The 119031-nt window shown below is 39.8% G+C and overlaps 7 protein-coding genes across 10 annotated transcripts in view; 4 read left to right on the plus strand and 3 right to left on the minus strand.

The window, feature by feature from the left end:
• The window catches only part of cnsta (consortin, connexin sorting protein a), a 21355-nt gene extending 4995 nt beyond the window's left edge, over positions 1-16360 (minus strand). Inside the window, exons 1-11 of the mRNA XM_053319248.1 lie at positions 16305-16360; positions 13473-13561; positions 12879-13232; positions 10372-11096; positions 5979-6009; positions 4343-4429; positions 4063-4144; positions 3224-3245; positions 2775-2841; positions 310-854; positions 1-6 (exon numbers count right to left, since the gene is read on the minus strand). The exon at positions 1-6 is cut by the window's left edge and continues 180 nt beyond it. Of these exons, the coding sequence (XP_053175223.1) occupies positions 1-6; positions 310-854; positions 2775-2841; positions 3224-3245; positions 4063-4144; positions 4343-4429; positions 5979-6009; positions 10372-11096; positions 12879-13232; positions 13473-13485 (1932 nt within the window). The 5' untranslated portion in view covers positions 13486-13561; positions 16305-16360. The remainder of the gene's footprint in view (positions 7-309; positions 855-2774; positions 2842-3223; positions 3246-4062; positions 4145-4342; positions 4430-5978; positions 6010-10371; positions 11097-12878; positions 13233-13472; positions 13562-16304) is intronic.
• Positions 16361-17973: 1613 nt separating this feature from the next.
• On the minus strand, positions 17974-23301 carry tfb2m (transcription factor B2, mitochondrial). The gene is made up of 10 exons (XM_053316825.1): positions 23174-23301; positions 22026-22388; positions 21338-21527; positions 20960-21051; positions 20708-20861; positions 20429-20577; positions 20056-20145; positions 19611-19670; positions 19344-19492; positions 17974-19186 (listed from the first exon to the last, which is right to left on the minus strand). Exons 2-10 carry the CDS (start codon positions 22311-22313, stop codon positions 18997-18999), a joined length of 1362 nt encoding a protein of 453 aa, XP_053172800.1. The 5' UTR covers positions 22314-22388; positions 23174-23301; the 3' UTR covers positions 17974-18996.
• A 407-nt stretch (positions 23302-23708) lies between these two features.
• On the plus strand, positions 23709-31964 carry LOC128360189 (saccharopine dehydrogenase-like oxidoreductase). The gene is made up of 12 exons (XM_053320563.1): positions 23709-23987; positions 26050-26162; positions 27164-27244; positions 27899-28028; positions 28171-28220; positions 28471-28601; positions 28900-29017; positions 29337-29456; positions 29621-29677; positions 29852-29963; positions 30195-30276; positions 30548-31964. The coding sequence occupies exons 1-12, from the start codon at positions 23789-23791 to the stop codon at positions 30636-30638; spliced, it is 1284 nt and encodes a 427-aa protein (XP_053176538.1). The 5' UTR covers positions 23709-23788; the 3' UTR covers positions 30639-31964.
• Positions 31965-32525: 561 nt separating this feature from the next.
• Positions 32526-40879, minus strand: gcfc2 (GC-rich sequence DNA-binding factor 2). 2 transcript variants are annotated; one of them, XM_053316640.1, is made up of 18 exons: positions 40521-40879; positions 40067-40168; positions 39575-39730; positions 39078-39341; positions 38700-38800; positions 38342-38487; positions 37917-38100; positions 36897-37020; positions 36435-36486; positions 36164-36255; positions 35720-35919; positions 35474-35618; positions 35153-35274; positions 34817-34893; positions 34615-34681; positions 34356-34499; positions 34098-34234; positions 32526-33166 (listed from the first exon to the last, which is right to left on the minus strand). In XM_053316640.1, exons 1-18 carry the CDS (start codon positions 40840-40842, stop codon positions 33034-33036), a joined length of 2568 nt encoding a protein of 855 aa, XP_053172615.1. In that variant the 5' UTR covers positions 40843-40879; the 3' UTR covers positions 32526-33033. The 2 variants fall into 2 exon arrangements, with proteins under 2 accessions (XP_053172615.1, XP_053172607.1); XM_053316632.1 differs by having other exon boundaries at positions 39078-39344.
• A 642-nt stretch (positions 40880-41521) lies between these two features.
• Positions 41522-73894, plus strand: itsn2b (intersectin 2b). Of its 2 annotated transcripts, none has more exons than XM_053316015.1 (40): positions 41522-41721; positions 48590-48663; positions 49783-49875; positions 50057-50120; positions 50249-50421; positions 50547-50807; positions 51245-51347; positions 51479-51615; positions 52692-52755; positions 53204-53341; positions 55330-55418; positions 55499-55761; positions 55910-56059; positions 56214-56354; positions 56551-56638; positions 56936-57075; positions 59018-59199; positions 59329-60122; positions 60273-60394; positions 60523-60771; positions 60927-61123; positions 62350-62405; positions 62737-62903; positions 63084-63114; positions 63232-63353; positions 63548-63644; positions 63772-63966; positions 67532-67653; positions 67866-67972; positions 68092-68275; positions 68908-69006; positions 69167-69250; positions 69388-69471; positions 69666-69728; positions 70106-70255; positions 70417-70535; positions 70663-70745; positions 70992-71075; positions 71215-71388; positions 72547-73894. In XM_053316015.1, the coding sequence occupies exons 2-40, from the start codon at positions 48657-48659 to the stop codon at positions 72693-72695; spliced, it is 5625 nt and encodes a 1874-aa protein (XP_053171990.1). In that variant the 5' UTR covers positions 41522-41721; positions 48590-48656; the 3' UTR covers positions 72696-73894. The 2 variants fall into 2 exon arrangements, with proteins under 2 accessions (XP_053171990.1, XP_053171996.1); XM_053316021.1 differs by having other exon boundaries at positions 60930-61123.
• Positions 73895-93369: 19475 nt separating this feature from the next.
• On the plus strand, positions 93370-95462 carry eva1a (eva-1 homolog A (C. elegans)). Of its 2 annotated transcripts, none has more exons than XM_053317015.1 (4): positions 93370-93472; positions 93939-94097; positions 94170-94292; positions 95350-95462. In XM_053317015.1, exons 1-4 carry the CDS (start codon positions 93370-93372, stop codon positions 95460-95462), a joined length of 498 nt encoding a protein of 165 aa, XP_053172990.1. The 2 variants fall into 2 exon arrangements, with proteins under 2 accessions (XP_053172990.1, XP_053172999.1); XM_053317024.1 differs by having other exon boundaries at positions 94185-94292.
• Positions 95463-102940: 7478 nt separating this feature from the next.
• On the plus strand, positions 102941-113388 carry xkr5b (XK related 5b). Its single transcript, XM_053317252.1, has 13 exons — positions 102941-103049; positions 106213-106302; positions 106389-106494; positions 106645-106811; positions 107597-107730; positions 108430-108508; positions 108778-108947; positions 109544-109655; positions 110627-110794; positions 110965-111155; positions 111345-111428; positions 111966-112149; positions 112712-113388. The coding sequence occupies exons 1-13, from the start codon at positions 102941-102943 to the stop codon at positions 113386-113388; spliced, it is 2271 nt and encodes a 756-aa protein (XP_053173227.1).
• The last annotated feature ends 5643 nt before the right edge of the window (positions 113389-119031 follow it).

Here is a 119031-nt window from a genome sequence, read left to right on the forward strand (position 1 = left end):
GCTTTCCTGCAATGATTTGTTCCGGGTAAAACAATCATCCGGCATAGAGGAAGTGATACGTTTCATATTTACAGTATTAGCAACAATGATTTGTAGAGAATAAATAGAGGAAGTGGGTAATTAGCGTGAGCTGCAATAACAGCCATCACTGAAGAAATAAAGAAAAACAGCAGCTAAAACATCATCAATTGAAGAAGATTATGATGGAGACCAAAATGATTGCCAAAACCAACCAACTAGAACTCACAGATAATAACTTTTAGGATTATATTTAGTAATGAAAAGCTAAACACAGAGTCTGATCTGTACCTGGGTCTCCTCATGTAGCTTCTCCTCAGCTTGGGCTTCCTGGTGCAGCTGTTGTACTTCCACCTCAGCCTCGCTGACCAGAGTCTCCACTGGGAGTGCTTTCTGACAAAAAGGAGAGTCTCTTTCCTTCCGTTTATCTTCCTCTTCATCTTCTGCCTCATCTTCCATCTCCAGAGCCTCTTCTGCATGCTCTACGTCCCCCTGCTCTTCCTCCTTTTTTGCCTCCTTTTCCTGTACTGGTCCTAAATCTCCTCCCTGCTGCTCTGCGGGCTTGGACTGACCCATTTCTCCAGCTGTGAGGGGGTGCAATCCATTTCCTCTCACTGGAATGGTGTATCCCGGCACTCCTCCTCCCTCCCTGTCAGTAAGTGGAGTTCCATGGACACCGTCCCTCCCCTTTAATTTGCCGTCTGGGTCTTCTCTGTTCTTTTCGGACTTCTCAGGGGAATTGAGCCTATCTTCCGAACTAATGGTTGCTGGATGGCTGCTCTGAGAATGGGAGGAGTCTTCAGCTCTCTGCTCCATCCCTCCTTCAATCTGATGGACTGGATGAACAAAGACAACACAGAGAGTAGGAGAGAGGGATTTGTAGGGTATAAAGAAATTAATAAACCTAGTATGGTAAAAATACAGGTGGAGAGAGAGGTACAGAGAGAAGAAACAGAAAAAGTTTGACATAGAAAATACTGAGAGCTTGACAAGAAAATCCATCTGTATGACAACCACAAACCATCTTCTCTCTTTCCTTATTTTCATTTTCATTAGAGTAAATTATCCACAGTGAGAGTGACTTCGTTGCTTGGAGGTCTACTCACAAAATATACGCTCAAAGGCCAACATGATCCTTTATAGTCAGACAATAACTGCTGGCATTCACTGTCTAAAACTTCCACGTAATTTGTGAATATGAACAGATATTCAATGATCTTCAAATTAGAGAAAAAATGCCACCTCCATTGTATGAAATTTTCAATTTTCCTAATGTCAAATATGAATGAATTTGGCATGTAGCAGAAGCTTACCCCCGCAAAGTAAAGAAGATGAGTATAGCTACACAAAAGTTTTAAACCCATAAAAGAGGGTTTATCTGACTCATGATGGACAGTTTTAAAAAAGTATAAAAATTGATGCAGTAGAACCAGTGGTTTTATCTTTTTTAATTCCACATGTTCCTCTACCTGTTAGCCCACACTACCCACCATGCAACTCAACCACAAACAGTTCGGTAAAGGATTTGGGTATGTTATGCAGGTAGTGAATCAATCAAGTAGGGCTTCAATGGACTTTGTGCAGCTCCCTTTGTCATTTAGTGAGACTGACGACTGCATGGGCCCTTGAGTGTGTACTAGAGAACAGCACACTAGTGAATAACAGGTACAGGTATTTTCATCTGATAGCAAAACCCTTATCCTTGTGGTCTATCACATTCCAGTGTTTGTGAGTGAGTGAGTGAGTGAGTGAGTGAGTGAGTGGCCATAGGTGTGAAATTAAAACTAATCAACACAAAGTCCTGTCTCAGTAAGGTACACCAAAGCTACTAAGGCTACGTTCACACCGTAGTTAAAACTGACCTGAATCCGATTTGTTCGCTCAAATGTGACCCATATCTGATTTGTTTCTGACAATGTGAACAGCACAAGTCGCACTGAATCTGACATTTCCAAATCCGATTCAGGCCACTTTCAAATGTGGTACTGAATCGGATACATATCGAATTTCTTTGAATGCGACCGCAATCTGAACAGTCAGGTCACATTTAATGGGGCTTTGACGTTATTCTGGAGCAACACACAGCTAATGCTCCGCATAAAGACATCATTAAAGTATTCATTTTCTGTCTCCTCTTTCTCCTTTTTAACATCACCCGCTCACATATTTGCCGGCTGCCGCCACACACTGTTTTTAGCATTGGACCATAAATGAGACTACCAGTAACTTCACCAGCTTTTGCTGTTGCCATGTTCCCTTCCATAAACACTGTTCTGTGCGTGACGTCATTAATGATTAACAGAGCATGCGGGTCACTTCAGGAGCGTGAGCTGTTCACATCGCAGTCCGCAGACAGGCCACATTTAAAAGTGTAATATGAACAGCCAAACAAAAAATCGGAATTGAGCATTAAGGCCTGCAGTGTGAACGTAGCCTATGTGCATGTGTCTACATGTGGAATTCACACTTTACACCTCTAGTGCTCCTCTTTGGTTCATCAAAGGGGAACACTAGAAGATATTACAAAAATGTCCATTGACTAAAATTCACATTACTTATATCAGAACCTTTAGCATTATGCCAGCATTTTTGCACGTTTTAGTTGCATTACTACGAACCATCAAGTAATAAAAACTTCAAATTTGGATGGCAGTTGTGTGAAGTAAAGTGGTTTGTAGTTAATGGTCTAAATGTGCAAAACAAGCGAATGCCACAAACTCACACAAATACACCCATGATGTCCGTCTTTCACTCACCTGAGGTGCATGAAGGCTGTGCAATACCTTCTTCAAATACAGGCCTCAAAATGTCCAGAGACGCACACTGTAAACACACACAAATATATATGTAAAGATATATTTACTACTAAAGTTGAATCCAAAGGTACATGCACACAAATCCAACTGAGGTGTACAGCATGAATAATTAACAGGTATTTTTTTTTACATATACATATATATATACACTCTACTTTTTCTTTCTTGTACACACACACACACACACACACACACACACACACACACACACACACACACACAAATCTACTTTTTCTTTCTTACACACACATCTACTCTTTCTTTCTTACACGCACATATCTTTTTCTTTCTTACACACACACACACACACACACACACACACACACACACACACACACACACACACACACACACACACACACACACACACAAGGTGGTGAATGTCTTACCACAGCATGTCCAGTCCTTGGTCTATGAACAGAAGAGAGAACAAGACACAAAGTGAGATGGGAAGTATTGAAGTCTGTTCTGGGTTTTAGTAAATGAAGACGTGAAAGATGGGTGACCCTTCTCTACTCTCTCAATCTAATATTAGCCTGAACACATTTCCCTGGCTATTACAACGTGTGCGTAAGTGAGACTGTGTCAGTGTGTGTGTGAGTTTAGCAAAGTGAAACCTTAGCAGCGCAATGGCTCAAATGTCTCAAAGTGCAACAGCACCAGCAAAGGGCCATATGTTTAAACCATCACTGCAGTACTTACCACACACAGTGATATACATGCTCACAGCCATACACAAAGACACACACACAATTTCAGCATACAGTATCTGAAGGTGTATATGATGTCACAGAGTGTGTGTCTGGCAAGTATAGTACAATGGACTTCCTATTAAATATTGAAAAATGTCAAGAAGGTCTTCACTTGATGCACACAACTCATTCAAAAGCACACACGCACACACACACACACACACACACACACACACACACACACACACACACAAAATAACAATTTTCTGTAACAACTTGCACATTTGTCACCAAGCATACTGTACATCACTTTAACTTACTGTGTATTTATATTTGGGTACACATACTTCTACACAACCTTACCTACCATCAACATGCTCAATGAATATCTATTTGAAGTCTGTGTATTTCTGAACACTTTCCTTACAGAGATAGAGCAGGAAAAAGGAGAAAGACAGAACTTTGGGGAAACAAGTGGATTAGATAACGAAGAGAAAATGTGCTTGCAAAGAGTAAACACACAGATGCAGACTAACCGACTGTGCGTCTGGCAGATGTGTCTCAGAGTATCCAGATGTTGGGTTGCCAAGCCAGAGGAGGTCCCTCTACAATGACTCCCTAAGAGAGGCAGAGAGACAGACTGTGATACTGTACATATAGTTAAAAACATGTGTGAGGAACAATTGTTAGGAAACCTCTAAGAGCACAATGAAGCACACAATCCAAATCAGAGTTAAAACCCTGCTGGTTAAGAGAAATATTCAGTTAAAAGGTTTTTTATGTTGTGGGTAGATGTGTGCAGCTGATGCATTTTACCCCACTGTTCCTGTAGTGCATTCAGGTTGTCCAATACTCTCTGGTGATAGAGTCTCTCTAGTTGGATGCACCATAATGCCCGCTGGTCTAAACATCACTGGTTAAGAAACATGGATTTACACAGATACATACATGGCCCTATAGAAAATGCTTTGCTTTTAAGGATTAAAAACTGTATCAACTCCAAATCTCTTCTGGTTTTTTTGGTCATAAACTGCTTTATCTTACACAGTTAAATAGAGGGAAAAAGCGAGACTGAAAGAAATGTGAGGACAAAGTGAGAGAGTGAAGAGGAGAAGACGAAATAGAGAGAGAGGCTGGGAGAGATAAAGGGAGAAAGCACTCCAGGATGCAGTCTCTCATGTTTATGGATATGAGCAGCAAAAACACAATCCTTCTTTGATATGGCTCAATGCTTTCTCTCTCTCTCTCTCTAACTAACCTTCTATATATGCATCACATAGCTGAGCTCGCTTTCCCTTCTCTTTGACTCTCGTGTTTTCCCTCCTGCTGCATCTCTTTCCTGATTAAATCTCAGTCAAAATTTCCAAATTTATCCTGATGCTCACTCTGCACCCTCTGTGACTATGTCTGTAATGTATTTGGGGGTCTGTGAACTCAACGGTGACAATCAACATTTCTATGTGAAAACAGAGGTTTCTTTGGTTAAGGTTAGTTCTACATAATGAACCACAAGTACTCATAAATACATAAAGAACCTTCTGATTTACCAAAAGCTAAAAGTTCAGCTGGTTAGCATCACTCAATTTCAGGATAAAGTAGGCTTGCAGCAGCTGATTATTGTAATTATCAGTTAATATGACAAAATGTCAGATGACTTGAAAAATATTGTTCACTGTTTCCAAGAGTCCAAAAAGATTTCCTCAAATGTTATATTATAACTATATATATCCCGACAAACAGTTCACAACCCAAAACTTTTCACTCTACCACCATAGAGGGCAAAAGACCAGTTCAGTGAAGTACTTTGTTGATACTCATTATCTTATTACCTGTACTTGTTGAAATCTTTCCTGATCAGACGTATATATTTTTGGCAGCATACACAACAGAAGTTTTCTTCCCCTTCACAAGTCTGAAGCCGAGTGTCTCTCTTCCTTCAGCATATATATGCCTTTTCTCTCGACTGTGAGCCTTTGGTATTCCTCTGGTATTCTGTGAGAGCCAGATCAGCGACTACAGCCGTTAATCTCTCATATCTCTGCTTCACCTTTTCTAATGTTCTCCTTATCTTTACTGTCTCCTCCTCGCTCCCCTCTCTTTTCTTGAGTCATTTTCCACCCTTGCACTCTGCCTCTTGCTCTCTTAACCACTCCGTCTTTAGAGTCAGTGAGGCGTCAAGTTATGCACTGTAACTTTTCTGCAACAAGTCACTCTAAATCAGCAATTTCTACGAGCAGTATGTGATACAGTAACAAATAAAAAAACGCTAGTATGAGATCACCAAAGAAAAACATATGCATAGTACGAACAAGCAGGCAAACAGCAAGGTAAGCAAACAGGAGGTAAGTGTATGACACCCAGGGCACAAATTAAAGTAAAAGCTCCCCCTAAAAAAACCCTCCCCCAACACACACACACACACACACACACACATACAGTGATAGAAGGATACAATCTTCATGATGGACAAAGGCCTCAGCAATCTGCAGAGTGAGAGAGATTATAACATTTAATAAAAACATGCTTTATCATCCCTGATCAATAGGGGTTTAAAACCAGACTGAAAATATTCCTCATGAACACAGTTTCTAAAAACAGGATGCAAAGTCGAAAAAGATATAAAACAAAACAGGTATAAAGTACATCGATATATAACAAAGACAAACAACTCTATGCAAACCCACAATCATATCACTGCTACTGCTGCAATACCTATAATCATTAACAAACACACAGTCTACTGGTTAACTGCTACACAGCATTTAGGAGAGAGTGAAAATGAGAGTGAGAAGCAAGACAGAAAAATGAGATAGACACTGGTAGACACTCTACCTCTCTTCAGCAAGTGTCCCTTTCATGCTGCTCAGCTGATCACAGAACAAGAGAAGTGAGTGTGTGTGAGATGGAGAGAGAGAGAGAGAGAGAGAGAGAGAGAGAGAGAGAGAGAGAGAGAGAGAGAGAGAGAGAGAGAGAGAGAGAGAGAGAGAGAGAGAAAAAAAGGAGGAGGGGACAAAAGGCTCTCGCATTTCTAATGAAGTGAGGGGCGGTGACAAATGAATGACCTCTCAGGTAGTTGTGTTGGCATGGCTCAGGTTGGGAATGGAGAGTTTTCATTTGTTTGTTTTTTTTCTTTATTTTCACACCAGCTGTAACCACAAAAAAGGCACACGTCTATTAAAAGTACAATCCAATTTAAAGTTTTTAAACCCTCGAAATCTCAACACCAACACTGTGAAAATATAGAATAACTGTAGTTTTCCCATCTTTCAAAATGTATGCATTACATTAAAACCCAATATAAGAAATAAGACAGATTTATCTAAATTTGTAACTTTTTTTTGGGGGGGGGGGGGGGGGGGGGGGATTAGTACTACTTGTGTAGTACTGCTCCTTTCAGTCCAGTCCTCACTTCTCGCTGTAGACTTTGAATCATCATTTTCTCTGTTGGTCCTCCAAAAATTCAGATGTACGTATGTGTAAGTGTGTTATCCATATTTATTTATTAATGGCGACTGTTGCACATGTACTCTCACATTCAATCCTGTTATTAAATCTGGTATTATTTTTGTAAAATTGATCTCTAGGTGATTCTAACATGTTCACTATTGTTACCACTGGACATGCCAACAGGAACCTTTTGAGGTGGAGTCCAAAAGGCCAAAACAAATACCAGCTTCAAACCTGTTTTTCAGCAACAAAAACATTCTTGCTCTTTATTCCAGTCATTTACATTACATGACCTTTCATGCTTTGTTACTTTTCAACAAACTAAGTCATGTAATGTCTCACGATAGACACAACAGCTGCATGGATACGATCATAATTTGGGTTATTGAGTAGACTCACTGAACCTGGTAGGTGTGCAGTGCAAAAGATAGTAATTAAAGATGATTGGAATAGGAGCCTTTAAATAGATTTCCAAATATTTGTTTAGGTCGGTAGGTTAATTTTAAACTATTTCAAAGGCTGCCCTCAGGGTTTGGCATTATTTGACTCAACTGTCAAACTGCTGCCAGAGAAGCACTCATGTCAAAATGAATTTTTCCTTTACAGCTCACTGTTTGGAGAAAGTAGAGAGCGCTGAGGTTGCAGATTGGAACCAACTGAATACCGCTCCCTTCCTCTCTCCCTCCAAGTATGTAGGTGAACCTGCGGTGGCCACAAACTCAAAAAAAGTGAATACCCTCTCTAGAGCCAGTGTTGGGCTTGTCTATTCTGGGCTACTGTAGACATGGCTGTGCAACATTGCGGTCTTTGTGGAAGAGGACTCGTAATTCATATTTTCATTCATTAAAATACTATTATATTCCATTTCTGCCAATAGAGCCTCCTAAAGCTTACACACAATTCCTTTAATTTGATGGTTCTGATGTGTGTCTATAGTTGTAACAATAGTTCATTTGATAAGAGAGGTCAAATAAACACTGAAAAAGCCATCAAATGAAAAAAAAAGATCCAATCATCTGTTCATCTTGTTCAGTCTGAACAAATCACTGGACGATCTGTGCAATGATGTCCATTTTCTCATCAAGATATGTGTGTTGACACATGGAGGCCATTAGATGCACAGCTCTGCAGATACATGCATCATGAAAAGACATTTCAAACCAGGTGTAATAATTGTGGGAATCGTTTTGATTTGTTAATAGCTTTCTCTTCTGCATTATGATACATATGCTTCTTCCTGCATACAGAAATGTGTTCTTCCTTATTGTTTTAGTATATTTGATTCAACATTTTTCCACAAAGACAGGCCACAATACAGATCTTATTTTACAGTGCAATCCCAAATGGATGAAAAATATGAAGATTATCTTTTAGTGTCACATATCTCTCACACACACACACACACACACACACGTTTGCCTGGAAGTAAGCATAGTTCAGGTGCGTCTTGTGGAGACATTTATAAATCAAGCTGACAGAAATAATCACACACCCCATAACATACATGTCCTGTCATGCAGGTCTGAGTGTGCAGAGAAGAGACTGAGGGCCTGATTTACTAAAAGTCTTCGTGTGTAAAAACGTGTGCAAACTTGACATAACCCGCAAAAAAATGTGCAAGCTGATCTATTAACGTAGCGCACTGAGGTTTGCGTCTTTCAGCTCTGCAAGATAATCCTTTTAGTACGTTTGCCATAATGAATATGTAATATTCACCCCAGTGTGCAAAATACAGGGAGGAGAAAATGCAAATATGTTATTTAGCACACGCATTGTGATTGACCAAACCTGAAGGTAATTATGCTGACGGAAAATGCGTCTATAAATAATTGAAGGGCAGGTATTAACCTGCTGAGCACTGCTCAGATGACTACTGTTACTATGGAGAGGAGGAGACGAGGCACAATGACAGAATACCCACAGGATGAGTTTTTCCACCTGTGTTAATATTTTTGGAGTGGAATATTTTTGGTTTTACTAACAACATTGACTTTGTCACAAATATTCTCCCACATGTCGGTTTTTCTGGTAATATTTGTTTTTGTTATAACTCAATATATTTGTTAACCTCTTTCAGTAGAATTTCATTTTGCGCTTGCAGCTTTCTGCTCATCCAAACTCTCCATTCAGACACACAAAACCCTCATTTAAATACTGCTGTCTCCACCCTGTTGCACCTGTTTTCATTTACACAGTTATTCTTAGTAGATCACCCACAAAACGCACGCAAACGAAACACGCAATCTATTGCACTGTGCAAGCAATTTAGTAAACTTTATTTGGGATCTTAGTAGGGCTGCAACAACGAATCAATAAAAATAGATTATTAAAAGTGTTGCCAACGAATTTCATTATCGATTCGTTGTGTCGCGCGATTACTGCATTACATGCCATGTCGCGGAGCAGTTCAGACGCAGCTGAGCAGAGCCAGTATCAGCAGAAGCGGAGAAAACGGTCTGCCCAAAATCTTCTAGTGTAGGAGCAGTTCACACTACATAAAACTAGAAAATGTGTGCTGCATCCTACCAAAGTCGGCACGAAGCGCGTGTGCGCACGTATGCACGAGCACAAAAAGCGACCAATGATATGATGTCACTGTGTGGATCATTAACCTTGTTGCAGTGTGCTCCCTGGTTATAGTTAGTGAACTATCAGCTTCTACCTGCTCAGATCTCACAGTCAGCAGTAGGAGAGGAGGAGATCAGTAGAGGAATCTAGCACATAGTTTGTATGGAAGCCTAATGATGGAAAAAGTAAAACTGGTAACTACAAAAATGAACCACAATTTATACTGTAAATACATAGTTTCACAGACAAATTGTTGTATTTTTTCTGGGTTGTATGTGAAGTCATTAAGAATAATATAAAACCAGTCTGTACACCACCAAGCAGCAACATGTTGTGGAGCACTTTGTTGCATTGTCAATTTGAAATAATGTTTTGTTTATGAATGAAGGGGTGGAAATTAAAAAATATCTTTTTATCGATTAATCGAAACAATAATTGACCGATTAAATCGATTATCAAAATAATGGTTAGTTGCAGCCCTAGATCTTAGTAAATCAGGCCCTGAGAGTTTATGTTTTTTATGTAGTGTTCGTGTGTCATTGTGTGCGTGTCTGTATTGGTGTTTGTGCGTGGAGAATTTGAAGACACCCATGCCTTAGGGGAAGCGCGATTCTAATTATAAGGTTGAGTGGATAACGGTGATTTTAATAACTTGTTTGAGAGCATGAGTTTTATGAGAATGACATGACAGAAAGAGAACAAGAAAAAACTTAAGAGAAGAGTGCCTATTAAACAAGTGAGAGAGAGAGAAATGGTGAGAGAGAGAGAAATGGTGGTGATATCCAGCATGTATTTGCTGACAGATGACTGAAACAAGACAGACAGGTTACCTGATGAAGGTACTGTGGAAAGTGGGTGTCGTCTCCTCTGTGTGCCAATTGGTCCAGAGACGCCAGTAGAGCAGGGCTTGGGATAGGTCCTGTGGTGCAGGTGGAGAATGATAAACAAGTGGGCTCTGGAGTGGAGGTAATATGTTCCCAATTTAAGATTGAGGTGGAAGTGGATTCTGTACCGGTAGTTGTAGGTCCTGTGGTGACAGTACTGGGTCCTGTTGTTGCACTCGTAGGAGAAGAAGCAATGGATGTGTTGAGTCTTGTGGCGCAAGCAGTTACTGTAAATGTCTCTGCAGGTGATGTGACAGGTTCTGCATATGGAGTAGCTGGTCCTCTGGTACATGCATGGCTGACAACAGGCTCTGTAGATGAGGTAAGATGCTCTGTAGTGGAGTTAGTATTTTTTGCTATTCTGGCTGTAGTTTCTGTGATACATGAAGGCCCAACTGGGCTGGTGCACCTGGTGTCTGAGGTCATAGTTAGTGCTGTAGACTCTATAGGCCCTGTGGTGAAGGCAGGTCCTAATGTGCAGGTAATGGACCCTGTAGTAGAGGCGAATGATCCAGTGTTGGAGTTATCAAAGTCCACTTCAGCATCACTCTGGCTCAGTTCCACTGGACTGATGGGATATGCGGTTTCTGGACAGACCTCTGGAATGACAGGGGATGTAGGCTCTGGACTGGTCGCAGGACTGAAAGGATACGGAGTCTCTAACAGACTGCCTACAGAGCGGAAAAGACAGCAGCAAACAGGCAGACAACAGATGAGAGAAAGACAAGGAAAGATAAGATTACAGAAAAAGTGCTGAAACAAGATGGCTCACATCGACCTGCTGAGGTTACAAGTGTATAAATGTCACTTAGAGTAAATGTCTGTCTCAATATATCACTGACATTTGGGAACAGCAAGCAGATGATTAAGTCAGTCATCTATTTTTTATTTCATTATCCAAAGAAAGAAACGATTTCGTATCAACCAAAAATGCTTTGCGCTGGGGGTACATCACTGAAAAAAGGTTGAGAACCACTGTTGTATGGCAATGCTGCTTAGCTAACATTTTCCAAATAGCTCATGTACAGTTTGTCGCAAAATGTGACACCACTGATGCAGCCCAGAACACAACTGCTGAATGCTTACCAAAACATTTACAGTTCATTTTAAGTGTGTGTGCCCAATCATGTAATGTAAACTGAGATAGTGTTACAGATTACTATGCCTGGCCAGCAACAAATACCTAATATGTTATTTCAGGGTAGTGTCCTACATTATACTCCATTTTTTCGCTTTGTGGTCTTTTATGTTTTTTTTCATCCTACCTCTCCTTAAATTGACTCTTAACCCTTCGCACAGTTTCCTTCCATCTAAATTTATCCTATTTGACTCTCCCAATTCTTTCTTTCAGTCCTGTGATCAAAATTACATCATCACCAGTCAGCCTGACCCAAATCCAACGTGCTGAGCACTTAAAAACACACTTTTATAATAATGACTAAGTCAGACATTTACCAGAGAGCTGTTAAAAACAGGATAGCTAAATAAAGCCATAAAACTATGTAACCTAAAGCTGACTTTATGAGCTTTCTTTTTAGCTGCATTACCAACTATGAACCAGAGAGTGCATGTGTATCATCATTATGCCCTTGACCCTGAACAAGTCAAATATAAGACAGCAGAGGCTCAGGAAAGACCTGCAGACACAAACAGTAAGATTATTTAAAAGAGGAACCACAGCTAAAGCTTGGCCACTATCCTGCTAGGTTTTCTTCATTAATGTAAGACTATACAGTGACTTTAATTTCATACTGGCAAAGGCAGTAGATAAAAACTGTAAAAATGACATCTGTAAAAAACTTCTGGCGCTATATAAATAAAATTGGCTTGACTTGAATGTAGGCAAATGTAGATGTAATTCTTTGCCCTGGAAGTTCAAAAATAAAAAATGTATATCTGCTGGAGCATTAACTCTAAAATAATATCAGCCATTGCCTATTTAACCACAACTATACAGAAGAACCAATAAACTCATTTTCTTAAGAGTTTTCCGGTTGTGTCATCTTGTTGTGGTGTTACAGTGATACTGACTGTGCCTTTATACTTGTTGTAATGGCCTTTGCTCAACTGTTGTTATCTCTCTGACTCTCTGTGTGTGGCCTATGAACCTATTGATAGGACAAGTTTATGTACATGTGTACTATGACACACACATACACACTCACACACACGCACACAGAGGACCAATCTGACTTTTAGATCCGTGTGAGTCTGACAGAGTTCTATCTTTGTGAGGACAACATCCAATCCTATTGAGATATGCACCAAGCAGCAGGCACACCTCAGATTTCCCTGTAATAGTGTAGTTATAATGTAGGTAGGAGGCTCAGTATCAGAGTCCTTCTGGCAGACAAATCTATTCATGCTCATGGCAAAAAGCAATAATTTGAGAAGGTACGTCTGCATATAATATGATTTTCTCTCCTGGAATGTGTGGATGTGTGTGTTCATACCGGTTTCAGAATAGGAGGAATCGGTCATTGGAGTGTCTGGAGACTGGCAGTGAATTCGACAACTGGATCCCTCCGATTCATCCTCCTCTTCCTTCATCACCTCATCAATGTCTTCTTCATCATCCTCCTCTCTGTCTGTACCTTTGTATCCCTCCTTCCCCTGTTCACCCTCTTCATCCTTGCTGTTGTCATTTTGAGAAGGAGAGGGACTCTGAGTCTGTGTGAGTGTGTTTGTCTCGTTGAGGTTTCGGCTTTGGGCAGCACTGAGAGCTTCAGGGCTGGGTAGGTTATCACAGAGGTCAATCCCGCCCACCTGAAGTTGTGACATTACTTTGCCCTCCTCCTCAAACTGACCTGGAGACAAAAATAACCACAGAATCACTTCAAAAGAACATAGATTCGGTGAAGAAACTGCACAAACAATTGATGCTACTATATTGTTATACAGTATAAATGTTAATCAGCTGACTTATTAGACGTCAGACCTTCCGCTGCAACTTGAAACAATGCAGTGATCTTAAGGTTTCTGTGCTTAAATGTGTTGAACTTATATTTGTCTTCTTCTTTGGTGTAAACACAGGTTTAAACACTCACCACCATGATCCATCAGGCTCCACCCTCACAACGCTCGACCTTTTTGCCTGAAGGTCAGTGCTGCCAATTAGACGCGCCACTCTTCAAGCCTGAAGACAGAAAGAATGAGAGACACTGATAAAGTCAGAGATTTCAGTGAGAGTGAGAAAGAGAAAGAGAGACAAGAAACAAGTTTAGCATCATTCCTGAGTTGTCAAACAATACCTAAAGCCTAAAAGAGATATGCAAAAAACCCCACAGAGTGCAACCGTCCTACCAGCACCTTGAACTGCTACGGAACAAACAGGCGGAACAAACTTTGTAACGCTTCACCTAAAAAAAAAACAATAAAATAGTAAAACAACTAAACAAATTAAAACCCTACACAAGCCCAAAACCTTCAAGAAACTACTGACAGGCTTGACACTCTCTGCCACATATCTGTAAACAGCAATATGAGTCACATCTGTGTGTTAACATATTCAAATGAGAAAGCCTCTAAAATGGCAACTGAGCCTCAAGACACATTTGGAACAAATTTGTTTAGAGTATATTCAACTAAAAGAGAAAACAACATTGAGAAAGTATTAAGGACACAAGGAGAACAGTAATGGTGACATGGGGCAAAGGTGCAGTAAATTAATGACACAGATGTGATAAACCCTATATGGTCCCTTCTATATACAGTACATACACTATCTAATCCAATCCAAAACATCAACACTACAGACTGTGGTCACAAATATGATCACTGAGTTAAATCAACACATTTCTGCCACACTGTCAACAAAAAACAAACATTATAAGCTGAACGAAGATTAAATTTAATGCAGGAGTTATTTATTGGAAATTAGACAGCTGACAAAACTTGCAGAAACATGTAATCGTAAATCTTTCTGTCAAATATTTGTACTGCTTGCAAATTATTTCTGCTCTCCATTCAAGCTGGTCAGACAACACATATGAAGGGCTGATACTGTACAACTTTACCCTGGAAATATCAATTTGGATTATTCACCACTGCAATCAAAAGGACTCTGCAGTGTACACAAATGGCACATACAACATTTTATCCTAAATAAAATTAGTAAGTAAACACAAATGACCAACTGAGATTTTAATCATACGAAACAGGATGGTAAAATCTCAAGCCTGCACAAACACACACACATCAAGGCTAATGAAAGCTTATCTCAGAGGAATAAGGCTGTCCTGGTTTCCTGCAGCACCAAGCTAATTGTTCCTCCTGTGGCCATGTATCGCCCAGTGTAACACCAAAAACATCTAAAAAGGAAACACCTTTGGCCCAAATTTGTCTTCCTGCATCCATGTCCTTATTAAAGCCCTTACAGATATGTGTGTATAAAATATAGTATAACACATACAAGTGTCCAAGAGAACTCCACTTTGGGAGATGATGACCAGCACCAAAGCCTTGTCTCTCAGGGAGGTGAGAACTAATGGGATGATGTAACATTGTGCCTTTAGGTTGCATAAGCTCTATATAAGTTACTCATCCTAAAAGGGACACACAGTCTGCTCTCCAAGATTTTAACATTGCTTTGACAATAAAAAGTTAAAAATAGTACCCAGTATAGAATAATAGGACTGTTTTGAAGTCTAATTACTCCAGGTCTGAATGTCCCAGTGGAAAATAAAACAGTCTCACAGCATGATAAACAACTGTGACATTCAGGCTTGTGCAGTAAGGACCTCCACGTTGCACACACGGGTGTCATCATACCCGCCATACCACCTTCTAATGCTGTGTAGGTGTCCTTTTAATCAACACTATCCTTGACTGTCCCTCTCCCACTGAGCCCATCTGTCCATACAACCATCTATCCTCTCCTTTTTTGTCCGTACCATACTCCACAGGAGAACCATAAATAATGAAAGACACTCGCCAGAGGGACAAACACAACCCTGTGTCCTGTGAGAGGCCATGAAAAAGACAACACACTGTGACTTTATATAAAAAAATAAAAAAATAAAATAAAAAAAACTTGTACAGACCAGACAGACTAACTAGGAGAAAGAAAATATACCAGGTTAGATTTCTCAAAGAGCTCAGATCTAGTATAAGCTGGCAGAGTTAAAGGGGTTGCAGTAATTGCACCCTTACCATTCAAAGAGGTGGGGCATTTGTATTTTTGACGACTCAGCAAACCTACATCTGGCTTGCAGTTTGAAAGGAAACGTTTGACTTGAATTGTGTCTATTTATAACCAAAGTAACATTAGCTTTAGTTAACCAAGTTATTAAAGCACAGACTGTATATATGATGTATATATCTGTGTGGTCTTGACACGCAGGCAGGTGACAGACAGAGACACACTGAGCACACACACGTTGACAGCAGACACTTCTCATTTCCCCTAAATAACTAGTGAAGCTAACCGGTTAGCAGCTGGTTAACTAAACATGTGTATGTTTGATTAAATAAACCTGTCTCTATGTAATACGAGCTGTCGTTAAGGTGAGCTAACGTTAACTGTAAAATGGCTAACGTTACTTAATAAGTGAGGTTCAGGCAGTGTCTTGTAATTTAATGTTACACTCCTGACAGCTTTGATTCATCAAATTACTCGAAAAAAGAGTCGAGCTAGCTTATTAACGACATATATCTGTCAATTTTACACTAACCTGTGTTAAATAGTGACGGCTTCACATCACAGACTCACCGCACTGTACGCCGCTGCTAGCTAAGGTTAGCTTGTCGAGTATAGTAAACACATCTGGCCACCACACCTTTAAAATATAACCTTTCTCTTGATTTACATAAGCTCACTAGCTCTCACATAATAAGACATACACCAGTCCTGCGACACACATCAGTCAGACAGTACTTACAGATGGAAAGGATGTCTTGATAGTGAGAGCTCGGGCATGAGACACCTTGCTGTAAATGTTGTTGTACGGACAGTAGGTGCCACTAACACACATCCAGGGGTCGGTACCGCCGCTCTCATCAGGCCTGCCTGCTGCAGTGTCGCCATCCTCCGTCAGTGCGAGGGATTTCCTCCCTATTTTTTTTTTTTTTTTTCTGTTCAGAGCCAAATGTGACCTTTTTTTTTACATTTGAAAACAGTAAATATACTCTAAATATTTCTTACTTCTATCCTGAAATTTGATGACTGAAAACATTTGATATAGCTGCAGCTGATATATATGACATTTGACAGTGTCTGACCCATATTTATTCAAAAATTCAAAAAAAAATACTGCTGCAGTCTTCACATTTAATATAGTTTATTTTTTCTCCATTTCTCCATAAGTGTAAAAACTGAGTAATACACTTTCTCAGTTCTCTGAAAGCTTAATTAAGGATTAATCTTGCTTATTACATATTCTTGAATGACTTGTTCAGAAATTTGGTAGAGAGTAGAGACTAATTATGAGGGGATACTATGAAGAGATTAAATATGAACAGAATGTGAGGGTTAAAATAATTGTCCAAATGAACCCTATTATCATTCCTCCTGTTCATACTATTCATTAGAAGATTGTTTCATAATGTAGCCTACTAAGAACGTAAATGATGGGGGCCAAAATCCAGTATGTGCAAATATAGTTAAAATTTTATCTGAAGCTAATATGAAGCTTCAGCTGTCCAAATGAGTCAAATCAAGTATAAATCGTAGTACCAATGTCCCTCTTTTTGTTACAATACTTTCGCTGCAGCTCAACTGCAAGGCTGGATTAGTACACCCAGGGGCCCCAGGGCACTGAAGCTCATGTCCCCCAAACAACTTTTATTTTATTCTGATTGGATAACGCTGCTGTCAGGTGGAAAGCTTGGTTTTGGACTTACTAGATTTCAGACAGTGACCATAATTATCAACATCAAGAGGATGGATCAAGCCTCATGTCATATTTATGTGGAGACTGACAAAAGAAAAAGAAAAAAGCACTTTTCCCGTCTGCACAGATTGCCCATATGGTAGATTTGGCCATGTTGAACAGGGGAACACTATCTGAGGAAACACAAAGAAGGAATTTGATGCTAAAAAAGACTAAATATGGTAGATATCAATTTGATATGATAATCTCAGACTGAGCCTCATATGATCTTAAATATGATCTTTTAATAGCCAGTATGAACAGGAGGAAAGATTAAAGTGAGGAAAACCTCCTACAATGTTCATATGGACACCTGACTGTTGTTTTAAGACACACCTGAAAAATGGTGAACTGGTCCATTAACATTAGTCAATAAATAAACCCAATGCTTTCTCTTTTGCTCTTGACAAACCTTGTGGCTTGGAGATTGCTATAAAGGTGAGTTTAGATATTAAAACACATTGGAGACATTTTGAATTGTGGACCCCTCAGAGCAACCCTTGAATCCAACAGGATTCAGGATAGGCAATGGAACTACACTTCAAAGTCAAATGTTCCAAATAATAAAATAATTTAATTCAGAGTCTCTACAGATGTTTTGTTACTTTACATGTTTTATATGAAACCAAATAACTCAAGTTATTACTCCAAACATAGTAAAGCTTCAAAAGCATGAGCAACTCAGATAAATCACAATTTTCACTGTGGAAAGGGAATAGATTTAGTTTGGCAGAACACCCCAACTCCTCAAAATGTGATTGCTAATGGAGTGAGGATGTACTGGATAGGACTGTAGGCAATTTCTCCCCCAAACTACACATCAAAATCCTCATTTGTTTAAAATTTATATTGGACAAGCAACATACACTCCATGACATTTTAAAAAAGCTTATTCATTCACTTCGAACACTCAAAACTTTACAAGACATAAAATGACAATGACAATGCATCCCTTTTTACTGCACAATTCCTGCTAGTTCACTCTGGATGTCTGTTTCGAAAATGATTAAATACTACGGCAGGATACATACAGGGTGAGTTCTGGTGAACTTCCCATAACTGCTGTCACAGTACACTGTTTTAGAAGAATTGCAATTTAATCACGTATCCATCAAATGTAGAACACAGTCATTTCTGAATTATTTGCATGACTGAGGTTTTTTTAACCCTCTTCGGCATTTTTCAAAATATGTTAAAAATATGACTTAAATTATTATTATTATTACAATAATGACATTTATTAGACAATTTTTAAATCCTTTCCTTTCATCAGAAGTGAGGGCCCAGAAAGAAGCACTTCTACTGCTGACTCTTTGGCTGAAATCTCAATTCATGGAAATCCCAGATCAGGACATCACAGAGGCTCATCTCAAGCTGTTCCTCCACTTCTTTAAAGTACAGTAACAACACAAGCATTTCCATCATTTCAGTCACTCCAAACAGAAGTGTATGATGTGAGGTAACAAAAGTATTTTTACAGTCAAGTTATTCTGCTGTGTCCATTTCATGAACATTTTTCTTATTACATTTTGTGTTTTCATGGATATTTGTAACTTTATGTATGTGTTTTCTCTGTCCTCGTTTCATACCAGACATATTCATTTCTTAATTATTTTACAGGCAATATATTATACATGTGTTTGCATGGACTTCTTTTGTCTTTGATTAAATAAATCTATGCACATTTCCTTACATATATACATTAGCCCCATCCCTCTCTCTGTGTATTCTCTAGGATCTCTTCATAAAGCCAGCTCTGTGTGAACTCATTGCTCTTGTCCATCAGCTGGAACAGTCGAAGATATTCCTCTGGATATACGTGGCCTGTCAGGATGTCCTCTGGCATTTCCATTTCTGATAACAATTTACTCCCACTATCTGGTGACCAGAGACTAGAACAAAATAGAGATGAGGGAGAGTAAGAAAGAAGAAAAGAAATGTAGAAGATGTTTAGTTGGAACCACCTATAATACTCTGAATGTGTATGAGTTGGCTGCAAGAGTGTGTCTGCACAGCCTTTCTCAACATCGTTGTGTCTGCATTGCTTACTTAAGCCTGTCAATGAGCTTGACCTTCCTCTTTGCCAGACACTGTTTGACCATCATCAGCAGAGTGGAAGCATTGGAGGGTGTGAGGCCTGCAGAGAACAGATCAGCCCGTGGACGCAGACGCACCAGGCACAGGTGATCATTGGGAAGCTGAGGGGAGAGGTTAAAGGGAAAACAGGAAGAGAATGGGGATAAATATCATATAATATGAAATGCACTACACCAATCAAGTTCACAATGCTATGACGGAGTCTGCTGTCTTCCTTACAAGGCCTTTTGTAGAAGGTGCACTTTGTCTTGAAGGCGTCACAAACGACTCCCAAGGCTCCTGCAAAGACAGATATGAGGAGTTTGACTACTGGCAGATTTCCCCTCAAAAATGTGTTATAACCAAAAACATTTGGAAACCTCATCACTTAATTATGAGAAAAGATGTTATAATCATGAACTCTCGTAACAGGTCTTTTCATTTCAGCTGTATTATCACTGAAATTATTTTTTAATCATACATTATTTCATATTTTATTTAGATAATTGGTTTCTTTTACCTTCAAGAAAGCACCATAAAATTAAGCACTATGTCATGATTTTTTTATACCTTTCAGCCAACACTAAAAAGTATTTTAAACTACAGCTTAAAATACCAACCTCACTTATTTTGATACTTTGGCAAAATCACAAAAGTGTGTTTGCCACCCTCCCTCATTTTGTACCTTGTGCAGTAGTTCGATATCACATGCCATCTGCCAGAGGACACCAAAGGCTCTGTAGTACCTCATTTCACCTGGACGCGCCACCAGTTTCTGATGGAGAAAGACCAAAGAAACACAGAAATTACACATCCATTTAAAACTACCAGATACTATTTTTACCCAGCAGCAACTGAAGATTAACATGGAGTATAAATCAATCTGCAGGAGAGATCACCAAGCTTATGGTTATAATTAGCTGACTGGCAGCTGTAGTAGTAATTAAGTATGGATGTGAATTAGCTCAGAGCTGCCCCACATGTCAAACACACACTAGATTATACTCTGATCTTGACTGGCACTACAGATAAAGTTCAACACGCTCTTGTTCTTTTACCCGGTATTCCCTCTCGCTCATAAAGAAGTTGAGCTCTATTCTTCCGTATCTGTAGACAGATAGCCGTTCAAACAAAGCGTAAACCATCTTCAGCAGTAGGCTGCGCTCATTTCGCTGGGGCAGGATGCCAAACACCTTCACCGGGACATCTAGAGAGACACAAAACACACAAAAATCAAGAAGGATCATACTACACAATGAACAGTGTCCATTTAGTCCAGTCTTTTAGGTTTGATGCACTGTTTGTCTTTGTATGCATGTGGGGTTTTTTTCCCTCACCATCAGTCCAGTTAGCTTCTGATATTCCCAGGTCAGTGAAAAGCTTGTCAGTGAACATGACAGGGGGTCTGAGGTTTCCAGTGCCGATGGGGTCCAGTTTAAAGTAATCACAGTGAACCACTTCCAGCTGACCATCAAGGTGACCTTCTAACTCCTACAAGATTAAAACATCAAATGTATTCCTCTACAGAACAAGGGATTGATTAAGCTCAGGTTAAGGATACAAATGCTGTTAAACGGTTTAAGGTGTACCTGTAGTTCCTGTACAAATGACTTATCACTCTCAAGAGTCACAACTCTCTGAGCTCCAGCGTTAAGCATCGTCTTAGTCATCACGCCAGGACCTAAGGAAGACAAGGAAGGAAGGTAAACATAGCCTATCAATTCATTGTTTGCATATGCAACCAAAAATCATCCTTCGCTAACAAGAATAAATCCTACACAAATGTTTAAAATACAAAACACACACAAATCAGTTGTTTTTCACCAATGTACTCCCATTAAAAACTAATCTGTCAGTGCATGTGCCAGGTTACATGAACATTACACGCTTGCAAACTTGCAGAAGAACAAAAATGTATACAGTAAATCTCTTTCTGTTTTTCACTCTCACACTGTGAAAAAACATACCTGGGTTACAGTCAATGATAACAGTTTTAGCATCCTGCAGGTCAGGTCCCAGGTGCTCTGTTACCAGCTTAGCCAGCTCTGGGTCCACTATGATGTGTCTGTGTTTTTTACAGGACTGAGCACGGCGTACATTCTCCTCTACCTCCCCAAGGTCCAGATAGTCATAAAGGCACAGACGACGCCGTTGGCCCTGGAGGAAAAAAAAACATAGTGCATATAATTTGAGAACAATCAAAAACATATTTGAAAAATGCCAACAAAATATTGAGAAGCTGTGACAATTGTTTACAGACTCAAGACATACTAGAGGTTTTACATCTCCAAACTAGCCTGTAAGTCTAGGAGGAGCTGGTGGACAGTGCATAACATATGTTTGAGCAGTTTTGTTTGCTTCTTTGTCACTAAGATCAACACAAACTACTTGGAAATAAGTGAGGAGATGGGGGATTATAAATTCACATCTGAAAACAAATCATGTAAATACCACAAAAAGATTTTCCTCCATTACTTAAATCTTTAAATGTTGAAATAGTCCCATACCTTTGCACCAAATTGAGAAATATTTTTTCAAAACTATCTGTAAATATATAGTAGACAGTCAGGTAAATATTTCATTATAGCTGCATATTCATCAAGATGCAGTGGAAAACTACTGTAGTGAATCAAGTAAAGTAAAATGACTGCCTACCTGTACAGCCACAGCAGACAGCTTCCTGTGTGCGAGTGCTGAGGAGGGGGATGTCCTCTCTGCACGGGGCTGCTGGGAGCTTGTACCAAGTGTGGGCCGACCAGGGCCTGAGGAGAGAGAGTCCAGGCTGTAGGTCCGCCTGTGAAGGATGGGAGCTCCAGGAACACTGAGGCTTGAGGGACCCAAAGGAACCAACACTGCCTTACGCAAACATGATCTACTTCTGATGGTATGACAGCAAGCAGAGTGCATCATCAGCTCCACCAGTCTACACATATGGGTGGACATTGTAGAGCAGTGGGTGTCTGACAAAAGAAGAAGGAGGGAGGGGGAGAGAGACGGACCTCTTGAGAAGGTCTTTGTCTAGTGAGAATGGAGAAAAAAGAGAAAAGGAATGTTATGAGGAATAATAACTTCATTTAGAAATCATGTAAGTAACATTTTTGCTGTCAGTTGCTGATGTTTAGTTTACTGTGAGAGTATCATTGGGTGGTAAAGTGCGCCTCCTAGTGTTATAATCGAGGAAGAAAGTTGCCTCAATGTTAGTTTGGCTCGATACAACTTTTTGGATCGTTAATTTTGGACCTTTGTAGTATTTGTCGTACAGTTTTTCGGATACTCTTTTGAATTATAATTACATTTTTCAGAATGATGCTGCTTACTGCGTAACAGCAGGATTATTCATTTCTGCTTGCAGACACAAGTAAATGTGGACTTGAGTCAACCTTCAGTTTGAGATGGATGCACAGAGAAATTAAAAGACAGAAACGCGTCAAAACAACAGACGGAATTATAATAATACATAATAGAGCTTTATTTATTTTTTTTTACCGAGATTAGGTAATTGTTATTGCAACACAAACATCTGAGTACCATCTGCTCTGATAACACGTGGGGAGCTTAACTCCTTCATATTTGTTTTTAACACACTCTGAAGTTGTATTCACTGTCTTTCATCCTCTATGTTCACAGACTTTACTCATCTGCTTGCAAAAGAGCCATTAAATAACCTGGCAGATGATCTGTGAGCAGAATACTGAGTGAGGATAACGTTACTTAAACACTAGCCAGCTGGCTAGCCGCATGCTAATGTCACTCGCTGCTAAAATACATTTCGTGTCTTATCTTCAGAGAATAAGCAGACATACCTCTCTGCAGATTGTCCTAATTATCCAGATGTAACGACCGCTATGATTTAACAACTGATCCTGGCGGTGTGTCCGCTGGTAAAGCTGTGTGACATTGAGCCCTCCGCATCCTGACCCTCCGCACTGTTTTCACAACTCTCGTGGTGCCGCGGTCGCGATGTGACAGACGTCATTGATCGGCGACACTGCCTGGACCAATCAGAGAACTCAAGGAGTTATCAAGGAAATGTGATGGTTTTTATTTTATTATTTTATTTTATTTTTCAAACAAATATACTTTTTTTTTTTCAAACGAACATGCTTTTTAATTTTTTTTAAATAACATGCTTTTTATTGGGGGGTTTCAAGCCAGCATGTTAATGATAAAAAATAAACGAAAAATAGGCGTAGGTAATATATTACTAGGAACATATAAACTGCTCATAAACTTAATACAAAATGCAGCACAGTTAGTTTTTATGTGTTTCGGTAGTTAAAGACTATTAGACGCTCATATTAGCACAGTGTTGCTACGGAAGTAGCCGCAGTGTTAAACCCGCCTGCAACCTGTCTGAGGCTCATTCAGCAGGACCTGACAGTGTCGCATCAAGCTTCTCCAGTCTGTCTGCTGTCACCATGGCCTGTGTACAAACATCCACCAACAGGCCCTACCACCTGGTTGTGTTTGGAGCCTCTGGGTTCACAGGACAGTTCGTGGTGGAGGAGGTTGCCCGGACTGTTTCCGAGGGTCCGAAGGGAAACCTGAAGTGGGCCGTGGCCGGCAGGAGCAAGCAGAAGCTGGAGAAAGTCCTGGAGCAGGCCGCTGCAGCCCTCAGTGTGTATCAGTAGTTGTGCATGTTGTAGCAGACTGTTAATAACAAACTATGTTCCTGCATGAATAGAGATTTTTAATAGTGAACGTTTTAAATTAATTCGTAGCTGTTAACTTTCGGGTGTTATGAGCTGCCTTTTCAATGTTTTAACAAAAATATTCAGAATTTCTTTTCTTCTTACACCAGATTACTTATCTACTCTAAATTAGCCTCTCTGATTGTGATGATTTTGACATGACTTTGACCTCATCTACTTAACTCCAAAGTGCACATCAGTCAGCAACACAAAGCTAACCACTGAAATGATTATTTCCTAGCAACTGTCACTGTTAAATATAAAAAGGGGATTAATAATAACACGTAGTACTCAGGATCCAAGCCTTGTTGTCCAGTTTAAATTTGTTTGGCATGGTGTAAACGGGCAGGCACTGCCTTTATTCATTCAAATATAAAGTAACCACAGGGATCAAAGTTTGCTTACCCGCTGTATAGTCAAAAGAAACGGTAATAGTAATAAAATGATGAGGTACTTCTAGAGGAGCTCTTGACCCTGTAAGCAGCCAATGGTTAACATCACAGCTGGATTCTTTGTAGATTAATAGACTAGACTATTCTGACAATTAGTTTGTCATTTAAATCATATTTTTAAGGCAAAATTGTCAAACTTTCTCTGGTTGCAGCCTCTCAAATGGATGTGTTCATTTTTTCTGCTTTAATTTGAATATCAACTAAAACTGAAATATTAACTGAAAATGAAAAATAATCATGTGTTGCAACCCAAGTTGATATTTCCTGTCGAGCAATAAGAAAGTAATAAATGTCTTTGTTCACTCATGCAAAGTGACAACACAAATAGAATAATATAATTGGACCTCTAGTATGTCTTAATGTAATTCACCTGAATACAATTATCTTGTGGAATGTGTTGCTAAATACTAAATATTTCTAGTATGCCAGTAACTTTCCAGGTTTGCGATTTGTATCTATGCAACAACTCTAAACATGGAAAATGAAGTCCATCACAAGATTAGGACCTGAGAGCACTTGTGTTGTCATGATAGTGATGTGAGTTTCCAGAGGATTAGTTGGTTATTTAGTTGTCCCCTCCCGTCCGGCTTTCTCTTCAGGGAGTGTACAACAGCTGATGGAACATACCCGCCCGCTGTTCAATCCTGTTTGCCAGCACACAGCCTGATGTGTCAGCTAGTCCACTCATTCAGTAATCACTAAAAACAGCAACTTGTCTGTTTAAACAGAAATTTGTATTATGTCCCAGAGGCATCAAACAGCATTAACTGCTCATTTAAAAACAGCTTAGATTGTTCTTGCAAGTTTTTTGAAAACCTTATCGAAGACATTTCATCCTACAACAGTTTTGGAATTCTTGCCTTGTGTTTATACATTTTTTAGACAAGGTATTCATGTTCAGTTTCATTTGACTCTCAAGACCTCGTGGCAACAAGCTTGTTTGTCTAACTCTGCCACACAGACTTTATTGCCACAGTTACTCTGTTTTCTCCTCATTCTTCAAACACCTGCAGATATGACTGCTTATTGCTGTCTATAATTATGAAAATAAAATGAGTAAGATCAAAATCAAAATCATTTTTATGTGATAGGGTTCAATTATTACGGCTGCTACTTGTCTTTTAAGCTAACTAGTCATATCAGGAGTTTTCTCATCGTGCTGTAGTCGCCTTTCTCCATCTTTGTGTTTTGAGCAGTAGTGATCATGACCTTTAAGTATTCATGTACGCATCTGTTGCCCTTAACTAGACATGAACATACTTTCATGTCATGATTCCTCATGTTGATGATAACAAAACTATTTTTAGAAATGTAGCAGCATCTTTGGTTGAGTAGTAGTAGAATAATAGTTGTAATCATGCTTAAACTAAATGTCAGAGAGTGAAACAAATACAGTCAGACTAAAAAGATTAAATAATATGGCATTGTCATATTTTTAATTTTGTGACAATAAAAACTGAGATCTGAGAGTTTAATGGAAAACATTTGGATTAAAATATAGGATAGCTCTCACTCTAACACTGCGTGTGTTTACAGGTAAGCCAGAGCTGAGGACAGAGGTGGACATCATCGTGGCAGATGTAGAAGAACCAGACTCCTTGGCAGCCATGTCCAAACAGGCAGTTATTGTCCTCAACTGTGTGGGGCCTGTAAGTGGACAGTTCCAACACAAATGTTTGTGCCTGTATCTGTTTTTTCTTTGACACACTGAACTTACTCAGTCTCATGACGAAAACTGGATTTTCCCAAGATTGTCTCAAAACATTGGCATGTTGGCATTGGTGTAACTAAGCTAGTCTGTCTCTTCCTCTTTGTCTTTCTCATCCTCTGTCACACACACAGATAGAGCAGCCTTCATTTACATAATGAAGGCTGCTGACCAACAGCACACAATAAGTCGCTTTGTGTTAAAGTCAGAATGGAGAGTAGGATTCCAACAGCACCGCTTTGCATCCTGTGCATCATTCAGGTTCTTGTTTCAAACCAGATACTTCCACTACAGTAGTCACCACTGTTGCAGCAGGAGAACTTTGCCAGCCTGGTTAAAATTAAGGCAGCACAGAGCTGGAGTCAAAAGAAGTCCAGTTACAGTGTGTTTAATCTTGAAAATACAAAGCCACTCATGTTTTAATGTATGAGCATAAATAACATAAATCTGGTATTACCAGGACAAGATAGACCATATAGTATCATGTCACCCACACACGTCTTACATAATATGATAAGGAACAGGAAAAAGGAGTTCGTAAGGAATGAACCTTGTACTGCCAGTTGGTTTGTGTGTTGTAACTTGAGCCTGCTGGGTACAGAAAGCCAGTTCATAAAAATCATGTACATTTTCTGATTTACATGTAATATTAAATGTGTATACTGTACATATGAGTAACGCATTACAGCACAGTGAACATATGAACAGGATCTACTAAGAGATCTGGGCTCTGCAGCTGCAGTGTCCACCATGAAACACTTTTTGCTGTATTTCTGTGGAAAGCTTTACACCTACTTCGCACCAAAAGAGGGGGTTATATACAATTTATGGCAGTGACACATCATGGAGAATTTGCCTTTGACCAAATCATGAAAAAGGGGGGACACACTTTTAAAGTGTAACACACCATGAATTAATCAGTGTGCATCTTTGTGTGTATAGTACAGGTTCTACGGTGAGCCAGTGGTCAAAGCCTGTGTGGAGAATGGAGCCCACCATCTTGACATCTGCGGAGAGCCTCAGGTATGCATGTAGTTCTGTATTTCTGTACTGTATCGTGTATATTTGTTTATCTGTCTTTTTTGATTTAGTTTTGAGCAACAGTAATTTCATTATGCATTTAAACAAAGGGGATACTTTACTTTTATCCTCTTCTCCTTTCATCGGTACATGTACAGTACATGAAGCTGTCCACACCTGCATGTTATCAGTGGACATTGCCGTACAGATGTCCTAACATTTGGCTTTGCTGTTGTTTGTGTTTGGATTAAATGAAAGACATGCTGAGTTTCATGCTGTTGCCTGTTAGACTAAATTATCTCTCACTTGGGCACATGATAGCAGTTTTCCCTCGCTGTTAGATGTCCAGTCTGTGTAATACAGCAGGTTTCATTGAGACAGTAAGCGCTCCGACAGCCTTATTTCAAGTTGTTACTTACTATACTATATACTATACTATACTGTACCTTTTAACTCTATTCATTATAGTCTTGGAAATTGGTTTTGTTTATAAAATCAGATGATGAATCACCATCTTCATATCAGACTGATTGTTCTAATAGACCTGTTGATTTCAATAGTGCATAGAATAAAACATTCAATTTTAACAAGCAAACTAAGAAAGCATTTGTATACAGTATGTGTGTCTAAAGTGTATGTTTCTGTGGCTGTGTGCAGTTTCTGGAGGGCATGCAGTTGAACTACAACAGCCAGGCAGCTGACAAAGGTGTGTACATCATAGGTAGCTGTGGATTCGACTCCATTCCTGCGGACATGGGAGTCCTCTACACAAGGGACCAGTTCAAAGGTACGTGCATACTGAAATACCCACAGAAGGATTACAATCACTGACATGCATTGATCCATTCTTTCTATCTGTTGCTATAAATAAATCATTTATCCTCATCTTAGTGTTTGCCAAAGCATGGTGTGTGTATGTTTTTCTGCAGGTACACTAACTGCAGTGGAGAGCTTCCTGACCGTCAGCACAGGAGCTGATGTATGTAACAACATTACCCATAAGTCCATGCAGTGGACCAGCTTGTTGTTGACATCTGTAGTGCCTGCATCTGATTCTCTCCCACCTTGTTCACTTCTTTTTTTTTCAAAGATTTATCTTGTATAACTTGTTCTTCTCCTTATCTCAAATGCTTTCTTCCTCTCTTGTTCATGTTTGTCATTTTATTTTTCATCTCTTATCTCTTTTTTCTCCTTTTGAATGAATGTGTCTCTTTGTCATCTTCTCACAGGGTGGATGTATCCACGATGGAACATGGCAGTCAGCCATCTATGGTTTTGCCGACGGCCAGAAGCTTCAGAGTCTTAGGAGGAAGTTTAATCACAAACCTCTCCCGACTGTTGGTGCTAAAATTAAACGCAGGTACGTAGGACAGTGGGTAGCAATTAATCCCTGCTGTCAAATCTTTAAAATTTTGTTTCCCATAATTGGAAAAATGAAAAAAAAGACATTGAAACATCTCTATGAATTAATAATCATCCAGATGTGATAATTTTTTCTTAATTTTTCTTTTTCTTTTTTTAAAATTTAGTTTAGTTTTTTTTGTCTCAGCTTTAAATCCTACAACCTGTAGCACACATGGGAGCATGTACTACAGTTTGGCCTACACACATTTGTCGTAATCATTGTTGAAATGTTTGTGATTTCTTTTTATTTCTAGGGGTTCATTGTTCTACAGCAACGAGATCCAGCAGTATGCCTTGCCCTTCATGGGCTCTGATCCCTCTGTTGTCAAGAGAAGCCAGCGCTTCCTGGTGGAGGAACATCAGGCCACACCGGTCAGTCTTTTTCTTTTGTCTCAATTAATCATAATTTTCTGATCCACCTTTTTTATATGTGAAAGTTGGCGTTGGAAACAAAATAAGAAAAGTGATTGCAAATGGCTCCAATTCTTCAGTTTTTAACCATCTATGAGCCATTTTCATGATAGCTCTGTCAACATATTCATCCTTATGAGATATGTGTGTCTTTTGATGGTCTAACTAACTCAAGAGTAAAATAGAGTGGAATAAACTAAATAGTTAGGATCCAAAGAGTCTGCCTCTGATATTATAATGCTAATGCTGCTACAATCTGTTACTGTCAACCCCTCTGTAGGTTCAGTATGGAGCATATGCAGGCATTGGAGGCATTGGCAACATTATCAAGATGATGTTTGCTGGCATGATGTTCTGGTTCTTGGTCAAGTTCAGTTTTGGCCGCAACTTGCTCATCAAGGTAAATGAACGTGGTATGCATGGAAACAACACACATGATACAGTTTATATGTCACAAATGACTATGACTGAATATTCTACCTGTTACTGAAACGGTTAAGTCAAAGTACACATACTCGGTGCTTGGAAACATTTTGGTGCTGATGTGTGTCTGTTGATCCTCAGCACCCAGAGTTCTTCTCCTTTGGACTCTTCTCCAAGGCTGGACCAACTAGGAAGCAGGTAGATGTTGATGCAACAGAAAATAAAAAGATCATACACACATTTAATGCTCATGAGCATCTCGGTTCATTCATCTGTAAAAAAAACCCAAAAAAAACCCAAAAAAAAACATTTACTTCAGATTGTCAAGTTTAAGAAGAAAATACACTGTTTTCTTTTTTCTATGTGTATTAGATGGAGGGTTCATCCTTCAGGTTTGCTTTCTATGGAGAGGGATACACAGAGGAACAGGACCCCACCCAGGGAAAACCTAATGGAAAAATTCGCACACTGGTTCAAGGACCAGGTAAGTGGAAACTCATAAACCTGCTATAACACAAGGTTAGCTGATGTTCTAGCAGCATGAACATATTTTTTAAAGCCCTCCATCAACAAAATGTGAATTAACTTGTGCATTAATTATGTTAGTTATGTCTCTCTCTTGCAAAGGCTCATTGACTGGCACCACCAAGTCTGGCCTGTTCAGCACCTTTCTTAATGTGTCTAATGGTTGTGTAATGTGTCTCTTATTATTTAGAGGCTGGATATGTGGCCACGCCCATTGCCATGGTACAGGCTGCTCTAACAATCCTCAACGAATCCTCAGCTTTGCCAAAGAAGTGAGTTATGAACCAAAATGAAATCAAAAAATGTATTTTTATTTGGAGTTGTACCGAGCAGGTACTTAACTTGATTCCTGTGATACACATTTAGATTATTATATCTAAGGGTGTTCATGTGAGTCAAGTTTTCTGAGAATGAGTGCATCTTAGCCACCCAATTAAATCAAGCACTTACCCATTTTTTTAATAAAGTTCCTGTGAGCTTGGTGTGAAGTTTTAATTTGGTTTTAATTCTGGTTTAAGTCTTTTTGTATTAATCTTTTTCCAGGGGAGGAGTGTACACTCCAGGAGCAGCTTTTGCGGGAACCACACTGATTGATCGCCTCAACAAACATGGCATCCAGTTCTCCGTCATCTAAAGTTTGGCCCCTCTCTGATGCTGCACCCCAGGTTTCTCTCAGCACTTATGTAGTATATGCAGAATAACAACTGGAGAGTTTCCAACTTTAAAAGAGAGCTATTTCATCATGAAGGCCTATTTAATAGGGATGAAAGAAACTTTTAGATTAAATTGTAACGCTGCTCTTGACAATACTTTCCATATTTATCCTTTTTCGATTAGTCAGAAACTTGCCATCTCCCTTTGGCTTGAATGTAACATTACTATTAACTCTCTGCTTGCAAGACAAATGGCACAACTGCAGCAGCGTTTCCAAGCCAAAGACAGTAGAGAGATAGTGTGGATATGGGTTTAGCATCACTAACATGATTACTGCTAATGGAAAAGGATTTATTCCAGGGTTTCGTTCAGACCGTGTCTCTAAACCCAATCAAAAAATTGAATTGTAATTTATATTTGTACCTCACTTGTTAGTTCTGCATTTGCCAATGTAGACTATAGGTGATAAGAAATTGGTTAGTGACAGACAGAAATTGTAGCCTGATCAAATGGAAACAAGCAGGATAAAAAAAATGGCCCTTTCATAATTGCCACACCCTCATGATAACGTCTATTTGGGATTCAGTCACACAGAAGGTGGATCAACATGAGTCAATGATGACCACCAGTCAACATCGACATGAGTTGATCCACTCTCATACTTTCTTAGTTCTGTCTTCGTAACATACAGCAGCTTCATATGCACAAGCACATTACTCTCCCAGTAGCACTAGCTAGGTAGTTGTGCTTGTGTTGTTTTGATTCAGTGGACTGAAGTTGTCAGTAGAGAATAGGAGCCTGCTGTGTGTGCACGTACATGCTTGCTTTTCCTGGCCTGGCCTGCTAATTGAAGTCCTGATCGCTTGGTTTTTGATAGTTAATGGTTGGACTATCACTAGGTCGTCCTAATATGTTGAATATGTTGGATGTTTGGTTTTTTTCGTTTAGTAGCATAAACTCACCTGTCCAAATATTTGCTTTTGAACCTTGTCAGAAAATGCATCCAGTTGCACAAGACAGCACGATGAAACTGAATGCATTGTCCCTGCTGTTTAGTGAACGTGTGTGTGTGTGTGTGTGTGAAAAGCTCATTTGTTTTTGTTTCTTTTTTATCTGAAGAAGGTCTTGTTGCTCTTATGGACTGGCATCGTTCTACACAGTAATGTTATCTTAGTCCAGACATGTTTTAGACGTTTGAGTTTGTGAGTGTTATGCTACGTGTGACAGGCTATGTTTTGGGGTTTAGTCTGTGGTTTGATTTGCTTTGCTTTGTTTTGCCTCCTAAATAAAGCCAACTCTGCTAACAGACATGAGCCTTGTCTTTCTTAACACACCACACACAACTTAATGAACACATGTAAAAATCTAATTTCTAGATGAGCTTTAAGCATATCAATAATGCCCATAATGCACTCCCTGTTCCATAGAAGGTTTATCATGATCAGTGGTTTACATTCATAAAAGCATATGGAAATTGATTTATTATATGTATAGTTATAATTATTATATACTGTACAGTCTTCTTAAATTTAAACAGATTGTCCTATGAGATCACAAGTAAAGTTTGATCTACTGGACTGGTAGTCATCATCTTACTCTCACCAAGTGACATTACAAAGATCATAGCACTGAGATCAAAGTCCTTCATTTAAATCCATTAATCAAAGTATCTAATGTCAACGTGATACTGGTTCATTGTGGATACTCTAAATCATTGATTTATGAAGGAGTCTCACATCTTGAAGAGGCAGCAGAGCCATAATGTTTTCATGTCATGTCTCAATGTGTGAAATCTGGCAAGTCACTCTAACACGTCTTACAAACTCAGAAGTTGAGCACTGTATTTGAATGAGACAAAACTCAAATATATTTATGAAATTCAAATATTTATTCATAAAAACACATTTATCTCCTGTACAAAAAGACACCAATTGTTTATGGCTAAAACATGATCCCAGATGTCACTTCTTTAACCCCTCTCTCATACACACACAACTTCTGTTGGCAGTTTGCTGGTAATAATCTAGAGGTGATTTGTTGTCATATTACAGTAGCTGTAACTCACATGCAGTATTCGATATGAAAACAGTCTGCATTATAGAATGCAATGTTTTTATTCTGTCGTTAGTTTCACTTCATCTCTGACCTGAGAGTGTGCATTTTCTGTCCCCCATGGAATTAATTTCAGCAATTGAAAATATTGAAGCGGGGCAAAGGACAAATGTTTTTCATTAACCAGTGAATGTTGTTACTCTGCACCCAATGCACCGGGCAAACTGAAAACCCAGAACTAGACGACCATTCCTTCCAGTTCATCTCTGAGAGTGTACTGTGTTTGCTGTTTGATCCCTCTTCCTGTCCACAGCGTTTGTTGTTCATACTGTTTCTTGATTCAGCAGCTGGTGAGAGTAGATGGCATCTTCGTAGTGGTATTTCTCTGCTATAGCCATGATAGAGTCATGGCACCTGATTCTACTCAGAACCTGCAACACTTCAACCACAGCAGACCTGGAAAGGAAACACATGTATGAATTAGATCATTACAATGATGTTGTGATTGATGTATTGAGAAATGCCATGATCTCTGAATGGATTTATAAACAAAACCACTCAAACTAAAATTCACTGTCACAGTTAGCCACTTTTGTCACTTGAACACTATGAAACTGATAATAAGGGGCACAATTAAGTAACCACAAAGATACAGTATGTTCAAGTAAATAAAAGTAACAGGACTTTATGGAGCCCCCCTGGAGTCACATGGTAGAAACAAAACTGTAAATGTTTGCAATTGGATTAATAATCTGTCCAGCCAGTAAAATTCAATTTTACTCCAACTTAACAGCAGATTGCTGACTGGCAACTCGTCTCAATGTTGGGTTTCAGATGAAAGCACAATAAATGATAAATGTCACATAAAATCTGAAACTCAAAGACTAACCACAAAGCTAAATCATTTTTACTTTGTTTTTGGCAATACTTAAACAAACACATACATACACAAAACAAACAACAGACAGGGTTATCTACTACAATGTGAAACACTCAATATCTTTTAAAGTAAAAATAGGAAAAGCTAAATCAATTTAACTCAATTGACTATCGTTAAATCTGCTCTTAAATCTTGATCAAACTGCTTTTACTTGGCGGATGTGGTCATCACAGTCCATGCAAGACTGATCCATTCACCAAAGAATCGAAGGAAACATCTAATCCTGGGACTGTGAATCCGAGGGCATGGTTTAGAAACCAATTCACACAGATTTACACATTGAGGGGTTTTTTTCTATCATGTGACCCAAGGGGGGGGGGGGGGTCCGTAGGGCTTGTTTGAAAAAAAGTTATAATTAAAAAGGGATAATAATAAATAATGTCTTTCAAAGTAACATAATGACTGACTTTTTTTTCCTCCCATAAAACACACATGCTATTTTATTACCTTGTGTTTGGATCATCAGGAGGCTGCTGTTTGCAGATCTTGTGGACTTTTTCAACTAGGTGGTTTCTGACTGACTGGAGTTGAGGCAAACAGACATTCGCTCCCGTCAACCATGAGAGCGGCAGACTATCTGCTATCTGGAGAGACAGGCCACAAACAACTAGATCATTATTAAGACCAGCCATAACACCACCACATAAATACAGACCAATAACATAAATAAAGACATTCCATGTTAAAATTAGATATTTCAAATACCTTTTTGCATGCATTAACATCACTGGACAGTGTTTGACTGCACAGGGTGATCATCAGGTATCGGTTCAGCAGTTTGTCCAACATCAGCTCCTTCAAAACAGACTCAGGAAGCAGCAAATCCCATTTCCCCATGTTACCTAGAAGCTAACATAAACAAAAAAACACTGATTAACAAACACCAGCTTGGCAACATTAAGCTCTGCCCACATTGAGACAATATAAACTACACAAGTGTTTTAATAAAAAGTGATGTGAGTACTTTTATGGCTGTCCAGAACTGTTGGTTCCTGAAGCAACTCTGAGGGGACGACCTGTCTTCTAGGAACCTTAAAAAAGAGAAAATTAAACAAACAACAGTATAAATAAGAGATAGGAAAAACCATAAAAAGTTATTTGAGACTATTTTGATGAAACTGATTTTAATCAATTGTTCACAGTTTAGGAAGTGAGAAAAAACTGACTTTTTGGGGTATAGGGGGATGAAGACCTCTTCATCTACGCACTTCCTCAGTCGGCCAACCACAGCCTCTATGAGTGCCTGCAGGGGACAGAAATACACACAGTAAATGAAAACATGTTCATGTATTATTTATCTGGTGCATTTCTGTGTGAACTAAAGCTGGTTTTGCAACAGTTCTCAAAAGTTAAAGCACTTTACAGCATGATGTCTTGGGGTTTGTTGCTTAACATTTAAAAAGTGAAAATGTGTAAAAAGCAATGCAGGATTGACGCAGTAAAGAGGATTTGTGTTGACAGCTATATATACAGTAAGCAACATGTGTATGTGTTGGCTTTACCTTCACTGGTTTGCTCTGCTCTTTTTCAAAGATTGAATAGTCTTCCTTGAGTCTGTGACAAACATCAGTTAGACAGACTGACTGACGGAGGGACATGGGATCCCACACCAGCTCCACAAAGGCTGAGCAGAAAGGGCAAAATAACAGGCCAATTGTACAAAGGTGACTGAACAGCAAACTTGATATGAGTGTGAGGAAAGTTATTGATTTCTAAGTTCCAGCCTCAATCTGCTCTTTCACTACTTTTTTAAAATCATATATTTATTGCAGCTCTTTTTGACTAAGAAATGAATACAGTGGGTAGATGAGAGTGTATGTTACCTGTTATTTTGGATAGGACAGTCTTTTCTATGACATTAGACAGCGTCTGTCTGTCTGTGTGCTCTAGCTCCTCATGGCCATGGCCATGACAAAAGGTCTCCACTGCTGTGAACCATGGGAGATTTTCAAAGTCTCCACTAGCATCCTGACAGACACACACAAAAATACTGTAAGACAGATGTTTACTGCTGTGTGTATGTATGAGTCAGCCTCTGTTTTTGTGTGTGTATCCATGTGTTTAAGTACCTTTAGAGGGTTCCATCCCAGCAGCTGATGTCTTATGATGGGGTTCAGCAACTTGGGCAGACACAGAGCAATGTAGGCATTGTGGTAAGAGTCAGAGTAGAATCCTCTCCATTCTTCAAAGCGAGACAGAATCTTTTTCACGACGCAGAACTCGTCCTGAACATCAGAAAACACTGCCTGGGACCTCAACAGGATGTCAGCTGGAGAGGGAACATAGTGTCAGACAAAGCAACACAAATAAATCAGCTTGGACAATGTGAGCCTGAACAGAAAAAGAGTTAAGACAGAGTTTATGGGAGAAGTGACACATGTTCAAAGTGATCTTACACCAGTGCTAACAGCTACTATTGTTGTTGTATATTACCTGATGACAGTGTTTTACTGTAAAATTTGATAAGTTGTTTAGCAGAACTAAAAAACTAAAAAGATTGACTTTCTCCTCACCTCTCTGCTTCTGCAGCTGTTCTTCCTCCTCTGCTGAAGGCTGTGTGTCTTCAGGTAAGTCTTCCTCAGTTTTAACACCAATGCCTGTCTTGCTGCAACATATGAAACAAACATCAAAACAGATCTTGTAAATACCTGTCAACCTGGATTTTATTAAAGTATTTATAATGTACTATTACAGCAGTCTTGTTGTTAATATACAGAATATATTCAATATATGAATAAATCAATAAGAGGAATTTATCATGAAGGATATTTTTACTTCACTCACCCTTGAGTCTCCGTGTCACTGGTAGAGCTTCCTCTCTGCTCATCTGTACGGTCTATTAGTTAAATGAAAAACACAGTTAATCTAATCTTTTGCCTTCAACTGCCAGGGTGCCATATTTCTTCCCATCACTTTTCATAACCACACCACAGAGCTGTGGCCTAAAAATGCAACTAGGAACTAACTAACACTTTGTTTGGTGGTGCACTGACAAAGTGTTGGTCCACACACAGACATAGATTTAAATAGTCATTTTAAATGTTTCACTCATCAAGACTTTAATTTGTGGTTGAAATGTAGTCTCTTATTTTCTAGGATCTAGAATAACAAGGAACATACAAGCATGGCTCATCCTGCAACTACATGTAAAAAAATTAAAAATGCATTAAAAATTAAAAACTACAAGTAATGTTTCCAGTTTCATCACAAATGCACACACACACACACACAACAGATGTCACTCACAGCTGAGCTGCTGCAGGTACTCAGCCTGTTCCTTGATCTTCTGCTGTCTCTGAGCAAACAGCGCCTCCATCTGGTCAGACAGCAGAGTGTGCAGTTCCAGTTCCAATGAGTTGATCTCAACAACCTGCAGTCAACAAATTGGCTGCAGTCAGAAAATGAACAATTTACCAAACAAAATTATGTATTTTAACCTTTATTTGAACTTTATCTAAAAAATAATGTGAAGATTCAGCTGCCCAAATTAGTCAAATAATCTCAAACTCTGGTCTTCAGAGCAAGAAACTCTCTGGAAGGTCCTTCAGAAACTCAACTCGGTCACCTGGTAAAATATGAAGGTGGGCCATACATCCATCTAAGGAAGCCTAGTCGACTTTAAATCACCACATGAATCCTAACCGGCATATGAATATGTCGTAATAATGTTGTAGGGTGTTTAGTTTCTGTGTGTCTAGCCCTTTCCTAAACTAGATTTAAAAGATCTTCACAATAAAGTAAAATCAAAAACAACTCAACAGTAAAAGAAGAATAGCACAACTACTGCTGCCAAGTAAATAAATAATCAATTCATTAATTGATAAAATACTGCAAATCATAATACAACCTATCATGCTGGGAAAAGAAGACAATGTGGTTTTTTGACAGTGGTTGATTGAGAAAGCAAACAATGAGGATGCTGGACTGTATGACTGTAGAAACCAAAGAAATTATCAAACATTATCTTCAATAGATATAGGACAGAATGATCTCAGCAGCCACACATTTCTCCGTTCTCTATTTCTCTGTTTAGTGTCTTTAGGTTACGCTAACCCAATTTGTTGCTAGCTTTGGCACTAACTCCCTTCGCTTTTCCAGCACTTGAAGAAACAACATATATTTCTTAGTCATGAGAAGCTGCAGCCATTTATTACAGAGGTGTATTGCTGCCATTCCAGAAAAAGAAAACAGCATTAGTGTTGCGTTATAACATTAAAATTTTCAGTTTATAACATAATAAACAGAGCAGATTTATTAATCCCTTACCTTCTCCCGTAGACACTCCACCAAGTTGTGGGCATAGAGGTTCATGGCCCTGTAAAACCTGAGCTGGCTTTCTGAGGAAGTTTCCTCCAGAATCTCTGCAGAGGATCTTGCGTTCTCAACATCACCCTCCATCCTACTCAGCTCAGCTCGCCGCGCTCTGTGCACCTCCTTCAGGGAGTCCAGTCTGGGGAGAGAAAACAGTGTTGTATTGTGTTTGATTACAACACGCGATGCTTGGAAATGTGAAATAATAAAAATTCAGAGGCTGAAAAATGTATTAGAAAATACAAGCTATTAGAAAAATATATGTAAATATTATTGTAACAATAAATTAATCTCATGTGATAAAAATATAATCCAAAACAGTTACATCAAATGTGTCAAATTCACGAGGTTAAAGCCAAATAAAACTGAAGGAAACTCACTTTCCATTGATCCTCCTCTTTACCATTGAGACAGTGACAGTTGGAAGCTCTGGGATCCTGACCCCTGCTGATTTCTTCTTTTGTCTTCGTCTCTCTTGCCTGTAACTACTGCTGCTGTAGTTGCTGGATTCACTGCCAGATGGGCTCTGAAGGGAAGAAGAAAAGAAAGAGAAAAATAAAGGACGTCAAAACGGAAGCACAGAAAAAAGCAGCAGATGGGGGAAAACTGTTGACACCAGTATGACAAAATCACAGTAGCACAATGTCTGATTTGAGACTTACATAAAAGAAAGAGGTAAGAAAGAGCAGGAAGAAAATGGAAAAAAACAACAACAGTACATTTAATATACTCTCTTACCTGTTCGCCTGGCCGTCTCTTGACACCCTTCCCAATTTGTGTCTCCTCCCAAAGTTCCTGCTCATCCTCATCAGATCCTGACAGACTGCCATCACTTCCTCCTAGGTTGCACAAACACACACACAAAATAGTAACTTGAAGGAACACATTCCCACAGTTTGGTGAAAAACAGACTGCTGTTTTAGGCTGGCCTAATATCTACTCTTTTTTTCTCTGTCCTTGTTTCTTTCCACATGTATTCCCTTCTATCCTTTTCCTCTCCCCTCCCTCTCCCTATGCTCACCTCTCTGCCCTCTCTATTCCACACCTCCATCTACTGGCCTCTCTCTCCTTCTTCCCTCTACACCCAATCTCCCCTTCTGTCCATCTCTCTCATACCAAGTTTCTCGGCAATCCTCTCTCTGATGCTTTTTAGTCGTGGGGCAAACTCGATTCTTCTCTCGTGATCGTCTGGCTCATCGTCGTCATCGTCAACTCTGTATTTTTCATCATCGTCGTCGTCGTCGTCTTCCCTGCTATAGTGACCCGGGGTGCTACCAGGGGAGCTCTGACCATCTTTACTTAGGGGGATGAACTCTTTCTTGGCTCGAGTGGCACGACGATGCCTCCTGGCGGCCTCAATCTCTTTAGCATTAGGAATAACTGCTGGATACAAAACAAATGTGCAAAATATGAATGCAGGAATGTGTATGGCAGAGAAACACACAGCCAATGTGAAATGTGTACAGAAATTTGATGTCCAACAAATGTATTGAACACTCTATACAATATTTTCCCCATATCATTCAGCACTAATTAAGTAATGTGCTGAAGCTTTTGTCTAAACTTAAATGCGCACACACACCAATATCTATTTATACATATCATAGACATACCTGGTTTAGTAGCAGAGTAGCTGGAATCTGAGCTAGATGAGGGAGACCTGGAACCATCTTCTTCATCTTCCTCATCACTGTGGTGAAGACTATGTGGTGAAGCCTGGCTGCCATAATCTTGTCGAGGAGAACCAGATTGTGGGACACCTCTATCAGCTGATGGGATGACATGTCAAAATAAACAACGTATGGTGATGTTGGTCAATATTGTCATCTAGATATACAGTATACAGGAAATAAAATTTTGAAAATGGTATAATTATAGTGGAAGTTTTTCTTCTTGTGCTCTCTGCTGAATGTTTGAGCTTCACTCTGCAAAATGATGTGGGTGCAGAGGACTGTTATCCCTTGTATATCAATACAAACCAGTAATTAACCTTATACTCTACAGAGACTGAGAGTTATCATTTGTGTGAGACATAGAACAACTACCACAGTGACCTGCAGGTTTGTAATGGTCACCAGTGCTTACACATCCAGGGAAGTACTTACCAGTGCTGTTGGTGGTCCTGGCAGGTGGAGCCTCTTTCCTCCTAACTTGGAACAGCACAGCTTTATCAGATGACTTCTTCAGTCTAAACTCTGGTTCAAGGGCTAAATTGATAGAAAGAAAATCGGAGATATAATGAGGATGATGGAGTTAAACCCTACTGACATGCAGTGAGCCTGGGACCCTGCTGGGCAGTTAGCACAGGTGATGGAGATCCTGTAACTGACGATAAACTCATAACATGAATTATGATCCGCTGTATTCGGTCAATGTGTATCTTCCTCTTCTTCATTTCTTTATAAACATAGTACAAATCTTCTTCCATTCTGACAATTTAGGGCCAATATATTTTATGTTTCATTTTGGCTCTAACGTCAGCTGCCATTAAATAAACTTTTGACTGGACTTCATCTTTGAAATGCTGACAATAAAACAGCTACATTTAAACTCAATTACCTTCTTTGTCCTCTGAAAAACTGAGGACTGATTTTTTCTTCTTCTTAACCCCATCTTTGTCTTTCCTCGTCTCTTCTTCCTCCGCTGTCAGCTCCAGCGTCTCCCCGTCTTCTCCGTCACTGCTGTCGGGCTTCGGTGGCGTCGCTTCCCGCTTAGAGCTGCAAGAGATGCCGCGGCCATGGGCCACTTTGGACGGCTTATTTACCACAACTGCTGTTTTCTCGCTTTCCTTTTCATCTCCGCCGTTCTGCTGCTCTTCCTCTTCGTCACTGGAGTCTCCTTTTCTCTGCCTAAAGTTCCTCCGGGGCTTCTTGTTGAACATTTCGAGTTTCCAAGCACTAGCCAGGTGCTGGCTAGATAGCTGGGTCGCAAAATATGATGACGTCACAAGCCGAGTGGCCCGACGGAACGTAAATTTACCGCAATGCACTATGGGTTATGTAGTGTGAATGTAACAAACATAAAAGAAGGTGTGTGTTTGTTTGTTTTTTACAACTTTTCAGACTTGTAAATAGTATTATGAATTAAAATATCGTCACACATTGTAGTATGCCTCAATGCTGGCTCCTATTACTCCTCAGATAGGCCATCTTTATCGGGACCACGTGTTCTACTACATAAATGGGCACAGTATTGTTATAAATGATTAATGTTTGGCTGTTGGTACAGGGTATATTAATCTGTTACCATGTAAACCATCAGCCATCAACAGTTAGGCGAGTTTCTGTACTAAAATTTAATCAATGTACTAAAACGTTAGAGCAACTCAAGTGAATGTGGGACTTAATATGATTTTTTTTTAAAGACTCTTGTATTGTCTTCTACCCTATATTACTCCCATCAATTGTTCCCCCTCTCTCTCTCTCCATCTGTTAAACTTTTTATTCCTCCCCTTCTCTCTCTCCTCCCCTCGGCGGACGGTCAGCCGTTAACAGCAGGCAGCCGATCACTCGCCGTCAGCCATGTTGTTGGTGTGACACACCGAGCTGTCAGCAACAGGTCCTGTTGAGGAGTAGCCGCTAAACTTGAGCCTTTTCTGTCACCGTTTTCTGCTCACCTCGGATATAAAACTCTTCGGTTTGTCCGGGAAAGTGTTCAGAAGTGGTGGATGATAACTTCAGGCCCCTCCAAAGCTGGGAAGTTGCTGTTTTTGTTGGCCGTTTGGTGGTACGCAAGCGAAACTGCTTATCTAAGCATGCGTGTAAGTTTGATATTGTTATGGTTATGTTTCCATTGGGTGTTTCAATGTGTCATATAGACTTTTAAACCATGTAACGTTTCATCTGTTAATGTTTGTCTTCACTGATGCAAGCATGTGAAACGAAATCTTTAAAACTGAATGATGCTGATGTCCTCACAACAGCCTGGGATGGGAGTTAGCTAGCTAAGTTATATGATTTCAGTAAACAGGAGCTGGGTGTTGTTAAGACTTAGACGAAGGTTATTTATTGCTTACTTTAGTAAAAGTGAACCAAAGCGAGCTCATAGGTAGCAAGTTTGTAAAGGCAGATTTGCAGGAAAGTCTCCTAAATTCCTCTCGGTTGAAACTAGTTGAGCAGGTTGGAGGCAGGCTGGTGACAAGTGATCAGGGAATGTTACTCTATCAGTTCATCACATAGGGAGGTATGAGTTAGTTTGAAACTGTCAATGATGGCAATCTGTGGGCCTCAATAGAGTCATGTGTCTTTTGAGATCAGTCATGTCTGTCTTTTGAGATCATGATATATATATAAATAACAGAAATTTTAAAAAGACATAATCAGAGCGCCTACAGAGAAAAGCATCAACCCCAACATTACTGATAGTTACAAGCAGTAGAACAACATAGTACAGAGCAGTACAGGTGTCTATGTTATCATATCTTTCCTATAGTAATTGACCATTTTTTCATATTCAAGTGGATTTTACTTAATACAATAATTGTAAATACAATGCAATACAATGCAAATCCACCCATCAAAAAGACAGATTTATTAGGGCCCAAATTTATTGAATTTCTTAATATAACTAGCACTGTTACCAAGTGTCTGCATTTACTGAAGCAGCTCAGATTCATTAAATTGAAATTAAAAGTACATATTTCTTAATGTAATTGCTTAAATATCTTCAGTGTTAAGTACAGCAGTATAACATTGATGCATCATTGTCATTGTTGGTGTCCTTTCCCATGCAAATATCATGGTTAAGCTGTCTGACACTGATAAGCTGTCTGACATGGTGAAGCTCAGAGCCTTAGAGCCTTGTCAATATCCTTGTTTTCATGGAATGATAATATTAGTGTAGTATTAATTTGAGTATTCTAAGGGTGAGAGAGAGTTTTTCATTACAGTGCACAGCATAACAATTCAGTATGGAGGGCTTCCTGATGTGAGACTCATGCTGAAGAGCCTACAGAGGATGGGGAGTATCCACTCATTCTGTCAGAAAAAGGGAGATTCCGCATATAATCAAAGCCAGCAAGTATTGCAGCGATCTCAACAGTGTGAGTCCATGTGCAGTTGTTCAAGAAGTGTTTCTTGTGCATCTTTGCTCTCACACACAGTGACACATTTACAGTCATGCACACACAGTAGCTCAGTTTTGGAACAGGACGCTTGGCGAATAACAACTCAGTATTACCAGCAGTGTCTCTGTCACTGCCAGTAATGTTACAGACTCGCCAGTTTCAGCTCCTTTTATGTCCTTACACCTTTCTGTCCGTCTTTATCGTAGTGAACATACTCCCAGACTTAATTTTCTTCCACGACTATTATGTGATTATCAGCCAGCATAGCGTCACGAAAATGGACAGTCTCCTTCAACCAGGTTTAATCCACATATATGCAAACATCCACCAGTCTAAATCATCATCAAAACATAAGACTCACTGCCTGTTAGCCGCAGCTGACCTCTGACCTATGATGACAATGATGCAACACATGAGTGTATATATATAGACGCAGCACAATATGAATAAGTCTTGTTGATATTTCAGAGTTTATCAGAGAGCTTTCTTCAGTCCTGTCGTATCCTGATACACAGTATGGACAAACCAGGGCGGGGCAAATCAGAGCTCAGGAGAGAGAGGCCTGCCTTGCCCCTTAACAAAACAGAACACAAACAGCATTAATCAAACTAAATCTGAAACACTTGTAAAAAGGCCTGTGTATTGTGTGTGCTGTGCTGAGATATAACCTCTTTAGATCTTTTTCATGAGAGACAATTTTAACAGGTCATAGCATGTGTAGTGAATCACATGAATCACAGCGGTGTTCATTTAACATATGCAGGTTTTAGGGCCCTTTTATTGTACACGCTGGCTTGCTGGCTTTGCATAGTGGGACACCGAAATGGAGCCAGGCTATCATTAATGTTATTAGTAAGACCTGTGTTTTTTTTTTCTGCTACATGAAAAAAGTCTGCACTTTAGTGGGAAGGAACAGGGAAGATCCACAGTCAGAAAGAGAAAGAGAGAGGCACGAGGAGACAGATAGTGAGCATGGGTGATTTTACTGTATGTACAGATAACAGACACAAAGAGGGAAAGAGAGTCACAGGGCAGGGACAACGTTGCGGATGGAGTTGATGTCATTGGTGTGAGGTCAGCAAGCGAGGCGGCTGAAAATCAATCATTTCTTAGAACAACACTAGCCGGCTGGGCGGTGCTGGTTTCTGAACAGAGGAGGGATGAGGACAGGCCAGGGTCACACTACTGGTTGTAGATTTAGGAAAAGGAAGCAGATATTAATGTACAATGACACATGGAAAGACTTTTTTTTTTTTTTAAAGAATGAGCTAGAAGTGTGATTCAGTTTCATCCATCTCTGTCTGGGCCTTTAATCCAGTCTTTATGTCCTTATTTTAAATATAAGCCCACATGTCAACAAGCTGCATTATTAAGAACAAATGAGGTCAGTGACAGCCAGGCTATTTATCCAACAGTCCTGCAGTGTTGTGTGTATATCAACTGAGGGACTGAAATGTTCTTTCAATGACGACCAAAGTTGAACTGAAGCAGCAGAGGTCTGATATCCGGGCCATGGATGAAAAGATAGACCACAGGAAGTGTGGTGTTTTATTTGAATGCCACACTCCACTCAGGCCGTAGGGTTGAGGATAAAGTTATTGACCGGGCGTAGTAGTTTCGTTTCAGTCTTAAAAAGGAAGTGTACAGGCCAAAGAAGATTAATCATTTTTAACTGCTTTTAAGACTTACTGAATATTGTTCAGAGAAAAACAAGAGTCTCTATAAACTTGATTAGCAGAAATAGATAGTAGCTGCCTATCTGTGATTCCTCCATAATGACCCCCAATAAATGTGCTGTAATAGAGATTTATTTTGGCTGTCACTCAGTCCCACTCTCGGCCGATTAGACCAGTAGTGTCACTGTATTTTAGTTGTGACATCACTCCAGGTGTCGATGATGGGCGAGATTGTTACATTCTGTTTACATATTGACTTCTGTTAATAACTAAATACTCTGTGTACTTGAATGTAGCGGTGCTCGTTTCTTATACCATAGGTTGGGAATTTCTGAGTCATATCTATTTGTGTAGTCTACTACATGACAACAGTAAGAGGATGAATCTGAGCTCCAGGATGCGTTTACATGTTCTCAGTGTGGGTCCAGGTCTCGGAAAAGCAGGAAAACACGATGCTATTTTAGGCTCGTGCTGTCCAAGAATAATCAAACTCTCCTGAAATGACAGACACTAACTCAGATATGAGTGTGTGCGTCTTGTGCTTCCTTGTAGAGTGATATAAATAGAGCCGGGTGGCAATGAGTGTATTGCTCATGGGCACATCAGCAGGCTTGAACACATTCCGGTTTCCAGTCTCAACATGTTACACAGGCTGAGCATCCAAACTTCACAGTGAGTTTTGAAAGGATTTTCTCTGAGGTGAGGTGATGAAAAGTGCCGACCCATCATATATATTCCAACCTTGTTTTCAGTTTGTTTTCTGGTCCTGCATCACTGCTGAAATAATTTATGAGTGGGTGTTTCTTTGTGAGCTGACCCTCACCCCAACTCTACTTCAGTGGGTTTATCACTGTACTGACTCTGCTGTATTCATTTAGAAGCTCATGTCTTCTGCTGAGACAGAGACCTGTGTGTGTGTGTGTGTGTGTGTGTGTGTGTGTGAGTGTGAGTGAGTGAGTACGTAGAGTGATGTTTCACGGAGTCTACCGCTCAAGTCGGTCACTTCTGACACAGCCCAGTCAGTTGGTTAGGCAGCCATCCAGTCAGGAAGGAGAAGTCAGACTCCTGTCGCCCTGGAAACATTAAACCGACAGTATATCAAGTCTACTGCTATCTCTCACTTATTCATTATAATCACATCACCAGAGGTCCCATTTCATGACATGAGCCTGACCAAAATTCAGCTGGTGTATTGACACATTTATGTGTTAAAATTGATCCATGTATGTACTTTTTAAAAGAGCTTTAAACCTTTTTAACACTAAATAAATTATCTACCAAACTTTACAACACCAGAGTGGTCACAATTCATATTCACACAGTGCAGTGGTTCATGAAGTTCATGTGCAAAGAGCAGAATAAAAAGAGTAAATGAATGGAAGGATGATAACTGAGGCTGAAGGAGAGGAGGACTTGACCAAGGAGAGGAGAGAAAGGAGAGAGGGAGGACGACAGATGGCAGGCAGAAGATTAGTCGTCCCTTGCTGTTTCTCTGCCCTTGTGAGAGCATCGATCAGACCGCATCCACACTAACCTCACACGTCATCCTTTATTTCTCTATGTCATTCATCTTCTCCTACACAAAGCTATTCTCAGCCAGTCAGTCATCAGCCATAATGCCTCTTAAAAAAATCACTTGTCAGTCTGTAATTTTCTCTTCCTCTGATGCCAAGTCATATTTTCAGGGATATCAAAGGCTGATGTGTTCACTGTCACTCTGTGGAAGCACTTGAGGTCTTCAGTCTCGTCTCAGAGATAAACTGAAAACTCAACTGAGGACTTTCACATTGTAGATGGACAAACCAACCTTTGCCTGTCTACTTTAGCAGGAAACCACATTATTAAAGCTTCAGGATGACGACACTGTGTACGTTATACCTCACTACATTACAATATTTTACACAGCTGATCATTATTATGATAGTTGCTGTTTTATTATTGATATTAATAATTATTTTCTTCTACATCAACACTGTTGCTGTAGGATTATGGGTAATTATCTGAGCGAAGTCTGCATGCTACTCAAGCGGACTCTGACATCCTTCACAGAGTCCACTTGAAGTCCCTTGTGGACTAGTTGAATGTGGGCTTTGGACAGCCCTCTGCACTCCCAGCCTTCCCGGGAATGTGACATCAAAGTCGTCGAAGTCCGGACATTTGGGTTCAGCCAAAGCTGTAACTCTGCCAAAATCCACGATCACTTCCTGTCACCTGACCTAACCGTGGATGAGGAAATGCTTGTGTCTGTTGGTTACCAGTCAGGAAGTGTTGAGCAAAAACTTTGGAATTTCTCTCCTCCTTTTCCTCCCGCTGACTTCATCATGTGAGTCTCGCTGACTGATGGGGGAGAGATAAAGACGGAGGAAGCAGGTACTGAGCGTGCCAGCAATGAAGTGAATGTGAAAGCTACAAAAACAACATGATGAAAGTCTATTTCTGTGGTCCCTGTGTTCATTTGTACTTAAAAAATACAACAGATTTGCCTTCAAGTAAATTAAAGACAAACCCAGAATTATTTTCAATGTTGCATTGCATTTATTCACAGTTTTTTAAATTAAGCAAATGTCCTCCTCCCACATATGGCCTTTACGCATACAGCACTGTGACCGCCTGAAGTTCACACCATTCATCCCACAGTGATAGTGTTTTAAATCCAAACAAGTCATGTTTTGTGGTGGCTGTATTACAATAGGCGAAACAGTGCCACAGTCACAGATGAGACCTATAAATATGCTGGTTGATTTCGTGTGATACAAGTTTCTGGCCTTTTTGTCAACAAGGAGCTCCTATAAGGTACATTTATTCTGTGGATATGCACTCTTGAGCATGTACCATGTTTTAACTTACCACAAACATGACCCCAACCTCTACAAGAAATGCTATTTTTTAAAAAACACAAAATTGCAGAAATTGTGGGCTAATTCTCGACAGAATATACAGTGTATTGGCGCTTTCCCACTATACAGTTCTAGCACTACTTGGCTCGACTCGACTCGGTAGTGGAAAAGCGCCATATGTGTACACGGCGCTGTCATCTAAACACATTGATCCAGACCATACCTCTTTCCTTTAGTGCAGTAAACTGATCAAATGTATCAGAAAATTAGGAAACCTAACACCTTCCTGTGCTTGAAGCTTAACCCGTTAAACCCCATTATTTGCAGAACAGGTGGGCCGTCCCTCTACATACCACAATAACACTAATATGCATGACTCAACAAGTTTGATTTTAAGCCATGGTGTAACAGACCTGGGGCGTGATCATGGGTTACAGGACTTTTTGTTGGCAATCCCAAAAGTATCTTTGAGATAACCCATAGTGGATAAACCTTTGCAATGTGTGATGAGTGGTGCCACAACAAATGATCACCTGTGATGCTTAATATCTGTTAAAGGGTAAAACTGCCAGTTTCTCAACACACAGCAAAGCAATGGACAAGGGTTTATATGTATCTGGACAGTGAGTGTAAATGTCTTTTTATGAGTGTTAATGGGTTTAGCTTGTATGTATAGCAGTGGTCTCTCAGTGATCTCTGGTCTCTACAGAGTCAGATTGGATAGTATTGGAACAGTCCCAGTGTGTTTCAAAGGTTTGGGACGCAGCCAGAGTGCTCCTGACTGAAGAGAACAGGAGAAGCCCTGTTAGACTCTGCTGACTGACCAAAAAATCTCTCTCTCTCTCTCTCTCTCTCTCTCTCTCTCTCTCTCTCTCTCTCTCTCTCTCTCTCTCTCTCTCTCTCTCTCTCTCTCTCTCTCTCTCTCTCTCTCTCTCTCTCTCTCTCTCTCTCTCTCTCTCTCTCTCTCTCTCTCTCTCTCTCTCTCTCTCTCTCAGTGCTGTCCTGTCTTAGCTGCAGTATTGACTGATGACTGGTCTGTGTGTTTTGCAGATGGCTGCGAGCAGTAGCTGAGGACGCCACCAGGAGTTCCCCCTTTCTGTTTCTGCCACCTGCAAATATGAATGGTAAGACCACTGCAGTGTGTGTGTGTGTGTGTGAAGGAGGAGTTCAGGCCCAGACGTTTTTGGCTCTGCAGATCTGCTGAGGCCAATACAGTGCTAGTTCTAGTAATAATTCTGTGTGTGTTTGTGGCTGCACGTGCATCTGTGTCTGTCTGAATACCCTCCTCTTTGCTCTGTCACAGTCTGTTGTAGTAAATTATCTCTTTGTGTGTGAGATTTTCTTACTCTAGTTAAATCTCTGTACCGCTTACTTTCATTTTTAACGTGATAAAAAAAGTTTGTGGTCAAAACTCTGTCATGTTCATAGAGAAAAAAAGAACTGAGTGTGAGATATCCCACATTAAGACCACAAAGCCCAAAGGTAGTAGGCAGACCACCACAGCTGTCCAGTACAGCTGTTGTGCTCTATGGTCATATCTTTTGACAGCTTTGTTTAACGTGCCAGTTACTGGACTAAAGCTGTTTTGTTACAATGAAGTAAACTGTCCATCCACTGTATCTGCTGATGGAATGTGGCGTAAACACTGATGTGTAGTCAGCCTTGATTGGGTAAATTTTGATTAAAGAGTGAACTCGTTTTGCCTTCCTGTTTGAACAGTGACAGCCTCATTGGCAGCTCTGAGCTTCATTATCACTTTGTCAATATCAGAGCATTCCCAACACCTCTCCACCACTGATGCTAGCTTTGGGATTCTCTCTCCTCTAGCGCATGTGTCTTAAAATTCTCCCTGACTCTTCTGTAATCATGCAAAGTGTGTACTTGTTTGCTTTGCTCAGATTCTGTCTGTGTGTAATTTACACATGTGATTTATTTAAACAGTGAGAAGGTAAACGGCCTGAGGCCTGTTCAATAAGCAGATTTGATGATGATACCTCTCCACCGCTGAGGCCCAGATTTACTTCATATTTGATACATTAACTAATATAAAAATGTTATTTAGCAACATGAAATAGCTCTGCTTCTTAGACCAGGCTGCTGCTGATCAATCTGGTATTCATCTCATTATAGTATAGCATAGTATAATTGGTATAATGTAGTATGTCCAATGCTTCACATCTTTCTTCAAATCTATCTTTCCCATGACATCTTTTTTCCCCCACCTTCTTCCATTTTCTCTTCAGGTGGTGCAAATATATGGGCGATCACTCCAGAGGAAAGGGTCAAACATGATCAAAAGTTTGACACCCTCTCCCCATCAATGGGCTATGTCTCAGGTACGTACACAAATGGATATTTCCTGTTTCACCACAGCCATCAACAACAGGTATAAACGACAGTAATTTCCCAAATATGGTATTCATACACAGACACAATACACACACACCTAAACACACAAACATCCCTCTGAATATCCATCTGTTTTTCTCTCTCAACCCTTCTTGGCTCTTTCCATAGGGGAGCAAGCCAGGAAGTTTTTCCTCCAATCAGGGCTACCTGCTGCAGTTTTGGCTGAGATATGGTGAGAAATGCACACTCTAACTTTCACACATACTCATTTTTTGTGATGGCCTCTCTCTCTCTAATTAAAAATGTGTATTTTTTTATAAATTCTTAACACTCTTCTCTCTGTTTTCGTCTCGCTCTCAGGGCTTTGGCTGACTTGAACAAAGATGGGAAGATGGACAGGTTGGAGTTTTCCATCGCTATGAAGCTCATAAAGCTAAAACTCCAGGGTACATCACTCCCAGTGTTACTGCCGGTCATCATGAAGCAGCCACCAGTGCCTGCTCCCAGCCTCACTAACCCCAACACACCCTATGGTACAGTATTGCACTCTGCACATGTAGTTGTTAGTTAGTAACTTTATTGTCATATTTGTTTATCAACACACAGCATGAGATGTAAAAGAATAACTCACTCGGCTCTGTCTGTGTGTGTGACCTAGGTACCATATCTGTCCCTAACATGTCCATGATGTCAGGGACAAACCTTTCCATAATGACTCCTATCGCCATAGCAACCCCAGGACTCTCACCTTTGACACCAATGACAGGCCTCACCCCGTTGGTTCCTACAGCAACAGGCCTGAGTCCTCTAATAGCCTCTACCCCCACCAGGCCCCTAATGCCCACCGTGGGAAACACCACCCTGCCAAATGGCACCATGGGACTCCTCCAGCCACTTTCAGCTGGAGCTTTGGCCACTGGTACAGAAGATTCTCATTTCTAACGTTTGCTTATCTGTTTCATCTGCTGTACTGTTGTGTTATCTTTCACTGCTTCGAGGAAAAAAAAAAATGAGTGCAGATGATGGCACTTTTTAGTTCAGAAGGAAAAATGAGGAAAAAGGAAAACACACAGCAACCAATGAGTTATGGTCTGGTCTTGCAGAGTCAGGTCTCTCTGTCTCATCTACATACAAATAGCTTCTCTGTCCTTGACAAGGTGACAGCAGTGAAAGGATCACTATATATTACAAAGCCACTGTAAGGCTCCTCTCCCCTTCCTGAAAACTATCTTGGTGTTGTCCAGCAGCCTTACAGTTTTACAGTTGTGGTTGATAATTAGAATAAAATGTCCTCAAAATATTGCAAATTACTATAGAAATGTATGTAATGGATATGTGTGTGCTTATCCATTACAGGACTACCACTATCTGCATCCCCCTACTCCTCTCCATTGGGACTTTCCTCTACTTCTGCTGGTATAAGCAAGGCCTCATCGCTGCTAGACCTGGGATCTAGCAGGTAACACACACACATAAACAGAAATGTTGAAACCTTAAGCAATTTACTCTTTTGCACAATCAGTGTCTCATTTATCTTGTCTTCCTGAAGTTTGGTGCATTCAGCTGATTATTTTTGTGGTTGTCTTCCAGCTCCACTTCCTCGTCCCCCTCTGTGATGTCCCCAATGGTCGCTGGTCCCAGTGACTGGGCTGTGCCACATGCATCCAGACTCAAATACAGGCAGCAGTTCAACAGCTTGGATAAAATGATGACTGGATACCTCACTGGTATGTTGTGTGTGTATGCTGTCTGTGCATATGTATGTACAGTGTGTACACAACCAAACTATGCGTGGTATGCAGGCGTGGATGTTCAGGAACAACAGACACTGATTTCATAGATCAGTAGCCTCCCCCTTTTTTTAAAAGTGTGTTACACCTTACTGAAGGAAGTGGAGGCTGTGTCTCAAACTGTTACGGGTGTGTTCAGACAATTTCTCAACACACAACCACACACACACACACACGCTTATCTTTAAATCCTTGTGAGGACACTCATTGTCATAATGCATTTCTTAACCCATTACCCCCAAACTGAACCTAAACCCAATTCTAATCTTAACCTTAAAACAAAGTTAACCCTTACCCCTCAAATTGCCCTTTAAAGTTGTGAGGACCAGCCAAAATGTCCTCACAACACTAGTTTTCAGCTGAAATGTGTTTTCTCAAAGATAAAAAGACACACACGCACACTCAAGCAAGTATGCATTTGCCCTTTCGTTCTGTTATTGCAGGCCTTGCTGGACCTGTTCTCTTGAATTAGACATGCAGTCAAACAACAATTGGGCATACACACACACACATTTTCACTCACTTTAAAAACCCCTAAAGATAATATCCTCACTAGTGTGACTCAGCATATTAAATAAATTACATGGATGCCTTATTTCTAATATTCTATTTTTTAAGCTCTTGTTTTTGTAGATATTGGCATACAGATCCATGTTTCTCTCACAAAGTGGACAACAGCTGTCTGTTAAATAAACCTAAGACTGACCATTGTTAATGCTTTCACAATCCACTGATCACCATCCCCTTCCAAAGGTAAATGAGGGTTGTGAAGTCTTGAAAACCAGCTGTGGGGTTGTATGAGATGGCCATCAGTTGATGAACCACATATTAAATTTAGTTTCATATGTAAATCAGTACACATTATAACAGTCCTTAAATGCACACACCCTTCACCTCTTCCTTCCTCCTCTACACCCACACATCTGTACCATTACACATTATACATTTTTATATATTTATACATTTATATTTTTGCACTCAAATCTATGACTTTCTGTCAATCTTATTGCCAGGTCAGCAGGTGAGAAGTGCCATGGCAACCACAATGCTGACTCAGACACAACTGGCCTCCATCTGGTGAGAATATCTTCATGACTGTATGCATGTGTGTGTCTGTGCATGTCTTATGATTGATACATAGTGTTGTTCTCAAAAGCCAAAGTCAGTTTTGGCAGCCAGAATCAAGAAACGTCCGTCCAATCTAGCTTGTATGACAATAGGCTATTGTTTGTGAGGGAAATATTTGTTTAGAGGTCAAGGCTTTTCTTTAATGGATATAATCTAATACTGGTAAACACAAGGATATAGTTTATTTTTGTACATTTGCTAAAGCTATAAATCTTTTTCAACCCCTGAAATCCTCAATGATATTACACAGAAGACTTAAGTTCTCTTAAAGGGGCAAAATATTTCCTCGTAGTTTTCTCTCCTCAATGTAATTCTATGTGTTTAAAGTTTATCAGTAAATCTTCCAGTGCACAATCATATAAAAACCTTTCATCTACAATTTCTAACTGTCCCGCAGGACTTTGGCTGATGTGGATAAGGACGGCAAGTTAAGAGCTGAGGAGTTTATTCTGGCAATGCATCTCGTAGACATGGCGAAATATGGACAACCACTGCCACTTACACTGCCAACTGAACTGGTACCACCCTCACAAAGGTACGTGCACTCATATGACTCACTGGCTGCTCAATTCATACAGCGATTGTTCTGCCTCTGGACACTGTAGCTGCCTTTTTAAAATGTTTAAAGCCTGTCCTGCTTTAATAAAACCACCATCATGAGTTAATGACTGCAGCATTAGAAGGGCATGAAGAAGTGCTGAGTGGAAATGGAAAGCTTAACAACACCGTAAAGGAAGAAAGGTCAAAATATTTCTCACATCTTACTGCTGCAAATCCTCACAACTCCAAGCTGCTATTTAGGACCATTAACTCTCAGCCTTCTTATTTCCAATAAAGTCTCCTCTATTGAGAGATGTGAGACTTTTTTTTTGTTCTAATGTTTTATTAATTGTATCTGGTATCGCAGTCAGATTTACTGAGGATGATGAATAGCATAAAATCTTCATCTTCTTCTTCTTTAGATTTTTTACCCACAGGATTTTTCAAAGCGGTTCCTTTCTTTCTGTCGTTAGATATTTTAGCAATATTTTACAAGTCTTTATCTTCAGAGGTTATTCCTCCCATTTTTAAATTGACTGTTCAACCCCTACTAAAAAAAAATCCAACCATGACAGCCCAACAGTCTTAATAATTTTAGATCTAATCTAAATGACCCTTTTTTGCCAAAGCACTGGAGAAAGTTGTGTATTCTGATCTCTTATCTTTTTTGAATGATCACTCCCTCTTTGAAGTTTTAGTCGGTTCAGCAGTTCTTGTACGGTTTTGTTTTTGCTTGACTTTTCTGCTGTGTTTGATACAACTGATCATGTCATATTAATTGATTGACTTGAACACTGGGACTAACCTTAGACTGCTTTAAATCTTACCTGGTTCACAGAGCCTTCTCTATTATTTGGGATTGTCTCCTCCTAGCTATGCAAATATAACCTGTGGTGTTTCTCAAGGGTATTTTCTTGGCCCTTTACTGTTGTGTAGCTACATGTTATCACTGGGTGAAGTTTCTGTATTTCTTTCCGTTTTTATGCAGACGATACACAAATCTATTTGTTCAGCTCAGTTACCTCAATCACAGCCTGTCATGCAACCATAAGGTCCTGGAGGTCCAGTTACTTCCTAATACTGAACAGTGACAAAAGTGATGTTATGGTGTTTGGACCAAAAGCTCACAGGGATTGATTATGTAAGTCAGACTTTAGGTTCCCAGGGTTTGCAGGGCCCCATGAGACCAGAAATCTTGGAGTAATCTTTGATTCAGATAAATATTCAAATTTTTAGCAATATTACTAAATCACCTGTCAAATCCAGTAGTACTTTCAAGATAAGATCATTTTTTTCATTCAGTGATGCACAAACTGTCATTCATGCTTTTGTCTCTCTGTAACTTATTATTCACTCATACTCCAACTTCCTTCTATTCTTGCATCATTGCACTGGTTACCTTTGGTGTTTAGAATTGACTTCAAAATTGTATTGCTTGTTTTTAAATTACCCAGTGGCCTTGCCCCTTCTTACGTTATCGATCTTCTCACCCCTTACAACCCTGCCTGTACTCTCAGATCAGCGGACCCGCTGCTTGAGACAGAGGGCAGTGGGGCATTTGCTGTAAGGGCTTCACAACTGTGGAGTAACCTTCCACTGTGAATCAGACAAGCTATCTAAATGTCCTCTTTTAAAACTCTTTTAAAAGCTATTTTTTATGCAATGGCTTCTAATGTGAGTTTTTCTTTTGGTTTTTGATTTGATTGATTTTCTATGATCTATGTCTATTTATTGCATTGAATTTATTCAAATTTGAAATTGTGCTATGAATTCTCTGTTTTCTATGTCTGTGAAGCACTTTGTAAACTTGTTTCTTATAACTCTTATAAATAAATAAAGATTATTTTTTATCATTATTTTAACATTTAAAAATACCCATGATAAGTATGTGTTTTTCTTTAAACATTTATGGACTATATATGGTTATTAAGTGTTTGAATAATGTGAATAAGTAAAATAAGTTATGTGACATCTGTATTCCAGGGGTGCAGTGAATGGATCCAGCTCTTCTCTCTATGCAGCTCTGACTGATGACTTGGACTCAGAACCTCCACAGAAAGTCAAGCCCAACCGTTAGTACTCACTCAACTAACACTAACACAGAGAGTTTAGCCTTATTTTACTGCCTAATTAAATATACATCCATTTTCAGTAACCTTTGAGGATAAATTCAAAGCCAACCTGCAGCGAGGGAACGCCGAACTGGAGAAAAGACGACAGGCGCTGCAGGATGCAGAGAGGAGGGAGCAGGAAAGGCGCGCTCAGAAGATGAGAGAGGAGCAAGAGAGGAGGGAGAGGGAGGCTCGTGAGGCAGAGGAGAGGAGGAGGAAAGAGGAGGAGAGGAGGCTGGAGCGGCAGAGGGAGCTGGAGAGGCAGAAAGAAGAAGAGCGTCAGAGAGAAATTGAGAGAAAAGAGGTGAGGGAGCACGATAACGGCTCTCTGAATGAATTGTATGTATGAATTTATGTATGAGTGTTTCCCTTTAGAGTCGATGCAGTGAGATGTCTGTTCACACTTCTACGTATGTATATTTACTTCAGTCTCCTATATGGGTTCATTCCAGGCTGCACAGCGGGAGCTAGAGCGCCAGAGGAAGGAGGAGTGGGAGAGGAGGCGGCGAGGGGAGCTTCAAATAAAAAAGGAGCAGGAACAAGATGACATTATCAGACTGAAAGCTAAAAAGAGGAGTCTAGAGATGGAGTTGGAGGCTGTGGTGAGTGGTGTGCAGAGACACTGTAAAGGGATTATTTCAGTGCAGTACATTACATACTGAATATTTGCCCTCAGCTGTCTCTGACCCATCATGTGCACATTAAGGAGAGTTTGTAGTTTCTCTCATCCCCTCTCTCTCTCCGTTACTACCTCAGGGTAACAAGCATCGTCAGATCTCAGACCGGCTGCGTGACTTTCAGAACAAGAAGAAGCTTCAGAGGACTGAGATGGATCTGATTAATCAAAGGAAAGACACACGCCAACAGGACATTAGCAACCTGCAGAAACAGTTAGAGGTCTGTATGAGTGTGTGTAACAAGAGTTATTTTTTTGTCCATTAGTTTTCATTGTTTTTATTATGGCCACAGCAGTAGAGAGAGTTGTTAAGTGAGTTGTATCTGTTTTTGTCATTTGTGTCTTTGAATGTTTCCCCAAATATTTTCCTCCAATGACGCATTTCTTGTTGCTATTGATGCATTTCCTCTTGGTTAGGAGTTCCAGAGGAAGTTGTCCCAACTGACTCCAGAACAGAAGAGACTGACTGAGAAACTCAAAAACATGGCTCTGAATAACCTGCCTGGTTAGTATTGACTGAAAAGGAAAAATATTACAGCAGCACCTATGAATGGGTGGATGGAGAAATAAATACAATAACGCTTAACATTAATATGCACATTAATTAAGTAAAAAGCAGGAAAATTAGCCTAATTAAAATATATGCATGTGATTTTTTTTTTTTTTTTTTTTTGTTACATACGAGGATATCATTTCTACATCTGCTTGGTCACCTCCCTCCTGGTGTCATAATGTTCCCAGAAGGACACATCTTTCACTGAGAAAATTGTATCTTATTAAACTGTGTTTCTGGTGTTTGCAGGAACGACCATGTCCACCCTGAAGCTGAGTGTTATAGAGAAAAAAGGGACATGTATGAAAATGAAAGAACAGATGGAAGCTTTGGAGATAGAGACTGCTGCCAAACTGGCTGAGATGGATCAGTATCACAAAGATATGCAGGTAGGAATTAAAAACAAGTAGAGCAGTATTGTAATAGCTAAACATCAATTAAAACAACATTTCACACAAAACATTCACATTGAACCTGATGCAGGAATATATGGAGCGTATCTGCAGGAATATATGGAGCGTATCTACAGGTCTGCTGGTCCTTTTTAAAACATCAACATCATGTAAATCATAGAATCTAAACTCATCACAGCGTTCCTGTTTTGGCAATTTGCATTTTTGGCATACAAAAAGATGCACAACTCATTCATACACTCTTCATGCCTGAGGGCCCCTTAATGGCTATTAATAGCCATGGCAGTGTTTACAGATGGATTAGTGAACACAGATAATTTAGTAACTAAATGATCCGTGTTCACTGTTCCATCTAAATTTAAACTAAATTTTAGTTTCTTGGCGCGCAGGTGGTCGAGTGGTTAGAGTACATGCCACATACGCAGCCGACCCCGGTTCGAATCTCAGCCCGGAGGTCCTTGGCTGAATGTCACACCCCCCTCTCTCTCCTGTTTCCTGTCTGTCCACTGTTAAATAAAAGGCGTCTGTGCCGAAATTTTTTTAGTTTCTTCTCTCCAGTAGTGGACTGAATACGATGCCATTGTATGCTCGGTTTCAGAGAGGGACTGACATAGTCACGCATTTCTCTTTCTCTTTTACATTTTGTGTTGTCATGATAAGAGAGGCACATGGGATAACTAATGACATTAATGATAGCTCCATGTAGGTGTTTGAGTGAGTCTTGCCAATGCCTCCGAGCTGGCACGCCAAGATTTAATGCACCAATTAGTAATATTTTTACCCATACCTGTTTTCATATCCAATGAAAATGAATGATCTTGTGTCATTCTCTCTTAAAAAGGCTTCATTTTGACTCAGAAATTAGCAGACACCTAAGTGAGTCATATCTTCCATTGGTGGTTGCTGAGGGTTAGGGTTAGGCTCCACATCAATAGTTGCTTGATACACTTGCAGAAAGGCAGTGTCAGCAGATAAAGGAAAGGTAGACAGCCTCATGTTTCCAACCACTTTTGAGATTCACAAATGAAATCATCCTCTTATTAACATAACATGACATAATCTTCACCAATAGAACATACTTTGATTTGTATTAGTAACTACACACTGGATAAATTACTTGAAAGTTACTTAAAAGGAATGTATGACTGTATTTTGCCACTGTGGTACTGGTGACATGCAGCTTAGCAGGAAGTTGCTGGTAGTTTTGATTATTTCTCCCGTTGTTTCTTTACAAACTAAAGGTAGCATGTTTTGTATATCTGTCTGACTAATCTTAAAGCACTCACCTTTGTATATTCATTATCTTTTTATTCTACAGAGCATGGAAAATAATTCAAACAATTAACATTGAGAGAGTGCAATGCCTGTGAATTTCCACAATGTCTTCAAACTTACCACTGCTGTTTGGCTCTTGCTGCCTTCTTTCTCTCCACCTCCTCCCATCTTTCTCTCCCATCCTAACCCTCTTTCTAATACTGATTTCATCCCTTGGTTATCATACATTTTATTCCTCTCCTCTGCGCTTCTCTCCCCCTGTTCTCTTTTGGAAATTCTCTGCTCTTTCCTGTACTGGATTCCCTCCCTCTCTTCCCTCTCTTCCCTCTCACACATCCCACATCCCCTGTGCCTAACTTTACAGTCTGTGGGTGCTGAGGACTCTATGCTTCAGGCTGTCTTCTGTCTGCTGGCCTGCCTCCGTAACCTCTTCTTCCTGCTAAAGGTTTTCTCTTTAGTTCTCCTTGTTCAGCTTTTTATCTCTTATCACTGCCAGTCTTTTCTATTGTTCTTTGATCTGCTAACATGTGTGTGCATGCTATGTGAGTTCATCTCCTTGTATCTATATAATCAGCTCATTCTTTAATTAACTCTTACATATCTCACTTTGCCAGTAAATGTGTGTGTTTTGTGTGTATGTCAGGAACTGAGAGAGAGCCAGAAAAAGCAGCAAGCGGCACTTGAGAAACTTCGGGGCATCAAAGAGGACAAACGGTGTGAGCTGATTCGAAAGAAAGAACAGGAAGAGGAGAGGAGGAGGCGTGAAGAGGAGAGGAAAAGACAGGAGGAGGATAGGAAGCGTAAGGATGAGGAGGAAGCTCAGAGGTACGATGGTTTTACACAGGTTTAATTTTCAATTTTATGGTATTTCAGTTAAGCATAATTTTTAAAAGTATAATTAGAATTTTTTGACCTGAAAATGTTGATATACAAATCTTTATTTTCCTCTCACAGGCGTATTAAGATGGAAAAGGAGCGTCAGTGGCAGGAGAAGGTGAAGAGGGATGAAGAGGAGCGCCAGAGGAAGCTTCAGGAGGAGCGAGAGGCCAAACAGAGGGAGGAGGAAGAGAGAGAGAGACAGGCTCTCATCCAGGCAGCCAAGAAGGAGGCCGAACGAGAACTCCGAGTGAAGGAGGAGGCGGAGCGGAAGAGGCGAGAGGAGGAGGAGAGGAGGAAAAGAGAGGAGGAGGAACGCCGGAGGCAGGTGGAGAGACGAAGGCAGGAGGAGGAGAGGAGAAAACTGGAGGAGGAGAGGAGGCAGCTGGAGGAAGAGAAGAGAAAACTGGAGGAAGAGAGGAGGAAGGAGGAGAAGAGAAGGAAAGACGAGGAGGAGCGACATAAACGGGAGGAAGAGAGGAAGAGGTTGGAGGAGGAGCGCAGGAGAGAGAGAGAGAGGGAGAGGGAGGAGGAGGAGAGGAGGAGGCAGAGAGCGGCGGAGGCTGCCGTCCGGGATGCGGAGGAGAGGAGGAAGCGAGAGGAGGAGGAAAGGAAGAAGAGGGAGGAGGAGGACAGGAGAAAGAGGGATGAAGAGAGGAGGAAACTTCAGCAGCAGCAGCAGGAGGAGGAGAGGAAAAGGGCAGAGGAGGAAAGGAAGAGGAAAGCGGAGGAAGAGGAGAGGAGGAAAGCTGAAGAGGAGAGAAAGAGAAGGGAGGAGGCATCTCGTCAGCGGCAGCAGCCAAGTGGAGGAGGGAAGGTTGATATTCAGGAGAAACTGACCTCTCTGCTGAAAGGACTGGAGGAGAGGAAGGGTGAGACACAAACCTACTCATGTTTGTTTGTTTGTTTGTTTGTTTGTTTGTGATGTTCTTGCATCAGACAGTCAGCTGTACACTTCCTGTTTTATTGCATGTTAAAACCACATTTCAAGCTCAATTCTGATTCCTGTCATGCTGCTTTAGGCGGGCAGCCGAGGGCCACACATCACAGGAAGTCAGCAGCTCTCACATCCTTCAGAGCGCTCTACCCATTCACTGCACGAAACCACGAAGAGCTCAGTTTCAACGCAGATGATATTATTGAGGTAAGAACGAAAATGATGACTTACAAGGGCCATACAAATTCTTTCAAATGGAAGAAAGGAAAGAGAAACTTTCCCTCAGACTTTCTCCATCTTTATCAAGTAACAATCTTTGTGTCTCCTGCTGTCAGGTCGATGAGACAACAGAGAGGGAGGAGGGTTGGCTGTATGGGAGCAAACAGGGGAAGATGGGCTGGTTCCCAGAGAGCTACGTAGAGAGAGTGGCTCCATCAGATGGAGCTAATAATGCTGCTGCTCCTAAAGCGTTGCTCCAGTCACAGCTGTCCAATGTCCTTGAAGCTGCAAAAGCAGCGGGGACAAAGTCTGCCTTCACGCCAACACATTCTCCAAACCCCGTACCTTCTGAGACCCAGGGACAGGTGAGAAATTTGTAGAGTGTAACCTTATACCGGAGATCTTTGTGTTACTGGAGCAGCTATTACACTTTCATTACCACAATATGGTGGTCCTCTTCAATGTCTGCACAAATACTCAAATACTCACTGTCCTGTCTTCATTCCTGTGCATCTGTCAGCAGGTGGTTGGTAACCTGCTTGCACAAGCCCTGTGCTCCTGGACAGCAAAGACAGACAACCATTTGAACTTCAATAAGGACGATGTGATTCAGGTGCTGGAGCAGCAGGAGAACTGGTGGCTGGGAGAGCTGAACGGTGAAAAGGGCTGGTTCCCCAAGACATATGTGACACTGCTGGGTGAAGAGGAGAGTTCAGAGTAAGTCCTGCTTTTCTCAGGCTAACCTTCAAGCCTCATTTCACGTGATTTTTGAATTAATTTTTTTCTTCGAGACTAGCAAAGTCACAAGGCGATAGCTGAATTATTAAGTTTATACACATTTTCATACAATAGAGCAACTTTCATCTCACACAAAAAAACAGTCAAGCACAAAAACACACACTTCCTGTTTGCCACAATTTCCAACTCATTGGTCACAATCTGTTTTTTCACATTACTTTTGTAAACACACATAAACAAAGTAGCCTGAAGGACAAACCACTTTCCATACCATTTTGTAGTGGTTGGATGCTTATTATCTCAGGGGAAATCAGAGAAAACATGCATCAATCACACGATGATATGAACATGTTTGACTGTGTCTGCAGGTGTGGAAACTATTTGAGTATGTGAGGTATTCAGGTCACAGAAAAGACCTCTTTTCTGTCTTGACAAATCAGCTGTGTTTAAAAGTGTTGCACACAATGACAAGTCACACTGAAGAATGGAGTCCATACAGTTTTATTCCACCTGGCTTTGTACACTGTTTGTTCACTGTTGTAGTGAAAAGACCGATCAAGTGCATTCACCTTCACCTTCACCTGTAGTCATGAGCTTTGACTTGTTACCAAAAATGAGATCGGGGATTGAAAAGCCGAGATAACAGAAAGAAGTTCAGAGTAAAACCACTGCTCATTCCAGCTGAATTTAACTAGTTCATCTTCCTTCATGGTTGGGGCCTCTGATCCAGATGCCTCCTGGACGCCTCCCTGTGGAGGTTTTCTGAGCATGTTTAACTTGTTGTAGACCTCAGGGCTAACACAGAGCATACAGGAAGAAGTAAGATCCCATCTGGCTTAAGAATGCCTCAGGTTCCTCAGGGAAGGAGCTTGAGGATGTGCCTCACCAAAAAAAACTCTGTTCAATATTACTGCTTGCCACTGGTAAATCCAGATAAGCAATGGATGGAATACTTCACAGGGTATTTTAATGAACAAAGTGAATTAAGTGTTTTGTTGGGGTTTTTTTTGCTGCCTGTTCCATAGAGATCAATTCCAGGTAGTCGTTTAACCAGTTGTCTATATTGAAACAACTGGGTTTCTTCACCTTCCAATTTATTAGTATTATTCGTTTTACTGAGAGAAATGCTAAATCTATTAAGTGTTCTGTCATCTATCTTATTTCCCAATGAACAAGTGTATTAATGTTGGTTTCTGTGCTTACAGCATGAAGAGCTCCCCTCCTGATGCTTCAGAGTCTAACGACAGCCAGCAGCTGGAAGGTACAGCCACACATTTCCCTGCTGCCTTCTATAATAACTGAAAAATGCTGTCAATATTTTTCTTACTTCATGTGTGTATGTTTTATCCAGCTCATATTTTAACCTTTTACAATGGTTGTCCCATGATTTAAGGGACTGAGATGGCATTTAATATTAGTTTTATCCTGGTTTTGAATTATATGTTGTGTCTCAACTTAATAATGAAATCTATATTTCCCTCATAGGTAAATAAAGTACTTGTTTATCTGTGTCTACCTGTCTAGATTTTACCCTTAGCTATACTATCATTAATGACTTCATGTTTTCGTTTACATACCCTTATCCTCTCCAGAATATGTGGCGTTGTACACCTATGAGTCTCCAGAGACTGCCGATCTGACGTTTAGTGAGGGAGATGTGATCTTGGTGAGCAAGAAAGAGGGAGAGTGGTGGAACGGCTCAATAGGCGACCGCACAGGCGTGTTCCCCAGCAACTACGTCAAACCTAAAGAGACAGATGTAAGAACTATCACACCTGTGGGATAAACTAGTTTAGTATAATGCAGTCTAATGGATGATGGATTATTTTATATTGTTTATGCCAGTTATTTCATTCAATTTCTGTATTTTGTGTCTTAAATTATTTAAATAAAGATCAATTCTGCTGAAATAAAAGACACATTATTTATATTTTTTCAGGTGTCAAGCACATCTGGAAAGAAGAAGCCAGGTAAGCTCACCATCTATTTTTTTTGTCTAATTTCAAATTTCAAACACAGTTCCCAGTTTTGTTCCCAGTCTTTTCAAAATGTTAAAGTTACATTTATGTCTTTGTGTTTATGCACAGAGATAGCCAAGGTGACCAGGGCTCACTCTTCTACTGGGCCCGAGCAGCTGAATCTGGAAATTGGCCAGCTCATCCTCATCCTCGGCAAGAACGTGTCTGGCTGGTGGCTCGGAGAACTGCAGGTCAGTTTTGTTTATTGGAAGCTGTGGCCCCACATCATTGTAGCAGGTCTGTGTGTTGTTCATTAGAGGTTTGTGGCAGAGAGGATCCCGTTCTCTGATGATGAGTTGTGTGTGTGTGTGTCTTTGTTGACCAACATCTTTGCTGTCTGGTGAACATCTTCAAGAAGTCTTTATTATCTTCTCTCCTTCTCCAGGCTCGAGGTAAAAAACGTCAGAAGGGCTGGTTCCCCGCCTCTAATGTACAAGTATTGGGATCCAACAGCGGCAAATCCACCCCAGCACCCCAACCAGGTAATAATGCACACACACACATCCAGACAAAAATACACATGAACCAACAATGTGGCAAAATAATAGTGTTTATAAGAAATATTCACATTCTTACATACAAACACACTCTCTTTCTCTTCTCCATCAGTCTGTCAGGTGATCGCCATATACGACTACACAGCCGCCAACGAGGACGAGATGAGCTTCTCCAAAGGTCAGCTGATCAACGTCCTGGACAAGAACGATCCTGATTGGTGGAAGGGAGAGCTCAATGGCGTCACCGGCTTGTTCCCTACAAATTACGTTAAAATGACCACAGCGGATTGCGACCCCAGCCAGCAGTGTAAGTACAATCCCTTAAACATGAACAGATTTGATTGATTTTTAATGGGTACAAAGCAGAACTCTATTTAAGCAGCAGCCATGTAATGTGCACCATCAACACCTAATGAGTATCTTTCATGTCACATATGAGAGTTACAATTCGGAACGCTACCTAGACAGAAAATACTCTGTGTGTGAATCTGTGTGTATATGCTTGATTTAAAGAGACTGTATAGTGTGTTTTTAAAAGTGTTTCTTTTATCAGTTGCATCAAGCATGTTTGGAGTGTTTTGATCAAAATCATCTTTACTTTTGCATGTTTGGGAAGGTGAGAACAATTCAGATCTAACCTGGATATTCACTGTCCACTTCTACTAACCCATTCCCTGGGAAACCTGCACACATTGTTATATACTTAGCTAAATTTAGAGTTTTGTATAAGAAATATAAGTAAAACTGGTTAGGATGAATTAAAACATACAGAAACATTTGAATAGCTGTAACTGAACCTATATTGTGACTGGAAATTGTGCATGACTACACAAAAGACGATCCAGTATGCATGTATGAAATACACAGATGCTTGACCTGCATGTTGCTTCAAACCTCTTTGACTAATTCTTATCCTTTGTTCATCCACTGTGTGCGACTTCCCCTCCACGCCCCCATCCACCATCACAAATATTTTTTCACCTACTCATTTCTTCATCTGTGTACAGTATCCTTTCTTCTCACTGACTGTTTCACCTTGTTTCTTTTTTCACTTCCTCCCTTCTTTCCCTTCCCAATCTGTGTCTCCTTCCCTCCCTCCCTTCTCCCCGTTCCTCGGCTCCTGTCTCTTTCTCCTTCTAGGGTGGTAGAAAGTCCTCCACCTCCTCCTCTTCCTCTCCTCCTCCTGACTTCAGAGAAACCCACTATTACACACTGCTCTGAGAGGGTGGAGTGTCTGGATCCCCCACCCCAATCTACTAACTAACTCCCACTGAGCTAATGTTACTTTTTGTGTGTGTGACTGAGTGTGACTGACAGGGACGCAGACTGTGAGATGGTACCTGTGAGCTTTCTTATGACTCAGTGCTAATTCAGTCAATCGTTAAAGCCTCAGTGCCTTGAGTGACTCTATCCTTGTCTGAATGTGAACTCATGATACAGAAAAGGTAGAGGGGTAGTGGGTGTTTTTGTGGCTCCTCCAGACACTTATTTTCCTCCCTCATCCCACATCCTTCTCTTTTCCTCCTCAGCTCTGACATTTCTTGCTCTTTCTCAATAATTATATCCACTCTTTCCATCTTCATCCTCCCCTTCATTTTTTGGAGTTCAGCTATCTCAGAGTCCACTATTTGTCTGTCTCTCCTCAAAGAGGTGTCTGCATTCAGACATGATGTGCATGTTTTACTGTCACTTTCTACGCCTTGTTATACTGATGAAGAATATCCTGCTAATTTATAAGGCTGTGGATATTGAGAATGAATGCAGCTTTATTGCAGTTGGGCTCGTGCCCTTCTCTTTTGCACTTGTCTTTTAACATACTCAGAACAAGTTAGCATTTGACCTGCTCTATTTATCAAATAAATTGTTTAAAAAAGTAATACAATATATTATACTACTACTAATAATAACAATAATAATAAAAGTAATGATGTCACTCAGGACCGAGTTAGAAATTGGAGTGGGGAGTGTGATTAAAAAATAATAATTTGTAGTTAATCTTCACTTCAGAGATGTTTGGAGCATTAAGAAGTACTTTCCTTGAATTATGTTGACTAAAACCCTTTTGCAGTGTGCTTTTTTCATTAGATTTTACTTTGCAAACCTTCACTTTAACCTAAATGAGACAAAAAATTGTACAAGTAGATTGGTACATTTTGTCCTCTATGTTTAAAAGCCATAATTTGGTCTGCTCAGCTGTTATCACTAACAGACATGGAAGGAAATAAGTGGTTGTGAAGTGAGATGAAGCGACTCCTTACCATATGGCTAACTCTTCTAAAGCCATAAGCTTTGCCTTCAGTGGTGATTGTAAAAATCTACTGCTGCACCTTATATTGATGCTGTTTTGGCTGAATGTTTTTGTCTGTGCACAAAGTGAATGCATGTCTGCGCCTAGTGTCCACTGCAGGTTGCATAATGATCATAACCATCAGGATTGTGGATACATTTCCTTCAGGTCAACAAGTGAAAACTAATCTATGCAAGTTTGAAAGAGGTTTGGCCTCATGTGAGGAACTGTGACTCTGTACTGAGGTACACTGACATCGAGGAGTTTAGTAAGAAACATCCCAGTACAGCCTGGATGTCTGCAGTGCGCCACTATCAAATTACTGTAACTGTAATGATGAACCTTAATGCAAGGAAAGGAAACTGCTGCTAAAGCGCTGGCCACTTTTTTGCTGCTTTCATTTTAATTCTGAGGTTTTCGGCTGCTCAGATTTCAAACGAAAAACTGTGTGAACCACACTGACAGGGAGCTGTGAGCACAACGGATCTGACCATACTTAAAAACATTTATTGTACGAGATGGTGTGACTATTTTTGAAGATGTTTCTTTTTCCTGATTGTGATATAAAAAACATTAAAGATTTGTTTGAGATGACCGTTAAGTGTTAAATTATTATTGTGACATGAAAGTATGTTCACTTCAACAGGGTAGATGTGTGCATGTGCTGTGTTCAGTGTTTATATCATCAACACAGTACATACGATTAAGATGAACTGATATGTGAACAACCTTTGTTACTGTTTTGGTGACATGTGTACTCAACGAGATGCAGAGTCAATCATTAATATATATTTATCGTATTGATCGTAATATTGATTTTAAAAAGCCAACAATTTAGATTATTTTTCTGTAGTCGCTGAAAACAGTTTTTTTTTAAACTCAGCTTTATCCACTCAGCATGTGTGTCAAAGGGCTGAGTAAGAAAGAAGGAATTCCTCTTCCTGTTTTGGTACAAACAGATTTTTTTTTTTTTTTTAAGTCCAGGAGAAGTTTTAGTGTCATACCAGCAACAAGAAGATAACAGCACAGAAGGTGATAGACACAAAACAGACAGGAGAGACAGAATAAGATCAGACATTAGAAATCAGACTGCCAACTGCATAAAATACTTGGACACGCAGAGGGAAAGAGGAAGAAAATACGATAAAGATAAACAGCTGGTCACATACGATGACTTTACACAGCAGATTCCACTTTCTAAACCTCTGGGATGAGACAGATGATGAGTTTGAAGTCAGAGAGGCAGAGTCAGTGGGTGAGCAACAGTCAGCCAGTGTGGGACTTCCACACTGGGCAAATGGGCACCCTGCATCAGGTAAGTGTGTTCATGTGTGTGTGCTGATCTGTTGTTTCCCTTCAGAAAGCTTCAGAAATTTGCATATTGAAATGAGAAATAAGAACAGGAAGAGTTCAAAAGCAGCGCCAGGTTTTTCCAGCAGGAGGCAGTACTGTATATGCAGTTCTTAGGTGTTGCCGTGGTGTTAAGCAGTGTCTTGTGGTTTTGTTGAAGTGGAAGCACTGATTGGATTGTTGTTTTCTGTACAGTTACTACAAGCCAGTCTTGTGTGTTCGTCCTCTCCTGCAGGGTGTGCAAATCTGAACAGCCTGGACACGCTGAGCCCCCAGGAGAAGAAGAGACAGGGTTACATTCACGAGCTGATACTGACTGAGGAAAAATATGTGGTCGACTTGCGTACAGTGATAGAGGTAATGCACACATATCAACAGAAACATAAACAGTTCCAGTCTGTAAACATAAATCAAGTACAGTTATATACTGAAAATTGTGTTTTTATGCAAATATGATGCATCTTTTTTCCTCTTCTGGGGTCAGATATGTGTTTGTTCTTCCTGATTGCCTAACTGATGATGTGTGTGCATGTCTTTAATCGTGTGTGTGTGTGTGTGTCTGTGTGTAGGTTTTCTATAACCCGATGTCAGAGTCTGGCCGCCTGAATGAAAATGAGATGGATATGATCTTTGTCAACTGGAAAGACCTGATACCCTGCAACACAACATTTCTCAAGTAAATATGGGATCTACAGACTGAATGTGATCTACAGTCACACTGACAGAGTGATGATTAATTGTACAAGTGCAGCTGCAATGTTGACAGTGCTGCTTGTTTTGTGTGTATGTGTGTAGGTCGCTTCATGCTCGTCAGAAGAGTGGTGGGGATAACATGCCGGTGCAGATGATTGGAGACGTCCTGGCAGCTGAGCTATCCCACATGCAGCCCTACATTATGTTTTGCTCCAGCCAGATCAATGGAGCCACGCTGCTCCAGACTCGTACCGACAACGAGCCGGACTTCAAGGAGTTTCTCAAGGTAGGAGGACAAGGAGACTGAGGGAGGAGTGAGCAAGGGAAGGAAGGAAGGGTGTAAAACCATTTATGCTCCCAATATCTGCTTTAAAACACCCAGTTTACATTCAGGTCCTTATTAATTACTTTCTGTGGTGCTTTTCAGTATTTTTATAGTTTCTGAATATTGATGTCAAACAGAGATGCTTTGACCGATACTGATATCAGATATCGGTCAAATGTTGACTCAAACCTGCATTATTTTCATATATAAGAACTCATGACATAGCAAGAAGTGTCTCTATGTATTTATTTGTTAAATTTTGTTTTACACAGTTTGGAAAGCATTGTTCAAGTCAGGCCTGATGTTCTACACAATGAAGCATACATTTTATTGATTGAACTTGGGTATCAGTATCGGCCATTACCTTGAGTCCCGATAATCGATTTTGGAACTGAATATGTCAGATTGGTGCACCCCTGATGACAAATTGTAAATGTTATCTGTCGTATCCATTTTTTTTTTGTGTTAAAATTAGTTGTAAAACATCATCACATGTAGTGTTTTAGACCTTTTGAAGTCTTACATTATGGATATTCTGCTGTCACATACAAGAAAGTAGAAAGAATCTAACTGCTGTCTTTTATCCTTCTCAGAAAATTGCCACCGACTACAGGTGTAAAGGCATGCCGCTCTCCAGCTTCCTGCTGAAACCCATGCAGAGGATCACGCGCTACCCACTGCACATCAAAAATGTAGGCCTCCGTGTTCATGAGCGTGTCTGTGTTTGAACTCCTCATTAATGTGGTCCAATCCTGACCTTACTGTGTGTAATTAGAACAAAAGAATGTTTTGTCTCATTTGTGGGAGAAAATAACTGTGTGTGTGTGTGCGTGTGCGTGTGTGTGTGTGTAGATCCTGGAGTGCACTGCAGAGGGCCACGCTGACCGAGGTCCTCTGAAAGAGGCTCTGGAGAGGGCGGAGGATCTCTGTAAACAGGTTCAGTTCTCCATTCATCCTCTCATTTATGATCTCACTCATTATTTTAATTACATGTTTTATTTGTTTTTATCCTGTGTGGATAGGATCTTTCAGTGTGTATGACATTTCTGTAACTGATCTACTGTGTGGAATAGGTGAATGAAGGCGTGAGAGAGAAGGAAAACTCTGACAGACTGGAATGGATTCAGAACCACGTACAGTGTGACGGAGCTGCTGAGGTATAAAGCTTGTTGATAAATTCACAAGTTAGTTTTTATTTAGTTATGTGAATTGATATGAATTCAATGTCATAGCATTAGACTCATTAGCCTTTATGTTATGGAATATGGAATAGAAAGAAACTGCAATACTAATAGAAACAAACATTTTCCACCCAATGAAGGTTGCTTATACACTTTCATTCTTTTAACAGCACTTGGTTTTTGACTCTCTCACCAACTGTTTGGGCCCCAGGAAGCTGCTCCACAGCGGAAGGGTGAGTAACACAGTAGCATCTCTGAAACTGTGAAGACTGGAGCCAGTAAATAACTTACTGCCAGTTTTCATATTCCCACAAAATGTTCATCTCGCTGATCTCACATTTTTTAAATCTAAAAAGAAAACGATACCAGGTGACAGGGTCAGTAAAGACACTTTAACTGTGTTGATCAGTGAGCTGGTTCACTTGAGGAGAAATCCAACAGAAAAGATCTTAAAAAGTGATGAGATCACCATGAAAAATATCATCTTATAAACTGAACATAACTGTTGACCTGCCTCATCACAGAGTTAAAGCAACATATTTGTAGAAGTAATTGTGTTTTGTAGTCATACTGTTAATACTGATTCATTGTTGACTTTACATTTTTCCAGATGTACAAAGTGAAGAGCAACAAGGAACTGTGGGCTTTCCTCTTCAATGACTTCCTGCTTTTGACTCACACATCCAAGCAGTTCACCTCATCTGGACCTGATAAACTGTTCAGCAACAAGAACAATGTACAGCTCAAGATGTACAAACCGGTAAGAAACATCAGAAATGTTTACCTCTTGAGGCAGCACGAGGCTTTGTTACTTTCTTTTTTTTAAATACTTTTATAAACCTCACAGTTCCTCTTTAAATTTTTAATCAGTCTCTTTTAATGTCGTGTTGGTTTATTTTCGACATCTTTCATTTCCTGAAGCCTGTGCTGCTAAATGAAGTTCTGGTGAAGCTGCCGGATCCTTCCAGTGACGACCCCACCTTCCACATCTCACACATCGATAGAGTCTACATACTCAAGACTGACAACATCAATGAACGGTAGCTGCCCACACACACACACACACACACACACACACACACACACACACACACACACACACACACATTTGCGGCCTTTCCCAGTTTGGTGGCCTTTCCTAATTACAGTGTACGTTTGTGTTTTCAGGACAGCGTGGGTACAGAAGATCAAGGCTGCATCTGAAGAGTTTATTGAGACAGAAAAGAAGAAAAGGGACAAGGTCTATCAAGGTCTGTCTCTCTCTCTCTCTCTCTCTCTCTCTCTCTCTCTCTCTCTCTCTCTCTCTCTCTCTCTCTCTCTCTCTCTCTCTCTGTCTCTCTCACACACACACACACACACACACACACACACACACACACACACACACACACACACACACACACACACACACATTTATACCACATTAATACAGTGATATCTCTGGATTAATCAATGAGTGTGTGTGTGTGTGTGTGTGTGTGTGTGTGTGTACACAGCGCGAACTGTGAAGGCGAGCGGGATCGGCAGACTCCTTGTGACCATCTTGGAGGCCACTGAACTTAAAGCGGCCAAACCCAACGGTGAGCACGGATGCACTCATGTCACAAGATGTCTTTGCCTATTTTCTCTTCTTTTCCTTTTTTTTTTTTTAACCTCATCTCAACTCTTTTCTCCTTTCCCTCTACCTGCTCTTTCATCCTCCTCTTCTCATCCCTCCAGGTAAAAGTAATCCCTACTGTGAGGTGACAATGGGAGCTCAGATCTTTACGTCCAGAGCGATCAACGACACCGTGCACCCCAAGTGGAACTTCAACTGTCAGTTTCACATCAAAGACGTCTACCAGGATGTCCTTTGCATCACCATCTTTGAAAAGGACCAGTTTTCACCTGATGGTCAGTCACGTGTTTGTTCCTTTCCTTTTCATGTCTGCTCACCAGTAATTGCTAATCATTTCTCTGTAAATCTCCACACATGCTTTTTTTCTTCATAGTGGTGGCTTAAGTTGAACGTTAAATTTGCTGCCTTGGTGTCATTTGAGCTCACACTGTACTGTCAGTGTGAGTTTTTGTGTACACTGTTTTGTTTTTTCTTCTTCAGTTTTCATCTAAAGTTGTGTTAAAATCTAATGAACACCCACATCCATGATTAGACAGTAAAGAACTGGAAGATATCTGCAGTTTGTTCTTTTAGGGATTGGTTAACCTTTACATACTGTCAAATTTGACCCATTTACATATTTGAGAGTTGTAAAAACACCCTATACACATTTTCTTTTATCTGGACTTTTCTTAATGTGTCCCACAGAATATACAAAAATGGAAATAAAATGCATTATTTCTTTATTTTTATGAAGCTTTTGAAGACATTTTTTTAAAATATGGAAATGTACAAATTTGATCTGTAGTTATTAAGGAAATTCAAAAATCAGCATTCAAACACATTGTTGTATTCATCATTGTATATAAAATGTTTTCCTGGAGCATAAAATAGTGATTGTGAATGCCTTTCTCTCAATTAGATGAATTAAACAGAAGGATTAATCAAACATTTATTATTAATGACTGATGGTATAGAGAGTAATCAGTCAGAATATGAACAGTACATAAGGATTAATTGTCTTATTTTGTTCGACATACAGTCCGAAACCCCAAAATATTCAATTAACTATGACTTTAGACTGAGAAAAGTAGCATTTCCACAATTTTTTGATTATCAAAATAGTTGCAGAATAATTATGATTTGACTAGTTGATTAATCAACTAATGGTTGCAGCTATAATGCGTAATAGGACAGAAAAATATTTTCTCAATTAAGGCACATATGTCTTTTTATGAATGTGGAAGTGAAAACATGATCACTGGGAGTTTTGCACTTTATCTCAAAGTGTTTCTTTTTGACACTTTGGTTATTTTGGTTGATCTCAGTTCAGGGGATGGGGATGTTGTGTGTTGTTTCTGATTCACACTGCTGATGTTATCTTTGCGAATCATAAAAAAAAAATCATTCCTCCTTACACATCTGCTTCTTTCACATTTCTTCTCTTCTATCAGACTTTCTGGGACGGACAGAGGTTCCCGTAGCAACCATCAAGAAAGAGTTGGAGAACAAGGGATCAGTGACGCGACGTCTTCTGCTGCACGAGGTTCCAACAGGGGAAGTGTGGGTCCGCCTCGACCTGCAGCTCTTCAACAGCAAATAGCCACGCAGGATGAACTGAAATAAGAACTGTGTCTGCTGTTGACACATCCAAATAAGAAAAGCTAACCAAATAATACAAGCTGCTTTTTCTCACATAAACAAATTAGAATATTTCCCATCACATGGCGCCTACCTGCTTCAAATGGGCTTCAAGAAGATACTTGTATCAAACAAGACATTCCTGAACTGTGTCTCAAACTGCACGCCTTAATATTTTAATAATTACCAGCACTAATAATACGTCTTCTGATCCTCCATTAAGAAGTAGGGTCTGTGTGGCATCAGCTGCACCAACTAATATGAGTAAGGGCTCTCTTTGTTTTCTCCCAGATGATGACCTCAGATGGAAAGGGAAGCGTTATTGCTGCAGCAGTTTGCACCTGAGCAACATAAACACCCCAAAGGAGATAAAAGGAAGAACTATAGCATGTCTTCTTCAACAGTGGAGATATATTGTGTCATAAAGCTGAATGTGGGTGTAATAATTTATGGCCTTCAGAGGAAGGTAGGACTGGACAAAAGCTGTTTAGAAGCAAGTAGTTATAGTGCTACTAATAAAGCAATAAAACTATTAATATAAAGGTTTTTGATCTCCTCTAAACTCACTAATAACAGTCGGTTATTAAGCATTCACTGATTTCAGTGTTTTAGACTCTGCCAAGTCTGCTCAACCAAGGTCATTTAACAAGTCTGTTTTATTTTATTCATCATCAAGATCTGAATGTGTTGAAGAGTTTGTTTTTTTTTGAGGACTGATGGCTTTTCAAGAGACTGCTGATCTGCTGTGTTGCCTTCGTTGATCATGAGCTGTCGGGTCTTCTTCTCACAGTGACATCAAGGGCCTCATGAACAGTAGATCCAGAGGACGGACAGTAACGTTGACAACCTGGATGAAGTGTTTTTGTCAGTCTGGAGTCAGTTTACTACTGTAGATAGAAGATCTCAGGATGTGTTGTTCTGGGTTGAGTCTGTAATAACACTGAACACTTATTTAGTTTATCTGCCGTGTTTATGTGTGAGTGTGTGCGTGCGTACAGTATGTGTCTTTGGAGTGTACCAATGTAAAGAACTTCAGCTGAGGGCTCTTGAGATGCTGCACCTTTTGGAGTTAACCAATAACTCTTGGCCTTAATGTAAATCAGTCTTTTAGAAATCACAGTTTCATAATCGTATTTTTTTTTTTTTTTTTCATTTTTATTGGGAGGATGATGTCACCACAGTAGTGGAATAATGGGAGTCTAGTGTTAGTCTTTTTTCTTTGCCTTTTTATCAGAACTTTGTCCTCCCTAAAGAGTCAGTTGTTTCTTCCTTTTTAGTATAAAAGGCTTTGATGAGGTAAACATTTGAAGTGACACAGATTGGCAGTTTGTCTCCAATACCAAACAGTTTTTTCTCACTTATGTGATTGTTACACTTTACACTTACACTTGTGATTGTTCGTTACAGATTTCAGTCTTTCTTCAGGCTGACCTCACTGACGACAGTATTGCCCGTCTCAGTTGCCTCAAATAGTTGCCCTTAAGAAACATCTGCCCATGCCAGTTATTTACGTAGTAGCTTGACTTTTCTCCTTCCTTGTTTTTATTATCCCAGTCTCCTTTCTAACTCTGAGCACCTGCTGGTGCTCTGGATATTAATGAAAATGTGTTGTATTTATTTCTTAATTTATGCGTGTGAGACTATCCAAAGGTTTGAAGCGGCTTTGCTGTGTCATCTTGGATAATCAGCTGGTATCCACTGGGTTTGTTCTGAACGTGGGTGATGTCAAATATTAAAAGATGTGTTCGTAGACAGATGTTGATATTCTTTTGAACGGCAATATGATATCTTAGATGGTTCTCTGAGTTTTACTGTAAGTAGGCTAGGTCACTAGTAATTTTGTTAAGCCTGCTATTTTGTTACATGTATTCTTTTTCGTTTGTCATTCAATCAACAAAACAGTTTTTAAGTCTTTTATTAACTTCAATGTTTATTTTCTATTTGTGGACAATGTGCAAAGAGACTGGACTACCTTCTGTCTATCTGTGTGTGGGGGTTTGTCATTTGTTTTATTGGATCTTTTATTTCCTGCAGCTGTTGACTTCTGCTGTGCTAACTGAGTTTATGGCCTCTCTAATGCAGACTGCCTGTTCACAGCTGATCAGACTGGGGTCTGTACCTGCTGTTTGTACTCACCTGGGCCTCTACACGGCAATGAATCAGGGTTTCTTAAGTCAAATTAAAGGCATTAAAAGTGACCGAACTCTCAACATTATTTGCTGACATAAGGAAAAGTGACATTTAACACTCTTAGTTTTAAGTGCAGTTACAACAGAGGATGGAAGTTTACCGATTCAGATATGATGTTGTGTGGGGAACAGGAACATAGTTATCAAGTGTCTAAATAAAGAGAAATTACACATTTAAACACACATTTTAATTTTAAAACATTAGGTCACACTTTTTACTTTCCTTTGAATTCCTCATAAACCGTATACTTAACAGATTCCCTTTTAATTTGTAATGAAAGCCTATGGTGTTAGGTAAGAAGCTGATTCTGTTCAAAAGATATGGGCCATCAAATATGTTGTCACCATCACCCATCATGGGGTTAGTAGTCACACACAAAATATTTACAATGTTTTGTTTCATTGAAATACAACAACCTAACACATATTCTGCACTAAGAGAACATAAACAGGTAAGTGCATTTTTCGTCCTTTAAAAACCTACCTATGACTCTCTCTTCATACTTTTTAATGGTAATGATTGTTTTATTATAAACTCTTTCAGTGCCAAAACTTTAACAGTATCCTCTAGAGACCAAGATCTGATGAATGTGACAATCAACCCCATCCTCCCCTACATATTTTTATCATTAATTAAGTGCATATTTAGACATATTTAGCCAGATTTAATTTCATTTTTTCAATAAAATGCTACATTTATGAGTAAACAATATTTCACGATGAGGATTTTATGTTGTGTTGGTGTCCGGCCACAGCAGTGGTGAAGTTCAGTGTGAAGTTGTCAGTGCGCACCAATAGACCTCATTAAGTCCTTCTTCACCCTTCACTGGCTCTCGATCCACAGGAGCAACACTCATTATGTAACCACACTGACACTGGCTCTGTGAGGGCCTGACAGCAGCACACACACAGCTGCGTAAACGAGTCGACAAAGTCAGCTGAACTCAACCTTCTGCAGCAGCGTTCACAGCAGTAGTAGTAATGGACTTAATGCAGTGGGGGTGGGTGTGGTGATATAAATGAAGGTAACTGACGGGAAGTAATCCTTTTACACTTGATTAAAAAAACAACAGTCGCATACGTAGCTGAACCACGACCGGATTTCTCTTGATGAGGGGGAGAAATTAATTTTTAATTTTACACAACTTGCAATTATCGCTCCAAACGATAATCTTGAACGATGCTGTACAAATCACAGAACACACATTTGTGTAAATATGTAATTATGGTTTTAATACTCCACAACAAGAAGCAAGATTGTATCTGTTTATGTGAGAGTGTGAGGAGGAAAGTTTGATTCAGCTTAAATGTGAGACTGTGTGTTTGTTTTTTGCAGGAATTCATTCTCTCCAGTGGAACGTGTGGAGGAATCTGAAATGTGTAGAGAGATGAATACAGAAAAAGAATCTGCCATGTTGCATTAAGTGTGTTTGTGTGCCTGTGTTGTCTGCATATAATCAGTGTAAAGGTTGTGTGTGTGTGTGTGTGTGTGTGTGTGTGTGTGTGTGTGTGTGTGTGTGTGTGTGTGTGTGTGTGCGCGCGCCTCACTACTGCTGCCCCCTAGGACACTATTTTAAAATTTGAGGTGCAGGAAACAAACTCCTTATGATGGTCATATGAGCGTAAGATTCATTCACCATTCAAATGTTTGAATTTAGTAAAATGTACTTCATTAATCATCTTCTTTTTTTCTTTTTTTTTTGACAATTTCACATCCAAAATCATGCAAACACGTACACAACACTAGGCATGTGTGTTCTGGATTATATAACTTCTCAGTGATGTTAAACGTATTTTATAATTCAATCGAGTCAACAGTGGGGTCAGAGGTTCTGTCATGTGATCGCAGCCACGACATGGGTGACAAATTAAAGGAAACACTGGTACAGGTTTGAATACTTGATCCCTGCAGTGAGGGGATCTGGTGGCTCTGTCATGCTGTGGGGGACATTTTGCTGGCATGGTTTGGGTCCACTTGTCCCCTTAGAGGGAAGGGTCACTGCAAATCAGTACAAAGTTGTTCTGATTAATCACCTTTATCCTATGATGAATCATTTCTATTCTGATGGGAGTGATCTCTTCCAAGATGACAATTCCCCCAGCCATAGGGCATGAGAGGTCACTGAATGGTTGCAGTAGTAGTATATAAATTATGTGAATCATATGCTATAACCTTCACAGTCACCAGATTTCAACCCAACTGAATACCTATGTGAGATTTTGGACATGTTAGACACTTCAAAACACCAAATGAAGGAATATCTTTTGAAGAATGGTGTTCACCCCTTCAGTAGAGTTCAGAGACTGTAGAATCAATAACAAGGCGCACTGAAGCTCGTTGTGACAGCTCGTTGTGGCCCATCATCTTACTGAGACACTTACTGTTGGTTATTTTGTCACCTGTCTAGCTACCCTGCTACCTGCTGTCTATATGTTGATTGTATTGTCTTTGCTTGCTGTCTTCTTGTTTTGCTTTTATCTTGTGGCGTGGTAAGGATTATACTAGAGGACCTTCTGGCTTCATTGTGTTTTCATCCCCTGTCATTTTTAGTGTATGCATTGACTGTAGTGCAGTTATATGCTTTTTAAATCATGAAATATATTAATTCATTCTTGATCATTAGGAAACACTTGACAGCTCTTCTAACTGATATCTTGGGAAATGTGGCTTTGTTACAGCTACCAACTGAAACATGTTAGCTTTTTTTGTTATGTAAATAAATTATGTGTCCTATAGGCTCTTTCCTTACCTACAGTGAGTGTGGGGGCAGACAGACGACAAAAATAACGAAATAAGAAGAAAGAAAGAGGGGGAGAGAGAAAGAGATAGAGAGAGTTGGTGAGTAAAACAAAGTATAAAAGGAAAGTGCAGTAAAGCAGAAGAAGAGAGGAGTTTAAAGGCAGATGGAGGAAAAAAACAGACGGAGGGGAATAAACACATATGGAGACAGAGAAAGAGAGTATGAGAGGCAGAGTGACATGTGCATGGAGGATGAGTCTGAGAGGCCCTGAGCCCCACTTGACTCAGTCATGGGAATGATTTGATTATCACCACATGAACAGCTGTCTTATGTAACATACACACACACACAGACACACACACACACACACACATACACACACACACACAGACAAAGAGAACTCAAAAATAATGAGGTGTCTGTGTTCGGGCCAAAAACCTACACCGAGTAGAGGCGGCCTGTAGCAACAGAGAGACAGAGAGTCCATAACAAAAACCTCACGGACAAGTTCAGTCAGGGCTCCTTCTCTAAAACGTGCTGATGCAAAAATAATTTTAAAAATCACAAATGATATTCAGGATATAAAAATAAAAAAGTACCCATTGGCAAGGAGTTGTCCTGAAGGAGTGGTCCTGATGCTGTCATTCGGGAACACCTATCAAAAAGTGACCTGTGATCCTGGACCCAGAGGAGGATGGCGCTATAAAGGCTTTCATTCACTTTACTTCTATTTCTCAGAGTGACTCTAACATAATCCCACAAATGAATGACTGAATGTTCAAGCAAGCCAAAGCACCTGACGGCTTGCAGAAACATTGTGGGGTATGTTTCAATTCACTATGCTGCCATTTGGGATACATGGTGACCTTCCAGAGGCATTCACTGAATTTGCTGTGCTGACCATTAATCCCTCCAAGTGCACCATTGCCAAGACAGAGACTGAATTCTTTGGCTTTGTCATTAGCAACAGGGTACTTAAGCTAAAAGTAAATAAGATCTAGGAGACTGATCTCAGGTCCAGTTTGGTAATGACTGGATTTTACCACCGTTAGTTGAGGTATCTGCTCTGCCTCACCCCTCCCTTTTGTTTCATGTATGTCCCCTGTTTGTGTGCTTCAATAATTTATTTATTCATTTATTTGAGAAAAGTGACAGACAGTGCATATAAATGAACATTTTATTGTGTGTGTTTCATTGTATGTGTGTGCTGGATGTGGCCTTCCAGTTCCCTCTCCCGCCTGATCATCTCGTCTATTTAACAAGCTACTGCAGTATTTAAACACAAGCTCTTCACTCCGCTCTCCACCAGATCATACATTCACCTACGTGGTTCAGTGCTTCGGCCAACTCCTACCATCCTTGCCTGAGTGTTTTCTCTTGTTGGTTTTTGGACATCAGTTTAACTTGTTTGTCTGTGCCTAAGGTTCTCATCTGTCTTCCTGTTCTTCTGCCTCGCCCATCTCACCATCATGTCTACAAGCTCCAGCTCTGGAACCTGCACACAGTCTGTCTGGCCTCTGCAGACAATCCTGGTTGGTCCCTCTCTCCAGACCCTCCAGCCCATTCCTCAAACCGTCTTCACAAAAAGTCTACAATAAAACATTTTTAAATGAGGAAACATTTCTGTGTCTGCTGTCCTTCTGTGTCTGTGAATGTGCTTTTGGGTCCATAAATTATATTGACTGACTCTTCTCTGCCACTGTCTTCACAGAAATGACTGTATCAAGATGACTCAACCGGCTCTAAAGAAAAGAAAAGCCTTTCATGACACCCAGCTGTCACTCAGAGGGAAAGCTGTTTTGCATTTAGTCCAGATTTGGATAAATATTTACTTTTACAAAGTGATGCAAATGAGAGAAGTCTGAACTCCTGCAAGGGCCACAACCAGTATCCTTAAGTTTGCCAAGGATATTTGGTTACCCTAACTCTTACCCTTTGAACTGCAGCTACTGACACTGCTAAATAGAATATATAGGCAACAGTGTAGTATAAAAGTAGTATTCATAGTATACAGTTTAGAGAATATTATATACCCAAGACGAAACGGATAGAAAACCAAGACTGAGAGAGAAAGGCGCAATTATAAACCCATCCGCTATTTCAGCACCATGGACAGCGCCTTGGATTTATCAATACACAGCACAGTTCGGCTATTGATATTTCAGAGTCAATGTCAGGGCCATGGATTCTAACTTACTCAAACCTTACTCAGATAACGGCTCAAGAGTCAGACAGACTAAAAACTAACATATTCAACTAAACAACCTCTCTGCCCCTGCATTGCATCTCCTACAAGGGTTAACAAGGGTGATGTAGTTGATCATTTTGCTAACAAAAGGGATGGCATCCCTCCATAAATCGCCCACTCACGTCTCAGGTTCAACACCACCGCAGACTTCTTCACTCACTGTCCCAGCGGTCTAAAACATTTGATAACATTATCTCCACTCACCCTCATTTTCACTTCAATTTTAACTTTTCAGTCGTTTACTTTTACAAACAGTAACAGTTTGATTTTGTATTATGTTATTGGTATTTTTTACATATCTTATTTTCTATATGATATTTTGATTATATAATTTTGTATTGTCCCAGTAAGCTCTGTTATTTAATTGTGTAACACTTTCTATGAAGAACACATCTACAGTATAGTGCATTATGAGCGCATTCATAGTGAATTATAATGCTCAAAGTTTTCATACCAATAGCAAAAAATAATAATATTTGAGACTAAAAAAAGTTTTGAGAGAAAGTATTTTCATATAGAACATAAAAAAATATAAATTTGAAATTTTTAAAAATGTCTTTCAAAAATCTCTCTCAAAATACTTTTTTTTTAACTCTCAAGTACATATTTTTTTGTTGACCTACTTTCAGTTATTAGTGTCTTTACTTTGTTCTTTCTAATTTTGAGGGATAAGTCAAAATCCACATTTTTTAAACTCTGAAACCTGTATCCTATGTCCGCATGCTTGGTCACTAGCAGGCCCATTAATACCTACTGAGGATGCCACACACCACTGCACTTTGGGTATTTGTGGCTCTGTTTAACTATTTTTGACTGGCATGCATCTTTAAATTTATCAGTAAATATTCATGACTTTCATCCATAATGAAGCTGATGCTGCATTGTTCTGCTGATGGACTTGGACTTGGAGACTAGACTGCCCATGCTGACCAAAGGTTCACCCATCGGTCATGAATAATGAATCGAAATACCAATGGAGCAAAGACTGTATTGTGGTGCAGGCTCAGTGTGCACACACAGCATCTGAAACTCACAATTCCTGTCCCTTGCTATTTCAGAGATGACTGACAACAATTCCTCACAGAGCCAACTGCACAGAGTCAAGAGAGTTAATATTTTATCACTCTAAGCAGGAGGTGCATAAATGGTGCAGAAATGGATGCATTATGGATGGTAAGTGGCTCATGTGTTGTTTATTCTTGTGTAGAACAAGGTTTGGATCTGTTTTTGTTTTTTGTTTTTAGTAATGATGATGGTGAGGTGATCAATCACGGAGGAGTCAAGGAACTTGAAAATGTGGTTTTCTGATCACATTTCTCTGTTTTCAAAGCACATTTTGACTTTCATATACAAGGTTTTCATGATTCTCTTCACTTTCATCTATACTATAATCTTCTCAAATATATGGGAGATGGGTGGACTACTACATTATTCTGATGTTATCCCCTGTATCCATTTCAATACACTTTTATCATGCATTAATATGAGTTGGTTGATGCACCACTTTTGTCCAGACTGAGCACAGACATTCATGTTTCCCAGAGGATGAATCATTTTAGCATGTAGGTGAAAATGCTGACTTTAGCATTTCACTGCAAACCCCACTGTGTCTGAGCATAGCCTCGCAGAGTGCAGCTGTACTCTTGTCTTGTTTAAAGCTCAAGGCTGGTGATTTTCTGTCTTTTTCTTACTGTCAACAAATCTCAGGCACAGAGCCAAATCAACTATGACGTGATCCTACTTACAAGTGTTGTGTGTATCCAGAGCCTGATATTATTCCATTGTGTCGTAGACCTCCATTTTTGTCCAAAACCACACCTTAAAAACATGTCAACGAGCCACACTGCTGCAGTGAGTTACATGTTCGTTCACCCTTGAAGAGTATGAGAGTGTCATATTAAGAAGTGTTTCTGATATTCTCTCTCCTTCGTGTATGAAAATGCTGGTGGATAACATATTAGAAATAGATAAGATGTAAAGAAGACAGAGATTAGATGATGTGAATATGATGAAGGTGAGGACAGCAGGGGAAGTGAGGTGGCCCTGAAGTTAGTGAGGAGGAAAAAAAGAGAAATGTCTTATTCATCTCTGTTTTATTCTGTGATGCATTGCCCTGTTCTCAGTGTAGCAGTGAGAAAGAAAAATGACTTTATTCCTACCTTTGTCTTCTGCTGAAGGTCCAGAGAACAATAGAGAACAATAATGAAGGACTTATTGTTCTATAATGTTCCCTCTCCAGTAATGTGCAGTCCGTAGGGGGGTTAAAATGTGCTGAGATTTCATATTGACTTAAGCACCTTTGTAATCACAGTTCTTTAGAGAAAAATCAAATGTTGCATTGATAACTTTTAATGATGCATGTGTTTAGTTGTTGATTCAGTAATGTGTACATCAGTTAAGATATATAGGGGGAAGGAGCCACTGAGACAACATGTACAAGGTGGCCCACATTATTGTGGTAAACACCTGAACACCTGGTGAAGTAAAACAAGAACAAACATGAAGGTGAAAAATGGATGCACATAAAGAAACAATTAAAACAGATAATTGTAGTTAGCGGTTTCTAGCCATGCAACGTTACACTATGGTGTGTCTATCTGTCAACCAATTTGGTCCAAACTGAACAATATTGGGCCGACTGTAGTGAAATCTTGCTCAGAAATGTAATTCCTGTTCCCCAGAGGCTGAATCCTGATGACTGTGTGATCCCCTACTTTCCCACAAGCACCACCATTTATGGTTTTGAGTGAAATGTCTTGAATTGATTGTCATGAATCTTTTGGGGCATTCATGTCCTCCTCAGCATGAATTTTAAAAACATACTCCCTAACGTTTCATATTGCACCACGTCAAATTTTAATTTATCCAACAATCTGTTTCCAAACAAATACATGAAAAACTAATTATGTTCCCATCAACTTTAATTAAACTGAGATGTGTATGCACTTAACTCAAAACACAACTTTGCCCAAGTGCAGTCTCAAAGGGCTACTTTTATATTGTTTAGCTCTACTGTAAAAGGCATAGCAGTCAGTTCACGATGCAGTTAGCTCTCATTATATTTAGACCTGACAATAGTGATAATGGCAGTACAGTGACTCTGCCTAAAAGCAAAGTTTTAGCATACACTTTCGAGGTTATTGCATACAGAGCATCCGTAAAGTATTCACACCCCTTCACTTCCCCCACATTTTGTAATGTTACAGTCTTATTGCAAAATGGAATTAAATTCCAACCTACACAGAATACCCCATAATGACCCCCATAAAGCGAAAAAGGTTTTTTAGAATTTTTGCAAATGTATTAAAAATAAAAAACTGAAATATGACATGTACATAAGTATTCACACCCTTTGCTATGACACTCAAAATTGAGCTCAGGTGCATCCTGTTTCCACTGATCATCCTTGAGATGTTTCTACAACTTGATTGGAGTCCACCTGTAGTAAATTCAATTGATTGGACATGATTTGGAGAGGCACACACCTGTCTATATAAGGTCGCACTATTGACAGTGCATGTCAGAGCAGAAACCAAGCCATGAAGTCAAAGGAATTGTCAAAGACAGGATTGTATCGAGGCACAGCTCTGGGGAAGGGTACAAAAAAAATAATCTGCAGCATTGAAGGTCCCGAATAGCACAGTGGTCTCCATCATTTGTAAATGGAAGAAGTTTGGAACCACCAGGACTCTTCCTAGCTGCCCAGCCAAACTGAGCAATCGGGGGAGAAGGGCCTTGGTCAGGGAGGTGACCAAGAACCCAATAGTCACTCTGACAGAGCTCCAGTGTTCCTCTGTGGAGATGGGAGAACCTTCCAGAAGGACAACCATCTCTACAGCACCAATCAGGCCTTTATGGTAGAGTGGCCAGGCGGAAGCCTCTACTCAGTAATAGGCACATAACAGCCCGCTTTGAGTTTGCCAGAAAGCACCTAAAGGACTCTCAGACCATGAGAAACAAGATTCTCTGGTCCGATGACGCCAAGATTGAACTCTTTGGCCTGTGTGCCAAGCGTCACGTCTGGAGGAAACCAGGCACCTCTCATCAGCTGGCTAATACCATCCCCTACAGTGAAACATGGTGGTGGTAGCATCATGCTGTGGGGATGTTTTTCAGTGGCAGGAACTGGGAGACTATTCAGGATCAAGGGAAAGATGTACAGAGAGATTGATGAGAGAGGGGAAAAAAAGGAATTTAATCCATTTTGGAATAAGGCTGTAACATAACAAAATATGGGGAAAGTGAAGGGGTGTGAATACTTTCCGGATGCACTGTATACCTGTTGTGAGTTGTGGCCCTGGACAACTCCGTCAGCCCCCAACCAGAAGCAGGAGGAGGGTTTTTCACAGTTTTCCTATTGCGTAACATGAGCACAAAAATAACCTGCCAGGATGACAGGTTGGCTGATAAAAGTTTAATAAACGTTATCTGATATAAAGTTATTTTTAGAAAATTGTTGATTCAGCTCTAAAGCATCGTTCACTCAGTCTCATAAAACCTTCACAGGAGCAAACAGATGCACACAAGTTCCTGTAAGTTTTTGATGATGCATCATCAACAACATCCATCGATGTGCGTGAACATGCATGAACGTGAATTCCCCGAGCTGAATAAATTCCTCATCATCTTAACAATACTCGGTCTCTCCTTTTCTCCACCATTGCTGCTTGTATCCCTTTCCAAAACACGTGTTTATTAAAATTGTATATGTGATCAATTCACATAATGAGAATGTGATTTTCAGAAATTTCACATTAATATTCTTCACATGTAGACACATGTAATTATTTGTTTTTTATTAATGCAATATTTCACATGTGAATTCTAAATATTCATATGTGAGTAAAAGGGATTTTTTGCAAGGCATTATGTTTGGTTTTCTGTCACTCAGTCCCTCCCTCTCTCCTCGTTATACTCTCCCTCTCTTCTCCTTTAACTCTCTCTCTCCTCCTTCTGCTGAATGCTCTGCATGCACGCAGGGAGAGAAACTGAAACAAGCAGCCAATCTGCATTTACTGCATGTGTGCGACTGTGTGTGTGTGTGTGTGTGTGTGTGTGTGTGTTGTTAAACTACTGTACATGTGTGATAGAGAGAGAAACAGATGCAGACATTTGGCAGAGAGAGAAGAGAGATTAAGTCAACTTGTCGGGGTCTCTTATGTCACATTTCTGCCCTGAGGCCTGAGACCTTTCTGTCTGGAAAATAACCTGGGAAAACTCAAATGGAATATCGGAGAAACGCACTCTGGAAAACAGTCAGAGCAACACCCCTCCTCCTGCTGCTGCTACATCAAACAGAGACGAACTAAAGGGAAAAAGAGAGAATGACTGAAAATTTTAATTTGTGTCTTCTTACCACTGGAAAGAAAGTGAAGAGGAGAGGAAGGCTTGTGGGCCGGGCCTATCTGACAACTGGAGGAGGACACAGAAGATTTATACATATAATTATACTGTTTTCTCTTTTTTCTTTGAGGGAAAGGCAAAGAGCAGAGAGGAGATAATAGGAGAGGACTGGAGAGAAAAGGGGAGGAGAGAATTGAGTGCAGGGAGTTGAGGAGTTCAGAGCGGAGAAGTCCAGAGGAGAGGACCAGAGCTGAGAGAGAGGAGAGGAGAGAGGAGAGGAGAGGAGAGAAGAGGAGGAAGGAGAGGAGAAGAAGAGAGGAGAGGAGATAAGAGTTGGGGAAAGGAGAGGAGTGAAAAGGAGAGGACAGGAGGAAACTCTTCAAATGGGATCTTGACATCATTGACATGTAAGTTAATGTGTTGAGAATTTCATATTATGATGCTGCTGCTATTTAGTGTGCTGCTGCTCTTCTCTCTCGTCTTGCTGACCCCCCCCCCCCCCCCCCCCACACACACACACACACACACACGACTCTTTCTCCCTCTTGACTGTCTTGCTCTCATTCTCTCTGTCTCTTATGTTTCTAATTCTGTGTACACACACTCTCTTCACTCTCTCTCTCTCTGCAGGTCACGTTAGATAGCAACGTTACAGAGGGAAAGGCCAGTGTCACATTGCATTAGCATTACACACACAAACACACACACATAGAAGGAGAAATACGCTTAAAGTGTGATGAGTATGAGCATGATGTGTGTGTGAGTGGGTGCTGGCATACAGTGTAGGCTAAGCTGAAAGAAGCATAACCATATATCCTTCTTAGCCACAAGGAGAAAAACAAAGAGCTATTGTGCCACATAAGAGCTTGGCTAGACTGCACAGACACAGAGAGAAGGGAAAAAAGGAGAAAAAAGAAAGGAAGTATCTTACAGTAACTGTTGGCATGTTGCATTTAGACTTTGGTCATAGAGCAAAAAACAGGATGACATATGCACAAAAAAACTACTTGCATGGTTACTTTTCTGTGGCTGAAAACATACAACAGGCAATAAATCTGAATCATTCAATTCTTTGTGTTGTTAAAACCATATTTAATAGTTTTGGGAAATAAACATACTTGCTTTTTCTCATAGTTAGATGAGAAGATCAAGTCCACTCTCATGTTTTTGTATGGACTAAGCAAACAAGAAACAATGTGTTTATTACTGAGTGTTAGTGCTGCTTGGCAGATTTTGTCCCCTTTGGACAGATCCAGACTAGCAGTTTCCCTTTGTTTCCAGTATTTGTGCTAAGCTATGCTAACTGACTTTTGGCAGCTAGCAAAGCTCTAGCCACATATACAGATATAACATGCAAAAACATCAGTTCAGTTGTTGTTTGCTGGAGTATTTCTTGACTGTCTGTCACTAGTTGCTAGACTCTCAGCAAAGATGCATGGAAGTCACTGGTCCCAGCCAAGAATTAGACCTATACATAACCTCCATTTGAAGGCAATTTGATGGTTTTATGCTGCTTTTTTTATTTTATGAAAACAACGAAAGGTAACGTGTTAACTGCTGAGCTGTAGAGGTGCTGGTAGGCGGTTATGAACAGAGTTTGGCTAGTTGTTTCACCCTCTTTCCAGTGTTTGTGCTAAGCTAAGCTAACCCACTGCTAGGGCTGGACGATTGTGGCAAAAATCATAATCACGATTATTATTATCGATATTGAAATCGTGATTATAAAACACGATTATTCATAGATGTGTAAACATAAGCATTTATTGAACCACCAGAACTCAACTTGAAATATATTTGAACAGCACAACCAGAAATAAATTAAAATCAAGAAAATATATATATAATGACAAATGGAAATAAAAATAGCAATATGTAAAAACAATAAATAAAAAGAAAAGAAACACACCGTTCCTCCAGCGGGTCTAACATAAGGGGTGGGACACAGAACTTGCTGGGAAAGACGGGGGCATTGGATTTATGTCACAGGTGCGCAACGCCGGGCGGAACAAAAATTGTTTTATGTCGATTATTATGTTTTTATAATCGTGGGAGGCCAAAATCGACATCGCGATTAAAATTCAATTAATCGTCCAGCCCTACCCACTGCTGTCTCTAGCTACTATTAGCTAAATTTATCATACTCAGCTGAGAGTGGTATTAGTCTTTGAATTATGAGAATTAAGAAATTAGCAAATTTTTTTAACTATTCCTTTATTTCTACAGACAGACAGATAGATAGATAGATAGATAGATAGATAGATGGATAGATAGATAGAGCAGAATGAACATGGATACATTTCCTCTCATGCATGCTCATGTCATCAGTGTGAGTGTTGTCTAGACTGTTGGACAGACTGTCACTGCTGCAGGCCGAGTGTCTCATATTAGCATAAATGTTCAGCTGCCTGATAGCCTGTGATGACTTTTGCTGTAAGAAACAATAAACCAAATTGTCAAATCCAAAAGACAGAAGTGGAGAGAGCAAGCCAGAGAGAGGAAAAGAGAAGGGCAGTCACGTCCTGCAGCATTTATACACAACATCACAAAATGACCCTGACAGCCAGTGAATTTAGAATTGCTCCGAGGTTGTGTTGTTTGTGTTATGTTGAACTGCAGTGTCATGTGATTTGTTGCTTTGTTGCTTCCTCTTGCACTTGCTATGGTGATGCTTTCGCTTTTTGACTGTTTTGTTAGTTTTGTAACATAATTACATGCGCCTGAGGTTTGTTTTTATGCTAATGAACACAATGAGGAGGAGACAAATCTTCATTTTACTGAGTGTAGAAACATTTGTCCCTCGGTGTGATCTCAGTTTTTACAAACAGGTGAAGAGTGCTATGCTGTCTGTTTCTGAGTGTTTAAAGCTGAAATCCTCCTAAAAAATAGGCCAGTTTGATCTTCTTTGAGAGCATCATCCATTTTTTATTTGTTCAGGTTCAACTTCTGCTTGGCCAAACTCCATGTCTTTACAGCTTCAAAACATGAGAGTACAACAAACACATTTTGGCATTATTACACTCCTCGAAACTTCTATGATATGATATTAACATTTATAGATATTTTTTAAATGAAATCTGGTCTATCTTCATCATGAAGTCATTAAGTCAAGGATCAATTAAGAGTTTAATAGGTAAAAGACTCACATGTAATGTGCTGTGGTGAATGACGTCAGCCGGGGAAATCATAATTGACACATTCATGAAATTAAGAAGGTGAAAAACAACAACAGAGAAATATAACAAATGCGTGTGTCCTTTTAACCCTGCTCCATTCTGGGTTCTTGACTTACTTGATTAACACAATCAGTCACATCTGCAGTGTTTAAATTTATTTGAAAGAACAGATCCCAAACTTTTAGATGAAATCATTATGAAACATTAGTGAAGAATGAAAATAATACGTTTTACGTAAGGCATGCACAATTTATAGTGTAATTAGAGAGTCAGGCTTCAAGCACTGTTCAGATTTAATGCAACACTGAATATGTGTTTGATTAAGTACAATTTTACAGAGAAAGAGAATAAAAGAGGGTAAAAGTAACTTTAGACAGTTTAATTTATCTTTGAGGTGGGGGGCTGCTTGAAGCAGACTGTAAATGTTTGCAGAATTTGAATGCTGGTGAATCCAATACGTGATAAGAATATAAATCCAGATTTTATCTGTGACTATCACACAACTCTGTAACCATACTGAGTGATAGTTGCATTATCTGAGATGAGTGTTAAAGCGATGGTTCGGCGTAATTTCGACCTAGCGTCATATGCACTTAACTGTAAGTTTACTGCTATCACTCGACATAGTGTGTAAATCTGAGAACATGGAGCAACAAACAATCTATAATTTAGGTCAGTGGTTCCCACAATTTTGGCGTATGACCTTCTAAAGCAGCTCATGCAAAGAGGGATTTTTACTTAGAAGCCTGAAGAGGTTGTTTGTTGAATGGTTTGTGGGTTTCTGTTCACTCTGCAGGTGGATCATTAGTGTACCCTGGAACACCTGAGGGCCTCGGTGTGTTTCCAAGGTTATTCAAGCCTGACTGCAGCCTATGGAAGCATATCTGCTTTATTCAAATGGCAATGCATTTTGCAAATTGGCAATTCATGCTCTAAGTCAAGATTTTCCATTGAAGTAAATCTATTTTTGTATGTATCAATCTGTATGTGTAACAAAGCACAACTGCGTAAAAACTATCAGGATTTAACATTTTGTATCACTCAAAATAATCTTAATGTGATAGCAAACCTGTGTTTATAAGTCTTCATGGTTGTAAACACTTGAAAGCAGCAACATCAGCTAATGTTTGGTTATACGTTAGCATACTGCTAACTGTTAGCTGCCGTGTTATCGTGCAGAGTCAGACAGCTGTAGTAACAACTCTGCTGCTACTTTACAGCTAACATCACAACAACAGCATATCTTGACAAACTAGACAGTGAGCTGAATGTCCAGACAGGTAACATTACTGTTTATGTGATGCACAGCAGAGCTGATGTTACTCACCTGTCCGCTTTCACTCTCCGGCCCGTCTGTCCCTCTGCCGGTTAGAAAACCACCAACGTGTCCACCGGTCCTTGTCTGGTCAAAGTTCTTATATTTCATTTTTTTTGTCCTTCTGATCTTCTCCTCTCTGGATGTTTCTCGGTCATTCTCTCCTTCTCCACTTGTCCATACATACCACATTCACCGTTTCTCGCTCTGGCCTCCTGCTTTTGACCCGTGCAGGCGCATGAACGCTACCTGTCTCTGATTGGTTACATGGCTATCGTCTACCTGTATTACACAATACCTGGACACGGCTGAGAAGTCACGTGATATTGTTAAGGAAGACCCGCCTTGATGAGAGAACTGACAGATTGCATTCTCAATTTGAAGTTTGGTAGAGATAACGTGTGTGGAAATGCAATCCAGTAAGCGGGGGCGCTGTTGTATTTCATTGTGTTGTTTAACCTAAGAAAATACAAAGTGATGCGAGGATTGCATTGCCACTTTGCAAATTGAATTGCCAATTTTCAAAATGCATTGCCATTTGAATAAAGGTGCAGATACGCTTCCATAGGCAGCCGACAGTGTGCTCTCTGACACTTGGCTGCTGTGCTGCTGCAGTTCTGCTCTCTCCTACAGATGCCTCTTTGGATTTGGTTATGTTGCTCTAGTTCCTTGTTTTTGCTTTCATGCACCCTAGAACAAATACACACACACTTTCTCCACTCACACAATACATACACGGTGGATACAACTAATTTCCACAGTCAATACATTGAATAATTAAGTCTCTTTATTTGGGTTAAAAAAAATGTCATTAATCTTTGTCGAAAATCTCATAGTCATTGTTTTATGTAGCTTTTATTTGCTTTCTTTCCTAATGTGTTGTCAAGTTGTGACACCTCTTTAGAGTTATTAAGGGTCCTGACTATCTACAGATTTTTTTTCCATTCAGGCTCAACTCACCAAAACTTACTGTATTGAAAAATGTAACCTCTTGTTAATTAGAACTGAATGACACATTTAGGCAACATCTCATCTCAAGATAAAAACATGATCAGACCTTTTCAGTCCCCGAGGCTGTGAAGCCCTTTGACTGAGCCAATTGGGTTAGAAAGACGAAAGAAAGGCAGACACAGTGGAGTCACCTCCCTTTTTCCTGCTTCCCTGCTCATCTTATTGTGTCTCTTTAAATCCTCCTCTCCTGTCAGACTGTACAACCAGCACTGCTCCCAGTAAACCTCAACCCCCCACCCCCAACCTGGAAAATTGGACACACTGCACTTTTAATGTCCAATACCTTGCAATATTAGTATTTCATGTATACTACTAATTTCAATGATGTGCTATATACATATAATATACATATTTACTGTCCTCTTGCTGCTGTAATAATGCAAATTTCCCTATTGTGGGACTAATAAAGGAATTAAGATAAGATATATCTTATCTTATCTGTCATGATGAAGGATCTTCCGAGATCTTCTCCAGAACTTGAGCTCCAATAGCCTGATTGGTCTGAGATGCCCCACTTCCTCTCTGTGATCTTCAAAATCTCTCTACCATCAGTTAGTTTCAACCTGTCAGGGTATTCATGAAATATATATATATACCATAGCCATCAAATAACAAACACACACACACACACAAACACACACACTGAAGGTATAATTCTGAGTGACGTGGGGGAGTTTCAGAGGAGGTAATTGGGTGTGGGGCTACATGTCTAGACAATACTGTAGTCTACAGTACATATCTCTACATTTAACTTGACTAGTGGAAACATGTGTCCCTGTAACAGCTTGCTTTGTTTTGGATGAATTTTGTTTGATTTTACCTCCGTAGGAGTTATTTTGCAGATAGTGGACATTAAAGGGTAATTTCACAATTTTTAAAAACAATAATCAGGTGTCCATATAAACACTGATACAGGTTTTCCTCACTGTAATTGTTCCTTCTGCTCATAATGACCATCAAAAGATCTCCTCCAAATTTGCTTTCAATGTAAGTGATGAGGGACTAATTCTGATTCAGCACTCACTTTGTGCAAAAATGAATTTAAAAGTTTATGTGAAGATGATATGAAGCTTCAGCAGTCTGAGTTAGTCAAATAGTGAAGATCATCCACAGTGACAGTCTTTCTAGGAAAAAGAAATCTATCTTGCATCTCAGTGGACAGTGTTTTCCTGTTCAGCTACAATGAAGGGATTGAAAAAGTGTGAACCTGTCATTGAAGACCTGTGAAACCAAACCGGCAACAGTGCCTGTTGTTGTTTCACAGTTCTTTCTTTTTTCTTCTTCTTCTTTTTTTAATCTCCTGATTATAGATGTGTCCTTTTCTGGGACTTTGCTCAGTCCTGGTCCAGTACAGTAACTGGTTTTTGACAGCACCATCATGTCTGTGTAACATGTCTATGTGTTTGTGTCCATTTCCAGGATCAGTCACATCTTGATACAACTCATATGATTGTTTTTGGCAGAAACATTAATGATGATTTGTTGCCACCTAGTGGTTGAATAAGAATCATTAATAATAAACTGATGATCAATTTATTCACTCTTTCCCTTGATTAGTTGTTTCTACTTTAAATTTGACTTTCCTTCAGTAAATCCCTTATATTATACAATAAAAAACAATGGCCACCCAATCCTGTGTATTTCTCACACATACATCATGAATTTAAAGTCTAAATATCACATGGACATCTTACAGTGGGTTCTCACAGAGCAAGAATTTTAAAAGTGTTTAACAGGTGTGTGTCCCAGGTGTAGATAAGATTAGACACAACTAACTTTTCAGGCTTCCCCGTTTTTAAGTGTTTCTGATGTAAGAATGAAAATATATTCAGTATGTCAGTTCAACAGTGTGTGCACAGTCCACAGCAGGCATCCAGGCCTGCTATACCAACAAGTTTTAGTTTTTAATTTGCTGAACAAGTTCAAGCTACACCGCTCACTTTACAATCTTGTTACCTAACAGATGAAGGGGTAAGACTACAACATTTCCACAGCACTCTATAATCATCTCCAATTTGTCAAATGGAAGCTGAATACCATCCACTTATCTCCATACAAGACATATTTCAGTCACGGATAAACAGGAATCATTTGATATCTTTCCTTTTTTTATGAGAACATATTCTTAACATTGCAGCAGCATCTGGATCACTTTAACGAGCATGAATAATATTTAGTGTGAGTGCTAAATTTCAGAGTTTCAAAAACCTCTAAAGGGCATAGTTAACTTACCGTATCTCACTGCTAACATTAATCTATGTTTTCATGCAGTCATTAATGTTCAGGTTTTGGATGGAAATCTAAAGTAGGACTGTCTCCAGAATGCATTGTTGTTTTTCCAAACGGTAATGATTTGTCAATAAAAACTGTCACTAATGAATCTTCATCATTCTATCTCCCACCCTGCATCTATTCATTGTTTCTTATGCCTGTCATTACTCACTCACCTCTCCCCTGTGTCCCTTCTCTTGTGTTATTTCTTATTCTCCTCTCACCCGCCACCCCTCAAACCTACAATCCTCTACAGCCGTGGAGGAGACATGAAGTATGAACTCCACTAAGCTACAGTGACGCCTGCAGAAGAGCACAACTGGATGCTCAACTAGATCTGAAATCATGAGCACTCCAACGACAGGAAGCCCAGATATGGAGGTGAAGGTGGTCTCCCAGGAGATGGCATTGTTAAGCAATATACTGGCAGCTTATACCTTCATTGCAGGTACGAAATTTTCAATCTTCCAATCACTCTCACAGCCTAACAAGAATATTGGTCTTCGATTTAAAGTGATCTTTGTTAGAAGCATTTCTCATGTGTATGCACCTGATATTTGGCACTGATTATTAAGTCAGTGCCTTGCATGCAAATTTGAATTCCAACTAAAACAAACCATCAAATTATCTCGGAAAAATATTTTATCCTGAGCTGTATGTATTTTCATCTGGAAAACTAAGGTGTAGATTAAAAGCACACTTGTTTACTTGGAAAAAACAGGGGTAAAAAAAGACAGTAGCAGATCTGAGACAGGCAGGCAGCAGGTGAACAGGGAGCACGAGGCTGAAATGCTGGAAACAGCAGAGGAAGAGATGGGAGTGGGAGCAGGAGAGGAAAGACTGTCTCTCCTTCCTGGCAGCAGTTAACATAAGATTTTTTCATTATCTGGTTTCTTTTTCCGTCTCTTTCTCAGACCAACCCGAGAGGACAGCGCTGGTGTTCCTGGGTGGTGTGTGTGTTGGCCTTCTTGTCACACTCTGTGCCATCGTCTTCCAGATACACTGTCGAGCAGACTGTCACTACGGCAACAGTAAGCATCATCGCCAGCGCCACAGGAACAAACATCACCGTAGTCGTCATAGCTGTCCCCATCAGCAGCCCAGTGACAGTAATCCAGACAGCATGGCTGTTGTTGCATCCGGAGGAACGGGGCCTGCAGGGGACAGCGAATCCGAGGACTGGGATGATACGTGTGACCTGTCTGCACGGAGACGCAGGCGCTTCGAGAGAGCTCTGCTGCATGCCAGCATGTTCACATCAGCTGAAGGTATCACTCTCTCTCTCTCTCCATCTCTCTCTCTCTCTCTCTCTCTCTCTCTCTCACACACACACAAATATATAATATAGAGAGACTCATGACACATATGATCCACATTAACAGGAGATAGAGCACTAAAATAATGAATGTCTCATGCAGTGCAGGAGTGGCACTGGGGCAAAATTACATTTACATACATAAAGTCGGTCTTCTGGTTCAACTGCTTTCCACTGAACACAAAAGAAGTGGAAACAGTTTTTGTTTTGGTTTGTGATTTGAGTGATCTACTTCTTTAAAGAATCTGTCACTCTATCAAATGCCTCTTATTGCTATGGTCATTAAAAAATAATAATTACAAAACAGTAGGGCTGCAACTAACAATTATTTTCATTATCAATTAATCTGCTGATCATTTTATTGATTGATTAATTATGTAGTCTATAAAATGTTCTAATTTCCCAGAACCAAATGTGATATCTTCAAATGTCTTGTTTTGTCTGACCAACAGTCCAAAATCCAAAGATATTCATTTTAGAATTATATAAAGCAGAAAAAGCAGCATGTTTAGCATTTTTATAAAATCAATAATCAAAATAGTTAGATTATTTTTCTGACGATCAACTAACTGATTGATCGACTAATTGTTGCAGCTGTAGAAAACAGTAGACAAACTAACAAAACAAAAAATATTTCAAATTTCAAATTGTGTATGAAAGACATGGCTTTTTAATAAGAATATGCATTTGAACAAACAGGTGTCTAAACCCAGAGCTGTAACCACGTACAGTTTAAATTTCCATGTTTTCTCATTTAGTCCACTACATGTGTCAGTTTACACTATCTCATAGATGCTCTCTGTTGATCTGTCACACACACATACACATACACATACACACACACACACACACACACACACACACTTAAAAATAGAACATCCTTTCAGTCATGATCTGCTAGAATATGATGGATATGAGAACAGACAATGTAGAAGGATATTTTAATCTTTGTGTGTGTGTGTGTGTGTGTGTGTGTGTGTGTGTGTGTGTGTGTGTGTGTGTGTCATCAGAGCTGGACCGAGCTCAGCGGCTGGAAGAGCGGGAAAGGATTCTCAGAGAAATCTGGATGAATGGACAACCAGACATCAGCACAGTCACTCAAAGCCTCAACAGATATTACTGACATGGACAAACAGATACAGACAAAGGGGGGGACCTTTAGACAGACAGAAAGATGGATGGAGGATGAATAAGTGGAAAAACAGTGTATGAAACTAATAAAATCATCAGACAGAAAAGTTACACTACCCAAAGAGACTCATACGGATCAAACTATTACTGCCAGAACTGCCATTAGCAATTCCCTTCACTGTATAAACAACAAGGAAAACATGAGTTGTGTTGGCTTAATCCTCTGATAAAGGATCATACTGTCCATGTTTAGAAGAACTCCTTGAAAACCCAACAAGTGAAGACACAGTGGACCTACAGAGGACTGCTGTAATGATCTGTTCAGAGGACTCAGGTTTACACACAGAGAAAAGAAGTGATCAGACACCATACCTGGAGATGAAAATCTTGTGAAATGTAACTTGTGGTAAATTTGGAGCTACTGTACAAAGGTTTTTTATAACTTTTCATCCACACATTTGTAACAGGTGCTTTAGAGAAACATGGAGCTAGTATAAAGAAGAAGTGGGTGCTGTGTAGCAGTTCATACGCCTCCCACTGATGTGCACATTCAAATCTTGGTGAAACTGTGTTGTTGCATTTTTCTCAGTGACTGAAGATAAAAAAAAGGAAATGTGTCAGACTTTAGCTCCATGCTAGGATGGTTTTACACATACTGGTGCTTCTACTGTTTTCTTTTTTGCATCCCCAAAATGAACTGAATGCATCCTAAGGAAACATGACTGTTGTAGTTGTGACATAAAGGAAAACCTAACGGGCCTGTTGGTTTCATCTGTAGACTGGGTTGTGTTATCAGCTGTGTGTTGCACATTAAGACAGCAGTTCATCTTGTTTAAGAAGATCATGTTGCTTTTTTTTATTTGACTCTTTTGTTAATGAGCTGGAGAAAGTAATACATTTTCATTCCATGATTTTAAGAAAATTGTTTTCTGTACATATTATTGAATAAATTCCCTTATTAAAATCACAATAGCAGTGGCTCTTGGTGGTGCTGTGATAACATGTAAGTCCTCCTGTGTGTGTGTGTGTGTGTGTGTGTGTGTGTGTGTGTGTGTGTGTGTGTTTGAGTCCTTTGGTTTTAGAGAATGCAGCCCTCTCTAGATAAGGACACGGGGCACAGACATATGGAGTCTATAACTAGTTGGATCCTTTATGCACATGTTTAGCACATACTTTACCATACAGTAGTGTGTAGCTTCTGTAAAGGTCTGTGTAGCACAAAAATGACCCAGTGCAGAACCTAGATGGATGCACTAGCTGAGATGAACTTAACTTAGGGGGTTGTCTGACATGTTTCCAAGAATAGGGAATGATGGAGTGAGCCCACTGTGCCCTTATGTCCCACAGGGTACTTAATTGAGAAAATAATTAAGTACCTCACAACTATGCTAAAGTACTTCAGTAAATGTACTTTGTTACTTTTAAATAGTGTGCAAAAAGTTCAACGTCCAATTTTGCCCCTTCACTACCCAGAAGCTACAGGTCACTGTAGTAAATTGGCAAAAATGAGAACCCTATGCTCCTCCCACCCATGAACACACTCAGATGTGTTCATTCAACACTAAACAAGCCAAGCCAGGGTCTCTGCAGTGATGGTCAAAAATCTGGGCAAACTATCTATGCACCATACCATGTCTGTATCATCTGTGACAGTTTTAATTATTGTGGAGTCAGGCTCCCCCTGCTGTCCATAATGGTCCCCTGCCCCTAAAACTTCTACTCTTCAGACCATTCCTCATAATTCTCATACAAGACTATATGTCTGTAAAGAGGAAAGTCTCAGCTTTAAAAAAAACAACACTATCTTTCAACACCAAATATTCAGGGAGATATGCTCTTCTGAAGTTTGATTGTCATCAAATGTTATTCAAGAGAAAAGGGGTTTTAAAGACAATTCATATTCAGCCATTTTTGGTCTTAAAACCCCATAGATCATATAGCCTATACATGCTTCACACTTCACACGTGTTAGTCACTGAACGTAAAAATAAGCTATCCTAAATGCAGTTTGTGTCATCATGGATAAAGGAGAGCATTCATATTAAAAATGTGTGTAATATTGTCTGTCCTCTGGTAAAGATTTAACAACCAAATTAAAGTTTATTATCATGCTAAACGATAAATGTTAGTAAAGCTAATCGCAAATTAGCCACCATACTAGGTTACCTCTGTGTCCAGAAAGTAAACTCACCTGGTTTATGCTGTTTTAAGCCAAATGCCACAGGAATATGTTGCTACAGATAGTTTCACTTCTTATTTTAGCAGACATCCCAACCTGCAAAAACTCCTTTCAGGGAAGTTCGGTCTGGGGGGGTGGGGCGCACTGGGTGTCGGACCGGAGGGTCAACTCAGCAGTAACGCAGAGCAATCAGGACGCTTTGCGCTCACACGCGCTGCGTTGATAGTCGCAGAAACCCACGCGCGCAGTCACTCTCTAGCGCGCACTCTTGCCCGCTCCAGATTCCGTGAGATTGGATCTCATTTCATGTCCAGACCAATCACAGGACAGATCATTGTCATCACAAACATCAGTGACATCACTGACAGATATCAGACCAATCAATGTCTGTGATTCCTGTGATTGATCAGTTCTGTTTCATGATTGGTCTAATCTGTCCTGTGATTGGTCTGATATCTGTCAGTGATGTCACTGATGTCAGTGATGTTTATGATCTATACTTTGATTGGTCTGAAGGAGGACAGATCAGACCAATCACAGGACAGATCAGACCAATCACAGGACAGATCACCCCAATCACAGGATCACCCCAATCACAGTATAGATTATTAACATCACTGATATCATGAACATCAGTGACATCACAAACATCACTGAAATCGCTGACATCACAAATATCACTGACATCACTTACATCAGAAACATCAGTGACATCACTAACATTACTGACATCATTAACATAGCTAACATCACAAATACCAGTGACATCACAAAAGTCAGTGACATCACTGACATCACTGATATCATCTACAGTACAATACAATACAATATACTTTATTGTCCCGCTTAGGGTAATTTGTCTTGGACTCAGCAACTGCACCATAAATGCCTTGACAGCCACAATGACAACAAACAGTACATCACCAGCCATACCATCCCAACAACAATTACATAACGATATTGCACATATCCCATAACATTGCACACAACACATATATGCATCAATGGGGGAAAAAAAAAAAAACACATGCTAAAAGATCGCCATAATAAAAGCACTATGAAATTATTACACAATCTTCGATCTTAAGCAGCATTGTTTAGGAATTTGATGGAGGTTGGAACAAATGAATTCTTAAAATGGAGTTTGCAGTTAGGGACTCTATATCGTCTGCCCAAGGGTAGGAGCTCATATTCTAAATGAAGAATATGGGATGGCTCAGTTACTATCCTCTGGGCTTGCCTAAGAACAGTTTGTTCATAAATAGACTGCAAGGTCTAATAGTTATTTCTTCCTATCACCTTCATTGCCGTGTGCACCAGACGAGTGAGTTTAGTTTTCAGTTTTGCAGTAATATTGCCATACCAGGCTGACATCACAAACATCAATGACATAACTGAAATCACTAACATCACTTACAACACAAACATCAGTGACATCACATCACTTACATCGCAAACATCACTGACATCACAAAAATCACTAACATCACTTACATCAGAAATATCAGTGATATCACTGACATCACAAACATCAGTAACATCACTTACAATACTGAAATCACTGACATCATTAACAATACTGAAATCTCTGACATCACAAACATCACTGACATCATTAACATCACTTACATCATAAACATCACTGAAATCACTAACGTTACTGACATCATTAACATAGCTGACATCACAAATATCAGTGACATCATAAATATCAGTGACATCACAAAAATCAGTGACATCATCACTGACGTCACAAACATCAATGGCATCAGTGACATCACTAACGTCACTTACAACACATACATCAGTGACATCACTAACGTCGCTTACATCACAAACATCACTGACAACACTGACATCACAAACATCACTAACGTCACTAACATCACTTACATCACAAAAATCAGTTACATCACTGACATCACAAACATCAATGACATCACTAACATCAGTGACATCAGTGACATCATTGAAGGAGGCCCTCCCCTGTCTTTTTGAAACTGCATTTTTTCCTGTGGGCTGCAAACAATATCAAATAAATTCCGTTGATTTCATCCATACAATAGAGACAGTGTTAAGAAATAAAGCCTTGTCACTGACCGCTTTGAAGTATGTTTTTATACTTGTTCTTGACTTGTTCCCAAGTCCCTTGGCACCCGGGCTTTTATTGAACATTGTGTGATGGGGTTAACTCACACTGCCTGTGTCCACTATGTGGTGCTAGAGACAACCCACCAATTATATGTCATGTTGCAGTGTATGATGTGGAGAACACACCCTGTAAATTTCATATAAGTCGGATAATGTTTGTCATATGAGGCTGACTTCCTGTGTCCAGTAGGTGGCGATGTGTATATGACACAGTATTGATGCATAGACGTGTTCAGGGTGGGACCCTTTACATGTGTGACCAATTTGGTGTAGATGTAAATGTCTGTTTCTGTGACTTTTTTCTTTGTGGCGAAGCATCGAAATTGTCCGCACAGCCACGCCCAACAGGAATAAGTAAGTCACAAGTTTTGTGACCCTGGAGGCATCCTTTGCCCCTGAAAACTGTAATCGTATTTCATGGCGTTGAATGTGTTGTCATGGCAACAGTATTTGATGATGGGTCATGAATTGCAGAATGTAGCATCACCAAGGTCTTATGTCTTAGCTGAGTCAATTTCAGGTGTAAATACTTAAGATTATGGGAGTAACAAGTGACTTCCTGTTGCCAGTAGGTGGCGCTATGACTGTCACTAAATATGAGACTTGTACATGTGTTCAGATCAGGACGCTGAACAAGCATATGAAATTTGGAAAATCTCAGGCCATGTGGAGTCAAGTTATGAGGGTTTGAAATTTCATGGCGAGACATCGAAATTTGCTGCGTCGCCACGGCAACCAGGAATGACGGGGGAAAAAGCTTTTGATAACTTTTCATCTCCAATGTCTCAAGATGCTTCTGTGCAAATTTGAAGTTGGTCTGATAAACCAACCCTGATGTTAGGGTATGGGTCCAAGAGACTTGTTGGTGCGTCTTGACATGATGTACATGTGTACCGAGTTTTGTTTGTCTATGTCAATCTGTGGCGAGGGGCTCAATTTTATTCATTTTCCAAGGGGGCGCTACAGAGCCATTTTGCCACGCCCATTAATGCAAAAAAAAGAAGAATCCTTATAGATACAATAGTGCTTCGCCCGCCATTGGCAGGCTCGGGCCCTAAATATAAATGAAATGAAGGGCACTGAGGAAGCGCTCTGCCCGAAACGTCTGTGCCGTAATAAAGTGAAATTGAGTGATCAGAGTGCTATCCATTTATATTGTCCGATCAATCAATCAATCAATCAATCAATCAATCGATCAATCTTTATTTGTATAGCGCCAAATCACAACAGTGTTATCTCAAGGCACTTTACACATAGAGCAGGTTCTAAACCGTACTCTTCAGGTTTTAATTTTAAAGAGACCCAACATTCCCACATGAGCAAACCCTTGGCAACAGTGGCAAGAAAAAACTCCCTTTTAACAGGAAGAAACCTCAGGCAGAACCAGACTCAAAGTGGGCGGCCATCTGCCTCGACCGGTTGGGGTTGAGAGGAGAGAAAGGAAGGATAGAGGAGAAAAGCACAATGAAAATCAACAAGCTAGAAGGTCCGGGACTGGAACCTGTCATCCAGATGTCTACAGGCCCAGATTACCTGTGAGACGAGAAAATGAATTAATATTGTATAATCTCACGAATTTACCCATTAACAGAGTCGGCAATTTTCTGCCAGCATTCCTTCCTGCTTTTGCTGCGGCAACAGTGTTGCTTTTGGCCTGGATGATATGTTTGAATTCTTCATATTTTTGAAGAATAATTGTCTGCTCCTCCATGGTAAAGTCGGCTTCTCTGCAGGGTTTCTCCATGTTTGCGATTGGTCAGACGCTGCAAACACCTCCCCTTTATGTGAGCGCAGTGATCACAATTGGAAAACCCTGGGTTCAATTACCAAGTTGATAACCAGCTTCGTAGTACCGATTGTGAATGTCTGGGTAAGTCAACCCAGGTAACCAAGGGATATCCCGGGTATGTTAATCCAGCTTCATAGTACAGGCCTCTGATCTGTCCTGTGATCTGTCCTTCAGACAAATCTAAGACAGATCATATTGGACAACACTCCTGACTTGTGGCCCACCTTCGTGGGGTGTTGGCTGGGGTGCCTATGTAAGAGTTTAGTAGCCCAGACTGTATTTTTCTGCAACTTTGTCCTCCCTGTGGATCCAGGGGGCCCTGTTCCCGGGCTGACTGCTTTGTAGCGAGATTGAAACCCTTCCTGTGTGTCCCAGTAGTCCTGTCATAGAGCCTGCCCTGTGCATGTTGCATGGCCTCCAGAAAACACAATGTTTCTCAAACCCTACCTCTGGCACTCTATCTGGGTCTCAACAAACAAGGTTGTGTCAAGCTTTGGTCCCTGTTTTTTCAAAGCAGCAGACAAAGAGAAGAGGCTGAGCAGAGGCTGATTGAGGGTTTATCGCCTCAGGTGAGGCCTGTTAGGTTGAGCTATGTAAGCCCCGCCCGCCCTAGCCTGGGCAGGTGAGAGTATTTTCTACAATATTGTTATCGGTAGATGGTATAATAAACTTAAGTTACTGACATATTTTGTTCTTTATTAACTACTGATGGAAGTGCACGGTCACCATCTGTTCCTGTGGTAGTGAGGATAAAATATTTGTGGCCCTCTTTATCATCAAAGTTGCCCACCCCTGCCCCGCAGCTTTGTAGAACGCAGCTTCACCATGACAACATGTCACATGTCCATTAAAGGTAAATACAATGAGAAATTCAGTTATAATTGATATAACTAAACATTTCAAACAAGGAATTTCCATTTTGGGACGAAACTGAATTTGTTTTACCTGTGGGCATCTCTATCAAATAACGAAACACATGTCTCTATGGTAAAAGTATAGTGCTTATTAAACTCCTTTCTCCTTTATCTTGAGGCAACGAAAAGCCCCAAATATCCATACTTTATAAGACAATAAAAAAGAAGTAAGGAGAAATGTAACATAGGCTTGAACATTGAAGAGCATCGATGCAAGCAGTCCTGAGCATGAAGCATCAGTCTCCTCATAGTGCTTGTATTTTGTACTTAGTGCTGCCGCTTTAACGGGACGGGCGGGGACGTTGGGACGGGGACACTGAGCGCATAGAGCGGGCTGCAGCAGTTGGACAGCGGTCGGTCTGTTCAGACCAACCTATACATACATACAGCGATAACACCGTTATTCTGAGGCAGAGAGTTTACACTTTAATCCCGCTATGAGAGACTACACGGCGACTTCGAACCACGAAGGCGCCTGCATGCCCTGCTGCCAGGTTTGCGTCTTCGCCTTTACCGCATTTCTCATCGTTGCAGAGAGGACGGCGCGTGAGTCCTACCTGGGACACACACACACACACACACACACACACACACACACACACACACACACACACACATACACACACACTAAAAATAAGTGTTATGTCATTGACGGTGTGTTGGTTCTTTTTACAGTCTATGGTTGGTTCATGTGATGGTATCTGTGAGTGTTATCTTACTTCAATAGTGTATGCACGCGCGTGCGCGTGGTCATGGTGTACAGTGAGGACCAGAGAGCAGATGCCTGAGTTTGAAGAGATGGAAGCTTGTGGGTGTCATTCCATTGTCTGTTTTAAAATGTTCAATAATCCAACATAGTTATGTCTGAAAAATATTTGTTTCACTTCAGCGGCCGTGTAATTGTGTTGTCATTAATAATAGAGTCACAGTCTGCAGTAGTGAGCCTCTTTTCCTATATTTATACCCTGTTATGAAATCCTGCATGCCGCAAAACTGCAGACTCACGCCAGAGTTTCCTCCCTCCTGTCTTATACAGATGCATCATTTCAGCTTCTGTGTGATCCCATAAATAAAAACAAAGCGGGGCCATGTTGTCATATTTCAGCGCCCTTTTTTTTTTGGAGGTGCATGAATGGAGGAGAGGATGGGCGTACCCCAGGATGGGGCCTAGTCTGCCTGGACAGCCCGCCCGTTTGGCAGCTTAAACGGTTCAGATTTCAAGGTTGGAGGGATGGAGGGAGGAGGCAGAGCTGCAGGATGAGGAGTGTAAGGGAGTGTAGACAGGAGGGAGGAGGCATCTTTGTGAGATCCTATAATGTGCTGTAGGTCATACGAAAAAGTGTTGGCACTCACAAAACACACTAGCACTGAAATGCTCTATGTTCCAGCAGTCACCCACTAATAATTTGCTGCAGTCCGAATTTAACATTTCTATTAAGCACTGCAGTATCAGACAGCATGTTGCCAGTCTGTTACTCAGATTTATAGCTTCGAGTAGCCTATTACAAAATGAAGCTGCGACTAAAGTCTTTCCTTAAGAATATACATAAAAATGCATGTGATTTACAGCAGATCTGCTATGATCACAATGATCAATTGATTGTGGTCATGTGAAGTTTGTCTAACAAAGTTTAAAGTCCCCCTCCACTCAAAAATGTGTTCTCCATCTTGTTCTTGGAGTTTGACATTTGGAGGCTGTTTTCACATTTATCTGCCGAAGGAGGAAAGTTTCTCTGTGCTTACCGAAAATCTGAATTCAAGGTGTATACCTAGTGATGAGCAGGATTTGTGACATTACAACTAGTCTGGAGCCAATTGTGGTCCAGTATTCAACTTGCACAAATGTGATGTGGAAACTTGAAGCTTAAAGTGCACATACACTGAGAAGGGACTTTTTAGTGAACACAGAGTAAATTTGTATTTATTTTGAAGTTAACAATTGTATATTCATAGTTTCTTGAATTTCTAATAAGGGAGAAGGAGTTAATGTCAGTTTAAGGATTTTAATGAGATTATTCTTTTGGTGGAAAAATCACTGTAGACACAAATAATTGTTCAAAGTACAGTGTTTTTATAACCTATAGGCTCGAGGGGATCTTTTCTAATCCAGTAATGGAAGAAGTTTGCAGAATATTACTCAAGTAAACAAAGAGATGCCAGAATTTGAAAACACATTACAAATTCTCAAATTCCTAAATAATTTAATTTACTTAAAAGCACAGAAGTCAGCCCCATCAGCAACAGACTTTGTGTAACAAAAGTAGCCAATCACAAGCACTATAGTGAATTGACTGGACAAAGTGGAGCTCATTTTCTAACTGCTTAATCTGTTGGGTAGTTAAATCTCTAAGAGTCAGAGGAGACTTGTCCCTAGAGGCAGTGGAGGTTGATCTCCCTTTGTTTTTGAGAGTCAAAAGGGAGATCAAAAGTCAAAAAGGAGTATTAGGCTCAAATAAACCATAACCAAATCTCAGTATCATTTATCAAATATTTTTTCTCATTGAAATGCTTCAACATTGACACCTGCAGGGCAGCCAAGAGGGGAAAGAGCAGTGTGTGTGAGGCAGTGAGAGGAGAGCGGAGGAGGATAATAAAGAAGTAATTTTGGCCCTTTAAACATAGTACAAATTGTCCTGTTTTTAGACAGTTATCGAGCGGTTGTTCAGTCACCTGTTGATGTTGTGTGACTTGTCAATCAGTGCACAGGAGGTCTGGCTGCTTGCTTGTGGCAATCTCTTCATTCTTATATATTTTTAAGCTGAGCCATATATTTTGAGAAATAAGTTTAAAGTAACTAGACAAGTAACTAGAACAAGAAGTGTTTACATTCTCTGCTTTGTAGACTAGTTTTTGTTTGTTATGCATATAGATAAGAGTGTGTAAGTCATATATTTAATACATGCTTTAATATTTTTTGTTGTGAAGCTACACTTTTAGATGTGTGAATATGTTTAATGTTCAGTCTTTCTAGTATAGTATTCAGCACTGTACCTGAATCAGTTTATTAGCTTTGTGGTACCTTATACATATCTGTTTACTAAGAAAACACATAGGAAACAAGTTTTAGTCATGTGATATTTTGACTGTTTGATGAGAACATCAATCTGTTGTCACTAAAGAACAATACTATGAATTTGAATTTAACTTTGTTGGTAAAATGGCAAACATGAACCGCTCCAGGGCTAAAATGAGCACGTCTTTGTTTAGAAAGGGTTTCTATGTTTCTATGTCTTTAAAGAAGCTGCATTCTCATTACTCTCACACTTTTTAAAGCAAATTGTTTTATATAAAATTGTCCCCCCCTCGTATTTCATTAGGTGGGGGGTAATGATATATGATATGACTTGAACATAAGGAAGTAGAGGTAAGTAGCCGACTAGTTTAAAATAACATGACACTGTGGGTTGGTTTTCCTCCTGTCCTTCTCAATTGGTTGAATCACCTAGTAAATGTAAAAAGTAAAATATTTTCCCCCTGAAATGTTGTAAAGTAGAAGTATACAGTACCATCATATGGATTCCATCACAGGGTTTATATACCCATGTTTTTATTTTTCACACATTTTTTTCTCACAATTTGTAGTTAGCATTTTTATAGCATCATAAACAGGCTACACAAACAAAAACATAGTACATCTCAATCATAACTGTGTTTCTGTGCAGCCTTTAAGTGTGTCTGTTAGTAAATGTGTGTTTCTCCTTTCCCCCAGTGATCTACTGCTTTGTGTATTATCTGTGGGTGGGACACAACTACTGCTACGCCTATCTAGCTGCATTGACTGCACTGTTACTGTTGCCAGGTGAGATTATGTCAACAAGACGACAACAAAAACAAATAGATATATTGATAGACTATTTTATTTATGTTTCATTCTGTTTTTCCCAGGTTGGGGTCCCCAGTTGCTTAGCTACCTGTGGTTCCTGTCAGATGGACGTATCCGCAGAAAGTCTCTCATCTGGACCCACGTACTACACCTGGGTATTTTCAAAAGGTGGGATGACTTTGTGTATGTGTGGGTAAAAGGAGAGCCATAATTGTTTTAATAAGTAGAGTATAAGTAAGTAGAGTATATTTCCTTTTTTCCTCTCTATCAGTCTATCTCTCACTCTGTTTTCCATTTGTCAAACTCTGGCTTTGACAGGCTGTGGCAGTGTATGCGTCTGCCAGATGAGGATGTCTATGGTGAGATCATGCAGCAGGCTGATGTTTCAGCCTTACGTCTCTTCGAGGCCTTGGTGGTCACCCTTCCTGAGACTCTGCTGCACACCTACGTGCTCATCTGTACTGATATAGGAATCAAATCTCCAGGTAGAGTGAAAGTCAACAAAAGCTAAATAGTATATATTAGCAGGATGAGAAGTAGTGAAGAAGCTTAGATAGTTTTGAGTGTGATTATAGTAAAGGTATGACCAGTATTTGTTAAGGTTATCAAATATTTGCAAGTAAAGGATTTCTGGTAATATTAGGCCATGGGTCACCTGTCAAGGGTTTGTCACAAAAACTACATCTGAGAAACCTGCAATGACACAATAACAGTAAAATGCATTTAGTTAACTTTGGTTCAGGGGTATTAGGGACCCCTGCTGGTCTAACCACTACCATTGAGAGAGCTAGTGCCTGCTCATGCAGCTGTTTCTTTATATGTTCACAATTGTTACTGTATGAGCAAATGTGAGGCTCTCTAATGGAAAGAAACCACTTATCACCACAGTCAACTAAAGTTACAGGGAGTGTAATGGTTCTGGTTTTCCACTTCCTGCATCACATCTACACCACACTGGATTCATTAATGCTTTTATGGGAAAATGTAATATTGAAGTCCTAGAGGAGCCGAATCCTCTGTCTAACTGCAGAACAACTCGAGACTCTTAAATCCATTTAGCAAACATGATTGAATGTGTCCATGTGGCAGCTTTTAGATTTAAAAATGAAAGATAAATGTGGATCAAAGAAACCTAACAAAACCAATGAATAGAATAAAAAGTGCAAAATCATATCAGTGAATAATGAGTTGACATTAAAAGATGTCACAGTATTTAACATGTCTTTTTCTCTCTTATGTGCCCCCCTCCTACTGTTTCTCTCTACTCCAGCCTCAGTATGTTTTGTGGTGTGTTTGTTATCGCTCGCCTGGGCATTGGTCCTCTACGCCCGTGCCTGTTCACTTATCAGACCAGGACATCTGCAAATGACTCCCGCTGCCATTCTCTGTCGACTGCTATGGAGGGTGAGCTTATTCAAAACAACCTTCCAACAACCAGTATGTACAACATCAGATAGTAAAAAAATCCCAGCAGAGACTCTTCATCATCTGCAAACTCAGAGCACTTTATGTTGCCCCCCACTTACTGTTGTTGTTTTACCAAAGCATAATCTAACCCATTCTGTTCTACTGATCCACCTGTTTCTTTACCATGTTAATCATCTCAAACAACAACAAACTCTTACTAGAATTACACATACTGTGAAAATCATCACCTTCCTCACAACTAATCTCTCAGACATAAATGACAGAGCTATCACAGACCTCACACTTATAATAGCAAATAACACTGACTCTAAATCCACAACCAACACTACTGCCATCAGGCTGTAGACACAATCCCTTCATCCCAGCACTGAGCAAACTGCCTTGCTGATACAGTGTATAGATGCTGAATCACCTGTGGGTGTGTATGTGTTGGGAAACAGGCAAGGAAATTAATATTATGTATTTATGTAAATCAGTATATTTTCAGTATGGCTATCTGTATGGTTCTGTGTGAAATGTGAGGAGACTGAAAACAAATTTCCTGCGGGACAATAAAGACAGTATTAATATAATAAAAATAGAATTCATATTTATGACTGTGTGAGTTGTATGTGCATGTATGTGTTGTTTATGCCAGTGTATATGACGCAGTCGGGTATCTTTCTCTGTCTTCAGGTTGGTATGTTGGGATCTCGATTTGCTGTTCTCATGCTCTTCACACGTATCTTCAAACAGTGGATCTTAGGAGTTATTGGTGAGTCTGGATGCCAAGGCTTCACCTCAAAGCACATATTTCTTGAATCTTAACAGTCCATTTTGTGTGGGGTAATGGCATGAGAGATGTGTTTGTGAATGAGTGCCAGGGTTACACTATAGAGATTAGTCTTGTTGAGGTTACCTTGTTGTTGTAAACCCCCACTGCCGTCAGGTTTAGAGCTAACAATTTGTCTGAAATGTTGTGTTTATGTAAACATTTGTTGTCAAATTTAAACAATGAATTGGTTGTGTATGTGTGTGTGTCAGGTGTGCACTGGCTGGGTGCAACTTTCTGGATGGTGTCTCAGCAGACTGACATCATACGTTCAACTAGTCGATGGAGACTCTTCAATCTCGTTCTGGGAGCCATTCATATCTTCCTTTTCCTCAATGTGAAATACGGTCAATCCAGATACCGGATGGCTGGTTTCTACCTGGTATGTGGGTTTGTGGTCTCTACTTTTTAGAAAACTCAACTCAGCATTTGAGAAAAGAAAAAAATAGAAAAAAAGAAAGATGAAAAGAGTTAATGTTTATTAGGTAAAAAAAAACACAAACAAAGTTTTGGGTCCATCCCTTTCTGCCACTTAATTTAAGTGCAGTTTTCTCAACAGTCAGTGTTGCAGTGCTGATATTTGATCTATTCACCATCACTACAGATGGCTGCTTCATCCAGCCCCTCATCGGCACTTTTCAACAAAGAAGCAAGCAACACCGACACCAAACTTAGCTGAAAAAAATGACAATTTAATATAACGATGGTGATGGATCACTTGTTAAACAATCATTTAAGTTGCATTTTTATTGAAGTCCACGTTTACCTACAAAATAGGTACTGAATTAAACAGTGGCTCCTAGTGTTTCTTGATTTTTGAAATATCATCCATGTTACTTGTTTTACACCTACAAACAAGGCCTTTGTCAAATAGTTTATCTTTTAAGGAAGTTGGGAAGTTCAGAGGTTTAGAAGCTGTTCAGTTTGGGTGTGGTATCAATGCCTTCAGCTTCTGTGTTTCTTTATGTTCTTCTTCAGGCCATGTTTTTAGAGAACGCGTTTCTCCTCCTGGCCTCCTCCTGGTTGTTTACTATGGTGTCATGGGACACTGTGGGCATCCCAGCTGCCGTGTTCTGCAGCTTCCTCATTGGTGAGGCATACACAGCCATAAACTCGACTCATGTTCAAGTGGAAATGCATTCTCTCTGTGGTTATGTCTAATTTTCCACAAATATTTGTTCTAAGACATTCATTTAGTAGCAGTACTACTTCACAAAGTGAAAGTTTATTAGATGTCTAGATTACATGACCTTTGTTTCGAATTAATATATTTACTCTTTGAAATACATTCATGTAATAACCCTGATTCTGTTTCATACCAGAAAACCATTTGTGCATTTTAATGACATTACATTTAATTTTGCTAATTGATTAAGTTAGTTGAGTAAGTCACTTTGATCTGAGCTGCAATGTCCTCAAGATTTGACTGAACTGATTCCATCATCTGTGAGGCAATACCAGGGTATAAATTAGCCTGTTTGAATTCACTGATTCTGATTCTCCCTTAAATGGATCACAGGTTGCTGTAGGACCCTTACAGAGAGATCTCAGTCAGTGTGCAATAACTGGGCCTTAGGGAAAACTGTGCTTAGCTCGTGAAAAGTTCCACCTCCTGAGTTTCTCAGTGTTGGAGGGCCACTCGTACAAACCCTAAAAAAACATTAATGGTCATAGGATCATTTTTGATCTCAAGATCTGACTGAACTGATTACATCATCTCTGGGGTAACAGGGTATGAATTTGCCTGTTTAAACTCACTGATGACATCACAGTTCAGATGTTTTAGATAACGTTTACTTTCACAGTCCTAATATATTATCCCTTTCTGTGATCTCACAGATGAAGTCACAGTTAAGATCAGACTTAACTGATTGCATCATCTATGGGGTAAAATAACAGGGTATGAATTAGCCTCACAGATGATGTCACAGTTTTAGCCTCTTGTGTTTCATTTAGGTTGTATTATGATTGTCAATGTGATTTTCAGCACTAGTAGTAGCAGAGATTCACATATTTCTTCCACCTCAAGTCCTCCCTGTCTCTTTACTGCTCTTTCTCCAGGTGTGATAGCGTTGGTGTTGTATTACCGTTTCCTCCACCCCAAGTCCTTTGAGATCTTTCAGAGTATTCGCCACAGGGGGATAGGTGGAGCCTGCACAGAGCGTGGATCGACACTTTCATTGGAGGAGAAAGTCACGCCCACTTTCCATCGCCATGCAACACTGTCTGGTTTGTTTATCTATCTATCTATCTATCTATCTATCTATCTATCTATCTATCTATCTATCTATCTATCTATCTATCTATCTATTTATCTATCTGTCTGTCTGTCTGTCTGTCTGTCTGTCTGTCTATAAACACATGAATAGAAATAAAACTCTGGCTGTTAATCTAATTAGGTGGTATGACCCTCATGGATCTCCCTATCCAATGGGAGGGCTGGAAGCATCACCACTGGCTGCTGATTCGCTTGGCCCTAAAGACTGGGGATGTATCTACGATCTGGTCAGCGTATGGTGAGGGAGGGCTGGCCGGACTCATGGGTCTGCCTGAAGAAGTTCACTCCCCTGATGAACCTTATGTGCCTCAGGTTTGTTGTTCTCTTCAGGTTTATGTGGTGAGATCTACTCTCTACTGTGTTGCATCACTTTTAGTTTCAGTTGAACGATTCTTCTGAAACATGTCCACTCCAGCATGAATAGTTGTCTTGGAGTAAACACTGGCTTGGGTGTATAACTTCAGATATGAAGGTTTTGTTGTCATGGTCATGTCTTGTCAGATTCCACCTGTTCAACCACAGATTCTTCAGACCCCACAACCAGCTCCTCTACCACCTCCACCAGCGGTGACCCAACCTACACAGGCAAGATCTTTGTTTAATTTATCCCTCATTCAACCAGTAAGAATACAGCAGATATACTACATAATTAAAACTAAAGGTATTGGAGAATAAATTCAGGACTTACATTCACCAGATGACAAGTTCATCTTTTCAACTCAAAAAATGATGATAAGTCAGTGTTCAGACCTTGTTTCTGCTGATCCCAAGTGGCCAAAAAATCTGACATTTCTCAAAATGACACAGATCCAGCCAGGTGACACTGAGACAAATAAGCTGAAAACAGTATATAGACTGCACCAATTTTCACTTGAACTGGCTTAATTTTCTCAAAAACAAAAACACCTCACACTTATTGTAGAAATATGTTTTTTTAATAGCTTAAAAATTCTACATAATGGCTTTAAAATTCTTGTTTGTGTGTAAAATGAACATATTGACGTAAAGATCAATTCAGTAGAATAGCGGAAAACATGTTGAACCATTGTGGTCTTGAGAACAAACATTAGTACACTACTTCTGTCGGTGATCTGAGCCTCAGCTGTCTGTCTTGCCCCCCAGGTGATAGAGGTGGTCCAACCACCAAAGCCAGCTCACTCCAGTGTAATCGCCAGACCTGTGAGAAAAACTCCTCCTACGACAATCCATGATATGAGAATGTTTCCGGAGATCATCCCAGTCCAAGAGGTCATTTTTGAGGAGACTGCAGAAGAAGAGTCCAGCGCTCCAGCATCAGAGGAAAAAGGTTGGAGTCCTGATGCACATTGAGCTATATGTCTGCACACTTATAAACATACAGTAGCAGGGAAATAAAAAACGCAGATCAGTATAATATTGGGTCACCTTAGATCCCAGAAACATACACTAAAGATAGTGGACTTAACCTGTAGCATCCCACCATTAAAGCAAACAAATGCTTCACACAGCTGCCAAAAGGCTCATGAGTGATGCTCTTTTCTGTGGATGTGTTCATCCCAAAGGTGTGCAGAGGGGTTGATCCCTTTGGTTGTAAATTATTGGCCAAGAATAAATTAACCTGGTCCTACACAACGTTACGGCATTACTGATTCAGTGCAATGCTGCGTGTTACCAAATTGGAAGCTGTACCCAACAACTGTATTGTACTGTTGAATTGTGTGATAAGCATTCAAAAAAAGTATTTTATGTCCAAAATTATTATTGAAAATTATAATCTTCTGTAGCCATTGTAGAAGTTGTCGTACATGACATTTTCTGTAAGAAATGTGCATATCATTTTAAACACATCTTGCACACACCTTTAACTGAATGTGCTTTCATCTTCAAAGGTGATGAAGATTTTCAGAGTGCTGCTTACGGGTCACCTACACCTTCATCTCCTCGACAACCAGGAAGTCTCCGCCACATCGACAGCAATGCTGCAAGCCTGACCGAGGTCTCGTCCTCTGTAGGTTCTCTGGACATCAAGACTCCCGGCTGGTCACCTGAACGACGGTCCCCTCTCTTGATTGGTTCCCCAGAAAAGAAACCAGGCCTCCCCGGGGAGTCTAGCACTACACTGTATTTCAGTGCGGATGCACAGTCTCCATCCAGTGGGAGTTACCTCGGCTGGGGCTCCGAGTTGTCGCCCATCTCCACCTACAGAAGTCCCTACCGCATCAGAGAAGCTCGCTTTATCACATCCACCCCACGACTGGAGCCTCGAGCTGGGGCTGAAAGTCCAGGCCTGGCCCCAGTTATTGTCACCCCTGCAACTCCAGGTACAACACCAGGTCCTACCCCTGGAGGGACCCCCAGTGCTTCGACCCCTGCTGCTTCAACACCTTTAGCTTCAACGCCTGCAGATTCGACTCCTGCTGCTTCAACACCTGCAGCTTCAACTCCCGGTGCTACACCTCCTGGCACTGCTACGCCTACCACTCCAGTCGTTCCACTCACTCCAGTCATGTCCCACGCTCGAAAACAGATGGTCCAGTTTGTGGACAGTAGAGAGAGGGAGGAGTAAAGAGGATGGGGGTAAAAGGGAGGGGAACATCTGGGTGGGGAATGATGTATTTTTCAGTTCAGCAATCAAGGATATACATGACTTCATGCATTAACTAACTTGGGGAAGGCTTGGTTTGGGGGCTTTTCAGTGTTTTAAATCAGTCTTTGAATATTAGAATATACAGTAAAAATGATTATTTACCTTTTTCCCCCTGACATGCAGATATAAGGGTTAAATTTACTAAAAGTGCTGGTGCTCTGTGGTACACTGGTAAAGTACTCTCGATCACTTGCATCACAAACATGATTCCTAGTACTAGTACCTCTGGCTTGTTCCATCTTATACAATTAGCAGTAATTGTTAGAGACACATTTGGCCGACAACTTGTTAGTGACAAAGACGGCTTTACAAAGGAATCCATTTGAAATTAGGGAGGGGTAAATGAAAGCGAGGAGTTATAAATTGATATTATTTCAGTTCAGTAAAAACCAGTTGATGAAAAAATTCACTATAGACCATGAATTGTTTACAGAAGATTGGATCTGTATTTATCATCAAAAGAATATACTGATAAAAATTCACAGGTGCTAATGAAGGGAGGGTATCTCTTTCTTCATTTAGATAAACCCGTCACTTTCTACAATATCTGACCATCAGAAACTAGCCACAGAAAACCTAATGCAGTAAAGTCTGAGGTCTAACGGCTTATTCAGGCAGTGATGTCAGCTGATAAAGAAATGATCATAATTATTGTAATCAGATTGGAATTATAAATAATCATGTTGGCAAAGTTACTGAACTGCTTGTTGGATCTCAACCATAAAGATTTGAGTTAAATAAATCAGGTAATAAAAGCAGTTTACAATAAACATTAGATGCTGTCTGCCAGGGTGCAGGATCTCTTCAAGAAACACCAATCACCAATGCCGGTCTCTGTTTGTAAATTAGTTCAACTAGTCTGATACAATGAAACATATGATTTGTCAAGAACTATATAATTCATGTATACTAAATGCTAATTCAAACGCGCATTCAAAGTCACTGCTGTTATTATGCTTCGAAATGCTTATTATGATTTTTACATAGCAGGACAGTACATGCTTGGTGTTTACACACATTACTGTCATACACAAAGAGACATGTCTTTTCAGTCTGTAGAGCAGTACAATTTGTAAACTGATATGTCTGTCTTTATATTCACCAGACCTTCAGACAGACAAATGCCAAAAGAAAAAGGTTTGAGGGAAAACATTTTGTAATTTCTTTGCTTTCTTTTGCGAATTATAAAGGCAATCATTTCAATCAGGCAGCACTTTGCAGCAGAGAAGTTTATTGTTAGCCACCAGAGTGGATGTAGCATTATATTTTGTAAGGGACATAACTATTATAATATAGGAATTTATGGGGATGTGATCAAGGAAATTAAGCAATATAAAACATTAAATAAGTTTTAGGTTTCTGTTGATGTTTCCATCATTATATGCATTTTATAATTTTACATTATATGTGATAATATCATTTTACTCTTAGTAATTCTATCAATTTGTTGATTGTCAGTGATTGGATATTTGATATCAAATGAATCTTTTATTTGTTTGTTATGATTTTATGATATGCACAAATGTGTGCACAAAAGTGATTTCAATCAAGTGACAAAATGAACTGTTTTCAGAAAAAAGATCTGAAACATTTCTGCAGGACATATGTCAGTTAGCTTTCATGAACACCTTTGACAATCACTTTTAGTTTTAGTTTGTTTTTCTCGTATGAATGATGGTAAGATATAATGAACGATGGATGATCATAGCAGATATTAATGTGAATGGCAATGGCAGCAAACATTTCTGTGAGAGAAACAATTAACATTGTTTAGGATTGGCAAACACAGCAAACGAGTTGTTGAGAAATGTACTTGCTTCAAATAATTATAGGGATTATGCTAAAAATCATGTGTTTTTTATTTATTGGCATGTGGCTTATTTTCCTTCCTTCAGAGGACAAATGCCACCTAAACTTGCTTTTTTGTTTAAAGTGAAGAATGACTTCCATAGATATACACAACCCATTACTGTAAACATGAATACATTTGTTTTTCAGCTGTGCCACAGTTAAGTGTTTTCACATTAGTGCACATGTAAACTCTACTGACACCCACAGGAACTAATGAAAATGTGCGCTACAGAACTTACTGTAACTGTCACATTCATTTGCTTTTAATGTTTATATCTCTTTATTAGCTTAGCTTTGTTGATTTAATGGATGATATGACACCAGATCAAGTTAAACTAGTTTGCAAACTAATGGCAGCCTTGAATGACTGTGGGGAATATAATAAAAAATATATATATGTATAGAGCTCTAAATCAAATTAGTGTTCTCCACTCACAAGTAGTGGGTGGTGGGCTTTACCCCATATCTCTCTTTCACCTCTCCGTCCATCAGTTTAACTTCCTACCTCAGGATGATATGTTTTTCCTCATTATTATTTTCCTTATACTGTTATTGCTAATATTTTACACAGAGTGGGATTGAAAAAACAAACTTTAAGTAGCTACGAGATGGAGGGAAACTGAGGAAAGGGCTGAAGTTCAGAATAGACGTTGCATAAAGGGACATAATAAGGGAAATAATGTGCTGCTAAAAGTTTGGTCAATGCCAGTATTGTGTCATATTATTAATGTTATTTATTTTAATATGTGAAATCTGATTGTAGTCATAGAATGTGATATTTAACAACATCAGTCTTCCACGAATCTTTGGTCTTCTCTGTTTTTCTTTCTTTTAAACAAAATATGAGCTATACAGTTATGCACTGTTATGGTATATCTATAATGAGCAGTTAAATGATTGAGCTGCTCGTATTCAAAGATGATTGTGGAATGAAAGTAAATGGGGAAATATGCTTTTGGCAGAACTAGCTTATCAAACTGTATCCTTGCTGATTGATAAAGGAGTTGCTGCATGCTACTTGTTCATACATCCAGACAGAGAATTGTATGTCTTCCTATAGAAAAAGAAAGCACCTACTGTTATGACTCACGCACACATTATGCTACACAAAGCACATGCAGGAATGTATGTGAACGCAATAGCAATAAACAAGCTAATGAAATGTATCTTAGTGCACTATTGAAAAAAAAAAGTACGCACATGCTTAAGATTGCAATCATGCCTTGGCTCGACCATCATGAATCAGCAGCGCTTTGCCTTGTAGAAGACAGTTTTAGCTGTCATGCTTGCCTCATGTACGTGTATTGCCTTATATTAGTACAGTATGCTTTGCTTCGTCTACCTACTGTGTATTATATTTGCTTGTGTTTCTAATTTGACACATTTTGTATTTTTTAACATGATATATTTGTTTAATTTGGACACATTTACTGTTTTGAGATGTGTTTGACGGCATCGGTTCAGTATTTCAAGGTTTTGCTTCACACGACATTGTTTATCATTTTCACTGACAGACCTGAATTTGTATGCTAATTGAGTGTAATGTCACCTAATCACCAGACGGCCTCCATTTATCAACATGCATCACCTCTTCTTTACAAGGATGTCCACAGAGCTGCTGTGGTTGGTGGTAGTGAGTCATTAACTGTGCTATCGATGTGACAAAATAAAGTCATTAATCATGATCAACAGTTTTGATGTGTTTGTATTTCATGATGACAGTGTGATTCATTCACTGTCTGACAATTTAATATCATTGAGCTTTTACACAGGTAGTTTGACTACTCTGAGACAAACAGTACTTTGAATAACTTTGTTGTTAAAACAACTGACAGAAATGATACTGTAATGAATACATTTTAAACTAAGTTAGTCTGTAAGTAGGTCTGAGATATCCTTAGAGTTACACTTATATAACTGTAGCTATATTACAATGAACATGTTGCATTTTACATGGTATTAGGTTTGCCTGGTGTCTAATTTGTTTTATAAAGCACTGCATGGACTGGCACTAGTTACATCTCTGAACTGCTCATCATCTAATCCACCTTCAGACCACTCAGATCTGCTGACCAATCACCGGTCTCCATCCCCGCACCCAATTAAAATCTAAAGGTGCTCAAGCCACTAATTTGCCACTAACGGTTAGATTATCTGTCTCCACTGATATCTTTTAAATATGTTTAGGGATGTGTCTGTTCTCATTAGCCTTTTAATTATCTTTATGAAATTATGCCTGACCATACTCTGACTTTAGATATTTGTTTGTATTTATTTATATGTGTTGTGATTTTGATCTTGTGTTTTTGTTTGATTATAATCATTAATCAAATTATCCCATAAATTAATCTCTCAACTCACCATCTGTTAATTTGAAATGTTCTCTATAAATAAATTGACTTGACATTGATTCATGATTATGCACAATGCAACAATAACAGTAGAAAAAATACATAAAATTCAGGTGATAAAATAGGATCCATTTCAAGACCTTTATCATGTAAATTGATATTGTGCTTTAATTAGGAGCACATTCCCATATTAAACAGAACTGTAATCAAATTATCACAATGTAATTGTCAAACACTAAAGCTTGAGTTTTTAGGCCCTGCAGTTAAATAATTATTTAAAAAAAATGTATATTTATGTCTTGAAAGTGATCAAACCACAGCATGCAGGGACATGACCGCAGACTGTTGCTACCCAAAGATGTGTTGTTAAATAACATTTTAATAGGAAAAGGTTAATTATATCTGTTGAAAGCAGAATGTGATCTTGGTCACTCACACTTACACAGTTTCCTTGGTAAAATAATAATTAAACTTGGTGGTGCTACAGTATTTTTCCAGTCTCATCAATTTGAAAGTCAGATGATCGGCTCATAAAAGGAAGAGAAACTAACTAAACAATCAGAATGTTCCCTGTGGTCAGTGATCCACAGCATGATATAGTGAGACAGCAGAAAAAAGACTTGTCAACATCAGTTCAAAGTCACAAGATGCTGCTTAAAAGAATGAAATTAGAAACAAGTCACAGTTAAGCTATTTGTCAAATAACTATAAATATAAGTTGCTGTTAATGCATTATAAAAAATGTCCTCAGCATTAAACATGTCACTGAGTGCATCTCTCTTATATGTCAAAACATTATTTATTTTAATCCATGAAGAATCTGAAGCATTTTCATGAACAAGAAAAATTATAACATCAACACAGATGTTAATATTGTAATTGTTACATCACTACTGACTATTACACACATTGACTATTGTTGTGCACTGTACTGTACTAATATTTTAACAAGTGTGAAGATCAGCCTTTAATCACAACTCAACAATCATAACAAATATGATTTTAAATTGACAGTAAAAAGTATTCAAAACTAGCGTGTGCTGATGACTTAAAATAGACAGTTTAAATGAGTTATCAATGTTTATTAGAAGACAAGTGAACAGTAAATGTGCAGACTTCTTAAATATGACCTAGATGTTGGGATTTGGTGTCACTGTCGACAAGGATGTATTACTGTCATTTCTCTCAAAACTCACATTTTTAAACCACTTAACTCATGCTAAGCTGTTACTTTTAAATGAAACATTTCTTTTTTGTCTTTTATTCTCTTTTATGGCATTTGTTGTCTATTGTTAACACTGTGTCTTCCCTACTTAGTTGTTGTTTTATATAACCTATTTTTGCCAATTCATTTATCTAT

Source organism: Scomber japonicus, chromosome 1, assembly GCF_027409825.1.
Source record: "Scomber japonicus isolate fScoJap1 chromosome 1, fScoJap1.pri, whole genome shotgun sequence".
In the NCBI taxonomy this organism is placed as follows: domain Eukaryota; kingdom Metazoa; phylum Chordata; class Actinopteri; order Scombriformes; family Scombridae; genus Scomber; species Scomber japonicus.

Coding starts and splice junctions, on each gene's coding strand:
- eva1a (XM_053317015.1), top strand. CDS start 93,370: ATGAGCACTCCAACGACAGGAAGCCCAGATATGGAGGTGAAGGTGGTC. Junction 93,473..93,938: donor AGCTTATACCTTCATTGCAG/GTACGAAATTTT, acceptor TCTCTTTCTCAG/ACCAACCCGAGAGGACAGCG. Junction 94,293..95,349: donor CATGTTCACATCAGCTGAAG/GTATCACTCTCT, acceptor GTGTGTCATCAG/AGCTGGACCGAGCTCAGCGG.
- gcfc2 (XM_053316632.1), bottom strand. CDS start 40,842: ATGTTCAACAAGAAGCCCCGGAGGAACTTTAGGCAGAGAAAAGGAGAC. Junction 38,488..38,699: donor AGAGACGGCCAGGCGAACAG/GTAAGAGAGTAT, acceptor TCTTCCCTTCAG/AGCCCATCTGGCAGTGAATC. Junction 35,920..36,163: donor ACAGCTGCAGAAGCAGAGAG/GTGAGGAGAAAG, acceptor TTCCCTCTCCAG/CTGACATCCTGTTGAGGTCC.
- itsn2b (XM_053316015.1), top strand. Junction 56,355..56,550: donor ACCTGCAGAAACAGTTAGAG/GTCTGTATGAGT, acceptor CCTCTTGGTTAG/GAGTTCCAGAGGAAGTTGTC. Junction 69,251..69,387: donor CGGAGGATCTCTGTAAACAG/GTTCAGTTCTCC, acceptor TGTGTGGAATAG/GTGAATGAAGGCGTGAGAGA.
- xkr5b (XM_053317252.1), top strand. CDS start 102,941: ATGAGAGACTACACGGCGACTTCGAACCACGAAGGCGCCTGCATGCCC. Junction 106,812..107,596: donor TATAGGAATCAAATCTCCAG/GTAGAGTGAAAG, acceptor TCTCTACTCCAG/CCTCAGTATGTTTTGTGGTG. Junction 108,948..109,543: donor GGATGGCTGGTTTCTACCTG/GTATGTGGGTTT, acceptor GTTCTTCTTCAG/GCCATGTTTTTAGAGAACGC.
- tfb2m (XM_053316825.1), bottom strand. CDS start 22,313: ATGTCCACCCATATGTGTAGACTGGTGGAGCTGATGATGCACTCTGCT. Junction 20,578..20,707: donor AGAAGCTAACTGGACTGATG/GTGAGGGAAAAA, acceptor GTGTCTCTCTAG/ATGTCCCGGTGAAGGTGTTT. Junction 19,493..19,610: donor CACCTTCTACAAAAGGCCTT/GTAAGGAAGACA, acceptor CTCTCCCCTCAG/CTTCCCAATGATCACCTGTG.
- LOC128360189 (XM_053320563.1), top strand. CDS start 23,789: ATGGCCTGTGTACAAACATCCACCAACAGGCCCTACCACCTGGTTGTG. Junction 28,029..28,170: donor CACAAGGGACCAGTTCAAAG/GTACGTGCATAC, acceptor GTTTTTCTGCAG/GTACACTAACTGCAGTGGAG. Junction 28,221..28,470: donor CCGTCAGCACAGGAGCTGAT/GTATGTAACAAC, acceptor ATCTTCTCACAG/GGTGGATGTATCCACGATGG.